The sequence below is a fragment of the Mauremys mutica genome, chromosome 20 (assembly GCF_020497125.1).
Source record: "Mauremys mutica isolate MM-2020 ecotype Southern chromosome 20, ASM2049712v1, whole genome shotgun sequence".
Lineage (NCBI taxonomy): Eukaryota > Metazoa > Chordata > Testudines > Geoemydidae > Mauremys > Mauremys mutica.
This window is the reverse complement of record NC_059091.1, coordinates 10426949-10567858: the sequence shown is the minus strand read 5'-3', so window position 1 is coordinate 10567858 and position 140910 is coordinate 10426949. Positions and strand designations below refer to the sequence as shown.

The 140910-nt window shown below is 52.9% G+C and overlaps 3 protein-coding genes and 3 long non-coding RNA genes across 7 annotated transcripts; 4 read left to right on the top strand and 2 right to left on the bottom strand.

The window, feature by feature from the left end:
• Positions 1 to 22329: 22329 nt before the first annotated feature.
• Positions 22330 to 45004, bottom strand: LOC123353395 (syntaxin-binding protein 2-like). The gene is made up of 20 exons (XM_044994427.1): positions 44848 to 45004; positions 43985 to 44050; positions 42536 to 42585; positions 41431 to 41512; positions 40756 to 40832; positions 38514 to 38592; positions 37369 to 37472; positions 36069 to 36217; positions 35259 to 35343; positions 31604 to 31734; positions 31350 to 31457; positions 30552 to 30609; positions 29991 to 30056; positions 29241 to 29321; positions 28771 to 28906; positions 26933 to 27039; positions 26348 to 26437; positions 23624 to 23709; positions 23052 to 23209; positions 22330 to 22491 (listed from the first exon to the last, which is right to left on the bottom strand). The coding sequence occupies exons 2-20, from the start codon at positions 44019 to 44021 to the stop codon at positions 22412 to 22414; spliced, it is 1764 nt and encodes a 587-aa protein (XP_044850362.1). The 5' UTR covers positions 44022 to 44050; positions 44848 to 45004; the 3' UTR covers positions 22330 to 22411.
• Positions 45005 to 52764: 7760 nt separating this feature from the next.
• On the bottom strand, positions 52765 to 101946 carry LOC123353393 (protein phosphatase 1 regulatory subunit 1A-like; the record flags this gene model as incomplete). Its single annotated transcript, XM_044994425.1, has 8 exons — positions 52765 to 53580; positions 56241 to 56295; positions 56859 to 56999; positions 73392 to 73598; positions 78353 to 78416; positions 80577 to 80614; positions 99574 to 99634; positions 101935 to 101946. Coding segments are annotated over 6 exons (390 nt in total), but the record flags the coding sequence as incomplete, so codon positions are not given.
• Positions 82447 to 93398, top strand: LOC123353396. 2 transcript variants are annotated; one of them, XR_006574490.1, is made up of 3 exons: positions 82447 to 82526; positions 83980 to 84311; positions 92504 to 93398. It is a non-coding gene; the product is annotated as an uncharacterized LOC123353396 (long non-coding RNA). The 2 variants fall into 2 exon arrangements; XR_006574489.1 differs by lacking the exon at positions 92504 to 93398 and having other exon boundaries at positions 83980 to 84594.
• Positions 101947 to 114329: 12383 nt separating the features above from the next.
• Positions 114330 to 129720, top strand: LOC123353397. The gene is made up of 4 exons (XR_006574491.1): positions 114330 to 114389; positions 125118 to 125257; positions 125821 to 125875; positions 128536 to 129720. It is a non-coding gene; the product is annotated as an uncharacterized LOC123353397 (long non-coding RNA).
• A 2933-nt stretch (positions 129721 to 132653) lies between these two features.
• Positions 132654 to 136796, top strand: LOC123353904. The gene is made up of 4 exons (XR_006574588.1): positions 132654 to 133016; positions 133932 to 133997; positions 135403 to 135452; positions 136476 to 136796. It is a non-coding gene; the product is annotated as an uncharacterized LOC123353904 (long non-coding RNA).
• A 148-nt stretch (positions 136797 to 136944) lies between these two features.
• Positions 136945 to 140871, top strand: LOC123353767 (syntaxin-binding protein 2-like). Its single transcript, XM_044995178.1, has 5 exons — positions 136945 to 136962; positions 137156 to 137233; positions 139397 to 139475; positions 140519 to 140622; positions 140821 to 140871. The coding sequence occupies exons 1-5, from the start codon at positions 136945 to 136947 to the stop codon at positions 140869 to 140871; spliced, it is 330 nt and encodes a 109-aa protein (XP_044851113.1).
• The last annotated feature ends 39 nt before the right edge of the window (positions 140872 to 140910 follow it).

Genomic DNA, 140910 nt, shown 5'->3' with positions numbered 1-140910 from the left:
ACCTACAGAAGGGGGATAATCCTCCCTTTGTTTAAACTGGAATCTCTTTGGGTCAGGGAGGGACTGTCTCTCATTGTGTGTCCATGCAGCACCCCGCCCAGCGGGGCCCTCAAGATCAGGCTCCGTGCAGAGCCTGGCAGCACAACGGGGCCCTGATCTCAGTTGGAACCTAAGTGCTGCAGAAATCTAAATAACACCCGGACGCTGTGCCAGTGGCAGGTTTCGAGGGGTTGGCACGGGGCGCTGATGGGGGTAGGAGCTCAGAAAGGCTCTGTTTCATCCCAAGTCAATGGGTCCAGATCCCCGGCTGGGGTCACAGAATCATAGAATATCAGGGTTGGAAGGGACCTTAGGAGATCATCTAGTCCAACCCCCTGCTCAAAGCAGGACCAATCCCCAGGCAGATTTTTGCCCCAGATCCCTAACTGGCCCCCTCACAGATTGAGTTCACAACCCTGGGTTTAGCAGGCCAATGCTCAAACTGCTGAGCTATCCCTGCCCCCTGTTGGAGTCAATGGGGCAGATCCCTTGCTAGGGTAAACTGCTGGATCCTGCTCTCTGAAAGAGCCCCTTGTGTCCGGGAGATCCGCTCCCGAGCTCGGATCCACCTCCTCCTGGCCACCGGCGTTATCGGGGGGAGAGTGTGAGACCTGAGGGCAGTAGATTATGGGCACCAGAGGAGAGATGGGGGGACCCCTATCAGCAAATGTGGGGTGAAGCCCCCCATTTATCTCTCTCCCTGATGTAATAGGATGACCCACACCTTGCTTCACCCTCCGCCCCGATGCAGACAATGCCCACCCACAACAGAACAGGGGGGTGGGTACTAGGGTGACCAGATGTCCGATTTTATAGGGACAGTCCTGATATTTGGGGCTTTGTCTTATATAGGTGCTTATTACCCCCCACTCCCACCCCGAGTTTTCACCCTTGCTGTCTGGGCACCTAGCTGGGTACAGCAATTGATGGGGGTATATGAGGATGGGTGGGTGGGTGGATACAGAGATGGGGTGAGGTGGGGGATGGGTGAATGGATAGGTACAGAAATAGGGTGAGGTGGGGGATGGATAGATACAGAGATGGGATGGGATGGGGGATGGGTGGGTGGCTAGATACACAGATTGAGGGCTGTGGGGGGATGGGTGGGTGGCTAGATACAGAAGAGATGGGGTGGGTGGGGGATGGGTGGATGGCTAGATACAGAGATGGGGTGGGTGGCTAGATACACAGATTGAGGGCTGTGGGGGGATGGAAGGATGGATAGATACAGAGATCGAGGGGTGTGGGGGGTTTAAGGGGTGGACAGAGACAGGGTGGGGTGGGGGATGGGTGGGTAGATAGATACAGAGATCAAAGGGTGTGGGGGGGAATGGGAGGATGGATAGATACAGAGATCGAGGGGGGGTCATGGCATTGGCAGAGGTGCTGAGAGCCATTGTAAACCCTGTACACTATGGAAAGCACTTCAAGCCAAGGAGCGCTGCCACCCCCAACCTCCCTAGCTTCAGCCCCTCCCCCACCCAGGGGTGATGGGGCGAGCGAGCCGATAACATGGCGATGGGGAGATCAGTGGAGAGGCAGAGCCCAGTAATTCTCTCCCATCCCTAATTTCTGTCTCTCTCCCATGGTCTGATGCGATATCCCCCCACCCCCGCCACAGGCGCCCCACCCCGATGTGGTTCCAAACCTGTGATTCCCCGGGCACATCTGCCAGGGCAGGGAGCTCACCCCCGCCCGCCCCGGAGATGTGCGTGCATGAGCAGATGAGGTGGCCGTAATGCATTCAGTGCTACCGCAGAAGGCCCACTGGGAAATACCCAGTGATGAGCTGCCAAAATCTTAACAACGGGTTCCCTGCAAAAAGTTCTGATTTAAGGGATGTGCGACAGCATGTATTTTTTGTACCAATAGGGTTACCATACGTCCATATTTTCCCAGGAGGTGATTAAGAACCGAAAAGCCTGACATGTCCAGGAAAATACAGATGTATTTTAACCCTACCTAAAGTTCTTTTTAAAAAAGATGGGGCTGAAGTAGAAATGAGCTCCGTTTCACATGTGTGGGTGGTGATCAGGGACAGTCTCAATTTTTGGGTCTTTTTCTTATATAGGCTCCTATTACCCCTCATCCCCTGTCCCGATTTTTCACACTTGCTGTCTGGTCACCCTAGGGTGTGCACATGTGTGGGTCCCAGCTGCTCCATGCCCCCCCCCCCATTGAAGCAGGTGTGCAGGGTTACTGCCCTGGGAACTGCAGGGCACCAGTGGACATGGGGCTGGCTGCAGGCAGGGGCGTGGGGCAGGGCTAGCTGGAGGCAGGGAGTGTGACACGGGCTGGCTGCAACAGGAGCTGGCTGTGAGCAGGTGATGCAGACAGGGGCTAGCAGGGGGCGGCTGCAGGCAGGGGGTGCAGACAGGGGGCTGGGTGACAGGGGCTGGCTGGGGGTGGCTGGGGAAGGGGGAGCGGGGGAGGGGTGCAGGCAGGGGGCGTGGGGACGCTGACAGGGGCTGGCTGGGGTTGGCGTTGGAGGGGGGGGCGGGGGTGGGGGCCAGCCAGGGGCCTGGGGGAGGGTGACAGGGGCTGGCTGGGGCTGGCTGGGGCAGGGGGAGCGGGGGAGGGGGGCAGGCAGGGGGCTGGGGGAGGGTGACAGGGGCTGGCTGGGGGTGGCTGGGGCAGGGGGAGTGGGGGAGGGGTGCAGGCAGGGGGCTGGGGGAGGCTGACAGGGGCTGGCTGGGGCTGGCTGGGGCAGGGGGAGTGGGGGAGGGGGGCAGGCAGGGGGCTGGGGGAGGGTGACAGGGGCTGGCTGGGGGTGGCTGGGGTGGGGGAGCGGGGGAGGGGAGCAGACACTCACCCGGGGGGAGGGGCTGGGAGCAGCCCGAGCAGCAGGATGCAGCCGGGGACCCATCAGGCAGCAGCTGGAGCCACAGGGTCAGAGGGCCGAGGAGAAGCAGCAGCAACAGGGCCAGGAGGCAGCCCGCATGGCTCCCGCAGCACAGCGCCCCCTGGCGGCCGGGAGGAGGAATTACAGGCTTCCAATCCAGAGCCCATCAAAGCTTCCCGCGCAGGGAAGCCGGTTAACAAGGGGTTCTAAAACCGCTTCTAAAATTTAACAACCGGTTCCTGTGAACCGGTGCGAACTGGCTCAAGCTCACCCCTGTACATTTGGTTACACCTAGACAACTGCTCAGAGTTATACAACATACCAACATTGTTATAAACTGGACTTTCAAGAAGATACAGTTACTGCTGTTCTCCCCTTGCTTTTTTGACTTGGAGCTGGAGTCTAGCCGTCTCCTGTTGCATCTGTCGAGTTTTCTCCTCAGCAGCCAGCAGCTCCAGACACCCCCTACGAGCTTTCTCTTCTCTCTTAGCAGCTTCTTTCTTTCTTTTATCAGCCTCTTTCTCCAGCTGGGCTAAGGCTTGCTCCTCTTCCATTCAAGTTTTTGCCAGTTTTTGCTTATGTTCAAACTGCAGGCTGTCTGCAGGATGGAATGGGTCACAGGGACAGAGCGCCCCTCTCAGCCTACAGAGGGGTCTCTCCAAGGCTGGTCTGGTCTGAGACATTGTGGTGAGGGGAAGCTTGTGCTGCCACTGCGTGTGTGAGTAGCAGCCTCTACCCTTGCAGCAGGGCCTTCAACAGCGCAGCCCTCCCACACTTATGCCATTAACTAGTAGTAGGCTGTTATCCTCTAGTGGTCCAATCACGATGCCTTCCCTGTGAGCAGGTAATGCTGTCTCTGGCCCCACATTCGTTTGGATACTTCAGTATAAAAGATCTGTCTCCTCTAGGGGGAATGTCACATACTCTTGAGATTGGGGTGCAAATTTTTCAACCCCCCCCCCCCCACTCCCCATGCAGAGTATTCAGCCTGGCATCATGGGCAGCCATATTGGTCCCTCTACTTGCTTTAATCCCCGCTAGCACTGGATTAAAGTAATGGAATGGGTGTGACGGGTTTGGTCACAGAAACCCCCTTGGGACTGTCACCTGATGTACTGAGACTATCTCTGAGCCCATTTTCTCTGTAAGGTTGGGCCTCCAGGACCCTGCATTGTTCAGCCAGACATGCCAGTCTGCTCCAGCACAGGGCCAGGGTCTGATCCACATGCTACAAAGATGCAGACTTAACTGAAAACAGTTTAAGAAGAGCCCCTGTCTCCAGCACCCAGACATCCAGCTCCCAATGGGATCCAAACCCGAGATGAATCCATTTTACTCTGTATAAAGCTTATACAAGTTAAATTCATAAATTGTCCACCTTTATAACTCTGATAGAGAGATATGCACAGCTGTTTGCTCCCCCAGGTATGAATTAATAAGCAAAAGTGATTTTCTTAAGTATAAAAGGTAGGATTTAAGTGGTTCCAAGTAATAACTGACAGAACAAAGTAAGTTACCAAGCAAAATAAAACAAAACCCGCAAGTCTAAGCCTAAGACAATAAGAAACTGAGTACAGATAAAATCTCACCCTCAGAGATGTTCCAATAAGCTTCTTTCACAGACTGGACTCCTTCCTTGTCTGGGCTAATCCTTTCCCCTGGTACAGTTCTTGTTAGCTCCAGCTCAGGTGGTAACTAGGCGATTTCTCATGACTGGAAACTCCTTTGTTCTGTTCCACTCCCTTAGATAGCTTTGGCACCTGGCAGGAATCTTTTGTCTCTCTGGGATCCCACTCCTCCTTCCAAATGGAAAAGCCCCAGGGTTAAGATGGATGCCAGTACCAGGTGACATGGTCGCATGTCCTGTGAGACCCCCCAAGCCTTCATTCTGCCTGGCCTGACTCACAGGAAGGCTTGCAAGTAAACAGGGCCATTTACAACCAATTGTCCTAAGTGATGGGAGCCATCAAGATTCCAAACCACCATTAATGGCCCACACTTTGCATAATTACAATAGGACCTCAGAGTTATATTTCATATTTCTAGTTTCAGGTACAAGAATGATCCATTTATACATTTAATCATATGGGTGCAACATCACAATGGGCCCAATATTCCGTTGCTTTAGGGCTCTTTACGTTGCTCTGGCAGCATCAAGGGATTTTGAAGGAGCCTTAATCTCCTCCCCGACCCTCGCCCAGGATATAACCAGCATAAAGAGGCTGGAGAAGAGCTGGCACAACAGCCCCTGGGGCAGGGGCTGGAGCCCTGCTGGGCTCTGGCTGTTCTAAGCTTTCCAGGACCCCACCAGGGCCTGAGCATAAGTTAAATGAACCCCAAGGCTGCTGTAGGTTACACTGAAGGTGGGGCCCAGCTTACTGGGGGTGTATCTCCTCTGGGATGGGGAGTCAGCGGGTTAAGAGCTCATCTCTCTCTTCTCGTTCAGGAAGTGGAATGAAGGGGAGCCCAATAACCTGTTCACGAGCAAAAATGGTGATGAGAACTGCGCCCACCTGTTGGACAATGGCCTGTGGAATGATGGACCCTGTAGTTTCGCTTACAGGTGGATCTGTGAAAGGGCCGCAACTGTGTAAACAGCCCCCTCTCCCCCCGGCTCTGAACACAGGCTGAAATTCATCCCTCCACCAGGAGGCCTGGGCACAGCTCATGGCCTGTGCATCAGCCCGTTGTGCTCTTGTGCTGACCCGTTGCCCAGGGCTGAATCTCACACACATCCTAGCTCTGCCTGAGGTATCCTGGCTCCTCTCCCCATTTGCTGCTCCCAGTGAAAACACCTTCCCCCCGCATTTCCCGGTGCCTGGGTCGGGCCCCCTCTGACGTTCCCCTGGTGTTATCTGGACTGGTGATCTGGTAGGTCACTCCAATCCTTGACTCTGGGAGCCAGCCTTACCTTGCTCTGCTGTGAGAACCCCCACTCCTGGGCTGTTCACGCCCAGCCTCTGGCATGTAAGCTGTTTGGATTTCGCAACCGAATGACACTAGCCAATATCTCCAGTCCCAGACACAGCCCTAGGATCCTCCCTCTTGCAGCGTCCAGTTATGCCCGCTGAATGCTGCAAGCTTATATGAGTGTGTCAATTTAATAAAGAAATTGATATGTACCAGGCTTGTTATCCCAAGGGGAGTCTCTGACAGGCTTCAAACCAAACGCACTGCTTCAGGTAGAATAAACGAACAAATTTATTAACTACACCGATAGATTTTAACTGATTATAAGTCAAAGCAGAACAAGTCAGATTTGGTCAACTGAAACAAAAGCAAAACACATTCTAAGCTGCTCTTAACACTTCCGGTGCCCTTACAAACTCAGATGCTTCTCACCACAGGCTGGCTGGTTGCCCTTCAGCCAGGCTCTCCCCTTCGATCAGCGCTTCAGTCACTCGGTGGCAATGTCTGTAGGTGGAGGTGGAAGAGAGGGGAAGAGCATGACAAAGTATCTCCCTTGTATCATGTTCTTTCTTTCCTCTTGGCTAACCAGCTAAGGTGACTCAAGAGTCCAACAGATTCTTTGAGGTTGCCTAGGCCAGTGTCCTTTGTTCCTGTGAGGCTGGGCTGGGCTGGGTTGAGCTGAATAAATTTGACCCTGGTGAAAGGTTGGGTTCCTGCTGGAGTGTTCAGCCAGGCTCCAGTCCCTAACGACGGTATTGGACTGCCTGTAACAAGCTCGGTGCCTCCCGCTGCTGAGAAAGGGTCCCTGTTTCAGTGTCACCCAAATCCTGGTGTTTACGGTCCGTACGCAGACATGCCAGGCTGAGCTGCACACATCTGCAGCTCTGGCTAGCTTCTGGCAGCTTCGGACATACAGAACATGGTGAGCGCCATTCGAGGCTCCTAAACTAAAGCAGGGGTGGGCAAACTTTTTGGCCTGAGGGCCACATCAGGGAATAGAAATTGTATGGTGGGCCATGACTGCTCACAAAATTGGGGTTGGGGTGTGGGAGGGGGTGAGGGCTCTGGTTGGGGCTGCAGGCTCTCGGGTGGGGCTGGTGATGAAGAGTTTGGGGTGTAGGAGGATGCTCTGGGCTGGGACAGAGGGGTTCAGAGGATCAGGACTGGGGCAAGGGTGCAGGAAGGGGTGCAGGTTCTGGCTGAGGGTGAGGACTCTGGGGTCTTTCTAAAGCAAAGTCAGCGGCTCTATACACCTCAGAATGACCCTGGCAGTTAGGAACTGAAACAAGTCTCCCAAACAAACTGTTGCTGTCTCTATACAGTGATTCACCCTGAGTTAACTCAATCAAATCACTTCCGCACCCATCAGTTGCAGCAAACTCCTTGCAAAAACTACTCTGAAGATTTTTCTCTTCAGGAATCTTTCTAAGCAACAACCCATTTTTCACAGAATTTCTGCCCTTACCCTTTTCACCTAGGACTTGCTCTAAAGGAACATTTTCCTGAGCAACAACAGATTCTCTCTGGGTTTCATTTAAATCCAATCAATTGAGATGAGCTATCGTCAGCTGACGATAGCTCATCTCAATTGATTGGACTCTTCCAGTTGGTGTGCATATTTCCACCTTTTCATGTTCTCTGCATGTATAAATATCTCCTGTCTGTGTGTTCCATTCTATGCATCCGAAGAAGTGGGCTGTAGCCCACGAAAGCTCATGCTGAAATAAATGTGTTAGTCTCTAAGGTGCCACAAGTACTCCTGTTCTTTTTGCGGATACAGACTAACACAGCTACTACTCTGAAACCTGTCATTTAAATCCAGAATCACCTCTGTCCCATTAGGAGGATTTTCACAACCCCTTCCTTTCAGGTAAACTGCTAGACTTCCTAGTCACAAGATTAGAAGCATTCTTTTCCTTGTTACAAGTTTTCACACTCTCAGTAGGTAACATAGTTAAATTACCTTCATGCTTTCCTTGTGCCCTGATCAGTCAAGGTTGTTGTTTACCCAGCAACGCACTAGCAACAGGCAAAATAGAAGCACCAGAATCGCTTGGTCTCTGGGAGTTATTTATGACATTAACTGGATACAACATAGTTACAATGTCATCATCCCTAGCAGACACAAATTCAGGACCACTTCCTTCTTGGGCTTTAGTTGTATCCAGAATCTGGGTCAACTGATACTTTTTTAACCATCATAGGCTGACAGGCTTCTTTTGTCTGAAAAGTGCCAGAGAAACATACCCCTTTACCAGACACCACAGCTTGGGATATCATTTCTCTTGTCCCAGCACTCATGGCTGTTCACGGACAATTGCTTGGAGATTGGAGTAGCTCCCTTCATAGGCAAGTCATTACCCTTAACAGACACAGGCACATTTCCTTCACTATCACAGTTTTCCACTCTGGTAACAGGTAAGGTGTAGGGATACTCATGTTCCACTAACCTTACCTTCCCAAACTGCTGATTAGACAAAGCCATCAGCTCAGAAGGCAGCCTAGGCTCATCTAACTTAGTCTTTCCTTCCCTTAACAGATAAACTGCTGTTTTCCACAAATAGTGTCTTACTACACTGAGTTACTTTAAGCACATCACTTTTACCTGGGTCAGACTTACTTCCCCAAGCTTTACTAGCCAACAATTTATCACTCACCAAGAATGTCCCCTTCCTTCCTCAGTTAGGGCTTTTACCTGACCACCAATTTGAATTTGCTCTAGAGAAACATCTTCCTGAGCCTTATCTAATGCCAGATTCACTTCTCATAGACTTTAAGATCAGAAGGGACCATTATGATCATCTAGTCTGACCGCCTGCACAATGCAGGCCACACAGTCTCATCCATCCACTCCTGTAGCAAACCCTTAGCCTATGTCTGAGTTACTGAAGTCCTCAAATTATAGTTTGAAGACCTCAAGCTGCAGAGAATCCTCCAGCAAGTGACCCGGGCCCCATGCTGCAGAGGAAGGTGAAAAACCTCCAGGGCCTCTGCCAATCTGCCCTGGAGGAAAATTCCTTCCCGACCCCAAATATGGCGATCAGCTAAACCCTGAGCATGTGGGCAAGACTCACCAGCCAGCATCCGGGAAAGAATTCTCTGTAGTAACTCAGATCCCATCCCATCTAACATCCCATCACAGACCATTGGGCATATTTACCTGCTGATAATCAAAGATCAATTGCCAAATGAATTACCAAAATTAGGCTATCCCATCATACCATCCCCTCCATAAACTTATCAAGCTTAGTCTTAAAGCCAGATATGTCTTTTGCCCCCACTACTCCCCTTGGAAGGCTGTTCCAGAACTTCACTCCTCTAATGGTTAGAAACCTTCATCTAATTTCAAGTCTAAACTTCCTAGTGTCCTGTTTATATTCATTTGTTCTTGTGTCCACATTGGTACTAAGCCTAAATAATTCCTCTCCCTCCCTAATATTTATTCCTCTGATATATTTATAAAGAGCAATCATATCCCCCCTCAGCCTTCTTTTGGTTAAGCTAAACAAGCCAAGCTCTTTGAGTCTCCTTTCATAAGTCAGGTTTTCCATTCCCTGGATCATCCTAGTAGCCCATCTCTGTACTTGTTCCAGTTTGAATTCATCCATCTTTAACATGGGAGACCAGAACTGCACACAATATTCCAGATGAGGCCTCACCAGTGCCTTGTGTAATGGTACTAACACCTCCTTATCTTGCTGGAAATACCTCGCCTGATGCATCCTAAAACCGCATTAGCTTTTTTTAACGGCCATATCACATTGGCGGCTCATAGTCATCCTATGATCAACCAATACTCCGAGGTCCTTCTCCTCCTCTGTTACTTCCAACTGATGTGCCCCCAATTTATAACTAAAATTCTTGTTGTTAGTCCCTAAATGCATAACCTTGCACTTTTCACTATTAAATTTCATCCTATTACTATTACTCCAGTTTACAAGGTCATCCAGATCTTCCTGTATGATAGCCCGGTCCTTCTCTGTGTTAGCAATACCTCCCAGCTTTGTGTCATCCGCAAACTTTATTAGCACATTCCCACTTTTTGTGCCAAGGTCAGTAATAAAGAGATTAAATAAGACTGGTCCCAAAACTGATCCCTGAGGAACTCCACTAGTAACCTCCTTCCAGCCTGACAGTTCACCCTTCAGTAGACCCGTTGTAGTCTCCCCTTTAACCAGTTCCTTATCCATCTTTCAATTTTCATATTGATCCCCATCTTTTCCAATTTAATTAATAATTCCCCATGTGGAACCGTATCAAATGCCTTACTGAAATCAAAGTAAATTAGATCCACTTCTGAGATACCAGACAGACACTCCGAAATTTTTTCCACATATGCACTGCTTCTTTGCACAGACAAGCAGCCATCTTCCTCAGACAAACATTTGGAGAAACTCTCCATAGGCAAATCCTTGCCCCTAGTAGACACAGGTTCAGGATTATGTCTTTCCTTTGACTGGTTTATGTCATCAACTTGACTGAACAACGTTTTAATATCATCCCCAATCAAAAGATCCTTAGGCAATAACTTCCTTACATCAGCTATAACTTCATGTTTAACACCATTCCATTCAAGAATGATTCTGGCTAAAGACATACATACAGTAAACACATAGAGGATCACAATATTCACACTCTTATTTTGTAAGTAATCTTCCTCTTTGACCTGCTTTAACAAGAGTGATGTTAGAAGCTGTAATTTACCCTAAATAGCTTTTACCATTGACTTTTACAGTCTCTGCACAAGTTATGGGTTTACCTTCACCTGAGCTCACAGTAAAAGCATTTACATAAAAGGCGGAAATGTTGGGGTAAATTTGGATACACACAGAGAACTGCTTAGAATCAAACAAAATACCAACATTGTTACAAACTGGATAGATTTTATCCCCATCTTTGCTGTTGAGAGGAGCTGGCTGTCCAGGATGATACAGTTCCTGTTGTTCCTTTATTCTCATGAGTTGGAGCTTCAGTCTGTCCACTTTTGCCTTAGCTTCTAGTTCCTGCAATCGAATATCTGCCATTCTTTGTTCATGTTCAAAACACAGGTGTTGTATTTCAGAAGCTTCTCCTTCCATATCAGCTTTTTTTTTTTTGCTTTTGTTCAAGTTCTAGCTGCTGGTTTCTCACTGCAAGTAGTTTTGCCAGGTGGACCCAGCAGCAACAAGGGCCAGGTTCAGTATCTAGGAGTTCCTTTTCAACAATACAGCACAAAACCGGCTCGAGCTCCCACCCAGTGACCTGGGGCAATTACACACCACCCCCTGGGTGCCTCTAAGAGGCAATACTTCCCCTCTCACAAGCACAGAGTCTGAGGGTAACAAAAAGCTTTTAATAAAAGAAGGGAATTAACTCAGCATTAATTTGGGAAAACACCACAACTAGGGTTCATAAACACAAGCCATGAGCAAAAGACCCACCCTCAAGTAAGTTGGGCAGTGGCCTTTTCCCCTCAGGGTCTTAAGTCCAGCAACCCAAAAGTCCCTTTAATGTGCCCATCCCTTCTCCATACCCCATTCATAGTTGCTGTCCTTGGCCCGTGTAGCCCCACAGTTCAGAGGTTCATCTGCAGAGTTAACCTCCCACCCTGTGTGGAAGGCAGGGGTGGGTAAGGAGGCACCTGAAATGCCACACTGCTCCAGCACTTGCTCATTGCCCCAATGATTGATTGCCATGTATCGGCAGGGCTCTGCCCTGACCCTCTCCACCACCAATTATCCTGGCCTCTTGCCACACCTCTCCGCCAGCTGCCCTGGTAGCTCCTTGCCATGCTTCTCCGCCAGCTGCCCACTCACCAAGAGGTCTTCAAGCCCCTCTCCCACAGCTCTCAGTGACTTCAGCTGTTAGTGTGAGAGCCTCACTGCTAGTACACACTAGGCAGTCTCTTACAATAGAGATGCTGTTCTAAAGTATGTCTAATGCTTTGACCAATGTATCAATGACTTCAGCTCTGTAGCATATAACAAAACCCACAATTGAGTCTAAATTAGCACATGGGTCAAATGACATCTAGAACCCATAAGCACAATAAGCCCATTCACCCTACTCCCATTGGTCTTTGGAACCCATGTCCCCTGCCTAGTGAGTGTCATTCATTTGAGGGTGAGTCCCTCCATTGGGAGATTCCAGGTACAGTTCTGCTGCCCTTGGTTCACACAACAAGGGTAACAGCCCTTTATTACTCCTGCCCCAATAACAAGGAGACTGGGGATCCAACACCAGCTAGAAGTGATCATTTGGGCAAGCAATCCCATCACACCGAGCACCTAGGCAGGGTGGGTATGTCCATGCAAACTAGATCAGCTTCTGAAGTCTTTTTCCATAGCTCACCACTAGATGTCAGGGGAGAGCTCATTCAGACTCTGCTTACATCTGTAAATACATCAAAACACAAACATTATCTCCCCACATGTCTTTGGAGGGTTATTTATTTTGCAGGATGTTTAACCCTTTCTTGGCGTGTATCACAATCCCCACGGCACTTTACCCAGCATGCCTTGTCAGCCTCTAACTCCCATGAATCTCTCTAGACTAGAACTCCCAGAATCCCTCTACTCCAGGCAGCAAGCAGGAATGGGGCAGAGCTGGACCTGAAGCCTCTCTTAAAGGGCCACCCACCAACCTTGAGCTGCTCCCATTTGCAGTAGATTTGCTGGTCATTTGTAGCTGGGAGCTGCGAATCAGTCCTTATGCTGAATCCCATGGCATCTAGTTTAGGGTTACCACCTGTCTGGTTTTTACCTGGACAATCTGGTTTTTGGCTTCTCTGTCAGGGGGCTATTAAGGGTTGTCAGGTGACTGGTTTTTGGGACCTGGCAACCCTAAATGGCACCCAAACCAAATGCCTGGTTTCCGCAGGGCGGGGGGAGGCTCCAGGTCATTAACTGTGACCAGGCCCTGCTCAGCCAGCACCAGCTCCTGCTCAGCTGGGCAGCCTCCTATCTGCAGACGGGCTCCTTGAGAGGATCCAGCGCGCGATGGGGGGCGGGGGAAGGGAGGGAGAGGAGCAAGTGACAGGGATGGGGCCTTGGGGAAGAGGCAGGGCAGGGGGCGGTGCCATAGGGGTTCAGTTATCAGCAATTAGAAAGGTGGCAACCCTAACAGCATCCGTCAGGCTGGAGTGCAACGTCACAACAACACAAAGCTAAACAGTAGAGGGCAAGGAAGATATAAGAATCCCTAGTGCTTCTATAGTGCTGTTCATCCGTCGATCTCAAAACACTTTGCAAGGAGGGCAGTATCATCATCCCCATTTGACATATGGGGAAACTGAGGCACTGGGAAGTGGAAATGACTTGCCCCAGGTCCCGCAGCAGGTTAGTAACAGAGCTGGGGATCAAACTCAGATGTCCCAAGCCTCAAGCCAGTACTTGGTCCACTGGCCGACCCTGCCTCCTTCACACATTGCTCAGTTCTGTAGGTTTGGTGCCCACTCCCCTCTGGGGGGTTCTGCTGAGCAGTGGTTGCCCTGAAGCATTTCAGATGAACTCTTAGGGGCGAGCTTCGATGGTTTAATTAGCGCTGAAGCAATTAAAAATCCTTCCTAGTGATCCATTTTTAAAGAAACACGAACAGAAAACCGTTTTGTTACCAATTCTCAGGTAGCTGGTTTGTCTGCCCAGGCTGTCAAAGGCCTATTTGGGGTCTCTAAGTAGGACGTAACCCCCTGCAGTCCCCTAAAGGGACCAATCCTGTGTCACACTGGGCCACACTGGTGGTGTGCAGGGGATGGAAATTGCCCCTGCCCTGGGTAGGGGGAATCACAGATTGGTGTGGAGCTGGCGTCAGAGCCCTGCACCCGCCTGACTTCCAGCCCCTGGTGTAAGGGATGGATCAGGGGCTTGGCTGGAGCATGCTGCACCATGGTTATTCCCTGCTTTCCAGAGTCGGCACAGAGGAAGTTAGAGCAGCCCGAAGGCTGCTCTGACTGTTGCCAGGAGCCCAGGTTCCAGGCATCCCAGAGGAGACTTCGAGCAGGGCCCGTGGCGCCTGTAAGCAGCCCAAAGTTGGGGGCTGTGCAGGAAGCTCTGAGACGACAATGCTGCACTTTGGCTGCTAACCTGCTTTCCTCCACCAATCCAGACGCTGTCCATCTTTCGGTGTCTGGGGAGCTGGCCGCTATGAAGGAGTCTCACAGTAAAATGCAAGAGGAGATCACGGCGTTACAGAAAAGAGTAGGTGAGGAGCACAGTGCCAGCTGCCGTGCCCATGCGAGGGCTGCAATTAGAGGGAGGTGGCAGCAGACACGGGCCCACAGGGCCAGATGCTCAAGGGAGCTCAGCACACGGCAACTCCCATTGCGGGATTCTCTGTTGTTCTCAGTGGGAGCTACAGGGCAGGGGATTCTTTAAGCCAACCTCAGGCCCACCAAGGCTGTTGGCTACAACCATCCCCTGTGGATCGCTCTCCATATGTCTACATGAGACCTGGGAGGGTTTGTAAGAACAGGCTGGACAAACACCCATCAGGGCAGGGTTCAGTTTCTTTGGTCCTGGCACTGGAGGAGGGGCTAGGTGACCTGTCGGGGTCCCTTCCAGCCCCATATTTCTAGGACTCCCTGTGGAGTTTTTGCCATTTCTGTTGGGAGGGGAATTGCTGGGATGTTTTCAAGCGATCAGCCGGACAAACCTAGCGTGGCTCCACCCTCAGCCCCTGTATCTTCCCCCACCACTAGGTCATGTTTCCTCCAGGCAACAATCCCCCTTAATCCCTCACAGGGGCTCAGGCCCCACACACCCCCTTCAGACCTCTCATTGCTCAGGGGTGAGAGCTGGACTGAGACCACCCCCACTCATCAGCCAGGAACAGCCTTCAGTTCCTGCTGGATTTGAGATGGTGACACATCTATGGCATTTAAACTCCTCCCCCAGCATTTCACACTCTTCAGTGTTGTTATTCTGCTAGCACCCTCAGGGCTAGGGTTATTGTTCAGTTGGGGGAACTGCATAGAGAAAGATGCAGGGACTTGGCCAGGGCCACACAGGGAGTCAGTAGCAGAGCTGGGACTTAAACCTGAGTCTTCTGAGTCCCAAGCCAGTGCCCTGCCCACCAGGCCATCCTTCCTGGCACTGGCAGAGTGCGTGGCCTGTCCCCCACCCATTCACCCCCTTAGTCTGTTCTTGTCTATTGCAGGCGTTCTTGGTGAAGAACTGCACAATGTCCTGGGTATACTGGCTGGGGCTGAGTGACCAGAAAGTGGAAAATCAATGGCTCTGGGTGGATGGCTCCCCTCTGAAACTCAGGTGTGTGGGGTGAAAGGCTCCATGCCCCCCTGACCCACCCCTTGCTCCCCGTTGTGGTCTCCATGGGGTTTTGCTCTTCTTCACAGCTTCTGGAGCACCAGGGAGCCCAATGACTCCAGCAACGAGGACTGTGGCACCATGGCGATTGACGGGCGCTGGAACGACATAAACATACCTGTGGACATACACCTTTCTCAAATTCATCTTTCATGGTATTTCTACATTTATTAACCCTTTAGACTCCAGGTTCAACAGCTGTTGATCCTGTGCCATGAGGACGGGAGGGAAGTCAAAATAAGATACGTCGACTTCAGCTACGCTATTCCCTCCCCTCAGTGTAGACCAGGCCTCAATGATGGCATGTGACATTACCGCAGGACCTGCTGTTTATAAATGTAGTACCTTCCCCCGCCTGCATTGTCATCATTCCTGACTCACTCTCTCTCTCTCTCTCCAGGCTCTCTGTGAGGCTCTTGCTATGGGAAGGAGCAGCCTGGAAAAGAGTCAAAGCTTTTAAACTTTGTCAATATTTTTAAACTTGTAGATTCCCCAGTGGCTGTTTTAGACATGTTCTTACTGTCCAGATTGAGAAATAAAATCTCCCTTTGTGTAAACAGTGTGGTGTTGTGTTCTCTGCTTCCGGAAGAGACCATGTCGATGGCCTGACAAGTGCCCCAGTGCACTTCTGAAAAGTGCATTTCCCATCTACTCTTCCTTCCCAGCAGAGATGGCTTGGATGGAATGAACCCTTCATTGCCTTTGAGGAGTGATTTTAATAAGACTGGGACGCTTCAGCTTGGAAAAGAGACAACGCAGGGGGGATATGATAGACCTCTATCAAATCATGACTGGTGAGGAGACAGGGAATAAGGAAGTGTTATTTACTCGTTTTCATAACACAAGAACTAAGGGTCACCAAGTGAAATTACTAGGTAGCAGTTTTAAAACAAACAAAAGGAAGTCTTTCTTCACACAACAGTCAACCTGTGGAACTCCTTGCCAGAGGATGTTGTGAAGACCAAGACTATAATGGGGTTCAAAAGAACTAGATAAGTTCATGGAGGATAGATCCTCCAACAACTATTAGCCAGGATGGGCAGGGATGGCATCCCTAGCCTTTCATTGCCAGAAGCTGGGAATGAGCGACAAGGGATTGATTGCTTGATGATTACCGGTTCTATTCATTCCCTCTGGGACACTTGACATTGGCCACTGACAGAAGACAGGATACTGGGACAGATGGAACATTGGTCTGACCCAGTATGGTCGTTCTTACGCCTCTTAAGATCTAGTGGCCCCTTATAGCCTGACCTAGTTATCACAGGTCAGGAATTTCACCGTTACCCCCATATCAAGCCTAGTAACCTGTTTGACTAAAGCATCTTCCAAAAGGCCTCCAGCCTGGATTTGAAGAGCCAGCCCAAGGGAAGGAGAATCCATCCCCTTCCCCTAGGAGTTTATTCCAAGGGTTTACCATCACCACCATGGAAAAATGTGCCCGGTTTCTAATTTGAATGTTTCTGTCCGCTTTCACCTTCAGCTACAGCTTCTTGCTCTAACTTTCTCATCTAGACTGAAGAGCCTTTTAGATCCCACTGTTTCTCCCAAGGGAGGTTCTCCGAGACCTCTCAGTCGTGTTTAGAAGCTGAACAGCCTGAGCCCCCTGGGTCTCACTGGAGGCATCCTCCACCCCTCGAACCATTTCTGTAGCCCTTTTCTGCACCCTCCTTAATTTTTCAACACTTCTTTAAATTAGGGCTCTTGGTTAATTGCAGTTAACTCCCACAATTAACTCAAAACAATTAATTGCAATTAAGTGCACTGTTAAACAATAGAATGCCAATTGAAATGTATTAAATATTTTGGATGTTTTCCTACACTTTCAAATATATCAATTACAACATAATACAAAGCAAACAGCGCTCTATTTTTTATTACAAATATTTGCACTGTAAAAACGATTGGAAAAAATAGTATTTTTCAATTCACCTCTTCCAGGTACTGTACTGCAATCTCTTTATCATGAAAGTGCAACTTACAAATGTAGTGGGTTTTTTTTTTCTTGCATAACTGCACTCAAAAACGAAACAATGAAAAACTTTAAATTCTCCTTGTGTTAAGATCCAAGGGGTTGGATCGGTGTTCACCAGGAACTTGGTGAAGAAGTCTCTCAAGACTATCCAGGGAAGGGAGTTAGTACTTGGGAGTGGTGGCAGCAAAAACCAGATCTAAGCTGGTAATTCAGTTTAGGGGTTCATATGCAGGTCCTCATATGTGTACTCTAAAGTCCAGAGTGGGGAAGGAACCTTGACAAGACTGAAGATGGAATGTCGGTATTTAGATGCTGTGATAGCCCCAGGCCAGTTGGGAACAGCAGAGTAGTCGAAGGGAGATATACTGGCCCCTGGATAAGCAGTTTTCTGTTCCCTGAGTGACCAGAGCAGGGGCTGCTCCAGGCTTATGAGAACACCTGGCTCCAATTAACCTGCTAAGATTCAGGTGAGGCTGTTAAGCACTTGACTTTAATTAAGGCCCCTCTGGTGCTATAAAAGGGCTCACTCCAGTCAGGCCAGGGGAGCTAGAGAACCAGAGGAGAGGAAGTGTGTGCGAGGAACTGGGAGCAAGAGGTGTACAGGAAGCCGAGAGGGAGCAGGCACACTGCGGGAGGACTGAGAAGTACAAGCGTTATCAGACATCAGGAGGAAGGTCCTGTGGTGAGGATAAAGAAGGTGTTGGGAGGAGGCCATGGGGAAGTAGCCCAGGGAGTTGTAGCTGTTGTACAACTGTCCCAGGAGACACTCTAGACAGCTGCAGTCCACAGGGCCCTGGGTTGGAACCCGGAGTAGAGGGCGGGCCCGGGTTCCCCCCAAACCTCCCAACTCCTGATCAAACAGAGGAGGAATTGACCTGGACTGGGCTGGGCTGTTTCCTGATCCACAGGGTAAATCTGTAAGGCGAGCAAATCCGCCAATAAGCGCAAGGTAGAGGAGGAATTTTGTCACAATTCATCTGAGGGAGACATGGGGAAGATGCTCCATGCACAGCCTGCATGGAAGGGGTTGTAATAAGCCAGCAAACAGCAGTCTGGGAACTTTACATTTTCCATAGCAACTTTAAACAAAGCTACAGGAGCAGAGCCAGCAGAAAGCAACTAATTTGCATCAAATGAACCAAACTGCCAGAACTATTGTATTCAAAGTGCTTTTGACTCTGAAAAGAGACTCTATCTAAATTCGATCACGGGGGCCCATGTCCATCATCTCTCTGAGACGCCACAGTAGTAACTGATTATGATTATGAGCAATCGGAACATAAGAATGGCCATACTGGGTCAGAACAATGGTCCATCTAGCCCAGTATCCTGTCTTCTGACAGGGGCCAATACCAGGTGCTTCAGAGGGAATGAACAGAGCAGGTAATCGTCAAGTGATCTATCCCGTGTCACCCATTTCCAGGGCCGCCCGGGGGGGTGGGGGGGGGGCAAGTGGGGCAATTTGCCCCGGGCCCTGAAGGAGGCCCCATGAGAATATAGTATTCTACAGTATTGCAACTTTTTTTTATGGAACAGGCCCCTGAAATTGCTTTGCCGCAGGCCCTCTGAATCATCTGGGTGACCCTGGTTGGGAGGAAAGTCTATGGATACCGGGACACGGGCGCTGAGGTGACACTGGCCCAGTCCGAGGTGGTAGCTCCAGATCAGGTGATGCCCAACACCTATCTGACCCTGACAGGGGTGGGTGGGACCCCATTCAAGGTGCCCGTGGCAAAGGTACACTTGAAATGGGGGGACAAGGAGGGCCCCAAAGAAGTGGGGGTGCACCACCATTTACCCACTGAGGTGTTAATGGGGGGAACATGGAGAACTGGCCAAGCAACCCCAGGGTGCCCCGGTCGTGAGCCATAGCCCGAGCCTGCAAGGGACACTGTGCCCTGACCTCGGGGAGCAGGACCCTACTCTGATGGGGAGGGAATGCCCAGAGACACAGCTCAAGGAGGCTGTGACTTCAGAGCCAGACGGTGAGAGAGAGCAGGTCTCCATCCCTGTCCCAGTGGCTGAGTTCCAGGCCGAGTTGCAGAAAAATCCCTCCTTGTGGAAGATAAGGGACCTGGCTGACCTCAGTGTGGTACAGACCATGTGGGGAGGTTGCTGGAAAAGGTTCCTGTGGGAGCAGGGGTTCCTGTACCGAGAATGGGTTTCCCCAGGGGAAATGGAGTCATGGGGAATCAGGAGGCAGCTGGTGGTACCCCGGCAGTATCGCTGCCAGCTGCTGTGCTGGGCCCATGACATTCCCCTCTCAGGGCACCAGGGAGTCTGACGTACCCAGCAGAGGCTGCTACGGAACTTTTACTGGCCTGGGGTCTTTACTACTGTCCGACAGTACTGCCGATCCTGTGACCCCTGCCAGAGGGTGAGGAAGGCCTGAGACAAGGGGAAAATGGCTTTAGGACCCTTGCCCAGCACAGAGGAACCTTTCCAGAGAGTGGCCAAGTCAAAAGGGGGGCTCTTAACCAAGAGAACCTGAATCTCAGCCCTCCAGACTGTACCACTGGGAAAAGATCCCATCCCAGTTTGAACCCCCAGGAGTATTGGGGGGAGGGGGGAAATGACACAGGCTGCATAAGCCTTCCCACCTGCAGACTACGAGTGCCCTTGAGCACACCCAACTTAAAGGGGGGCGTGAAACTGGAAGGGCCTGGTGTAATTCTCCCCCAGGAAGGGGGAGGGATGATGGGGCATCCATGGGAATGTAGGTAGGTTTGAACTTCCCCAGGTCACTGGCTGAAGTGACCCTGCTCAATTTGGTCTCGAAGGGGGGAGAGATGTGATGAAGTGGGAATGTTCTTGCTGTGTTATGTGAATGCTGAGTGGGGGAGTATTGACCTGGGAAGGTTGCAGGGGAGTGGGGCTGGGACGTGCCTTGGGGAAGGGAGCATATCTGAGCACGTAACCTGAGAACCAGGAGGGGGGTTGGAGGCCAGGTGACACCTCTGCCCTGGAAAACTGGACAAAGGCTGGAGGAGGAGCTGGGGGGAGACTGAGTGAGAGGCTGGAGGGAGTTTCAGTTTGAAGCTGGCTGGGAAATGGAGAGGGGCTCCCCGACGAGGCTTGGGCTTCCCAACAGGGCTGTGGCCTCTCTGGGGGCCCCAGATGGACCTAACTAAAGGGGGTCCTGTTGTCTATAGCGGCAAGACCTGTTTTGACCTGTGTTCCTGTCATCTAAATAAACCTGTTTTACTGGCTGGCTAAGAGTCCCGTCTAACTGCAAAGAGAAGTGGGGGTGCAGGATCCTGTGGCTTCCCCAGGACCCCGCCTGGGGGGGGACTCGCTGTGGGAAGTGCACGGAGGGGCATACGCTGAATGCTCCAAGGAGAGACCCAGGAGGTGAAGCCGTGTGAGCTTCTTGCCCTGGAGACAGTCTGCTCCAAGGGAGAGGAGGCTCCCCAAAGTCCTGACTGGTTTTGTGGGGAGCAGTTCCAGAGCATCGCCCGGGGACTCCATAACGGTTTACAATGCAAATACTTGATGTAACTACACCATGGGGCTCCGGTGATGTGATAAGTGAGATCAGCATCTGACCAGCATTTCTAAACACCAAACACATTTGCATCAACTTCACATCTGTTCTAACAGTGGGAACACACTGGTGAGCCAGCCTGGTTCCCGGCTCTGCATTTGTCAGTGTTCAGTGAGGCCTGGGGGCCTTGGCATGAGCTGGCTCCTGGTCTGCCAGCAGCACAGGGCCTTGCTGCTTCCTCAGCCTCTCACGCCGAGTCCCTCCTTGCGGAGGTCAATGGCACTGAGGCCATAGGTGCTGACGTCTGCTGGTGCCGGTGGGTGCTGCCCCCTCCGCGCCTGGCCCTGCCCTCACTACACCCCAGCCCTACCCCCTCCCACTCATGCCCTGCCCCCATTCGAACCCCTTCCCCAAAGTCCCCACCTTAACTCTGCCCCCTCCCTGCCCCTATTCCAACCCCTTCCCCAAATCCCTGCCAACCTCCACCTCCTCCCCTGAGCGCGCTGCGTTCCCGCTCCTCCCCTTCCCTGCTGGAGCTTGTTACGCTGGCAAGCACTGGGAGGCAGGCAGAGGAGTGGAGACGCGGCCCGCTCGGGGAAGAGGCAGAGGTGGAGGTGAGGTAGGTCGGGGGGAAGCTTGGCTGACAGTGGGTGCAGAGCACCCACTAATTTTTCCCCTGGGTGCTCCAGCCCCGGAGCACCCACAGAGTCAGCGCCTATGACTGTGGTGGACTGGAGTCCCATTCCTCCAGTCCCCCTTTGTCCTCTCCCAATGCAGCGTGAGGGCCTTCCCTGCAGCTCCTACCAAATGGATCCAGAGGCTGCTGCCCCCAAGTGCCCTGCCCCGAGCACCCCATCCCTTCCCTCTGCACCTTGTTAGCCCATTACAGCGCCCTCGCCAGGGGTTCCCTGTGCGTGCCCCCCCCCGGGGCTGCAGGCCTATTGGGCAGGTGGGATGGCAGCCCCCCCTTTCCTCCCCCCGGGTGCTGGGACTCAGGCCTAGGAAACATTAAACCCTGCACAGCTGGAATGGGGAAGGGGTTGGTTGCCATGGAGCTGGGGGTATTCATGCTGGGCTGTGGCTCTGCTGAGGTTAGTGGGGTGCTCCAGAGAGTTCAGGCTCGGCCGGAGCTGTAGGCTGTCCCCCAGGTCTCCTGGCAGCCTGTCTGTGGGTGCGCACCTTGGGGGCAGGCCTGCCCCTCACCCTGGTGCTGGGGCTGACGTTCCTCTCTATCCTCCACCCCACCCCCCAACAGGACGTCAGCCTTTACTTCATGCTGTGGGGCTGCCTGCACGTCTACCAGCGCCTGCCCGACAAGGCGGAGGACGTGTGCCGCGTCCTGACGCACCCGGCGGGATGGTGGGCCAGCTGGCTGGGCTGACCGGGGAGCCCCTCATCTTCACCATCAAGGCCAACCGTGACTGCACCTTCCTCAAGATCTCCAAGTCGGACTGGTGTCCCCCTTCCCCTCCTCATCCTGTGGGCAGGCTCTGCCCACCTCCCACCCCACTTCCATCTAGACTGGTGGCCCTGCCCTGGCCAGATTGGGGCTGTGTCCCATTCCCCACCCCCATAAACCAGCCAGTTGGGCAGATGTCTCTTCTGGAGCGTTTTAATTGTGTGTTCCCAATCCGCCGCCCACCCACCTGGCAGCCGCACAGCAATTATCCAAATGGGCTGGCCTGCCCCCTGCCCTAACAGCCAAGCAGCCTGGGGGTCCCCCCCAGCCCCTCTCCCATCCCACCCCCAAGAACCGACACCACAGCCAGGAGTAGGGGGGAAGGTGCCTTGTTGAGAAAAGCAGGTGGAGCTGGGGGCAGCGAGCTGTGGGGGGCAGAGTCTCTGGGAGGAAGGGGCTGCTTCTAGGCCTCCTCGGGGGCCAGCTGGTCGAGGGTTTGGACGTCATCCAGGAAGCGCCTGGGGGTCAGGATGTGACTGGAACCTGCGGGGGAGACAGGTGGTTGGCAGCGGTGGGCACAGTGGGGGAGGCATGAGGCTGGCATCACCATCTTCCCCATCCTTGCAGTTGGATCCTGCTCTAGTGCAGGGGGGGAGGAGACAGCCCCTCCTACCCACCGCGGCCTGGCACCGCACCCCTCGTGCCGCTGTACCCTGCATGGCCAGGCAAGGATCCACCCGCTGACAGTGTTCCTCACCCTTGGGTCTTAGAGGGGTGTGTGCAGGGGGTGAGCCATATCCCCATGGGTGTTCCTGGGGGTGTCTGACTGGGCCCCCACACATGGTCCCTGGGCAAGGAGAGCCCTGGGGAGCCAGAGGCCAGGAGATCAGGTGGCTAGATACAGGCCATGTGGGGCCCCCATGCGGGCAGGTGGGGCCAGCACATCTGTTCCCAGGCCCACCGGATGCAGGAGGACAGAGGGTGGCACGGGTGCCCTGTGGGTGCTGGGCAGGTGGTTCTAGGGTGTCCACCTCCCAGAGGGTCCCGACTGTCCCTGACCTGGGCATTCCAGCCACCCTCCCCCCAGGACTTGCCCCACTCACCGATCACCACGTCCCACTTGCCCTCGCTGGCCTGGGTCACTTCGTAGGCGCAGCGCATCTCAGACATGGACACCCCACCCAGCACGTAGATGATGAGGCGCTGGCCCGTCGGGTTCTCGGCCGCTGGCTTGTTCTTGTGCCAGTGCCTGGAGTGGGGGCTGGAGGGAGAGAGGGGCAGTGTGGATACCAGGGGCTCGCTGAGGGATGCCAGATGGAAGGGCAGCGCCCCGAGGAGGCTGGGGGGCAGGCCCTGCCCAAGGCCGTGGGACAGGAGACCCAAAGCAGGCAAGAGGGAGTAGGGGAGGGTGGCACCTGCCCTGGGCTGGGGGTGCTGTCTACAGCCCGGCCAGTCCCTTTCCTCCATCCTGGGCCCTGGTGTGCTGAGGGACTGCTGGGGGGCGGGAGACATGCTGAGAGGGGTCCAGGGCTCCAGGCTCTTGGGCACCCCCTCCCCTGTAGAGGGCCGGGTCCTGGCCACGCACTCCCAGGCACAGAGGCTCCTACACCCTCGGGGGGGAGGGGGGAGGATGTCAGGGCTCTGCCCCCCACAGCCCAGCCAGGCTCAGCCTTACCTGACAGCAGCCTGGGAGCTGGTGGAAGGGACCGGGTCTGAGACGAAGGGCCACAGCTCCCTGTCCAGTCTGTCCTCAGTGATGTCCTGGTGGGGAGGGCAGGGGGAGGGCAGGTCAGCAGGGGCCAAGCAGCAGGAACCTTGGACCTGGTGGCCAAGCCAGGCCCCACTGGGGGGAAGGGCTGGGACAGCTCCTCACTGAATGATTGACAGTCCCTGGGGGGAGCAGCCTGGGGCCCCCTTTCTGGGGTGGCGCATGGGGAGCCAGCAAAGAGCACACGGACTCCTCCAGTGATGCCCCCCCATCTCCCCACATCCCCCTCAGCTGCTCAGTGCCCTGCTGTGAACTCCCCACCCCTCCATCATTATGGGGAGGGCAGAGACCTCCTGCAGCTGGATCCAGGGCCCCTCACTTGGGGGGGGAGGCAGCCCTCAGTGCCCTTTCCCTGCTGCAGGCAGATCCAGGCCCTGCCTCTTGCCCCATGAGGTGTGTCCCAGCCACGCGGGGGCCCAGGCTGTGAATCCGCTGCGTTGACTTGGACAGGGAAGCTTAAGGCCTGACGAGCTGCGGCTGGCGCTTGGGTGGGGGCAGCGCCCCTGATTGGATTAGGCATGGGATTGAGGCTACCGCAACTGCCTGCTCCAAAATCCCACAGGAGGAACCATCACAGCGCTGGAGCAGGGGCCTGGGAGCCTCCCGCCTGTGATCTGCCAGGGACAGGAGCTCGGGCCGGGGGTGTTAATCCTTGGCCTGGAGGATCCCCAAGCCAGTAGGCTGAAGGCAACTAAATGTGCTCCCATCACCCCCTTGAGGAGTGCCCCACAGGGCAGGGTGATGAGGGGCTCAGGCCCCAGCAAGCGTGGGGGGAAGGAGCGACCATGTCACCTCTCACAAGCTAAGCAGGTTTGGACTCAGGCAGCGCTTGGACAGGAGACCTCTAAGGAAAAGCCACTGGGTGCTGGGGGGTGCTAGTGAGTCAGCAGAGGGTGCTCTGTGACCCCAGTGCGGCACTAGGGGGCGCTGTACTTCAGGGAGTGGGGGGGAGGGCTCAGCAGGGGGCGCTCTCCCTGGCAGTCAGTGCTGGTCCCAGTGCGGCGCTAGGGGGCTCTGTACTGCAGGGAGTGGGGAGGCTCTGCAGGAGGCGCGCTCCCCGGTCAGTCAATGACCAGTACTGTGCTGCAGGAGTTCGTTTTTCAGATGAATGACAAACAGCTGCTCCTCACTGGAGGTTAGGCCAAGGACCCTGCCGGCCATTCAGATTCCAGTGCCAGTCATGACAGTGTGCTGCCTGGATCCCCTGCACTTCCAGCCCTACACACTGATCACCTGCTGCCCTAGACTCAGGCAGTGCTGCTGTGCGGCTGTTAACAGCTGCCTGCCACTCCTCAGGAAGAATTCAGCCCCGGTGAGGGACCCCTGTATAAAACGCCCGTGCCCCCCACCAGAGGTGGCAGCATCTCAGCACCGGGTAAGACAACTCCCCAACACTCGTCTCTATGATTTAAGACCCCGAAGGATGGCAGCAGGAGAGGGCTCTCTGGTGAGCCCCTCACATGGCTAGAGCCTTGCACAGATACAAAAATGTGGATTTGCATCAGCCCGCGATCCACGAGCCCAGTGGTCTCCAAACTTTTCTGATCGCACACCCCCTGCCGTGCTGGCTCCACCATTTGTGCCAAAGCAAAAAAAAAAAAAAAAAAGCCGTGTGGACTCCCAGTCGAAGCGCCTCTCCTGCCGTGCACCCCCAAGGATCCTCTTGCGCACCCCACTTTGGAGACCACTTCACTAGCCGTCTTTTACCTGTATCCACATCCTCACCAGCAGCAGGATGCGCTCACAAGGGATAGCGGGGGGGTGGGGGGAGGGGAAGGAGGTCTTGCAGGGAAGAGGCAGCGTGAGGGTGGGGACTGAGGTTAAGGGGCAGCGTGGAGGAGGCAGGGTCTTGAGGAGAAGGGGTAGCATGGGGGTGGGTGTCAAGAAGGGTCAATGTGGGGGCGGGGTCTCGAGGAGAAGGTGCAGTTTGGGGGCGGGATCTCAAGAAGGGGCAGCGCGGGGGCGGGCTCTCGAGAATGGGCAGCGTGGAGGGGGTGGGGGCAGCATGGAGGGGGTGGGGGCTGGGGGGAAGGGGTGTCTTATCAAGTGATGTTTCTGGGGGGTCACGAGCGATGGTACACGACAGCAGCAGAGCATATTGCATCACAGGGGGTTGAGGGGCGGGGCGCTGGTATGGTGACCAGACAGCAAGTATGAAAAATCGGGACAGAGTGTGGGGAGTAATAGGTTCCCATATAAGAAAAAGTCCTGAATATCGGGACTGTCCCTATAAAATTGGGACATCTGGTCACCCTTGGTGCAGGGGCCCCGCCCGCTCCAATCCCAAATCCTGCTGCCCAGGAGCTGGTGGGGACGCTGGTGCTGCTCGACCTGCAGGACAGGAAGCAGCGCAGTGGGGCAAATGGGTGCCGGACAGCCACTGGCTGCTGGCTGGCGGCCCCGAGCGCGCTGCGCCCCCCGGGCTGCATGAGCCGGATGCTGTGGGCCAGGCGCTGCTGGGGAGTAGAGACTGACCTGGTTGTCTCTGCAGCCGATCCACTATCTGCAGAAATGGTGCGCGGATATGCAGGGCTCTACACATGGCTGACCCCAAACCAGCCCCACCCCTTGGGCCCAGCCTGCCAGGTGTGACCCCCCACCCCCAAGGCCAGGAAGCAGATGGCCAGGTACCTCCATGACGTCCTTGAGCCTGGGGGTCCAGCGGGAGAGGTGGTAGGTGGACTCCAGCCGCACCTTCCTCTTGGGTTGCAGCTGCCCACTCTGGGGGAGGAAGACAGAGGGGGTGAGAGGCAGCAGGGAGGGGGTGTGGGATGGGAATGGGGGCAGACAGGGAGAGCGCGGCCTATCTGAGTCGCTCCAGCCGGGCTGGCAGGGGAGAGGCAGAGAAAAGAACAGAATGGATCACTGAGCGAGAGAGAGAGAGAGAGAGAGAGGAGGGGAGAGAGACTGGTGGGAGGACAGAGCCGCTTCACCCCATGCAGTGGTCACCAGCTCCAGCTCCCTGGCGATCTGAGGTCCTGACCCCCAGGGTCCTCTGCAGGGGCAGAAGGGGTCACCCCAGATGGGGAGTAACTCAGGGTCACCCCCATATGGGGAGGGCGTCACCCCACTGTACAGGGACAGAGGCCACCTCTGTGCTGGGAGTTGGTCACTGCCATAGGGGGGCACCCCCAGGATGGCCTGGGCTCCCCTGTGCAGCACAGATCTGCCCCTTGGCATGGGTACAGCTACCGGCCCCTGGCCCCATCCCCTTACCCCACGCCTGATGGAGGTGCCCAGGAGCTCCATGTTGCGGATGATGTCACCCTGCTGCTGGATGCTGGCATGCTGGATCAGCTTGCTGAGGGTCTCCTGGCTCACACCTGCATGGGGAGACACAGGTCAGCGCTAGCACCCCTGGGACGCACCCACAACCCAGGCACATTCAGTCCGTGGCCCAGGAGTCCTAGTTCCCTGATCAAATCCTGAGATCCTGCTCTTCCCACCCCTCCCAGAGCTGGGGATAAACCCAGGAGTCCTGGCTCCCAGCCCCCTTCTAACCACTAGACCCCACTCCCCTCTCAGAGCTGGGGGTAGAACCCAGGAGTCCTGGCTCCCAGCACCATCCGCTCTAACCCACTGGATCCCAGACAGTTAATGATTGAATTCAGGTTCTTGCTGCTCCTGCCTCCACAGGTTCTCTCGGGCGCTGGGGGCAGGGGTCTCTCTAGCTCCCCCCGGCAGTGCAGTGGGAGCCCCCCTCCCCCTGATCTGGGCTCCCCCTTCTGCGGCCAGTCAGGTGCAGTGTTAGAGCCATGGTCTGGCTCTTTAAGGCTGTGAGGCCTTGAGCTGGAGGGAGGGCAACCCCCCCAAACCATTTACTGCTGCTTAGTGCAGAGGGGGAGGCCTGGCAACTCCACAGCACCCCCTGGCCAGGAAACTGGGCAGCCAGAGGAGCCACATGAGGGCACCTGGCCTGGGCAATGGGCGCAGGGGCAGTGCCTGAGCAGGGTTACAGGAAGGGCCCCGGAGCAGGGCCCTGCCCCACCGAGCCAGCATGGGGCAGGAACCGATGGGGGACGAGGGACTGTGCCAATGTCAGGGTCAGGGAGGTTCCCCAGGCCCTGGTGAGCTGGGGGAAGGGGCTGGATGCAGCAAGAAGCAGGGAGCTGGTCCAGGGAGGACACAAGGGGTGGGCAGGGAACTGGTCGCAGGGGGCTCAGAGGCAGAACATGGTGTCTGAACAGCCTGCAGGAAGCAGGGCCGCCCAGAGGATTCCGGGGGCCCGGGGTCTTCGGCAGCGGGGGGCCCTTCCGTTCCGGGACCCGCCGCCAAAGTGCCCCGAAGACCTGCGGCGGGAGCCCCCCCGCCGCCGAATTACCGCCGAAGCGGGACCCGCCGCCCGGCCTTCGGCGGTAATTCGGTGGTGGGGGGGGGGTCCCCGCCGCGGGCCTTCTGGGCACTTCGGCGGCGGGTCCCGGAACAGAAGGGGCCCCCCGCCGCCGAAGACTGGGCTGCACTTCGACAGCGGCGGGTCCCGCTTCTCCCCCCCCGCCCGGCCCCGGGTCCCGCTTCTCCGCCCCCCGCGCTTGGCCCCGGCCGTCGCTTCTTCCCCCCCCACCCCGGCCCCGGCCCTGGCCTCCGCTTCTCCCCCCGGCCTCGGCCTCTTACCGAGCACGTCGCCGGCAGGGCCTGAGCTCCGTCCCGCTCAGAGCCGCGTGGTGAGGGGGCGGGGCTGTGAGCTCCACGCCGACCGGAGGCAGCTGCCCCGCCCCCTCCCCACGGCGTTCTGAGCGGGGCGGGGCTCAGGCCCCATTGGAGCTCCCAGCCCCGCCCCCTCACCACGCGGATCGGGGCGGGGCTCAGGGTCTCGGCCGGAGTCTCGGCGCTTGATGCGCCGAGGCTCCAGGAGAGGGGCGGAGGCGGGAGCCTCCGCTCTTCTCTTGGGGGCCCCTGCGGAGCCCGGGGCAAATTGCCCCCTTTGCCCCCCCCTCTGGGCGGCCCTGGCAGGAAGGGAGGGATGTTCCCCCTCCCTGCAGAGAACGGGCTGGGAGCTGCTCAGGGTGCGTGTCGACATCCCCCCAGTGCTGCCCCCTGCAGGCCTGTGGCCTTACCGTTGTTCAAGATGTAGAGCAGGATGATACGGAGCTTGTCGTAGGCCGGCACGCTGGGGTCCAGCAGGACGGGCACGATGATCTTCACGGGTTTCTTGATCTTCTCCCCATCCACATCCATCCCCATGGCCAGGTCCTGGGGGGCGAGGGAGGTGCACACACAAGGCCCAGGTCAGGCCGCTCCGCTTCCTCCCACCCCCGCAACAGGATGGGAGATGCGATGGCCCCATGACCCACAGCTCGTCTACCCCCTGTGCCAGGGCCCCCTCCTCCCTGGGGTCGGCTCCCCCTGGGGTGCGCAATGTGCCTCCAGAGAGTAACCTGAGCCCCATGTCCCCTTTCTGCACCCCCGGTGCTGCATGGTGGGGCTGGCCCTGGCTCCAGCGAGCCTGTGGGTCTGAGACCCCTTTCTCCGGGCTGAGTCATGAGCCAGACTCTGCCTCCCAGCCAGGCTCTGCCCACAGACCCACCTGCTCCACGCCGCACAGCTTCTCCACCGATCCTTTGAAGTGCCGCATGCAGTGCTCAGCCAGGTTCAGGTGTGTGGAGTACTGCGGGGAGAGACCGGGGCACGGGGGAGTTTACCGCATCACCGGCTGGTCCAGAGCACCTGCACCCCCCAACCCCCAAGGAGGGCCCCTCAGCCAGAGGGGCAGCCCCAACCGGCTGTATAAGGCCAGTATATAGGGATTGTTTTGCCCAGCACTGATGTGCAGCCACCTCTGGGGTGGAGCGGGGCAGCTGGAGGGGAGGATCAGGAGGAGGAAGCAGCTTCCAAAGCAGCCCACGGTTTCTCTGTTAGTCACCACGAGGCTGGGGGCTTGGAGACCAGCAGGTGTCGGGGTACCTGTGCCAGTGGCCAGGAGCTTTCCGTTGGCACATGGCCCAGTGGCACCAGGAGTGGCTCCAATGGGCTAGTTTGGAAGCCCACCAAGGCCCTCTCCCGAGAGCTGCAGCAGCAAGGCGTGGGCATTACCCAAGGGCTGCCATTGCTGGGGCATTGCTACTGCCCATGGTGCCACACAGCACCTGGGGGGGAAATGGCTCTGCCCGATGGGACAGGTCAGCAGCTCTCATCAGGCAGTAAAGTAGAGTGCCCCCGAGTGCCCTGCTCCCCAGAGAGTCCCTACTGTGCCTCACCAGCCCCACAGAGCACCCTGCCCCCCATTACCCCACTGAATGCCCTGCCCCCTGCCCACTAACAGCTCCAGCGCCGTTACCTTGTTCAGCTCTTTCTGGTACTGGGGCAAATTTTTCACCATCTGGGACAGGTCCTCGATGTTGGCCTGGAGGGAAGCAGTGGTGAGATCCCGGCCCCTCCCAGCACATGGAACCCCCTACCCCTGCAGGGCAGAGGCCTCGCCTGGGCCAGGGCGGGTCACTCAGGCCACACATGGCTGTGGCTTGGGTTAGACCTGCTTTTCCCAGGCGAGCTGGAATGAGATGGGAGCCCCACAACCCGAGCGCCCCTGAGGTGTAAAGCGGCAGCAGGCCGCGGAGATGCCAGGTCTGGCTCCCTGCAGCTCTCCCTGCGCGGCCCCGATCCTGCTGTCTGACCCCGCCCCATGGGCCCCTGCCCTCCCCCACTGTGGGGAGCTCCAGAGCTCTGGCTGGGGGGCAGGGGGCTCCACATATACTTCTTAGCCCGTTACAGGTAAACCCTGGGAGCAATGGGACAGCCCCCCCCCCCCCGCCAAGGCCTCCTGGGGCAGCAGAGCAGCCCCTCCTCCCCATCAGTGGCAGTGGGATGGGTCCCCCAGTCCCGGACTCCCCCACCGCACCTTGTCCATGGTCAGCCTCTTGCTCTCAGAGAAGGTGTGCAGCAGCTCCGTCACCTTCCTGCAGCAGGGAGAGGGGTCAGGCCGGAGCCAGGCACTGCCTTCAAGGTAGGGGCGCCCTGTCCTATGCTACAGGGGATAGAGTCCCCATCCCACGGGCACCAGGGTTTTTTGCCTCGAGAGCCTCATATGGGGCCGGGGGAGTGTGGGGGGCTCTTCCCAAGTTACCCCAAGGCAGAGAGTTCAGTGCACCTCTGGGGGCTCCTGGCGCCTTGCTGGGTGGGTCTGGGGGCAGCAGCAGGCCCAGTAGGAGGTCGGTGAAGGACTCCCTCAAGGGGGCTGTGAGGCGCATGGGGAGATCCTAGGATCGGGGGAAGACAGTGTCCAGGGGGATCTCCGAGAGGAGGTGCAGACAGTGGCTCTGGAAGGGAGCGCTCAGGGGTCCTTTGGGGAGAGGGGCTGGGGCCAGGGGGTCTCAGCACTCAAAAAGGAGCATGTCTGAGGGACGGGCCCCAGCACTGGGTGGGAGGGGGAGGGGGAGTCCTGGCAGTGAGCAGGAGAGGGGTGTGTTGCGGGGGGGTGTCCCTGCACTGGATGGGAGAGGAGTGTATCCAACGGGGAGCGGGGTTCCAACACTGGGTGGGAAGGGAAGGGGAGGGGTGTGTCCGAGGGGGCCCCAGGGTGGGGAGGGGTGTGTCTGAAGGGGATGGGTTCTGGCCCTGGGTGGGGCACGGTGGGGAGTGTCCAAGGGATGGGTCGGGCACTGAGGGGCGTGTCAGGGGCAGGGCTGAGCGCGCTCACTTGGAGACGTCAGCGATGTGCATGTGGCGTAGCTGCACCCAGAATTCGTCGTCTTCGTCCAGCAGCGCCTCCTTCTCCCGTGAGTCGCTGGTCCCCGTTGTCTCGTACCTGCGGGGGAGGGGAGACGGGGTCAGGCTGCGGCACCCCTCCCCCAAGCCTGGGGGCTGCAGAGCAGTGCAGGTGCCTGGGACACATCCCCCCCAGCCCGCCTGAGGAGGAGTGCGGGGTGCCCCCTGCTGGCAGCCAGGCCCTACTTGTAGGTGTCGTTCTCGATGCTGAGCAGGTCGTAGGCCATGGCCTGGTAGGTGAGCTCGTGCAGCAGTGGGGACACCAGGTCGAAGCTCCGGTCCACAATCAGCAGCTGAGAGCGGGCTTTGTCGGGGCCCTGGGGCAAAGGAGAGAGACCCGTCACCCCCTGCTCTGGCGGAGGGGTCCTGGCTTGGCTTACATGGCACAATCCAATGGGCCCTGGTGGCCTGAAACTTCACCACTCGCCCTCTCTGCGGCCCAGCTCCCAACCCCAGGGGAAAGCCAAGAGACACCCCCCAAGCTAGCTGGGACATACCCTGGGGTCCTGACCTGACCGGCAGGGAGAGCTCCCCACCCAGCTGTGCTGCAACGCCCCCTGCAGGGATGGGCCACCTGCCCCTCGTGCAAATAGCAATGCCCCCCTCCCCCAAGCATGCTCTCTGCTCGTGCCTCTCCACCAACGGGAGCATGCCCCTTTCAAGGCAGCCCCCCAACTACCCCCTGCCCCATATGCTGTGTGGGGGCGGGGGGAACTACACCAGAAGGCCCTGGCTAGTCTATCGTTAACCAACATCAGGCCCAGAGACTCTTTGATACAAGGTCCCAGAGGGGGACAATGGGATGTTATCCCGATGCCCCACCTTGCATCTGAGCTGGGACCCCATGTGAGCCTCTAGCTCCCCGCTCCCAGCCTGGGTGGCCCCCAGCATCCAGTTGGACAGAGACCACTCAAATGGTCAGCATCTCAGACCCACATCATGGGCGGGCTGGCCCAGCCCCTGCTCCCTGCCTGATCAGCATGCACTGCCCTCTTGGCGCAGCAGGTGGCGATAGGAGACCAGCCCTGCGCTCCCACGGCGGACGGCTCTGAAACCAGCTCCAGCAGCCCCAGTGGAACCCAAGCCCACCCAGAAGCACCTCAGCAAGGGGCTGCGTCTGCTCTTCGCTGGGTAGCACAGACAGTCTGGGGAGCGGGGAGCGGAGACGTACAGCCCCTGACGCTTCCCCAACTGTCCCACCTCAGTACATGGCCCGATTTTCAGCCACACTTGGAAGCAGAACCTTGGACCAGTCACCACCCACTCGCTGGCAGGTCTCCACAGTCTCTGGGTAAATGTGTTGAGGTTAGGGTGACCAGATGTCCCGATTTTATAGGGACAGTCCTGATTTTGGGGTCTTTTTCATATGTAGGCTCCTATTACCCCCCATCCCCGCCCTGATTTTTCACACTTGCTCTCTGGTCACCCTAGTTGAGGCTGATGGGGAAGCGCCTCTCTTGGAGGAGTATCTGGCCCCCACCACTGTAGCACTATCATTGCTTCATCCTGCCTCCCCCCAAACCATGCACGTGGGGCTGGGCAGGGCTGTCACCCCATTGCAGAGGGGGATGGAGGCCCAGAGAGGCTGGGTGACTCACCCAAGGTCACACAGGGAGTCTGTGGCAGAGCAGGGACATGACCCCAGAGCTGAAGCCATCATTGCTCTCCAGACCTACCCAGCCTGGGTGGGTTGCTATGCCCCCCACCTCTGGACTCTGCTCACACCTTTGCCAGTTAGGCTCTGCTGGAGGGATACCCGACTGCAGATGGGGCCTGGCTTAACCATCGGGTCACTCCACCTTGCCCAGAGCAGAAGGGTTTGAGTCAGCACTCCCGGCCCTGCGGTGGGCGAGCTGTCTGGATTCTATTGATGGGGGCTGGGCAGTCAGGACTCCTGGCTCCTATTCCTGCCTCTGCCACCTACTCCTGGCACGCTGGTCCATGCCTCAGTTTCCCCCGGGTAACATGGGGATAGTGCTTACACCTGTGACAGGGAGGCTTGGCAAGAGCCTCAGGAATATCCCTGGGGGGATTCACAGGAGTAAGAACAGCAGGGTGTGCACGGAGCAGGACTTTGTCCTCCCCAGCACCGCCCAGCTCCTGAGAATAGCACAGATCAGACAGGGGCTGCAGGCTGGAGCCAGCTCTGCTGCAGCAAGTAGCTCTGGTGGTTAACAAGCATGCTGTCAACCCCTTCCCTGTGTAGACGGTTTGGGCAGCCAGGTGTGCGCGAAGCCGTTGCTTGCTTCTCAGCCCTCCCAGGCTTCCCGCGTGAACAGCTGATTTGCGGGAAGCGGGCGGGGGGGGGCGAGAAACGGGGCGGAGCACAGGTGAGCTGGGGCTGGGGTGGGGAGCTGGAGCACCCACGGGGTCGGCGCCTAAGGTGCCACTTTTAGGTAATATACTGAGGGGGAGCGGCTGCTCCCCCCAAACTAAGCTCTTGGGTCACTTAAACTTACCAGTTGTTAAATTTAGAAGCCCTTTTAGAACTGGTTTTCCCGCACAGGACAACCGGTTCTAAAAGGGCTTCTAAATTTAACAACTGGTTCCCGCGAACCGCCTCCAGCTCACCACTGTGTCTACATGTAAACCGCTGCAGCTGCGCCGCTTCAGTGACGCCGCCTTTCTCATGCCCCCGAGCGACGCAGTTACACCGACCCAATTGCCTAGTGTAGACCAGGCCTCAGTCTGACCTTGGTCAGTTCTCAGGCGAGAGCTCCCAGCTTCCCTCACTTATCCCCCAGCTCAAACCTTCCCAACTCTGTGTTCTCGAGCTGGGGGCCCTGCTCCGATTCCCTGCTGGGAGTGTCCATCCAGGAGCCCTTGGAGCTGGCACGGTCTTTCTGGCTCCTAAGCTGATCTGGGTTGGATTCTCTTCATTTCACCAAGACAGGGAGGTGACAGCCCCTCACACACCATGATTCTTACCTTCCCTGAGAGTCCTTCCCCCCCATGCCCCGCCAGAGAAGCCATGTAACATATAGGGGAAACTGAGGCATGCACTGGCTTCATAAAAGATATTACAAACATTCCCAGTTGGCCACAGGTGCACAGTCTCCCAGCAGCTCGGCAAAGGCTGGAAGCAAGAGCAGAAACAACAGGAGGGAGAGATCTGGGCAGGCTTTGGATTTTACATCACTTTGCTTCTCCTAGGGGGACAGGAACCTCTGAGTTTCTTGTGCGAGAATCCAGGGCGGGGTGGGTTTGCAGCTCCCCTCTGCTGGGGGTGGGACGGGGACGGCAGAAGCTGGGGGAAGCCCACAGGCCAGGGCTGACTTGTGGCTAAGGCTCAGGAGAGCTGGGTTCTAATCCTGCTCTGGCAGACTCCCTGCATGCCTCAGTTTCCCATCTGTAACACAGGCTACCCCACCTCCCCTGGGAGGCTGAATTCACTAGTGAGGTTCCGATACCGTGGGGATGGGTGTAGGCGCACACACAGACAGGAGTGTCCAGGTGTGGAAGAGGCTCCGTGTGCAAAGCTTAGTTCTGTGATCAAACAGCCCTGTTTATAAACAGAGAGATTGTGCTGGGCACACACTTCCCCAGGCGGTGCCTCGGTTTCCCCATCTGTACAGAGGAGATAAGGACACTGGCCTTTGTAGAGCACTTTGAGATCTGCCCAGGGCCAGTGTTAGAGAAGGGCTGGGGCCATTAGTCCCCACACAGGGAATGCTATTGTTCTGCCAACCCCTCAGGATCTCCAAGCAGGTCTAGACCCCACCCCTCCCCCAGCCAGGATCTCCGAGCAGGTTTGAAATCGCTCCTCCTTCCTTCTACTTCTCATGTGCTCCCCCCGCGGCTCTGTCCCAGGGCGAGGGCACGGCCGGCACAGCTCACTCACCTCTCCCATGCTGGGCTCGTATTCCTTGAACACCTTGAGTTTGGCCAGCACAGCACGAGCAAGGTGGAAGTTCTCTTCATGGTCCCTGCAGCAAAGACAAACCCTATGGGTCAGAAACCTCTCCTCCCGCAGGGGCACACACACTTCCTGTAGGAGATGACCAGGTACCCTTCTCCCGCTGGGCACACTCACTTCCTGTAGCGGATGGCCGGGTACCTCCCGGGCACACTCACTTCCTATAGGGGATAGCTAGGTACCCCTTTCCCCGGGCACACTCACTTCCTGAAGCAGATAGCTGGGTACCCCTTGTCACAGTGTGGGGGAGACAAGGCCCTGCACCCCCAGCTTCCTGCGACTCACCATGACTCTCAGCCAGCCAGTAAAACAGGTTTGTTTAGTTGACAGCAACACAGTCCAAGACAGGTCTTTCAGTACAGACAACAGGACCCCCTCAGTCAGGTCCATCTTGGGGGCGCCAGGGAGGCCATTTTCCCAGCCAGCTCCAAACTGAAACTCCCTCCAGCCAGTCTCACCCAGCCTCCCCCCCGACTCCTCCTCCAGCCTTTGTCCATTTCCTGGGTAAAGCTCCTGGCTCCAACCCCCCTCCTTGTTCTCAGGTTACATGCTCAGGTATCTGGCCTCAAGGAAAGTCTCCCATCCCCAATGCAGACAGTCCCAGCAAAACTCCCCTGCAACCTGCCCAGGTCAATACTCCCCTCTCCCTGCTGCATCACAGGCACCCACGCAGTATTCAGAGAAAACATTAAGAACATTCCCACTTCGTCACACCCCTTCCCCCGGCACACTCACTTCCAGTAGCGGATGGCTGGATACTCCTCCAGGGTTTCACACAACGTGGCAATCTGCTCTGCCAGCATCTCCTGCTCCTTCTTCTTTTCCAAGGAGCGGTAGGGGCTGAACCAGATGTGGAAGGTCTGTGGCCTGTCCAGGGAGTACACCTAGGGGGCGAGGGGAGCAGAGATCAGACCCTGGTGCCAACTGCTGGCAGCCAGGCCAGCTGTGCCCCATACCACGACCCTAAGATGCGCTGTTGGACCAGACCAGCCTGGCAGAGCTATAGTGAGCCCCTAGTGAGGGAGATCCCTTTGCCAGAGCCACTCCTGTTGTGGCAGAGGGACAGCGGCCCAGAGATTCATGCACCAGCCTGGGATGAAGACTCCCCGGCCTCAGGTCCTTACTGAGCTGCAGACTCCCAGGTGCCCTCGGGGTGTGTCTCTGCCCTGGAGAAGTCAATGTTGGGGGAGGGGGCTTGGCCATGCTTCTAGTCTGGTGAAAGCCCCAGTGTAGCCACGGGCAAACCTGGCATCAACGCGCGTCTGCTGCTGTCGCTTATTTCACTGGCCGAACAGAACGAGCCATTGGGGCAAACGTGCTTGGACACCAATAAAACAGTATCGGCCATGAAGGGTTTGCTGGCGCAACGGGACGGGTGAACCAGCAAAGCCTCCTGACGGACACTCAGCTTATACCAGCCAGAGCTTCTCTTGGCACAGCTGGCACCGGTACCCCAGATGAAATAAGCTACAGTGGCGAAAGGACTGCTTGGCCAGCATATCGGCATCTACCCAGGGGCTCTGCCACCACAGCTGCATCAGTTACAGGGGGGATTTTTTCTCTCGTCTCCGTGACAAACCCAGACCAACAAAGCTTGTGTGTGTAGACCAGGCTCATGTCGCTCTGTGCCTCAGTTTCCCCATCAATGCAATGGGACTGACAACACAGCCCTCCCCTCAGGGGCATGAGGGGGGAAATCCACTGACGACACAAGGAGGGGATGGGGCGGTTGGGCAAAGGGCAGGCGTGTGGAGTATCGGGCTGTCTTGCAGGCCTGGTATAAACCATCAGTAAGAGCTGGTAAAGCCGGGGAGGCAGGGCCCTCCTCCCCCAGACATCTAAGCCAGCGATTCCCCGTCTCACAGGGTGTGAGCAGCCGGCTAGTCCCTGCTGCCCTGTGCTGGCGATAAACCCAGGGCCCTAGAAGGGAAAGGTTCCCCCCCACCCCCCAGCCACGTTGAACACTAAGGGTGGGGTGTCGTACGTCACCGTCTGCCCCGCAGCCCAGCTCCTCCAAAGCCCGGCCACCCCTCACCTGGCTCTCGTAGGGCAGGAAGGCCACGTTGATGTCCTTGAGGGTTTTGATGGCCTTGGTGACCCGTGACTCCCTCAGCTCCTTGACCAGAGGCTCAGGACAGGCTGCAAGGCGAAGGCAGTGGGTGGGGGTGACAGGCACAGGGCTCAGGACCCCCAGCACAGTGCCGCCCCCCCAGACAAGGCCAGGATGGGCACAGCAGGGGCAGTAGTGCTGCACACCTGTGGGGAACCTGGGCAAGCCAGCAGGGACACACAGGAGTCAATGATGAATCCAGCCCCACCAAACCAGAGTCACGCCGGGTTCTCGCCTTCTGCAGCATCAGCAGCGAGGGGGGGCCACAATCTCTCCTGTGCAGCCCCGTCTCACACCCTCCCTCAGCCCCTCCACAGGGGGAAGTGACTGGAGTGTACAGCTCAGGATGATGCACAAGGAGGAACGGGGACTTGGGCTCCCCCTGCCGCTGTAATGGGCAGGGGCGGCTCTAGCTTTTTGGCCGCCCCAAGCAGTCATGCGCGGGAGGCGCCCCGGAGCCGCGGGAGCAGCGGACCTCCCGCGGACATGACTGCAGAGGGACCGCCGTTCCCGCGTGGCTCGGCTGGACCTCCCGCAGCTGCGGACGGCTCGCGGGTCCGGCGGCTCCGCTTCAGCTGCCGCAGTCATGCCTGCGGGAGGTCCAGCCGAGCCGCGGGACGAGCTCGTCCCGGGGCTCCGGTGGACCTCCCGCAGGCATGACTGCGGCAGCTCCGCCGACCCAGCCTGCCGCCCCCCCCGGCAGCAGGGGACGCCCCCTAGATTTGGCCGCCCTAGGCACCAGCTTGTTTTGCTGGTGCCTAGAGCCGCCCCTGGTAATGGGGAGAAGCAGATGTGACCCTGACACACTGGGTATTCTGGTGGTGTCCCATCCCCCCACCCCAGTTGGGACTGATGGGAATGGTAGCCAGAGGCCGCCTTCCTGGGCGCACGCTGTTAGCCGTGTTGGCTGGAGGCAGGCCCGTGGGGGAGAAGGAGGGGGGAAGGGGTAGGTGGGGTCGTTCGGTCTGGTCTGCTGGGGCACTGGCCTGCTGGCAGAGAGAGACCCCCCACCCCCACTGTGCCGCTGGCCAGGCTCCCAGCTGGGGAATCCGCTGCCTCCTGATACTCACGGCTGATGAAGAAGACGTGAGCCGCCTTGTAGTTGAAGGTGGGGGTGCCCTGAAAGTCACTGATCAGAGCCTGCACTGACTGCACTGACTGCAAAGCACCAGCCGAGGCCCCTCCCTGCTTCCCGAAGGGCCCAGCCCATGCCCAGCCCCTGGGGACTCAGGGTCCAGCATGATGCTGTCAGGAGGTGGGCTGGTTTTCACCCCCCCTGGCTCTTGGCTCCCTCCCCACCTGGAACAGGACATGTGCCCATGTGCCCGGGACAGCCTCAGGGCCCAGCCCCGTCTCTCGCTGGCACACAAGTGTCCGTGCTCGGCCACAGACGGGACCTGGCATTGGCCTTGCTGCTGAACTAAGTGGGCTCTGAGCAGTGCCCAGGGAACAGCCGGCCGAGCAGCAATCCCAGGCAGCCGCCATCAGGGCCCGCTCCCTCCCCTGGTGCCACACTGGGCACCTGCAGCTTTGCCACACCAGCTAGCCAGGCAGGGTGTTCGGAAGCTGTTCAGACTCCGTGACCGGCCATTGTGACAGGTGAGAACCTGGCTGCCCGGTTGTCACGTTATTGACGTGAACAGGGACCATATAGAACATGGTTTTAGTGGAACCAAATCTTGTATAAATGCGGTCAAATATCTAAGACAAGGTTGTGGTTTGCTGGTTATGGTTATGCTAGCTGTATATGTGTATCATTTTTGTAGTTGAAGTTACAAATATTGGCTCTAGACTGTGTGTATTTCAAACTTCTGCCATGCTTCTGGGTGCCACCTCACACAAGTTGGTGTTAGCTCTGCCTAGCCTGCTTGATGGCTCATTAAGGATCATCAGCTAAACAACTGACCTATTGAGAGAAGGCAGATATGCTTTGAGACTCAGCAAAGTATGCAGGGACTTGCCTATGTGACTCCAGACTCCATTTTGCTGTAATTTTCCACAGTAAGAACAAAGAGGTGTTCTTACACCTGGAAAAGACTATAAAAGGCTGATGCCTCATCTCCATCTTGTCTTCAGTCCTGCTTCATACTTCTGGAGGGACTTTGTTACAAGGAAGCTCTACACAAAGGACCGAATGACTCATCCCAGCTGTGGATGTACAGTACTCCAGAGACTTGATTTGAACCTGCAGTTTATTCTATCACTGCTACAAGCCTGAACTAAGACCTTTGCCGTTACTGTATGTAACTGATTCCATTTGACCAATTCTAGCTCTCATCTATATCTTTTTCCTTTTATGAAAAAACCTTTAGATTTTAGATTCTAAAGGACTGGCAACAGCGTGATTTGTGGATAAGATCTGATTTATATATTGACCTGGGTCTGGGGCTTGGTCCTTAGGGATCAGGAGAACCCTTTTTCTTTTATTAGGGCATTGGTTTTCATAACCATTTGTCCCCATAACGAGTAGCACTTGTGGTGATACTGGGAGACGGGAGTGTCTAAGGGAATTCCTTGTGTGACTTGTGCTTAGCTACTGGGGTAAGACCAAAGTCCTCTGGCTGGCTGGTTTGGTTTGCCTTAGAGGTGGAAAACCCCCAGCCTTGGGCTGTAACTGCCCTGTTTTAAGCAATTTGTCCTGAATTGGCACTCTCAGTTGGGTCCCGCCAGAACCAGCATCGTTACACCAGTCCCGAGCCCCAGGCCCCAGCTCGCAGGCCTCTACTACAGCGCTCCATCCGTGGGCAGCACCTGTGGGTTCTGGGCTGCACCATGCTCCGCCAGTGCCCCCTGCCCCTGGTCTCCCTCCACTCGCCTCCCTGCAGCAGACGCAGGAGCCTCCTCCCCCACAGCCCCTGCTACGTGAGCCTCTGCCTCAGCGATTCTCCTTCGCTTTGAGTCTCAGCTGAGGTTAGACTGACCAGATGTCCTGATTGTATAGGGACAGTCCTAATATCTGGGATTTTTCTTCTATAGAATCCTATTACCCCTCCAACACCTGTCCCGATTTTTCACACCTGCTATCTGGTCAGCTTAGCTGAGGTTGCCTCTCTCCACCTGCTGCATCATCCCATCCAACCCCCATGGGACTGCACTGCGGAGAGGTCCGTGGGACAATCTGTGCTTCCCGTGGCAAAGAACACGAAGCCCAGCTCTGGGGAAGCAGCCTCTTGGGGGGCCCCTACTAGCCCCATTCCCATCCTGAGGTCGTGCTGCGCATCCCCCCGGACAGCGCCACCTCCAGGCAGCACGAGGAGCTGCCCCGGGGTCTCCCCTGCTCCCCATCCACCTGCCCCAGGCCCGAGCTCCTACCTTCTCCACAGGGCTGAGCAGGTAGATGGCCTCCAGGCTGGGGATTGGCTCCCGGCACTTGTCAATATCTTCCACAACTTGGGGAGAGCAGACACTGGGTGTGGGTCAGTGCATCCTAGCCACCCACCCCAGCTGCTCTCCACCGGGATGGGGGGAGGGAAAGCCAAGGGGAACAGGGATGTTCGCTGGCAGCAGGCTGGGGGTTTCTGCAGGCTACAATGCAGCAGCTGCTTTGATGTGGGGCCATGGGCTGCGATGCTGCCACAGTACGGAGCAGGGAGGGAACATCCCTGTGTACTGTGCTGGGGGCACCCCGCTAGAGCCCTGGCTCAGCTCTGTGCCCCTCAACCCCAGGGCTCCTCCACCCTGGAGCAGGGAGCCAGCATTCCCCCTCCCCAGCCAGGACCCTGCCTGCAGCGTGGGGGAGGAGCAGCGAGGAGTTAACGGGAGCTGAGAAATGCGCTGAAGAGGTTCCAGGGGCTGAAAGCGCCGGGCTAAGGGTACTAGAGCTGGCTGGGAAGGTACCAATAGCAAGGAGGGCATCTAGGGGGCTGCAAAGGGAGGAAACTAGATGCAAACGTGAATGTAGACAAGTCAACTCCCCAACTGTGAGGTGTGTCCAAGGGGGAGGGGAGCCCTGGCGGGGGGATCAGACGGGAGGGAGGGCCCACTCACGTGTGATGCCTTCGTTCATGATGTCGGACATCTTGCAGCATGACGAGAGGATGCGCGTGCTCGGGTGGTCCATGATTAGCACCTGAGGTAGCGAGAGGGGAGCTAGTCACTGCCCTGAGCCCAGCTGCCCACCATCATCATCCATGGCACAGCCAAGGGAGCAGAACGACTGCTAACGGCAGAGCCGATGGCTCCCGGCCCAGCCCTTCCACAGCAGAGCAGCAGGGCCGTTACCAAGCCTGCACTTGGCTGAGCTGACCGTGCTAAGGACTGCGTGAGGAGCGACAAGGAAAGCGGCTCTGAGCAGAGTGGCTGGTATGAGATGTAGGAGACGGAGACAAACCTGGGACCCCCGGCCATTCGGAATGGCTCTACCCTCCTAGACTGGAGGAGATCAGCCTCTTCGCCCAGGTGACAGGGTGAGTGCAAGAGGCAGGGACAGAACCCAGGAGTCCTAGCTCCCAGTGCCCTGCTCTGATCCACCACATACCCGGTCCCCAGCCCTCGGACAGAACCAGGATCAGGCATGGAGAAATGGAATGAGAGGAGTCTCCATGTTCCCCTAGGAAAGCCCTGTAGGCCATCGGCCCAACATCTCCACCACCTTCCTTCCGTGCCGAATGAACTCATTGCTCTGTGCAGCCCAGCATCCCTCTGTACCAGATCCAGCCACTGGGAAAGCTAGTCCCCTGTGCTCCCTCTGCCGCACCGGCCTAGCCCACTGCTCCACACACCCCAGCCCAGTCCATGCCGGGGGCTCAATAACCTGCCTGCCCAATGGTGCATACTGCCCCCATGCTTGGCGTCTCCTGTTCCTCCTCCCACCCAGGCTGGCTCACTGGGCCCAGTGGTCTGATCCGGTGGGGGGGGGGGGGCGGATATGGGGCTAGCTGGACAAGCTGGGTCTGATCCAGCACAGTGGGAAGACAGACATACCCAAGCCTAGCTGGGGACGGATGATGGGCTAGACAGAGCAGGGATCTGATCCAGCCTGGAAAACCTCAGGTTCCTAATGAATCCCAAGAGGCTGGAGGGGGAGGAGCACAATATATGGATACAGCATATCCCCAGGGGGACACCAGGGCAGCAGGCCCGGCCGGCTTACCTTCCATTCTCCTTCCTTCTTCACGCTGCGAAAGACAACGCTGAAGATCTCTGTGAGGGAAAGAGACGGGGATTAGTGGTGGGGCAAGATGGCTGTGCCCTGAGCCAGGACCCACTGGCTAGTAGAAAGACCCCTCGGGGAAGTGGCTCAGAGGCTGCTTTCAGGCCAGCTAATGATGTGCTCCTAGCAGAGCCCCCAGTCACCGACCGTGGTGGGCTGGCAGGCTAGATGGGCCGTGGCTCTGATCACCTTTCCTTTCTGCCAGGCCAGATACGAGCGCAGCTGAACTAAGGATCTGACCCCATGCAGCAAGAGACAGGGCCGGCTCTAGGTTTTTTGCCGTCCCAAGCAAAATAATTTTGGCTCCCCCCCCCAGAGCCCTGAGCTCCCCCCCGCTCACCAGTGCCCCCCCACCCGCACTACCTGCAGCCCCAGCACTGGGCTCTCTCTTCCGCTCACCCACCCACACCCCCTGCCATCCCAGCACTGGGCTCCCCCCCAAACGTGGGATCCGCTAACAGCACACGGCAGCCGAGCCCTGGCCTAGCTGCGACTCTGTCCCCATGCGGGTGGAGCTTCTGGGCGGCGTGGAGCGGGAGTACTTCCAGGTGGTGATGCAGCTGTGGGGTGGCGCGGAAAACGTGGCCTCCTCCCTGGGCTTCGCGGCGCTGCTGGTGGCCGAGGTGGATCAGTTCGTGCTCACCGCCCTCACCTCTGACATGCTGGTGGCCGAGGACCTGGAGAGCCCCCCAGACCAGCTGCTCTTCAGCCTCACGGTGCCCTGGCCCAGCCCTGGCCTTTTAAACCCCAGGTGTGTGGTTTGGATTTAGCCACAGGCCCCGTCCACTGCAGCCTGGGCTGGAGATTCAGCAGTGGCCTGGGCTTCTGAAGTAACGCAGCCCTCACAGCAGGTCAGGGTGTTGTGAGAAGACAAGGACTAACAAACACCTCAGAGTCCAGCATGCACAAGGCAGCAGAGGCCATGCTGATCGAGTGTCAGGCTTTAACTTGTTCTCTCCTACATTACAGCTATAGCCTAGGCCAGTTCTGCGATGGGGCTGGGCTGAAGCGTACTGCTTCACTATGGTACAAAGTGGCTATGATGTCATTTTTCTCCTCGCACGCAGCCATTACCCGTTCTGACAGGCTGTTTATAACACTAAGATTACTAGTTTTCAGAGGTGGTCGATGGGGAGAGGGAGGGGCGCAAGATGGAAGTTTCGCCTAGGGCACAAAATATCCTTCCACTGGCCCTGGTGGGAGTCACCCCAATGGAAAGAGATGCTCCCCCAAGGTGCAGCTCCTATGGCAGGGGGCAGCCCTTGGGGGGTGGGGTAGACACCCTCCTTCCCCTTCTGCTGTGTGACAAGCAGGTGATGGGGGAAGCTCTCTGCTCCGACTGACACCTAATCCTCCCCAACTGGGCCCTGCCCCCGGCTCCGCACTTACTCTCACGCACCACTGCCTTCAACCCGGATGGAGCCATCTTCGCCTCCTGTCACGTCCACTCGAGTCCTGTGGGGGGAAGTGGGATTCAGCTGTGCATGGGGCAGGGCTGGAGTCAGGACTCCTGGGTTCCGCCCCTGCTCTGCTCCTGCCCTTGTGCACGCCCTGGCCTCTCCCTGCCGTGCTCTGGGGAGTGTCTGTGACCCCTCACAGATGGATGGGCCCAGCCCCCCCTAGTGTCACTGACGGATGGGCCCAGCCCCCCCAGTGACTGATTTCAGTATAAAGCAACTGAGGTGCTGGTGGGTCGATGTCTGCAAGGCTGATGACGGCCGAACGCTGCAGCCCCCCACTTCTGGCGCTGCGGGGGCCAGGCCTGGGCACCCACGGGCAGGTGCCTGGTGACAGGGCCACGCAGGTCCCCACTGAACCCCCACCTGGTCACGTGGGGCGCAGAGGGAGGCAGGGGCCTCAGGCAGGCTTAGAGCGAGGACGGGGTTCGGGTAGTGGGGCCTCAGCCCACTCCGGTCAGAGCCCCACCCCGACCTGCAAGTCCCCCCTCCAACCAGTGCCCCCCTCAGCTGTGTCCCCCCACCTCCACCCAGCCCCCACCAGCCAGGCCCCTCGCCCCCCACCTCCACCCAGCCCCCCCCAGCCAGGCCCCTCGCCCCCCACCTCCACCCAGCCCCCCAGCCAGGCCCCTCACCCCCCAACTCCACCCAGCCCCCCCCCAGCCAGGCCCCTCGCCCCCCACCTCCACCCAGCCCCCCAGCCAGGCCCCTCGCCCCCCACCTCCACCCAGCCCCCCAGCCAGGCCCCTCGCCCCCCACCTCCACCCAGCCCCCCAGCCAGGCCCCGGGCTGTACCAGGAGCAGGAGCGGGTTCGATGGAATCTCCTTCCCTCACTCGTCACTTCGGGCAGAACGTGCTGGGCAGGCCTGAGCTGCGCACACAGTCACTGGGATGGACTGCGCCACTCGGCAGGGAGCTCAGTCCCCCCTGCCTTTAGTGGCGGGAAAATATGGTACAGTCCCAGCAAGGGTGACATTGTCCTTGGAGTGGCCAATGGGGGGAAAAACCGGTTGGATCCAGTTAGGACTGGGCCATGATAACAGTAAACAACAAGATGGCGGTCACAAGGTGGCAGTTCAGACTCCATCTTGGATTGCTGCTTTAGCTTTACAAACTACACATTGAATTTAATAGACACATATTTTAACAGACTATAATCCTATAACAAAACACACCCAGCAGTATAAACAAGTCATTGTCTGTAGGAAATGTTAGTTTGCACTGACTTCACTAATGCTTTTTATGTAGCCTAGTATCAGAGGGGTAGCCGTGTTAGTCTGGATCTGTAAAAGCAACAAAGAATCCTGTGGCACCTTATAGACTAACAGACGTTTTGCAGCATGAGCTTTCGTGGGTTCACCCACGAAAGCTCATGCTGCAAAACGTCTGTTAGTCTATAAGGTGCCACAGGATTCTTTGTTGCTTTTATGTAGCCTGTTGATGTACCCCGGAAGACCCTCTGCATACCCCCAGGGCCCATGTAACCCTGGTTGAGAACCACTGGATTAGAGGAATGGTGGAGGGGGGCGGGGTCTAGGAGTCAGGACTCCTGGGTTCAATCCTGACTGCAAGCGGAGTGGGGTCTAATGGTCAGAGCAGAGAGCTGGCAGTTAGGATTCCTGGGTTCTAGTCCAGGCTCTGCAATTGATTCATTCTGTGACATGGTTCGTTCTGCATTGTCTGTGTGTGACATGTGGAGTGCAGAGACCTGCCCCAGCCCTTCCCTTCTGGCTGGGTGGTGCAGTAATTAATGGCTGTAGAGCCTGGGCTCCAAGATCCTGGAGCAAAGCCTCCTGGAGAAGAAATTTGTTTCCCCAGGCTTGACTGGCTCCCTACCTCATTCCTCTCTCCATCAGTCAGAGCAAATCCCTCATGCCAGAGCTGTTGTCTGGTTACCCACAGTGCAGACCCAACTATTGTGCCCTGGCTGCTGTTCAGCTCAGGTTACAGAAACAGAACATGCTGTTAAACTCCCCAGAAGTTTCAAATGGAAGTGAGAGTCTTCTTTGCACCCTGTTGTAAACTGTGAGTAGTGTTCTCTCTTTGGCTGTTCAGCAGCTGCTGCATTCCTACCCCAGAGGTGGCATCATTTCAGTGCTGGGTGAGTGATCCCTGTGTAGTGTTGTTGAGTGCTGTTGCACATCAGCTGTGCTCCATCCAGAGATGTCTGCATTTCAGTGCTGGGCAGGCAATCCCTGTGCAGTGTTGCTGTGTGTTGTTATGCAGCTACTGCCCTTCACCCCAGAAGTGGCTGCAATTCAGTACAGGGTGAATATAAGTCCATGTCTCATTTTGCCCGGGGGTGGTTGTTATAGAGCCCCTGCAACCCCTCACCTGCACTCCAGCTTGTAGGAGGGCTTATTGAGCCCCCCGAAGGCCAGAGAGTTACAGCCCTTGCCCTCAGCCCGGTGGTTCTTTAGGTAGAACCCCTAGAGCTCGGGCTCCCCCATCACTCTCCAGGGTCAAGCCGCTAGGGGGTCTCTCTCCCCCTTCCTGAGAGCCTCACACAGCCCCACAGTGAGCAGGCTCGGCCTCCGACTCACCACACAGCTGCCTCCCATTGGGCCCTGGGCCGCCCCCACCCCTGCATTCCCATAGGGCAATACGAGTGTGGTGGGGCAGAGCGGCTGTCAGGGAGCCCCTGTAGTAAGAGGAGGCCCTGAAAGATAAACCCTTATCAGAGGCCCAGTATGAGGACTAAGGCTTGGACCAAAGTAATGGTCAAGACTTTACTAACATAAAGCAAAGTTAAGCTGTGAGCCAGAGGCAGGCCCTGCTCTCAGAAGCTGGCAAGAAAAGGGCTGATGCTGCGAAAAGAGACATCAGATATCAGAACATTTGCATACTTGTATACTCCTCACAGATAACAAGGAACAGGTTGACCCATCCCAATGACAGGGCCAAAAGGGTAATATGATGGAGAGTTGTTTTGTTCGAACCAACATGTACAAGGTGAGAGGCGGCACCTTACTACGTAGAAGGGTTGTACCTTGCTAGGTAGAAGGGTTGCACCTCAATACGTCAGGAGTGATGTGTAACGTGTTTGTACCGGTGTATAAGAATGCATCCCTGGGGCAGTGTCTTTGGCCAGCCTCGGGGGCAGTGGAAAGTCCCACCAGTGACTGAGCTGAGTCCATTGTCAGGGAGCACATAAGTACTAGCTGGCCACACCTCAGCAGCACCTTGGAATTCTATGCCAGGGAGCTGGAGACTGTGTTTTTCTTCGACAATAAACCTGGCCGACGTGCCTTCGTTTCTTTCTAGAGTCTGTGGTCATTGGGGGTTCTCTCGAGATCTGCTGTGTCAGCTGTGTGCACAGAGCTGGGACAGCACACAGAGGGAACACACGCACGCAGCCACCCCCAACCCCCTGAGGGGCTAAATCTAGAGACGGAACCACCTACTGGCTGGGGCTCGAGCCGCCGCCTCAGCACCCAGCTCCCCCTGCCCTCCCCCCACCCATCACCCAGGGTGGGGATCTGGGGCTACAGCTTGGCCCAGCACGGCAACCATCCATGGGCCACTCTGCCCTCAATGCCCGCCCAGGAGGTGCAGCCGCCTCCCCAGCAGCGCAAGGCAGCAGAGACCTTTCTTCCTAACAGCCCCCCCCCACACACACACACACGCTGAGGAACACATGGTAGTTTCAACAGCTGCTTTATTAAAAGTTACAAAGGCCAACACAGTGCAGGGACACACGCCTCCCTGGTGACATACACTTAGAAACCTCTGACAGTGTAGGAACTAGTACAGAGAGTTGATATTTCTTTAAAAGCTGCAGCATAAACATAATAATAAAAAGTTTCTTAATTGTGAGTAAATAAGATTACATTTTTGTACTGTTAGCTTTGTTACTGGTCCATGGTGCATTTATACAGTCGAGTTATTTTTCTAAGAGACTTTGTACATTCAAAGAAGTCACTGCAGTGATGAAGATAGAACAGAAATTACTTCAGCAGGCAAAGAAATCCTTGCCTTTCTCTCCCTCTTCATCCTCAAAGACACAGGCAAGGCCTCAGATAGTTAATTATAAGCCAACAGAGCAAAGTAAGGGAGGAAAAAAGAGACAAGAGAAAGGAAAAACTATACAGAGGAAGTAGAAACAAGGACTGGAAAGAAATTAGAAACAGACAGACTAGAGGGTACACATAGGGTACGTCTACACTACGGGACTATTCCGAATTTGCATAAACCGGTTTTGTAAAACAGATTTTATAAAATCGATTGCGCGCGGCCACACTAAACACATTAAATCGGTGGTGTGCGTCCATGGTCTGAGGCTAGCGTCGATTTCTGGAGCGTTGCACTGTGGGTAGCTATCCCGTAGCTATCCCATAGTTCCCGCAGCCTCCCCTGCCCCTCGGCATTTCCGGGTTGAGATCCCAGTGCCTGATGGGGCAAAAATCATTGTCGCGGGTGGTTCTGGGTACAGCCTCACCCCTCCCTCCCTGAGCAGCAGACAACCGTTTCGCGCCTTTTTTTGCTTGGTGAACTGTGCAGACGCCATAGCACAGCAAGCATGGACCCTGCTCAGCTCCATACTGCAATCGTGAATGTTTTAAACACCTCGCGCACACTAGTGCAGTCTATGGTGAACCAGGACCTTCAATCCGAGGCGAGGAGGAGGCGGATACGGCAGCGCGGCGATGACAGTGATGAGGTCGTAGACACAGAATTCTCTCAAACGGCGGGCCCCTGCGCTTTGGAGATCCTGATGGTAATGGGGCAGATTCTATCCATTGAACGCCGATTTTGGGCCCGGGAAACAAGCACTGACTGGTGGGACCGCATTGTGTTGCAGGTGTGGGACGATTCCCAGTGGCTGCGAAACTTTCGCATGCGTAAGGGCACTTTCATGGAACTTTGTGACTTGCTTGCCCCTGCCCTGAAACGCCGTAATACCAAGATGAGAGCAGCCCTCACAGTAGAGAAGCGAGTGGCGATAGCCCTGTGGAAGCTTGCAACGCCAGACAGCTACCGGTCAGTCGGGAATCAATTTGGAGTTGGAAAATCTACTGTGGGGGCTGCTGTGATGCAAGTAGCCAAAGCAATCACTAAGCTGCTGCTACGAAAGGTTGTGACTCTGGGAAACGTGCAGGCCATAGTGGATGGCTTTGCTGCAATGGGATTCCCTAACTGTGGGGGGGCGATAGATGGAACCCATATCCCTATCTTGGCACCGCAGCGCCAGGGCACCCAGTACGTAAACCGCAAGGGGTACTTTTCAATGGTGCTGCAAGCACTGGTAGATCACAAGGGACGTTTCACAAACATCCACGTGGGATGGCCAGGGAGGGTTCATGACGCTCGCGTCTTCAGAAGCACTACTCTGTTTAAACGGCTGCAGCAAGGGAATTACTTCCCAGACCAGAAAATAACAGTTGGGGATGTTGAAATGCCTGTCGTTATCCTGGGGGACCCAGCCTACCCCTTGATGCCATGGCTCATGAAGCCATACACAGGCAGCCTGGACAGTGGTCAGGATCTGTTCAATTACAGGCTGAGCAAGTGCAGAATGGTGGTGGAATGTGCATTTGGCCGTTTAAAGGCGCGCTGGCGGACATTACTCACTCGCTCAGACCTCAGCCAAACCAATGTCCCCTATGTTATTACTGCTTGCTGTATTCTCCACAATCTCTGTGAGAGTAAGGGGGAGACCTTTATGGCGGGGTGGGAGGCTGAGGCAAATCACCTGGCCGCTGATTACGCGCAGCCAGACACCAGGGAGATTAGAAGAGCACACCAGGAAGCGGTGCGCATCAGAGAAGCTTTGAAAACGAGCTTCATCAATGGCCAGGGTACAGTGTGACTGCTGTGTTTGTTGATGAACACCCAACCCCCTTGATTGACTCAGTCCCTGTAAGCAACTCCCCCACCCCCTTCGAGTACAGCTTACTTATGCAAATAAAGTCACTCTCATTTAAAAAGCATGAATTCTTTATTGATTCCTTATAAAAAGAGGGAGAGAAGTAAGGGTGTGGTTTGGGAGGAGGATAGGAGGGATGGAGAAGGCCATTAAAAAAAAATTCACAGTAACGACAGCCTTCTGGTTGGGCTGTCCACGGGGGTGGAGTGGGCGGGTGCACGGAGCCTCCCCCCACGCGTTCTTACATGTCTGGGTGAGGAGGATGTGGAACAAGGTGAGGGTTGAGGGTGGTTATACAGGGGCTGCAGCGGCACTCTGTGATCATGCTGCCTTTCCTGAAGCTCCACAAGACGCCGGAGCATGTCAGTTTGATCACGCAGCAGCCCCAGAGTTGCATCCCGCCACCGCTGATCTTCCTGCCGCCACCGCTGATTTTCCTGCCGGTCTTCCTGCCGCCACCTCTCATCTCGGTTGTCCCTCCTGTCCTCACGTTCATCCCTCCTGTCCTCACATTCACTGGCCTCTTTCCTGTAATTTGAAACCACGTCCTTCCACTCATTCAGATGAGCTCTTTCATTGCGTGTAACTTCCATAATATCCGAGAACATCTCATCTCGCGTCTTCTTTTTCCTCCGCCTTATCTGTGCTAGCCTTTGGGATGGAGGAGGGATGGTTGAAAAATTTGCAGCTGCATGAGGGAGATAAATATTTAGAAAGATACATTTTACAGAACAATGATTATACTCTTTCACAGTGAAAAGAAGTATTCACCTAGCACATGTGATTTCCCTACAAGGTCGCATTTTTAATCTTAATAGTGAGTGCCTGCAGCTCTGGAGTTACAGATCTCACAGACACAGGTCCAGGCATCAGAATTCAGCTTGCATGCGGCCATGGTAAGCCACTGTCTTTCTGCTTCTGTAGTGATGTACCCCTCCCCCCCAACGCATGGCTAATACCACGCTAGCTCCCGGCTAATCAACAACCTTCCCCCCCCCCCCTACCCACTGCGTGTCTGGGACCTTGGGGAAGATCGCCGGTGACCAAACACAGAAAAGATCATAGGCATTTCACTCCTCCCCTCCCCCCGCTTCGCTACGTACAGGAAAGTTTTTTTTTAAGCTGATGCAGTCCACGAACCCAGTAGAAAAATGGCCACCCCCCTTACTTAAATTCCTGATTTTTAACCAGGTTATCCTGAACGATATCACTTTGCTGAGGATAACAGAACAAGATAAAGAACGGATGCTTCTTGAATGCCAGCAGTCACCGGGACCATACGCTGCTATGCTTTGCCACGCAATGATACCTGATTACTTGCTACATGCATGGCGTGGTAAAGTGTCCTACCACGGTGGGCGGAACAAGGCTGCCTTGCCCAGAAACCTTCTGCAAAGGCTTCTGGAGTACCTACAGGAGCGCTTCATCGAGATGTCCCTGGAGGATTTCCTCTCAATCCCCGGACATGTTAACAAACTTTTCTAAGTAACTATACTGTCTGCGAATGCATCCCAAGTCCTCAGGGCAAATCAATCATTAAAAAAGGCTTGCTTAAAAAACAATGTTTGCTATTTGCAAAGGTACACTCACCAGAGCTCCCTTCCATGGCGTCATTGTCTGGGATAGTGGCTTGTGAGGGCTGGGAGGACGGTAATTCCGTCAGGGTGATAAAAAGCTCCTGGCTGCTGGGGCTCACGGAGTGCTGTGTGCTCTCTGCTATGTCTTCCTCCTCTTCTTCATCTTCATCTTCCCCGTCTGCATAATCCTCAGCCATGGCAGAGATTACAACCCCCACCTCGGAATCCATCATCAGGGGTGGGGTACTTGTGGCGCAGCCCCCTAAAATTGCATGCAGCTCAGCATAGAAGCGGCATGTTTTTCGACCTGCCCCGGACCTTCCGTTTGCTTCTTTGGTTTTCTGGTAGCCTTGTCTGAGTTCCTTAACTTTCACTCTGCACTGCACTGAGTCCCGGCTGTGGCCTTTATCCGTCATAGCCTTAGAAATTCTTTCAAATACTTTTTCATTTCGTCTTTTGGAACGCAGTTCTGTTAGCACTGAATCCTCTCCCCAGATAGCGATCAGATCCAGTACCTCCCGTGCAGTCCATGCTGGGGCTCTTTTACGATTCTCAGGAGACTGCATTGTTAACTGTGCTGATGAGCTGTGCGTGGTCACCTGTGCTGATGAGATGAGATCTCCACGCTGGGGAAGCAGGAAATGAATTTCAAAAGTTCGTGGGGCTTTTCCTGTCTACCTGGCCAGTGCATCCGAGTTCAGAATGCTGTCCAGAGCGGTCACTGGTGCACTGTGGGATAGCTCCCGGAGGCCAATGCCGTCGATCAGCGTCCACACTAACCCTAATCCGATATTTTAATACCGATACTAGCGTTACTCCTCTCGTTAGGGAGGAGTACAGAAACCGGTTTAAAGAGCCATTAAAATCGATATATGGTGCCTCCTAGTGTGGACGGCTGTGGCGTTAAATCGGGTTTACGCTCCTAAAACCGGTTTAAACGCGTAGTGTAGACCAGGCTATAGTGGTGACTCTGGGTGAAGCACCAAGTTATTTCTTTCCCTCCTCGTGGAGAACAGTCAGCCATACCGAAAAAGTTTGTCGAGAAGAGGGAAGAGGCAACGGCGTTTGTTACCAACCTTTCCCGAAGTCCTAAGGGAACATTCACTCAGAGGACTAGTTTAGAGGGAAGACAATTTGTGAAGTAATGCAAACAGATTACATATAAATATATATACATTTTTAAACTACATTTGGCACTGATTCTACACTGGAAACATCTTGCTGGCTTGCAGAGAAAAGTTTTCACTGAACTACTTTTTGGTAAAAGACAAAACCCCCAAACAAAACCAACTTTGGTAAGTGTCTACATTACAAACACTAAACATTTTTAAAGATACTCTTTCAGATTAAACTGACACCAAAAAGTGACAGACTGTCTTTTGAAGAAAATGTAAACACCTTATAGAGATGTGTTTAATCAGAAATACCACAAGGCAACACTAACGGTTCAGTGCTCCAATATTTAGAACTTCAATAATAGAATTTAACTGCATATTGATAAAACAGCAGTGAATGACAAGTAGTGTTTACAAGGGTGGCAGGTTCTTCCACAACTAGTCAGAAGGCATTAATGGAGTAAGGCAAGGCAGGCAAAGTCTGTTCAAATGGCAGACGTATTCAGAGTTTCTTCCAAGAAGGCACAAATTTAAGATTTGGTTCCCATTCCTTTAGTAGTGTGTCAGAAGAGACATCTTTAAATTGGGGCATGAAGGAGACAGCGAAGAGGACAGATACCCAAACATACTCTTCAAATTGATCTAGAATGCTGTCGTCACTGGCAACAATACATTGCTTCTAGATTCTGAAATGCAAACATGAAATCCTCTTCACCAGCTCATACTCAAGATTACCAAGGCACTGTGCAAGGTGTGGCCTGTGCTTATTAGTATTTTAAAATTAGGAGTGTAACTTTTAAATAAAGGCACATTTCCTATAAATGAGAGAAAGTTATCACATGACGAATCGAAATAATTTTGCTTTATATATCAGTAGGTGAGAGCTTGAGAATACAGCAGGTTTGAAGGAGAGAGATGGCTTCCACTGGTTTGCATTTCTTCTTGTAACTCATGAGGATACACTCCAGACTATAACAGAAAAATAAGGATTGGAAAAGCGACAGTCCTCTTGCCCCACATCAAAGAGGCATAAAACAATTCTGCAACTTAAAGACTTGAGCAACGGAACACTCAAAATATTCAACAAAAGGAAATTCTAAATAATTTCCTGTGTTTGTTTTACCATAGTTTCATTCATGCACACAGGGCCGGCTCCAGACCCCAGCGTGCCAAGCGCGCGCATGGGGTGGCATTTTGCCGGCAGGGCGGCAGGCGGGTCCGGCGGACCTTCCGCCGTCATGCCTGCAGGAGGTCCAATGGAGCCGCGGGACAGCGGACCTCCCGCAGGCATGACTGCAGAGGGTGTGCTGGTCCCGCAGCTCGGGTAGACCTCCCGCAGGCATGACTGCGGACGGTTCGCTGGTCCCGCGGCTCGGGTGGACCTCCCGCAGGCATGCCTGCGGATGCTCCACCGGAGCCGTGGGACCCGCGAACCCTCCGCAGCTGCGGGAGGTCCACTGGAGCCATGGGACCAGCGCACCCTCCGCAGTCATGCCTGCGGGAGGTTTACCCGAGCCGCGGGACCAGCACCTCCCGCAGGCATGACTGCTTGGGGCGGCCAAATTCCTAGAGCCGCCCCTGCATGCACAGGCTTGGCTTTTAGAATTCATGTCCTGGGTATTTCTCACCTATGGTCACAATTCTGTTTGTAGCATCACAATTAGTTGCTGTAGATTGTGTTACAAACAGGCCCAAAGATGAGAAATGAATATGCTGTCAGAGTTGGAGAGTAAATTAATCCTGCTGGAAAGCTTGTTAACAGCTACATCACAAATTCAAACAGCTGAACACCAAGCAGTGTAACTAGTCATAAGCTCCCTGGCTCTGCTATGACCAGAATATGAATCCACAGTCTTCCTTGCACCCAAGGCCGGCTCCAGGCACCAGCTAAGGAAGCAGGTGCTTGGGACGGCTAATACAAAGGGGCGGCACTCCATCCACTATTGGGGCCGCAAGTCCAGGTCTTTGGCAGGAATTTGGCGGCGGGTCCCTCAGTCCCTCTCTTCTTCTTAGAGCTGCCACCGAAGTGCCGCCAAAGAGGAAGAGAGGGAGTGAAGGACCCGTTCCCAAAGTGCTGCCGAAGAATGGAGCGGCACTACTGAGCTGCCACCGAAGTGCCGCCGATTGGCTTTTTTTTTTCCCCCACCACTTGGGTCAGCAGAAACCTGGAGCCGGCCCTGCTTGCACTCACCAGAAACATCTCCACTTGCATTTGTATTTACAGGTTTGTTACCAGTTATAATGATGGGCTTGTGGCTGTTGTATACATACGGGTACATCCGCCAACATTCAGAATTTGGGACAAGTGAAATCTGGATATCAAACAAGGGAGCATAAATGTCTTTTCTCTTACAGCTTCTACTGCAATATACTTCTGTTTAAACAGCTTGTTCACCGGTGATGAATCCTTGAGAACTGCCTGTCCTCCTCCTCTCCCAGGCTTCTGCTCCAGCAGGAAAGCTAGTGCATGAAGTCAGTGGTGTTTCCTGCACTCAAGTGAGGCTTGTCAGATCAAGGCTCTTGCCTGAACTGAGTCTAAGGGCAGGGTTTTAAGTGTAGACCTGCAGTGGCACCAGTGCAGCTGGACTGCTGTAGCGCTTCAGTGAAGACAATACTACCCTGATGGGACAGCTTCTCCCATTGGCATAGTTTATCCACCTCCACGAGGGACAGTAGCTATGTCGAGGGGAAAAGCTCTCCTGGCCACGTAGCGCTGTCTACAACAGGGGTTAAGTAGGTGTAACTGCGTCGCTCACAGGTGTGGATTTTTCACACATAGTTCTATCAATGGCATGCAGGGGTAAGTTTAAAGTGTAGACCTGGCCTAACTACCTTGCTATCTTGGCACTATTGAGGATTGGAGAAGGAGTCTCATATGAAGCTTCCCTACTTTTTTTGTTCTTTGTTTTGCCTGGCTTCTGGGCTGGAAGACAGCAAGGGGACTCTGATTGGCTGGAGTACCCATATGGGGATTAAGAAAAGGATGTGACCCGATAGAAGAGGGCCAGACTGCTTTGCAAGAACAAAAAGTGACATAAGGGTGTTGAACCTGGAGTCTAAAGGATTAATAAATGTAGAAATACCATGAAAGATGAATTTGAGAAAGGTGTATGTCCACAGCTTCTGTTATCTAAGTTCTCAAAACATTTCATGTTACTCTTTGGAAACCCCTGTGAGGTATGCGTCATTATCCCCATTTTAAAGATTGGAAAAACTGAGGCAAAGAAGTGGTCACGTGACCTGGTCACGCTCAGAGTCACTAGCAGAGCTGGGACAGGGACTCAGGGATCCCAGTCTCCTGCATGATCCCATTTCTGCTCAATGCAAAAAAGCCTGAGATTCAACAGTTAAGGTTCCCACAGAAGCCATAACTTCACCACATCACACAGATTATGTTCAAACATCAATTAAGCAGTGTAAGTACTACTTTGAACTACTGCATATGTCAAGCATGCAATATGGCTAAGTTAGCGTTACTGTGTGAACCTTAACTTTTGAATATTATGACCTACGTACTAGCAGTCACAACCAGAGTGTGTTACATTAACAACTTTTTGCATTCAATTTACAGATTATGCCTCATGTACTCTAGTCCTACTGACAAAATAGTACTTTAGCTAAATACATACCAGTGATGGTGATGATGATGATGATGCGAACAAATGCTATCAACACTGCCCATATCTGTTAAAAAAAAGCACATAATTTAGTACAAACAGCTCACTTAGATATTTTTAAAAGAGGGCAAAAGCTTCTTCTCTAGACTCAACTACTGCTCCCCTGCCTTACAAATTAATGTTTTCCACTCTGTCTTGGCTTCTCAGCAAAGAAAGAGTAGGCTTCCAGGCCTTCCTGTAATTAGCACACGTGACTGTCAGAGACTAAAGCTTCTCCGTGCTGTTGTGTGTTTTGTCATCATTCAATCCATATCACTGAATTTCTTCCTTCTAGATCTCCAACACCTTAAACTAGTACATTCGTTTCTCCTTAGCCACATTTGTGTCTTGGAGAATGTTTTGTGTAAAGGAACTTGGCCAGGACACCCAACTTTTGGAAAGTTCATCTACTTCACTTATCCAGATGCTCATTAAGGACCAGATGTTGTAATCTTAAATACTATTCACCATGAGTAAACGCTGCAGAAATTGGCCAAAGTTATTTGGATTTCTTCCCCTTTATGGAGTATTCAACAACTTATAGTTCTTAGTCACATTAATTTGCATTGGAAATACTCAAGTCATGGTTACCTTACAGTTCTTCCACCAATACTTTTTTTTCAGCTTGGTAGCATTGGTCTCAAATTCCGCCCGCAGTGCATCATCCAACTCTGACAGCATTGGATCTCGTTCCAAAACCTTGTCCACATTCACCCTCATGATGTCAATCACCTACAGTGATTAAATAGTCACAGTCAGTAATTCATTCATTAGATATTCATCTCCTCAAACACTTTAAGCATGCAGCAGATCCTGACAGACACCTTTTATAACATTGCATCCGAAGAAGTGGGTATTCACCCACGAAAGCTCATGCTGCAAAACGTCTGTTAGTCTATAAGGTGCCACAGGACTCTTTGCTGCTTCTACAGAACCAGACTAACACGGCTACCCCTCTGATACTTTTATAACATTAACATCATTCAAGCGTTTGTTTTTAAATAAAGTAGAAGATATTGCCTTTTTGATTAAGAGTAGACAATATTGAATTTAGGTTTTTATATTAGTTAAAAGATTTGTGGAACTAAGAAATCCAATTGGAAGCCTATAAACCTTGTAACTAGTACAGGACTCATTTGACCAAGAAAAATTTTGCATATTTCTGAGCAGGATCTGTACTAGTGCAAATATTAAATGCTACAGTAATCAGCTTGCATTAGCATGCATATTCCAGTTAAACAGGTATGCACCAGTACAGATGTTGCATGTCCTAGGTGGAAGTTGGCAGCAAAGCATGTCTCGTATTTTTTCCAGCAAAAGTGTGCTCTGTTAGTGTAGAACTTGCATGTTGAAGTGCTAAACACGGAGACAGCATGCATCAGTAAGAGTCACAGCTTACCAGTTAAAAGAACAGGAGTACTTGTGGCACCTTAAAGACTAACAAATTTATTTTAGCATGAGCTTTCGTGAGCTGCAGCTCACTTCTTCGGATGCATAGAATGGAACACACAGACAGGGGATATTTATACATACAGAGAACATGAAAAGGTGGAAGTATGCATACCAACAGGCAGAGTCTAATCAATTGAGATGAGCTATCATCAGCAGGAGGAAAAAAAACTTTTTGAAGTGATAATTAAGATGGCCCATAGAAGGTGTGAGGAGAACTTAACATAGGGAAATAGATTCAATTGGTGTAATGACCCAACCATTCCCAGTCTTTGTTTAGGCCACAGTTAATAGTATCTAGTTTGCATATTAATTCAAGTTCAGTAGTTTCTCTTTGGAGTCTGTTTTTGAAGTTTTTTTGTTGCAAAATTGCCACCTTCAAGTCTGTCACTGAGTGGTTAGAGAGGTTGAAGTGTTCTCCCACTGGTTTTTGAATGTTATGATTCCTGATGTCAGATTTGTGTCCATTTATTCTTTTGCGTAGAGACTGTCCGGTTTGGCCAATGTACATGGCAGAGGGGCATTGCTGGCACATGATGGCATATATCACGTTGGTAGATGTGCAGGAGACCTATAGTGATAACAGGTGAATTTTATATTACAGTAAGAGGTGCAACTGTAAAATGCACAAGTTGCACTACTGTCCGGCATCATCTAGGGAGAAGTAAATGTTCACTTTCCTGCTGCACGGAAAGAGAGCTTAAGTTTTAACAAATTAAGAATATTCTCAGTTTGTGTTTATTGTGTGTAAGTACAATATCGTAAATTCCCTCTACTGGTTTTGAATACATATATCCCATGTGGAAGAAACAAAACTCCACTCTCAGGCTGGAGGCAACAAATCAGAGACAGCTTTATTCAGGCAATTGCAGGGGAAGAATACAGCTGGCAGAGAGCATCTCTGCCTCAGTTTCTCCAAAGTACAAGCAAACTCTCACAAGCATTTATACTTTGTGATGTGCATTAATTAAAAACATTTAAATTTTATTTAGATTATTTGCTATCTATTCCAGTATTTTCTCACTTGCTCTTCTCAAAACATTGTTATCTCAAGCCTAGGTCACACTGACTATTCTGCTGTTTTCCACTTGCTTCTGACGTGAGCCCTGCTTCTACAGGTCTCACGATATTAGGCTAAGACTTAGCTCAATAGTTGTTCTGTCTCTGACACTTAAATGCCTGCACTTAAACACTCTCTTTCTTTCCCTGCTTCCACACAAGAACAACACAACCAGCAGCTAATTCGCAGAACAACCACAGTGAGCTGCAAAGAGAGAATAGGGAGTAACCTCTATAGGACACAGAATGCAGAATTCCTCCCAGGCAACTGGAGTGAAATCCTGGTGTGACGTTATTGATATAATCTGGGACCATATAGAACATGGTTGCAACCAAAGTCCTCTTTGTTTGGCTGGTTTGGTTTGCCTTAGAGGTAGAAGAACCCCAGCCTTGGGCTGTAACTACCCTGTTTAAGCATTTGGTCCTGAATTGGCACTCTCAGTGGGGTCCCGCCAGAACCAGCACTGTCACAGTGGCGTAGTCATGCTTGGATCCACAGAATCATGTCAATTAAGCTTTGGGTCATAACCCCACGCTATATAAATCTGAATTTTGGTTTTGAGAGTTTGACTGGTTAAAGAGCTGCTGCAATGGCTGAGCAAAGAGCATATGGGGGACTTGACAAAAAAGCCCTGGAAAATTTGTGTTCAGAAAAGGGGATAAGCTTTAGAAAGAAATCAACAAATCAAGAACTCAGAAATCTGTTATTGGCCAGTGATCAGGGGGCAAGAGCGCAGCCCTTACCTGAGGATACAGAAGATGCAGAAAGAATTAGAGGGCAAAAGACGACAAGTAAACTGCAACTTGAGCATGAACGGAATCTAGCAGATCTTCGATTGCTGGAGAAGCAAAAAATAGCTGAACTAGAGAAAGAAGCTGATAAAAGAAAGAAGGAGGCCGATGAGAGAGAGAAAGTAGCTGATAAAAGAAAGAAGGAGGCTGATGAGAGAAAGAAGGAGGCTGATAAGAGAGAGCTCGTAAGGGGCATCTGGAGCTGCTGGCTGCTGAACAGGAGACTCACAAGATGGAACAGGAGATGGACAAACTTCAGCTCCAAGTAATGGAAGAAGAGAGAAAATCATCGCCCCCTTCCCCACCACCATGAGAAAAACTGGGAAAGGATGTGTCCCATTTACAGTGATACTGAGGATATAGAGGAGTTTTTGCCTACCTTTAAATGCCTCTGCAATCTGTACCAGATCCCAGAAGGTCAGCAAATGCCTGCCCTGCTGACCAGACTGACTGGAAAAACCAGGGAGGTATTTAATGAATTGGGGGAACAAGAAGCCTTAGATTATGAGCGGTTTAAAGATTCTGTGTTAAGGTGGTTCAAGGTTACTCCTGAATCTTACAGAGTTAAATTTAGAGAGTTTAAAATGTCTAAGGATTGGACTTTTGTAGAATGTGCTCATAAGCTGATGGGTTTTGTTAAAAAGTGGGTTATGGGAGCAAAGGCACATGGGAGTTTTGAAAAACTGCCGGATTTGATAACTTTGGAACTGTTCCTAGACATTGTGCCTGACCATGTTAGAGCAGCTGTGTCTGATAGGGACCCTGAGTCAGTCCTATGGGCAGCAGAGATTGCGGATGCCCCTACCCAAAACAGGGCTCGGGAAGGATGTAAACCCCTGGGGAAAAATAATCACCATTCTCCCCAGGTCAAGAGGAAGGAAGGATTTAAAAGGAAACCGGCCCTGACTCTTCTAAAGGAGCCCTAGGGGGCCTGGAGGGTAGGAACTCGCATCCCAGGACGGAACAGGTTACCTGCTATCACTGTGGCATGCTCGGCCACATGAGACCAGATTGCCCGACACTGAAGGGCAGCCCAAAGCCAGCAGTAAATGCCAACTCCATTACCCTGAGCACTCAGGCTGAACCAAGCCTCAACAGCACCACCTTAAGTTCAGGTGCAAGCAAAGCAGTGGCTAATGCCAACCCCATCGTCTCCAGTGGTATGGGAGGAGGTGATGAGCTCACCAGTTATGTCAGAACTAAGGCATGGCAAGGGAGTGAGAGGTTTATTATGGAGGCAAAGGTCAATGGTGTTGAATGCATGGGATGGCAAGACACTGGCTCGGATGTAACTAAAGTCAAGGGACATCTGGTGAAGCCAGAGGACATGTTCCCTGGGGAATATGTGACGATAGTAGCACTATCTGAGTACTCTGTGGACCTGCCGATGGCTAGAATCCACCTTGAGTGGGATGGCTTTAAACGAGATGTGAAGGCTGCTGTCCGGGATTTAATTCCGGCGGATGTTTTGGTAGGAAATAACATACTGGGGGTGCCTGGCCAAGTTAATATGGTGACCAGGTCACAGAGGGAGTTTGGGTCTGTGGCAAATACCCTGACTGATGGCAGTGAGGGGAACGGCAAACAGACAGAGAGTGTCTCTCAAGATGAATCAGGTGAGGGTTTGTCTGAAATATCAGAGATGGTTCTGAATTCAAACAAAACCCAGAGTGAATTCATTGTGGCTCAGCAAAGTGATGTATCTCTAGAGAGAGTCAGGTCCCAGCCAGTGAAGAGAGAGGCAGGTTTTTTATGCAGGATGGGCTGTTGTATAGGGAGCCGCCTAGGGGAAGGAAGAATTCCTAAGCAGCAGTTCGCAAACATCTTGTGGTACCTGAGAGTTACCGCAATGATTTGTTGAAGTTGGCTCATGATGGTCCATTTGCAGGACATCTGGGTCTAGGCAAAACATGTGACAGGCTAGAGCAAAATTTCTACTGGCCTCACCTTTTTGGGTCGGTGAGAGATTACTGCAGGAGCTGTGAACTGTGCCAGAAGCGTAAGGCGTTAAAGGGGGCCTAGCAAGGTGCCCCTCCAGCCTCTGCCCGTTATTGGGGAGGCGTTTGCCAGAGTGGCTGTGGATATTGTAGGGCCACTCCCCAAACCTTCCAAAAATGGGAAGAAATACATCCTGGTGTTGGTAGATTTTGCTACCAGATATCCTGAGGCTGTAGCCTTGGCTAACATTGAGGCAGAGACAGTGGCAGTGGCCTTGTTCTCTATTTTTAGCAGAGTGGGTTTTCCCAAGGAAATATTGTCTGACCGTGGGTCTAACTTTATGTCGGTGGTTTTCAAGCAGTTGTGGGAGTAATTTGGGGTGAAGCACCTGAAAGCTGCTCCCTACCACCCCCAGACTAACGGTCTAGTAGAACGGTTCAATGGAACCCTGAAGTCTATGTTGAAGATGTATGTGGATAGACGCCAGAATGACTGGGAGGTTATGCTGCCATATCTATTCTATGCATACAGGAGCATGGGCGGCAGGTTTGTAGACATTTTGGTGTTGCCCAGAACCCGCCCCCGCCCAAACTCTGCCCCCCCCAAATCTCTGCCCCCAACCTACCCAAGGCTCTGGGAAGGATTTTGAGTGGGGGAGGAGGTCTCGGGTGCAGGAGGGGTGCAGGGTGCAGGCGCTGGGAGGGAGTTTGGAGAAGGGAGGGGATGCAGGGGTGGGGCTGGGTTTGGGATGTGGGAGGGGGATCAGGGCTATGGCAGAGGGGAGGGGTCTGGGGTGAGGGCTGTGGGGTGGGGCTGGGGATGAGGGGTTCATGATGCAGGAGGGGGCTCAGGGCTGGGGCAGAAGGTTCGGGTGTGGGGGGATGAGGGCTCTGGCTGGGACTGGGGATGAGGGGCTTGGGGTGCTGGAGAGGCTCAGGGCTAAGGTAGAGGGTTGGGGTGTCGGGGGGATGAGGGCTCTGGCTGGGGCTGGAGATGAGGGGCTTGGGGTGCTGGAGGGGCTCAGGGCTAGGGTTGAGGATGTGGTGGGGGGATGAAAGCTCTGGCTGGGGGTATGGGCTCTGGGGTGGGGCAGGGCTGGGGATGAGTTTGGGGTGCAGGCAGGCTGCTCCAGGACAGGGGCCAGAGAGGAGGACTCCCCCCAGCCCTTTCCCTGCCGGCAGCAGCGAGCTCTGGGGAAGGAGCCCCCCTTTCCCACCCCCCCAGCAGTACACTCACCCCCAGCACTGTCACTGGTGGGTGCCAGGGGGTGCTCCGTGCTGCCCCTCCCCTGCTGTTTTCCCTGACTGTAGCCACACTGGGGGTGGGGGATGGGGCTGCCTCCTTGCCCAGCATGGGGCAGGAGTGTTGACTGTGGGTGGAGGGAGCCTGTGCTGATAGAGGTCCCACCGGAAAAGGGAAGGGTCTGAGGTAGAAGGGCAGGCTCAGAGTCTGCCCTGGCAGTCGATTTGGAGGGCACTAGGACCCTGCAGCAGGGCAGCATGGAGCTGCACAGAAGAAGCAGGGATGCCCTGCTCCTGGGTCAGCAAGGGGGGGCGCAGCGGAGGACACTCAGGAGGTGCGGGGGTGGGGGCAGTAGGTGGGGCTGGGGGGAGACCCGGCCCCAAACATTGGTGGAGCTGGGCCCCTGGGCTCTGAATATTGCTGGTGCCTGGGCACAATGTGGGTATATATCTTGCCGCCCACGCATACAGCCATCGCAGTTATTACATTGCTTGTGCGTGTGCACACTGCACTCCTTGAGTCAGCGGTGCGTGGCCTCACCAGGAGTGCGTGTATCAAGGCAGAGTGCACCATGAGCAGCTATCCCACTGTGCCACTCACTGTCATTCCAGCCCAGAGTGATTAGAGACGTTTTTGAAGTGCCTCATGGGGCTGAAATGAGTCACACTCTGCAAATTCTGCAGGCTCAGGTGCCCCGTGCTCACAATACTCACGAGAGTAGTGCAGAGCTGTGCATGCTCCATGCTTCTGTCAGAGATGGTAGACAGTGAGAAGGGACGCACAGGTTTTGGGGGATTTTGAAAAGAGGTGTGAAATATTATGGGATGCAGAACACTGCATTATGGGAAGTTGAACACATGCTCCCGGTCACCCCTGCGCATCCTCACCAGGAGCGCTTGTGTCAATTCAGAGTGCAGTGCATGTCTGGAGTGGCTCACGACCATGAGTGCCTAACTCAGAGCAGACTGCCAATATCAGGGCAGACACCCCAAGCTGGTGGTGTGTTCTACAATCAGATTTCACCAAGCCAGTAACTGTGAACGCCTGGATCACTATACGAGCCTTACCATGGAGTCACACGCAGTCCCTTTAGACTCTCCAGTCTATCCTGCCACCCAGACAAACTGGACTTAGTGATAAATGGTCACTTACACCCAGGGGAGGCTCTAGGTATTTTGCCGCCCCAAGCATGGCAGGCAGGCAGGCTGCCTTCTGCGGCTTGCCTGCGGGAGGTCCCCGATCCTGCGGATTCAGCCGTGGGACCAACAGACCCTCCTTAGGCATGCTGCCGAAGGCAACCTGCCTGCTGTCCTTGCGGCAACTGGCAGAGCGAGCCAATCCTGTAAGAAACTAGCTAAAGGTTTATTAATTAGGGAAAAGGACTAAGAGCGTCATTTACAGGTCAAAGCAAGCGAACTTGTACAACCAATGAGTTACCATCTAACTCCTGAGAGTGACAGAATTGTCCTGATCTGTCTATTCAAAGCATCTTTCAGGGCACCCCAGGAGGCAGCCCCTGGGGATCTCTGGCTTCAGTTTCAAGTCTCTGGCCCTTCAGAGTTCAAACAGCCACAAAGGTGCCGTTTCTTCTTGTCGGGGATTTTTATTCCCTTTCCCCCACAGTTCAAGGTGATGGGACGAGTCCATGTCCACATCCCTTCTTTGGGGGGCGGGGGGGAGAGCAATCAAAAAAGTCCTTTGTCTTCTGATGTTCCACAAGGGTTTGTCTGGTGTCCAGGGGCCTCCTTGTGTTGGCCAGAAGATGACAGCTCCTGCGGCAAACTTGCATTCCAACCTGGTGATGTTTCTCTCCTCACCGTGGGGGCTTCCAGTTTCAGAGCAAACACTCAAACTTACCTTATGAATTGAAGCAGCCCAGGGAGCAGACCTGTGCTGGGAGCAGGGCCACAGAAGCAGCCCAGGGAGCAGACCTGTGCTGGGAGCAGAGCTGCAGCAACCAGAGCCAGAGGGGCCAGAAAAGCAGCCCAGGGAGCTGGAGGCAGAGCAGCATCAGTGCTGGGGCTGAAGCTGGAGCAGTGAGCACTGTGGGGAGCGAGGGGGGACCCTGGGCAGCAGGCGCAGCACTGGGAGATGCCCCCAGCCAAGAGGCCTTGCAGGCCAGACTTGGAGGGGGATCATAACCCTGATGGGGGGGACTGACCCTGGGAAGAAGGATCCTGCCACCTAGAGCCAGAGGGTGTGTGGCCACTGCCAGAGCAAGTGTCCGACCTACAGCATCCCTGCAGCACAGCTAGGGCCTGGGCAGGAGACTGGGAGCGTGAGGCACAGACTGTCAACTGCCCTCACATTCCCTAAATATGTTATATTAGTTATATGCTCGTACCTGGTCAAAGGGGGCTTTTTTGCTTGCTTTATTATCCTCTTGTCTGTTTGTTGTGCTGTTAATATGTGTTAGTTAATGACAGTTAAGGACCATCTTGTTCTATGTCTGTACAGGTCCTAGCGCAATGGGAATCTGGTCTGTGAGTGGGACTATGAGGCAGTGCTGCAATACAAATAATCACATGCTGATCTACAGAAATACTTTTGTACCCTGGCCATCCCCACTGGCTTAAGAGATTAGTCACTGAAAATGGAAGTATGTGAACTTGACATCTGCAGTTTAACTCAGTCCCCTCGTCTCCTGCACTGAGTGTTCTTTCTGCTCAACACACACTCAACGGTAGTGTATGCACATAATGGGTTATGAAGATGGGTCTATGGGAGGCTTTGACTTCCTCTACCACGGGCTGCTACTGCAGGAAGGAGGTTTGCTGGGAAGAGTTGTGGTCCGTCTGACCAAGAAGGAGAAGAACATCTTCATGCGTTGACTCACCAACCTTATGAGAAGAGCTTAAAATTAAGTTCAGAGGGGGCAGGTGAAAAAAGCCACCAGGTAAAAACAAGTGACCTTAATAGAGGACTAGATGTTTGGGGAGAAGTAGATGTGGAAAATTGCAGTAGAATTATAGGAGAAACAAGAGGGAAATCCATGGGGGCATCTGCTTAAAATCTTAGATGTTTATAGGTTGGATATTAGGAAAATCTTTTTCACTCAGAGAGTGGTGAAGCATTGGAATGGGTTACCTAGGGAGGTGGTGGAATCTCCTTCCTTAGAGGTTTTTAAGGTCAGGCTTGACAAAGCCCTGGCTGGGATGATTTAGTTGGGTTTGGTCCTGCTTTGAGCAGGGGGTTGGACTAGATGACCTCCTGAGGTCCCTTCCAACCCTGATATTCTGTGATTCTAGGAGGAGTAATACTAATGGGGAATAAACAGTAAGAACTGGGAGTTTTAATACATAAGTGATAACTGAGCTTAACTGGCATCACAGATACTTGCTGAGCTAAATCTCATGACTGGAATATTGGTATAGAGGGCTATAGCTTGTTCAGGAAGGACAGGCAGGAAAAAAAGAGAGAAAGTATTGCATTGTACACTTGTTCTGAGGTCCAGAAGGAGGTGAGAAGCAGACCAGCTGAAAGTCTCCGAGTAAAGATAAAATGCAAAGAGAAGATAGGAAGAATAGCAAGAGGCCCATATGACTCCATCAGAAGTTTTTTAATGACCTGAAAATGAAAAAGAAATCCTACAAAATGTGGAATTATTAAGGAGGATTACAAAAGAATAGCATATACGTGCAAGGACAAAATCAGAAAGGGTAAGGCACAAAATAAGTTATACATAACAAGGGACAAAGGTAATTGGAATTCTTTTTCCATATGGTTTACTGCAAAGAGTGTCATCAATAAAAATTAATTTAGTTGATGTGTTTTGTAGAACTGATAAATTAAAGTTTTTAATTGTTCACTTTATTAATGTAACTTCTGTTCACCATTCATTACACTTGCCTACATTGTAACTTCTGTTCACTGTTTGCCATATTGTAATTCAAACTGTATTTTAAAAACGGTCACTCCATTTTGCAAAAGCTTCCTCCAACCTTCATTATTGCAAACCCTGCTGTAATCTTATTAGTTTAGTTTAGATGTGTGACTGAGGTATGTATAGATGATGGAATCAACCTCCAGCCCCAGCCTGTCCTGATGAAATAAAGTTCAAACCTCACCGGCTGAAGAAGCAGACAAGAGCCCTAACAAAGTGAGAAGATAGGAAGAATAGTAAGAATGCATCCGACGAAGTGGGTATTCACCCACGAATGCCCATGCTCCAAAACGTCTGTTAGTCTATAAGGTGCCACAAGACTCTTTGCTGCTTTTACAGATCCAGACTAACATGGCTACTCCTCTGATAAAGTGAGAAGAGTCCACCCTAAAAAGAAAAGGTACAATAGAAGGAAGATCAAAGCCAGGTCCGAGGCTGAAAGTCACGACTGCAATTGACGGGTGATCAATCACCAAACCCAGAGGCAGCGTGACACAGCAAGACCTATAGACTCTGGATTCAAACTAAAGCCTACAAAAAGGATGGGTGAGATGGGAGACTTTGGAGGGTAACAGTCTGCTGCCAACATGGAAGGACATAGGTGCATGCCCAACAGAGATCCAGCTCATCCTTGTGCCCAGCTTTCCTGGCCAGTTAGCTGCCACAAGCTACGAACCCAAGCTCCAAATTCAAGCCATGAACTCAAGCTATGTCCAGGACTGGTAACTATGCAGCAGCTGCAGAATATCTGATGGATGCGTATGTGTCAGAGCCGGCTCTAGGTTTTTTGCTGCCCCATGCAAAAAAAAATTTGGCTACCTGAATCCCAGCCCTGGGCCCCCGCCCGCACCCTCCTGCTGCCCCAGCCCTGGGCTCTCCCCCCGCCCCACACCCCCTGCCACCCCAGCACTGGGCTTCCCCCTTTCCCCCCCACCAGTGCCCTTCCCCCACCCCCCTGCCGCCCCAGTCCTGGGCTCCCCCCTTCCCCCCCCACCAGTGCCCCCCCACAGACACCTCCTGTCACCCCAGCCCTGGGATCTTCCCCCCCCACCAGCACCCTCCTTCCGCCGCAGCCCTGGGTCACTGGAAACTTGCTCCCAGGGTGGGTCATTCAGCAGGAATTTTGGACGTGCACAGAACACAAACAGGATTGGGTCCCATATGGTTACAGAACTGCAGTAAAGTGGAACAATTTTCACCTTGTGTGATTGGAGGATATCTGGATGCATATTATAAGACTGTCCTCCATAAATGAGGAAAAGTTGAGGTGCCTTTATTATTCTTTTGTTCCACTCTTTGTTTCTATGGGGAATTTGCCAATGCAATATCACTGTCTTCCTTTTAAACAAACAAACAAACAAACAAACAAAAGGCAATGGCTGTTGAAAATAGCAATTCCAGTCCTAATAACCACTGGGAAGCATTTCTTGCTCAATTTTATCCTACTTTTTCTACAGCAAGTTGCAGTGGATCAATATATTTGATTTGGGAGAAATGAAGTAGCAGCTGCCCAAACTGAGCTTGAGCACTCCTGAATTTTGAGGTGTTCAAATCTGGAAGGCAGCTGCTGGGGTAGGGGTGGAGGGGGGGGGCGCTGTGGGCTCCATGGGCTCTGCGGGGGAGCACGGCAGCATGTATGCAGCAGTGTGTCTGGCGCTGCGCGGAACCAGACAAGCTGGTCTGAGTGGCACGGTAAGGGGGCTGGGGGGTTGGAGAAGGGGTGGAGGGTTCCGGGGGGGCAGTCAGGAGCATGGAGAAGGGGGGTTAGATGGGTCAGGGGTTCGGGGGGGCCGTCAGGGGACAGGCAGCGGTTGGATAGGCATGGGAGTCCCAGGGGTTTGTCAGGGGACAGCTAGGGGGTGGAGTCCTAGGGGGGCAGTTGGGGACAAGGAGAAGGGAGGTTTAGGTGGGGGCTGGGGTCCCAAGGGGCAGTTAGGGGCAGGGGTCCCGGGATGGGGCAATCAGGCAGCAAGGACCAGCAGCGCTTAGATAGAGGGTGGGGTCCTGGGGGGCAGTTAGAGGCAGGGGTCCCAGCAGGGGGTGATCAGGGGACAGGGAGCAGGGGGGTTGGATGGGTTGGGGTTTCTGTGGGGGGCAGTCGGAGGGAGTGGATGGTGGCGGGGGGCGCGTCCCTCCCCGTGGAGTGTCCTGTTTTTTTGAATGTTAAAGTCTGGTCTCCCTACCATTCACAGCACTCACAGCAGGCTGCCGCATGAGGTCCCCCTCCTTCCTTCCCAGTTGGTAGTGGCCAAGGGAATGCTGGGAAATGTAGTTCTTTCCCTGCTCCAGGGCTGGCTCTGTAGGCAGGGAGCTAACCAAGGAACTACAGCTCCCAGAGCCCCCTGTTGGTTCTCAGCTTCCCTGCGATCCCTGCAAATGGGCTGCTCCAAGCAGGTGCTTGTTTTGCTTGTGCCTAGAGCCACCCCTGCTTGTTCTTGACAAATCCATCTTGGTTCTTACTTATCACCTATTATCCTCTAGCTTTTAATAAACTGGTAGATTAATCATTTTTTCCAGTATCTTTCTGGGTATTGAAGTTAGCCTGTCCCGTCTTTACTTCCCTGAGAACCTTTTTTTTTGAAGTTTATCCTTGTTATGAACCTCATCCACCCTCCATGAGTTCTGGAAGATTACCGCTAATGGTTCAGAGATTGCTTCAGCTAGTTTCTTAAGTACTCTAGGGTGAATTTCATCCGGCCCTGCAGAGTTGCAGAGATCTAACTTAGTAAATATTCTGTATCTATTATTTCCCTATTCTGGCCAGTGTTCCTTCCCTCTCATTAAAATTAACCAGTGTGAAGTATCTGTTCACAACTAACCTTTTAAATCCTGCATTCAGTAAAACTGAAGAGGTGCTCATACTGAGTGGCTGGTTGCTAACATAATGGTCAAAGATGTCAGTGTCCTGGGGTTGTTAATGTGTCTTGCTGTAAGCAGTCATCTAAGGTGGTGCAGCTGTAATGCCGAAGTCACATTCTGAGCAGTAGCTCTTCTTAACAGAAGAACAGATCTTCATCCAGCTCACAGTGTGGCTCCCTATGGGTGAGTTGGTGATGTCCAAGTCTCAGCTGTGATTGTAGCTCTTGTCTGCAGCTGTCGTCTTGGAGACGCAGACAGAACATCAGTCCCGTTCCAGGTGGTGCTGTAGTAACAGGGTTAACACAGGAAGAAGATAGAAGAGGCGGCTAATGACTATCCGTGCTTGACGGTGTCAGAGAGCGGGATGTGGGTGGTCAGGTTTAGTGGTCAGAGCAGGACCTGCAGCCAAGAACCAGAGCTGTGGGTCAGAGCCAGGGGCCAAATGCCAGCGCCAAGGGTCAGAGCCAGGGGCAGGAGCCAGGAGTCGGAACCCAGGGTCAGAATCGGGGTAGGAGTCGAAGCTGGAGATGAGGAATCGGAGCTGAGGGTCAGAACCAGGTTACCTGGGGAGGGACAAGGCAGGAGCAGGGCTGGACCAAGGCCGGAGCTACCATAGCTGTGGGCAAAAGCTTTGAGCAGCTACTGAACTGCCACTGCTGGGCTTAAGCAGTGATGAGCTGCCAAAATCTTAACAACGGGTTCCCTATAAAAAGTTCTGATTTAACAACGGGTTCCCTATAAAAAGTTCTGATTTAAGGGATGTGCGACAGCATGTATTTTTTGTACCAATAGGGTTACCATACGTCCATATTTTCCCAGGAGGTGATTAAGAACCGAAAAGCCTGACATGTCCAGGAAAATACAGATGTATTTTAACCCTACCTAAAGTTCTTTTTTAAAAAGATGGGGCTGAACTAGAAATGAGCTCCGTTTCACATGTGTGGGTGGTGATCAGGGACAGTCTCAATTTTTGGGTCTTTTTCTTATATAGGCTCCTATTACCCCTCACCCCCGTCCCGATTTTTCACACTTGCTGTCTGGTCACTCTAGGGTGTGCACATGTGTGGGTCCCAGCTGCTCCCTGCCCCCCCCCATCATTGAAGCAGGTGTGCAGGGTTACTGCCCTGGGAACTGCAGGGCACCAGTGGATGTGGGGCTGGCTGCAGATAGGGGCATGGGGCAGGGCTAGCTGGAGGCAGGGAGTGACACGGGCTGGCTGTGGGCAGGTGATGCAGACGGGCGGGCTGCGGGTGGCTGTGGGCAGGGGGTGGCTGCGGGCAGAGGGTGGCTGTGGGCAGGGGCTGGCTGCGGGTGGCTGTGGGCAGGGGGTGGGGCAGAGGGCGGCTGTGGGCAGGGGGCGGCTGTGGGCAGGGGGCTGGCTGGGGGCAGGGGGTGGCTGCGGGCAGAGGGTGGCTGTGGACAGGGGCTGGCTGCGGGTGGCTGTGGGCAGGGGGTGGGGCAGAGGGCGGCTGGGGGCAGGGGGTGGGGCGGGGGGGGCAGGGGCTGGCTAACAAAGGAGGGTCGTTAAACTTTGATGATTTTCTGTTCAAATGGAGCGCCTGTGAACAAGGAGATGGCTGCTGCCCAAGGCGCACCAGATGAGGCTGATTGGGAGGTCACATGACAAAGGGGGCCAGGGGTTATAAGAGAAAAGGTCTCTCACTGGCCATTTGAGACAAGAAGCAGAAGGAAGCTGGCTGCAGGAATAAGAGAAGACTTCATGCTCTGGAGGAGAAGCCATGTGCAGAAGGAGGTATTTGTGCTCCTTAGAGAACTCCAGAGAATGCTCCACAATGGTGAGGAAAGTGAGGCAGGGAAATGCATCCAGATGTGTTGTTAATTTGTCTAGCTCTGGGTAATTTTTGTGCTATGTACAGTAAAGAAAAATTGGATTTAGACTCCTCTGCAAAGCTCGTGTGTCTGTTTGTTTCCCCATCACAAGTCCTTGAAGCATGTGGGCCCCTGGGGACAATGAAATGACTAATGGACATGCTGCCATAAAGCAATGATGCCATGATGGGGTAGCCATGCTGTTGATGGAAGAGTAGATAGGGAAGGATAGACAGAGAGAGAAAAAGAGCCCTGTGCAGATCTCAAAGTCCTTTGAAGATATTCGCTTTCAGCGCCATGTCAAGCAGGGAGTGATCATCTCCCTGCAATACTGAAGGGGCAGCTGAGGCACGGAGAGGGGATGATACCTGCTCAAAGTCACACAGAGCCAGGGGTAGAACCCAGGCGTTCTGTCTCCCACTCCAGCAGCATCCCCTCTGCCCCAGAAACTGCAGGAGAGTCTGTGGTGTCTGTGCATCTGTCCTGCACTTAGGCAAAGCAGCACAAATCAGAAAGCGAGTGAGAAGCTGGGGAACCGGTTCTTGTTTGGCTGCATCAGTTGCTCTGGAGTCAATGATGTGTGTGTGTCCTTTGCAGGCTGCTGGGAGGGGGCAGAATTTCATGGTAAATATTTGATGAGGGTTTTGGAGGAATTTGTTAAAGGGCTGCTCCAGTGCATCAGGCCAGGAAGAGATTAAAGCATTTCCCCCGGCTGCATCATGGCTCCTTGGAGCATCCAGAGCCCCAGCTGCTCTCCCGTGCGCTCGCCAATAGCGCTGATCTGGGCAAGTCACTGCTGAGCCTCTTGCCTTGTGAGAGGCAAGGTCCATCTGGGTCCATCGCTCGGCCTGTTCAGTGGCTGGTGGCATCGATGGGTAGCTGCAGCTTCTCCCTGTGAGCACTAGAGGCCAATGTTCCCATGGCTGCTGCAGAGCCTTTCTCTTCGCCATCGGACCCAAGGCCTTTGCCTTCCACCTCGTTCCCACAGCCTCTCGAAGACATGGCTTCACTTAGCCCACTGGGGCGGGGAAGCAGGACACACTGAAGGTGGCAGGAGGAGCATGGAAGTGGGGGGCACCATGGGGAGAGGGTAGCATGAGGCAGGGGGCAGAGAAAAGGGGGGTTGCCCCACATGGCACCAGTGCGGGGCACAAGGAGGTTGGGGCTTGTGGGTCAGAGCTAAGGTTATTACTGAGATATGTCATGTGAATTTCCACACCTAAAGCCCTGCTGCTAAGCGAAAGCTGTTGTCAGGGTAACAGGCACTATGTTTCTACTCCCTCAGCTGCTCCTTTGCAGGCTTTGAGGGCTCAGCCTGGCTGAATATTGTGTGCTTTGCATGTGGGCTTTATGAGGGTATTTATGGTAAATGCCTCCTTGCAGTACAGGATGGGAGGTTTCCAATTCTAGGGTCAGGGGGGCAGGGATGGTCCCAGCTGAACTGAGCTCATGGCTGGGGCTGACGGGGGTATCTCCTGGGGAGGTAAAACCCTCTCGTGCCGAAGGTCCCCTCCTGTACCCTGTGGCAGATAATCCTGCCCATCTCCCCAGGGGGCTGGGAGGGTAAATGCATAAAGAGGCACCTCGATACCATGGTGATGTACCTGAGACAGAGAGGGACATGCAGGCCCAGGGACACAAAGCAAATCACCCACGGGCCCAAACTTCCTGGGAGCTGGGAGCAGTCATGGGATAGAGCAGCCAGGCTGGGTTCCTCCCCAAACTCCCCACAGCTGGAGGCTGCCGCCTGCCCCAGAGTCTGGAGGAGCCTGGGTTGAGCTCGGAGGCTGGATGAGCTGCAGGTTCTGCCTCGGGGCTCAGCTCCTGCTGACCTGCTTGTGGCAGCGGCACTGACACCAGCGTGTGCGCAGCAGGCTGCGTGTTACACGTGCCGGGCTCTGGTGCGAGTGAGGCACAGGCACTAGGTGCCAGACAATGGAGAAGGGGGGGAACAGGCCTGGCGCAGAGCAGGGCACACAGAGGGGGCAGGTGCCCAGGGATGGACTCTGTCCAACCGAGGACATCACTGGGGACACCCTAATATCTTTCCTGCGTGTCCATGTTATACTCACTCCCGTCTGGTCCAGCATGGTTACCCTCCTGAGACTCCAGCCTGGTCTTGGCCTGGGCAAGGGGGCAGGTTCCCCTGGGGCTGTGGCTGGGGTCTGTGTTACCGTGGTGGCAGCACCCAGGGCTGTGTGGCTCCTGGCTCCCCATGCTGGCATCCTCCTCCTCCGCCTGCTGCTTGCACAGGTGGTGCTCCACCATCATCTGGAGCTCTGCAGGAGAGAGAAAGGCCGGGGATGAGCAACGCGTGGGGGCTTGGGGCTAAAGGGGGAACTCCTGGCCACGTGGGTAATCAGACATGTGGATACATGCCCAGTGTCTCTCCAATGCGGGGCACAGTACATCCAGCGCTGGGTCACCCCAGGTCAGACCTGAACCTGATAGCCCCCAGGCCTGCCCCCAGTGCTAAGCCACCCTGGTTAGAGCCGGTGCTGATCAGTCTGGGCCTGTCTCCAGCACTGAGTCACTCTTTGCCCATTCCCAGTGCTGATCCTCTCCCCTCCGGTGCCCGTCCCTGGCACTGAGTTGCCCCGGGTCAGACCTGGTGCGGATCCCCTGGTGGCGACTGGGTGTGAGCAGGGTGAGATGACAAGATGGTTTTAACCCCTATGTCCTGTCTATCAGGACAGTGGCAGTAGCTCCGTGGTCCATGAGTCTAGGCCCCCGTGCCCCTGAACACGTACAGGGTCAGCCAGCCCAGCGCAGCCCAGCAGAGGGAGGGACGCAGCAGGGTGAGGCCAGTGCACAGCCAGGTTCTCCGCGGAGGGGAAGATGAGAGGGACAGGGCATGAGGTGGAGAGAGGCAATGAGCTGTGGAAAAGGTTCTTGTGCCAACAATGGCTGGGCCCTGCCAAGGGACAGAGGAGGCCGATTCCCGGTGATGGGAGGGCAGGCAGTAGAGAGAGATGACTGCTGAAAAGTGACTGAGCTTCTTTTCTTATACTGCTAGCAACACAATTATTCATTTAAAAATAACTCCACAGACATGTTAGCTGCTGCATCATCAACCGTGGAGTGGAACTGGGACACACCGTCAAGCCACATGGCTACTCAGTTTAGCAACCCAGTGTGCTTAATCAGTGTTCAAAATGGATCCAAGCCCAGCTCACAGCTCCAGACACCTCAAGCTGGAGGCGATGGGCGATGCCCCAGATACCCACACCCACAGCCACTTCCCAGACCTTCAAGTGACCCCGTCTTTAGAATGGGGGAAGGCACACTGGCCTGTGAGCACAATAGCAGCCTGCAGAGAAATGGGCAGGACTCCCCTGCATTATATAACCAACTGCTCGCTGGCTGGTAAGTGTCAGGAGGGGAATGGGACTGTTCTTTCCCTGTAAAAGCAGCAAAGAATCCTGTGGCACTTTATAGACTAACAGACGTTTTGCAGCATGAGCTTTCGTGGGTGAATACCCACTTCTTCGGATGCAAGTGGTGGAAATTTCCAGGGGCAGGTTTATATATGCAAGCAAGAAGCAAGCTAGAGATAATGAGGTTAGTTCAATCAGGGAGGATGAGGCCCTGTTCTAGCAGTTGAGTGAAAACCAAGAGAGGAGAAACTGGTTCTGTAGTTGGCAAGCCATTCACAGACTTTGTTTAATCCTGAGCTAATGGTGTCAAATTTGCAGATGAACTGGAGCTCAGCAGTTTCTCTTTGAAGTCTGGTCCTGAAGTTTTTTTGCTGCAGGATGGCCACCTTAAGATCTGCTATTGTGTGGCCAGGGAGGTTGAAGTGTTCTCCTACAGGTTTTTGTATATTGCCATTCCTAATATCTGATTTGTGTCCATTTATCCTTTTCCTTAGAGACTGTCCAGTTTGGCCGATGTACATAGCAGAGGGGCATTGCTGGCATATGATGGCATATATTACATTGGTGGACGTGCAGGTGAATGAACCGGTGATGGTGTGGCTGATCTGGTTAGGTCCTGTGATGGTGTCGCTGGTGTAGATATGTGGGCAGAGTTGGCATCGAGGTTTGTTGCATGGATTGGTTCCTGAGCTAGAGTTACTATGGTGCGGTGTGCAGTTACTGGTGAGAATATGCTTCAGGTTGGCAGGTTGTCTGTGGGCAAGGACTGGCCTGCCACCCAAGGCCTGTGAAAGTGTGGGATCATTCTCCAGGATGGGTTGTATATCCCTGATGATGCGCTGGAGGGGTTTTAGCTGGGGACTGTATGTGATGGCCAGTGGAGTCCTGTTGGTTTCTTTCTTGGGTTTGTCTTGCAGTAGGAGGCTTCTGGGTACACGTCTGGCTCTGTTGATCTGTCTCCTTATTTCCTCCTGCGGGTACTGTAGTTTTGAGAATGCTTGGTGGAGATTTTGTAGGTGTTGGTCTCTGTCTGTGGGGTTAGAGCAGATGCGGTTGTACCTCAGTGCTTGGCTGTAGACAATGGATCTTGTGGTGTGTCCGGGATGGAAGCTGGAGGCATGAAGGTAGGCATAGCGGTCGGTAGGTTTTCGGTATAATGTGGTGTTAATGTGACCATCAATTATTTGCACCGTAGTGTCTAGGAAGTGGACCTCCCGTGTAGATTGGTCCAGGCTGAGGTTCATGGTGGGGTGGAAGCTGTGGAAATCGTGGTGGAATTTTTCCAGAATCTCCTTCCCATGGGTCCAGATGATGAAGATGTCATCAATGTAGCATAGGTAGAGAAGGGGCGTGAGTGGACGGGAGCTGAGGAAGCGTTGTTCCAGGTCAGCCATAAAAATATTGGCATATTGTGGGGCCATGTGGGTGCCCATAGCGGTGCCACTGATCTGGAGATATATATTGTCATCAAATTTGAAATAGTTGTGTCTGAGGATAAAGGCACAGAGCTCAGCAACCAGTTGTGCTGTGGCATCATCAGGGATACTGTTCCTGACAGCTTGTATTCCATCAGCGTGTGGGATGTTGGTGTAGAGAGCCTCTACATCCATGGTGGCCAGGATGGTGTTTTCTGGAAGGTCACCAATGCATTGTAGTTTCCTCAGGAAATCAGTGGTGTCACGGAGATAGCTGGGAGTGCTGGTGGCATAGGGTCTGAGTAGAGAGTCCACATATCCAGACAGTCCTTCAGTGAGAGTTCCAATGCCCGAGATGATGGGGCGTCCAGGATTTCCAGGTTTGTGGATTTTGGGCAGTAGATAGAATAGCCCTGGTCGGGGCTCTAAGGGTATATTGATTTGTTCCGGTGTTAGTGTAGGGAGTGTCCTGAGTAGATGGTTCAGTTTCTTAGTGTATTCCTCAGTGGGATCTGAGGGAAGTGGCCTGTAGAATTTGGTGTTGGAGAGTTGTCTGGCGGCCTCCTTTTGGTAGTCAGACCTGTTCATGATGACAACAGCACCTCCTTTATCAGCCTCTTTGATTATAATGTCAGGATGGTTTCTGAGGCTGTGGATGGCATTGCGTTCTGCACGACTTAGGTTATGAGGCAAGCGATGTTGTTTTTCCACAATTTCTGCCTGTGCACGTCGGCGGAAGCATTCAATGTATAGGTCCAGACTGTCATTTCGACCCTCAGGAGGAGTCCATGTGGAGTTCTTCTTTTTGTGCTGTTGGTGGGAGGGTAACTGTGTATCAGTGCACTGTTCAGTGTTGTCCTGAAAGTATTCTTTGAGTCGGAGACGGCGAAAGTAGGCTTCCAGATCGCCGCAGAACTGTATCATGTTGGTGGGGGTGGCAGGGCAGAAAGAGAGTCCCCGAGATAGGACAGACGTTTCTTCTGGGCTGATTGTGTGGTTGGATAGATTGACGATATTGCTGGGTGGGTTAGGGGTACCACGGTTGTGGCCCCATGTGGCAGGTAGGAGTTTAGACAGCTTACAGTCCTTTTTCCTTTGTAGAGAGGTGAAGTGAGTGATGTAGATCTCCTGTCTTATTTTAGTGAAGTCCGTTCGTATGGAAGTTTGGTTATTAATGAGAGTCTCCAGGTTGGAGAGCTCTTTTTTGATGTTTTCCTGTTTGCTGTATAGGAGGCTGATCAGGTGGTTCCTCAGTTTCTTTGATAGAGTATGGCATAATCTCTCACTGTGGTCTGTGTAGTATGTAGATAGCAGTGGATTTTTTACCTTTAGTCCATTTGGTATGATGTCCATCCGTTTGCATTTGGAAAGGAAGATGATGTCTGTCTGTATTTGTGCAAGTTTCTTCATGAGGTTGATGGATTTCCACTCCATACGGCTAAATGCAGTGCCTTGCATGGGGTCAAGTATCAGAGGGGTAGCCGTGTTAGTCTGGATCTGTAAAAGCAGCAAAGAATCCTGTGGCACTTTATAGACTAACAGACGTTTTGCAGCATGAGCTTTCGTGGGTGAATACTGAGCTCCAGTTCATCTGCAAATTTGACACCATCAGCTCAGGATTAAACAAAGACTGTGAATGGCTTGCCAACTACAGAACCAGTTTCTCCTCTCTTGGTTTTCACTCAACTGCTAGAACAGGGCCTCATCCTCCCTGATTGAACTAACCTCGTTATCTCTAGCTTGCTTCTTGCTTGCATATATAAACCTGCCCCTGGAAATTTCCACCACTTGCATCCGAAGAAGTGGGTATTCACCCACGAAAGCTCATGCTGCAAAACGTCTGTTAGTCTATAAAGTGCCACAGGATTCTTTGCTGCTTTTACAGATCCAGATTAACACGGCTACCCCTCTGATACTTCTTTCCCTGTGTGCAGAATGAATACAAGCAAGCGCCTATCCTCTGCTCCCCCAGTTCAGAGGGTCTCTCCAGAGGCCCCTACTGCCAGATGTTGGCAGGCATGAACACAGGACAAGACTGGGGGAGGACAAAGGGGGCAGTTGGCAGGGAAATGGAGCAAGGCTCAGAGGGAGAGGGAGGGAATGTGAGATGGAAGACGGGGTGGATGAAGGAAGCATGAGAGGACAGAAGCATTTCCCAGAGAGAACCAGGCGTGAGATGTGCCCGCTGCATGTCCTCGTGCCTCCCAACAGCAGTGTGAAGCGGAGGTAGTGCCACGGTACCTTTCATGGCGGGGGTCGTGCGGGGGACCTTCTTCCTTTGTCTGGGTGACATGGACAGACCCGGCTGCAAAGAGAGGGAAGGCCAGGTCACAACAGGATACTGCACGGCACTAGAGCAACCAGAGCCGGAGGCGCCAGCAGCTGCGTTGGTAGTTCGCTGGGGAGTGGGGCTGGCATCCAGCAGGCACAGAACAGGGCACACTGCCCCCCGCTCCCCACAACACAGGTCCCAGGGTCATGGGTGGCAAGTTTGTAGAAATTTTGGTGGTGCCCAGAACCCGCCCCCGCAACTCCGGCCCCCCAAACTCTGCCCCCACCTGTCTAAGGCTCTGGGAGGGTTTGGGGGGAGAGGTCTGGGGTGCAGGTCCTGGGCTGGGGATTAGGGTGCAGGAGGGGTGCAGGGTGCAGGCTTTGGGATGGAGTTTGGGTGCAGGCTCTGGGCTGGGGGTGGGGGTGTAGGAAGGGGTGAGGGGTGCAGGCTCTGGGAGGGAGTTTGGGGGTGGGAAGGGGTGTGTGGGAAAGGGGAGGTGGTGCACAATCTGGGAGGGGGGCATGCTCTGGGAGGGAGTTTGGGGATAGGAGGGAGTGCAGGGGTGAGGGCTGTGGGGCTGAGGATGAGGGGTTCATGCTGCGGGGGGCTCAGAGCTGGGGCAGAGGATCAGGGTGCGGGGGGATGAGGGTTGGGGCTGAGGATGAGGGGTTCATGCTGCGGGGGGGGGGCTCAGGGCTGGGGCAGAGGATCAGGGTGCAGGGGGATGAGGGCTCTGGCTGGGGATGAGGGTTTGGGGCATTGGAAAGGCTCAGGGCTAGGGCAGACGGGCAGGGTAAGAGCAGCCTGCCCTGCCAGTAGTGAATGGTGGGCGCTAGGACCCTGGGGCAGAAGACAGCTGTTCTGCTGGGAGCCGCCCTACTCTGGCAGCAGAAGCAGGCAGGAGAGGGGCACGCGCTGCTTTCTGTCAGGCAGGGACGCGGGGGAGGGGGGAGGGGGACACGCAGGGGGAGGGGTGGCAGGCGGGGGCTGGGACCTGCTCCAGGTAGGGATGCGGCGGGGCGGGGGGAGACCCGTGGGGGCCGGGGCCCGATCCAGGCAGGGCCGGAGGAAGAGACCCAGCTCCAAATATTGCTGGAGCAGGGCACCCGGCCCTGAATATTCCTGGTGCTCGAGCACCACAAACATATATAACCTGCCGCCTATGCCCAGGGGCTTTTGGTCAGGATGGAGCAACGCCTGCTGCTGGGACCTGCCCACATTCTCATGTTCAGCCTGGGAGGGTGACACAGGGAGAGGGGTGTGCGGGCAGTGAGGTCTCACCACCTGGATCCCAATGGAGCAATGACCAGCTGGCAGCCCTGCTATAGCTAAGGGGCCCCAGACATCGGCTAATTACAATGAATCAAGTGCAGCGCTGGTATCCTGTACGTCCCCCTCCTCCAGCCCCAAGTGCATCCCCAGACACCTCACAACCCGCTGGACACAGAGGTGCACATGCACTCTCACTCCCCCCCCCCCTTTGGAAGAGCTTTGGTGAGGGAGCTTGTGGAGTGGCTAGGAGGGCTGGGGGCTGCCTGCAGATGGGACTGGGGGCTGATGAGGACACCTCCTGGGTGTGGCTCATTTTACAGTCACAGCTGGGACATATGGGGGACTGGTTACAGATTTCATATAAATCCTTCCTGGAGCTCAGAGAGAACCGAGATTCCTTCCTGACAGCCGTGCACGCAGTCTGTCTGCTTCCACGGCCCTCACCCATCCACAGCCCCCACCCGCCCACCCCCGCACATGCCCACTCCCCCACAGCTAGGCACGTGCACATTCACACACCACACACAGACTCCCACACTTCCTTTACCCCTGCCCCTGCCCCCACACACAGTCTCTCCTGCCTGCTAGCTCAGGTCTGGAGTCACCTGGGGGAGCCGGGTCCTGGGAGTAGCCCAGTGGCCTCTCCTTGTCTGCACTCTTTACACCACTGTTCTCCAAAAATGGCAGGCTGTTGGCTCGCTGGGCCCAGGGATCAGGCTAGGCTGAGCCGATTCACAGAACCGCTCTGCCCTGCTGCTCTGGGCTGACCAGGAACATGAGACTCAGGCATGTTCCTGCTAGGAAATGCAAGGCATGCAGGAGTCCTACCGCGATGGGCTCCCCTGACGGGCGCCCGTGTGCAGGCCTGCCAGCCCCTTCCAAACCACCAGAGGAGGGTTCGTGAGACAAGGAGGCACCTACCTTCAGCAATGGGTTGGGGAGCCGGTCCTCGTCGATTTCTGTGGGGTGGAGGAGACGTGGAAATGGGGAGAAAAGGAATGTGGGGGGAGAAAAGGAGCAACAGGTTAATAGAGAGAAGACTCCAGGAGCTGATCACACCCATGTGGATGCTCAGGGGCAGATCCAGCCCTGGTAGGGTGACCAGATGTCCCAATTTTATAGGGACAGTCCTGATTTTTGGGTCTTTTTTTTAATATAGGCTCCTATTACCCCTCACCCCCGTCCTGATTTTTCACATTTGCTGTCTGGTTACCCTGAGCCCTGGGGATCAGCAGCAGCTGCTTTATAACACTGCATTCAAACCATTAACCCTCTCCCTATACAAATAATAGAATATTACGGTTGGAAGGGACCTCAGGAGATCATTTAGTCCACCCTTCTGCTCAAAGCAGGACAAATCCCCAGATTTTTACCCCAGTTCCCTAAATGGCCCCCTCAAGAATTGAACTTACAAGCCTGGGTTTAGCAGGCCAAGGCTCAAACCACTGAGCTATCCCTCCTCCTGTACAAAATCCTTTGTATTTCCATAGTGTCCCCAGCTGGGGCTCTCAAAACACTGCAGAACCATGGATTAACTTCATCACAGCATCCCAGTGAGAGAGGGGGAAGGTCAGGGGGCTCAACCCTGGGTCTACAGAGGGGGAAATAGCTGGGCTATTTGCTCAGATATTCTTCCTGCCCCATCAAGCAGCCAGAGGCTGGGCCCTACTGACCACGCCTCCCATGTGTCATTCCCACCACTGCAAAGTGGGTGCAAAACACCACCCATTCACCATGGCAGCACTTTGTGCCCACCTAGAATCATAGAATTGTAGAATATCAGGGTTGCAAGAGACCTCAGGAGGTCATCTAGTCCAACCCCCTGCTCAAAGCAGGACCAACCCCAACTAAATCATCCCAGCCAGGGCTTTGTCAAGCCTGACCTTAAAAACCTCTAAGAATGGAGATTCCACCACCTCCCTGGGTAACCCACTCCAGTGCTTCACCATCCTCCTAGTGAAATAGTGTTTCCTAATATCCAACCTAGACCTCCCCCACTGCAACTTGAGACCATTGCTCCTTGTTCTGTCATCTGCCACCATTGAGAACTGGGGCTGGGCAGCAGCGGGTCATGTCCTGGCCGGGAGTCTCAATTTATTGCTGGTGAATGCACTGGCTCAGTTCCAGGGAGCATGCTGGCTCCTAGCACCCAGCAATGGAGTCTCTGTGCCAGGGCACCACAGCCCATGCTAGCGTGGGACACACAGCACAGCAGGCCTGATGCTGCCCAACTCACCCTGGCCCACACTGAGGCAGCTCCAGTTGCTGATGATTTGCAGCAGCGTTGCTGAGATCAGGATCAGGCCCAGCCTACTCGGTTTCTTTGTTCCCCGTTTTTCCCTGGTGAGGTGGGCTTTGTCCGAGCCTGTAGAGCTGAGTCCCTGCTGGGCAGCCTGGGTTAGTGGCCCCCTCTCCTCCCAGGCACTGGGACAGGGTGGGGACAGCATGAGCCTCCCAGAGCATGTGGGGGGGGAGGGGGGCTCTCTTTGTACAGAGTGCCTATGGAATGGGTGTATTTGTGGGTGGTGGTCTGTGTGGGGTGTGTACAGTGTGTGTGGGGAGAGCATGTATCTGCACAGCAGGGGAGGGTGCGTATGTGTGAGATTCCATGGGCTCTCTGCCTGTGTCTCTCCACCTCCCGCCAGGACCAAGCTGGGATGCTGTCGCCATGACAATTTCTGATCCAACAGACTAAAAAAATCCCCCAGTTTTAAAACACTTTCCCACTCAGCAATGGGTATCCGACCCATAGCATCTCGGTTGCCTGGGAAACAAAAGAGGTTGTCGCCATGGTAACCAGAATTTCACTGAGAGGCTGCAGGAGGAGCTTGTGGCTCTCAGGAGGGTCCTCAATGGATCCAGGGTCAGCAGGTCGGCGGGTATCATAGGCCAGGGGAGGCTAAATTTCCCCTAATCTAGACTGTGGCCCCGCCCACGCTCCCCCCTCACCCTGCTCCGAAGCTGGCAGAGGCTCAGCTCCAGCCCCAGCCTGGAGCTAGGGGTTTGCCTGGCAGCTGGGGGCTGGCACAGGCTGGGGCGGCTTGGGCCAGCCCTGGGGTCAGGCTGGCCAGAGCGACTGGAGCAGGCAGGCCGGGAGAGGGGGAGGGGCTCTGGCCACAGGGTGTGTGTGTGAGAGGGGAGCTCAGTGGGTGGGGCCTCAGCTGGAAGAGATGGCAGGCTAGCCTCCCAGAAGGGTGCGGGGGGGTTCACCTGCCACCTATGAATAGAGCCCTTGGTCCTCTCCCCTTCCCAGACCTCAGTGGTCCCTCATTCCTCCCCTCATGCTGCTCTGAAGCGCTGGGAGAGAGAAAGAAAGAAAGAAAGAAAGAAAGAAAGAAAGAAAGAAAGAACATTATGTTGGTGGCTGGAGAGAGGCGGCTGCTGGTCGGGAGCCCAGCTCTGAAGGCAGAGCCACCTTCAGAAGCAGTGTAGAAGTAAGGATGGCATGGTATGGTATTGCCACCCTTAATTCTGCACTGCTGCTGGTGGGGCACTGTCTCCAGAGCTGGGCACCCAGCCAACAGCTGCCGCTCTCCAGTACCCAGCTCAGAAGGCAGTGCATAAATAAGGGTGGCAATACCACAATGCCCCTAAAATAACCTTGCAACCCCCCTGCAACTCCCATTTGGGTCAGGACCCCCAATTTGAAAAATGCTGGTCTCCCCTGTAAAATCTGTATAGTATAGGGTAAAAACACATAAAAGACCAGATTTCACCAGGGGAGACCAGATTTCACAGTCTGTGATGTATTTTTCATGGCTGTAAATTGGTAGGGCCCTATTTATACATTGCTGTAGTAGCTTCCCAGGTAACAAGTCAGATTGACTGGTCTGTAGTTCCCCGGCTCCTCCTTCCCCCCCATTTTAAAGATGAGCACTAGGTTAGCCCTTCTCCAGTCATCCGGGCCCTCTCCTGTCATCCATGAGTTTGTAAATATTATTGACAGTGGCTTCAGCTAATTCCTTCAGTAACCTGGGCTGAATAGCATCTGGCCCCACTGATTTGAATTCATTCAAACTGGTCAGAAGACCTCTGATGTGTTCTTTCCTTAGCCCCATTTGCACCCCTTCCCCTTTATTGTCCATGGTAACTTCGCTAGTTGTCTGGTCACATATTACCTGGGCACCTGCCCAGAAGGCCATGTGAAATCATCCACAATTAATTGTTGTTTGGAGCAGTGCCAGGGATTCTGGGATTAACATGACTGAGTGCAGCATGGGATGTAATAGCAAGTCCATTACTGTAATGGAATCCAAAACTCTATTATACTGTTCAGCCACTAGGTGGTGCTGTGTGTAACCTAACTTATTTAACCTACCCTCAGCCATACATCGCGGAGCAATGACTAGACTAATAGTGCACACATCTGGTGCGTATCTTGCTCAGAAGGAAGCTCTGTGACCAGACCGCGTCTGGTACAGGAGCATGACATGGCATCAGAAATAAACTAAGAACAGAAACAGATGGGAAACAGCAACAAAAGTTGGAAACAGAAGGACCAAGCATCAAAGGTTGCAGGATCTCATCAAAGTGCCACTCTTCAATGCCCCAGAGAACTTCAGCTTTGACAAACCTTCAGAACGGACAGACTGAACACAATATTTTGCAAGTTTTTGTATTGCTACCAAGTTCCACAGTGAAACTGATGATATTCAGGTATTTTCTTTGTTTATGCTATTGGGCAGCAGGCAAATCCTTTGACTTTACTGAAGACAGTCATAAAGATGACTATGAAAGGGTTCTGGCTATGTCTGATGCATATTTTATACCTTGGAGAAATGTGGTTTATGAAAGAGCATGTTTTCATCTGAGAAATGCTGAATGTTTTATAAGAAACACATAAAAATCTTTCACAGAAGCTACAGTTGAAGACAGACTTAACCCACATTAGCCACAATTGAATAGAAAGGCTGGAATAAACTGTATAGACAGTGTCAAAGTTAGACTCAGGACTCACAGTTTGTCAGACCACTCTGTTTTATTAGCACAGCGCTCTGCTAATGACACCCAGATAATGTGAGCACCATGCAAGACACAAACTATCTTATTTATACAGATAAAAGGGTGAGAACTTAACAAGGTAACAAAGGAAGCAGAATCAGATAAGTTTACCTGGGCTAGGCATGCATATCTTATTTCCTTACTAACTATTACCCATCTTCTGTTAATGTTTTGCCATTAGCACCATTGTTTATGCCTAATGTTTCTTTTCCTGGCACCTGTATTTCAACATTTCTTATTTCTGCTTAAAGGTACATACAACATTTCTTTAATCCATTCTTATTTTTACAATATAATTCATTCTACTTTCACAATCCCTCCTTTTGGTCAAGCTCACGCCATGACCAAAATTTTACTGGGTTCCACATATTAACCGTTCTTTATCTCTTTGTTCATCAGCAATATTCAAAATTATCATATTAGCACTCTGTTCTGGGGCAGTCACCTGAGTGGCATGCCTTACCCAATTTTGGGTACAACAGGAGACTAACTGAAAACATACAAAAATTATTAGGATTCCAAACAGGATAGTCAGGGCTCCCTGAAACAACCAGTTTCCTATGCCAGAGAAATTGAACAGGTTACTTAGCCACTTCCATAAAGAACTCGGCTCTTCATGGGGAAGATATGCGATTTGTTCTAAGTGGCTAGCATGATCTATTACCTCATTGGTATCGTCAGGTATAAACACACAACATTGTTTTCCAATGAGAGCACAGGTCCCTCCTTTGGCCGCCAGCACTATGTAAACAATGCCTGACGGTTTTGGAGGCCACCTGTCGGATTGCCCCTGTTTCTTTGGCCAGGGCTCTTAAACTTTCTCCAGTTTTATTTGCCATTATTTTAACTACTTCTTTTAACCTCAGGAGCCTTTTTTTTTTTTGCCTGGTGTATTACTCCCCCAAGTGGGTTAAAGGAACTGCCAATAGTCTCTTCCCAGGTGTCATTACTGTTCCATATTGTGTTAAACGGACAAGGTCCTCCAGTGAGGTCTGGGGAATTCAGTGGGATAGCCAGGACAGGAACATCAGTTTGAGAGTGGGCTGGGATGTGGCTGCAGACCCAGCATTTAGAAATATTAAGGGTCTGAGCTATCCACACTTGCTGCTGGATAAAAGAATTGTCATTGTGGACTCCCCAGACCTTCAGACACCAACAGCCGAGGAACAGGCACCACATGTTGGAGGCAGGGCCCTTCTGGTTCTGACAACCTCAACTGAGGGGACTGTAGTCACAGTTTTATGTCCACCAGGCAGCAGGCGCTAGGCTCACTACTGCTTTTTCTTGGGCCTTGCTTTAGGTAGTCGTCTGCTTCTGGCAACCCTTACGAGAACGTAGATTGTAAGGTATTGCAGGCTGTTCCTCTACGTCATCTTCTGGAGTCAAAATTGACTCTGCGTGGTCCTGAGGTGATGATTGGTTCACTGGGGGTGGTGCATTCTTACACGGCAAAGCATGTATTCATGCTGCAGATGCCAGACAGTTTAACAGCCATCTGGGTAGTAAGCAGTGCCTGATGATTCTTTGATACTCTTTAAGTCTTTTTGCTTCTTTCCTTGACTCTGGCTATAACAATGGCCTTCACACCTTATCTTTTCCTGATGCATTCATTCCTCATTCACACAAACAGATTGAGAATACAAACAGTAGTATTTTATATTGAGCAAAAAGGCATTGCAAATTAAACCTTGCTAAGTTTTACAATTAATAACCAAGACAATTTACATTGAGACCCAGGCCTTCAATGTTTCTCTAATTTACTTAACATAGACACAATAGAGAATCCTGTCTCTTACTACCTAAATCTTAAAACAAAGAGTTAGAGAGGGCCCAATTTGTAATGCATATGGGAAAACAGAATCTTATAGTCCCAGAGGGTCATTTCTTTCTGCTATTCAAAAAGGGTGGCTGGTAGGATGAAATCAAATTATACATTATAAAGTCAATTATACATTATAAAGTCCAGCGCCTACATATCCCCCTTTTGACACTAAGATTATTAATCGCCAGTGTCACTTCTTATGTAGTAAAATACTGGGAGGTGATTTGGGCCTGTGGCTCTAGCTTTGCATACATTTGTTTTATCCACCAGCATATTTTAAACATTTCAATTAAAGACATACAATTTAAAACCAAAAACAATTAGGGGTAGTAACATTAGTATGCCAGTAGTTGTGGGAGACCATCCAGATAATATGAATGGTTCTGTTTCCCACATTGTTTTGTTTGTTTGTTTTTAGGAACTATGTTACCTTTTTACCTTTTTAAACAGATAATTGGTAACTGTTTGCCATTCAATGCTAAGACTGATAGAGAACTCAGCTAAATCAGTGCTTACAGTAAGCTGAGACTTTTTGGTTGTGGCAAATAGTAAATGTGATTATTGGTAAACACAGTACTTACATTACATGTACATTTGTCTACTGGTGGGTTGCTAACACTTTTATCCTTTTAAAACACTTCTTTCCAATAATTAACACACACATTGCCCGTTATACAATACTTTGGCCTAATTATTAATTTTATCCCACATACAGGATCCTAGTGAGATGTCTTTACTACAGGGCTTTGGAGCAACAGGCATGGATAAGCCTCTAGTGTCCAATAGTTTCCCTTCCTCCCCAGCCCACTGGCTTGAGGTCTGAGGTAGCCAGAAGGATCCCAGGTGCAATCTGTGGAGTGGGCTAACTTTCCATATCTTTGCTTCCAGAGCCTGTTGGTGTGCAATTTTAACAACAATTTCTTCACTTAACAAATTTTGTCTTACTGTACTGGAGACATACTGCATCCAGTTATATTGATAGGTATTAAACAATTATCTTTTTTTTTTTTTTTTTTGCTTTAACAGATGTATCAAAACCTTAATTTTTTTTTATATTACCCAAAACATTTTATGTTCTAAATATCTGCATTTCGGTACATTTCATAGCTATTGCAGTATTTTTTTTTTAACTTTCATTTGTTTTTGTAATAGGTTGTTCTGTAGCTGGTATTAGCTTTTTCTGATTTTCTGAAAGACAAAAAACATTTTTCTACCCCTTTCAGGGTGGTATTGATTGTCGCTTAAAAGATTCCTTTCTTTTACAAATACCCTTGCTGATTGCAGGCAAAACAGAGGAATTGCCCCCATATTTTCCTGTGGTTTTTTTTTTTTTTTTTTTTTTTATAGGCAGGTCAGGTTTTAATGGCTTCTACTTTTTAAGGGTTATGGGGAAATTATTCTACTGTTTAGTTATTAAATTCATGAGGTGGTGTACCTCAAGTTTTTCTTCTTATATAGCAGACCAAGTTTGTAATGTTTTTCCTGCTGTGTTAAGCTTTAAGTTTATTCACAGGTAATAGCTGAGAAGCATCATTACCATATTACCTTAAAGGATTTTTCCAAAAATCATACATACTATACGTCAGGGGTCTCAAACATGCGGCCCGCGGGCCGCATGCGGCCCGCGGAGCTCTTCCCTGCGGCCCGCGGAGCTCCCCAGGGGAGCTCCGCAGGGGCCCCCAAGAGAAGAGCGGAGGCTCCCGCCTCCGCCCCTCTCCTGGAGCCTCGGCGCATAGAGCGCCGAGTCTCCGTCCGAGCGCCTGAGCCCCGCCCCGATCCGAGCCGCGTGGGGAGGGGGCGGGGCTGGGAGCTCTGGGCTGAGCGCTGCGCTCGGCGTGGAGCTCACAGCCCCGCCCCCTCACCACGCGGCTCTGAGCGGGACCGCTGGAGACGCGCTCGGGTAAGGGGGGGGGGGGAAAGCGGGACCCGCCGGGGCCGGGCCGGGGGAAGGGAAGCGGGACCCGCCGGGCGGGGGGGGGAAGGGAAGCGCTCAGGGCTGGGGCAGAGGATTAGGGTGCGGGGGGGATGAGGGGTTCATGATGTGGGGGCGCTCAGGGCTGGGGCAGAGGATTAGGGTGCGGGGGGAATGAGGGCTCTGGCTGGGGCTGAGGATTAGGGTGCAAGGTCCTAGTGCCTGCCCTCCGCCAGTACTGGCAAGGCAGGCTTCCCTTACCCTGAGCCTCTCCAACCCCAAACCCTCAGCCCCAGCCAGAGCCCTCATTCCCCCCGCACCCTAATCCTCAGCCCCAGCCCTGAGCACCCCCACACCATGAACCCCTCATCCCCCTGCACCCTAATCCTCTGCCCCAGCCCTGAGCGCCCCCACATCATGAACCCCTCATCCACAGCCCTCACCCCACACTCCAAACCTCTTCCCTAGCCCTGAGCCCCCTCACATCATGAACCCCTCATCCACAGCCCTCACCCCACACTCCAAACCTCTTCCCTAGCCCTGAGCCCCCTCGCATCATGAACCCCTCATCCACAGCCCTCACCCCACAGCCCAACCCTCTTCCCTAGCCCTGAGCCCCCTCGCATCATGAACCCCTCATCCACAGCCCTCACCCCACAGCCCAACCCTCTTCCCTAGCCCTGAGCCCCCTCCTGCATCATGTACCCCTCGCCCTCAGCCCCACAGCCCTCACCCCTGCACTCCCTCCTATCCCCAAACTCCGTCCCAAAGCCTGCACCCCCACCCCCTGCTGCAGCCTGGAGCCTGCATCGAGCACAGAGCCTGCATCCAGACCCCCTCCCCCACCCAAACTCCCTCCCAGAGCCTTAGGCAGTAAATCTAAGTGCGTGTTTTGTCCTTTGAGTGAGGTGCATTACTGAGTGTATATATTTATTAAAACTGTGCGCGCTTAGGGGAGGAGGTGGAGAAGAGACAGGGCAGGGGCGGGGCCTCATGGAAGGGGTGGATTGGGGGTGGGGCCAGGGGCAGCAAGGGGGCGTGTCAGTGATGCGGCCCTCGGGCCAATGCACTAGTCCTCATGCGGCCCTCGGGGTCATTTGAGTTTGAGACCCCTGCTATACGTTGTTACAGGGGTACTTACTAACATTACATTTATTTCAATGTTTAATATTAACAATAACATTAGCGTCAAATTATTAAAGATATCTTGTTATACCATGTTGTTTTTTATTTATTTAGGTAATTTCTTTTGTGCTGGCAGTTTTCACCTTCCTTTATCAGTTAGGTAATTTGCATCAACACAGGCTTGGCTTTTGGATTCAAAGCCATCAGCAGAGCTCAGAGACATATGTCTTAAAAGGGACACAATCAACTTTCACCAGAGTTTTGATTTCTTTCCACTTTCAACTCCTGCTTACAAAACACACAGAGATCTGAAAAAGAAAACAGTCTATTGCGGCTCTTTTTGGAGCCCTAATAGGATTTTAATTCAGTAGCATATTTCATTTGTATTTCTTTTACCCCTTTTTACAATATACACTGCACATGTCCTAGGGAAAAAGCACATTCCTTCTATACTACAACTTTTTTTTTTTAAACATTAGCCATATCAATTTTTACATACGATGTAACTGTTTCTTTTTTCTTACAGAGTTTTCATGTACCCTTATCAAAAGTGACAGTCTGATTACACAGAGCCATTATAAGGCTCAATGTTTTTAACATTGCTTCTTTTTGTTTTATGCACCTCACCTCTGCAGTTGCTTCAGAGGGGCACTGTTAAATTTTTTTTATTCTTTCACTACAGCTCTTATCTGCTATTGTTACAAAAAACCCCAACCAAACAAACAAAAAGACTCCAGAATCTCTCCCTATTCTCCTGATTTTGACTGCCCTATTGCAGCCATGACTTGGTTTTTATTTAAAAAAACATTTTAAATTTTATAAAGAATCAAGTTACCCCTTAAGGGTTAAATGCTAAATCCCAAAGCCAAACAACACTAATTACCTGCGTCTTGCAAAAAGGTCTGTCAGTTTTGCAACTTTGAATTAAGAGTCAAATGAATTTTTAGTGGCATTAAAAACAAAAACAAAACCAATTTATCTTACACCTACAAAACAGGAGTTTTACAAACCAGATGTGCTGGTTTAGCTTCTTAGAACTTTACATATTTTCACAGACAAATAGATACATACACATTTTCTATTCCTTTACATTGCTTTGTTTTTACATAGCTCTATATATATTTGGATTATTTACAGGCATTCTTTTGGAAAAGGGCCCATTTTCCCTTCAGAATGGCTGCAAAGAAACCAAGAATTCTCTCTTTAACATGGTCCTTTTTAACATTTTCACAAAGTTTAACTGCTTAATTCTCTCCAGCCTTTGTAGAGTTAAATTTTCACTCTCTTTCCTTAAATCACTCGTTTATCTCCCAAAATAACACCTTAATCACCTCAGATTTCACCATTTTAAGTATTGTTCCAGGGGTTCATGCCTGCACTTACTGCTTTTCTTACTCCTTACACTATGCCCTTAGGGCTTCCAACCTGTTTTTCAGTTTCTTTATCTGTTGCTTGCCTGCTTTTCTGGGCCCGATCCTGCTTTTTTCCAATGAACCGTTTGTGAGTGATATTGTGGTCACTTCACAATTTTGAAATAAATGTTTAAGGAAAGGGACCAGGAAGGGTGGGGACTAGTTGAGGAGCCCACCCTCCTTGCTGAATTGGTAGTGGAACACTAAAGAATCATTTTTTTTTCCTTTTTACAATGAGATGGGAGTATTAAGGGGGTTGGATCGATCCGGGGTGGGTTTTTGAGAACGGGGTAAAGGGGAGCGCTCGGTCTGGTGGTGGGAGAGGAGGCTTTTAATAAAGCTTTCAACTTATTATTTGAATATTTGAGAGAGGCGAGTTTTTTTTATTTTGTCCAGCTACAATTTGCCTCTTCCCACCACTGAATGAAGCAATTAACTTCTTCTTTAGCCAATTTAGTTTTAGGTTGGCCGAGTTTGTCCTTTAAGACATCCACTCGGTCTTGTTCCAAGATTTTAACAGTGGCCACTGAGTTTTGGGATCCCCCTGAGTTAGCCTAGACCATTTTTCCAGAAATTTACAGGAGTCCGGACCCTTCTTACAGGAGTCTGGACCCATCCTAAATATATAAAATGAGCCAGCGTTCGTTTAGGGAACTGTCCTGACTTAGACGTCTGGTTACCCATACAGGAGGACTTCACACACCAATCGCACAAGAAGGAAATTCGGGTTAGGAGCCCACAGGCTACTGCCTCAATCGCCCTTGCTTTCACACCAGGGCTTTTACCCAAAGTGCGGTGCGGCTGCGATTGTGCAGATTCCACTCACTCAGACCGCGGGGACAGGAACCCCTTGGTCGGCCAATCCCCGGACGGAGATGGCACCCAGACTCAAACACTCCACAGGAGGACGGATAGACACAGAGACAGGACAGTCCTCAGTCCGGACAAAACACAGAAATAATTACCTGACCAGATTCCTGATGTCAGATCCCGGGATCCCTACCGGAACAGAGTGGGAACCAACAGGTTCAATGGCGTAGACTTCACTGTGGTCGTGCACCTTTTCGTTATAGTGGAGGACCGCTCGGGCCAAATGCCCAGGTGCCGGCTGCCACGGTCGTCCTACAAAAACAGTCAGGAATCACACAGCCCCAGTGAAGACGGTTGCCATCTCGGTGGAACCTCCAAATTGTCAAAGTTAGACTCAGGACTCACAGTTTGTCAGACCACTCTGTTTTATTAGCACAGCGCTCTGCTAATGACACCCAGATAATGTGAGCACCATGCAAGACACAAACTATCTTATTTATACAGATAAAAGGGTGAGAACTTAACAAGGTAACAAAGGAAGCAGAATCAGATAAGTTTACCTGGGCTAGGCATGCATATCTTATTTCCTTACTAACTATTACCCATCTTCTGTTAATGTTTTGCCATTAGCACCATTGTTTATGCCTAATGTTTCTTTTCCTGGCACCTGTATTTCAACATTTCTTATTTCTGCTTAAAGGTACATACAACATTTCTTTAATCCATTCTTATTTTTACAATATAATTCATTCTACTTTCACAACAGCCAACAAAATCCTATAGCAGGAAGATCCATTCCTTGCTCTTCTAAGTTACAGATCAACACCAATAGTGGCTACTGGATATAGTCCCTCACAAATCCTGATGGGAAGACAGCTCAGAACTATTGTTCCAACTTTGGAACAGAAACTATCTCGAAAGTGGCCTGACATGAAGACAGTAGCCAAATCGGACAAAAAGGAAAAAAATACCAAAAAACACTTTTACAACAGATGTCACTCCGAGAACAGCTGGGTCTAGAACCCGGTGACTGTGTTTGTGTCAAATTGGATGCAGAGGAAAAGAATTCATCACCCAGATCATATGTGATTGAGACCAACAGTGGCTAGTTCAACAGAAACTATTGTCATCTACAGTTTGTTCCTCAGCAAGATCAACAGAGCAAACTCTACAGATGGCGGATGCAAAAGAAGTAGACACAAGGATTCCAAACTGAACATAGCCAGTCATTGCAATTAATCGACAGCCAGATGAGCAAGCTGTTATGTGTTTGGGTTGTGTAATTAGAAAATCACTATGATTCAGAGGCACTTAACAGACTGATACATGCTGAGCTTCAAAGATAGCGTGATAGTGTAAACTTTGTAAATGGCAGGAATGTAGAACTTAAAGGGGGAGAGGTAATAGAATGCTAAACTGTATTATATAGTTCAGCCACTAGGTGGCATTGTGTGAAACATACCTTAGTTAAATTAACCTCTGTCATACCTGGCAAAGTATTAAAGGATCCTACAGTGCTCACATCTGGTGCGTATCTTGCTCAGCAGGAAGCTCTGTGACCAACCTGTGTCTCTCCGGGAGCATGACAAGTGCCACACGTGTGCCTGCTGAGTGTGGAGGCACTGGCTTGTGCTAATAAGGTCAAGATAATGACAGTGAGATAAAGTACAATCGATGTAGTTCTCTCGTAAAGACAGGGCTTAGCCAGCCACTGTGGAGAACACAATTCCCCCAGCAGCAGCTAACCTGAATAAAACTGACGAGCCTACTCTCCATCAAAACGAGCCTCCATGATCCTATCGTGCAGCGCAGGTGAAATGGAAAAAATAATTTCTAATGAATGTATTGTTATTATTTGTTATTTAGATGTGGTCATGCCTAGAGGCCCTGATCTTGGATGCTATATGCAGGTCACATTAGTATAGGATGAGACACAACCAACAGACAAGGGTGCTTGAGTGATCAATACAATAAGAAGCTGTCACCTAAGATGGTCCCAGGCTCCACCCACAAACAGCCACCAAGCACTACCCCCTTGACATGCCAAAAGAAGACCCATTGCACAGAGCTTTGTAACAGGATGGTCATGCTCATTTTACATATAATTAGTAGGCTTCAGAGTCAACACACATTGAGATGAATGGGGGTGGTTCACTCCTCCTACAGCCACTGCCCCAGTCTGTGCACACTCGAGTGAATTTCTCTGCATTTGTTACACTCACTGATAACTGACTGCACTGGTGCTGTGCTTGGGTTGCATCAGTTGAGGATCTGGCCCTTACTATATTTTTAATGAAAACTGAGATTCTGGAGAACAAGGAGGCAATGGTCACAAAAAGACACTGGCACAATGGCGGCTCACACAGCCCAATGCAAGAGTCCTGTGGATGCCGTTCCCTCTCTGTACAGTTGTGTGGCAGGCTGCAAGGAGGCCTGAGCCCTGCAGAACCCATGAGTTGGATCATGGAGGGCAACCAGGGCCTGGTGTGGTTCTGGCTATGCTAAACCTCCCATCATTAACATTTCATTCCTATTGTCACTTTCCATCTCTCTGAGAGGGAGATTTCACCCTGGCTGACAGAGCGTGTCTGCCAGCTCCTTTCATGGTAAGAGACAGAGTGTGGAGCCTTCTCCCTGCGATCTGGCTGCAGGGAGAATACCTCCATTGTGTGCATCAGAGGGTATCATGGCTGAAAAGGGGTTAGCAAGAATGACAGACCAATTACAGCATAAATAAGCTTGGTCCACCTGCCAGCTCCTCTCAGCTCCATGCATTCAATTAGTTTTTGTTTGCAGAGACTTAATCAGTGCAGCTCTAGGAACCTCGCATGCTCTGGCATTTATAACGGGCCGAACCAAACCCCCAGATCCAAATGCCATGGGGCTTTGGGATGTTTAAAACCTGGATCCAAATAAATGGCTCCAACTGGAGTGAGGGACTTGACATTTGAATATCTGCTTGCTGCTGGTCCCCAGCTGCTTTCCCTCCATCTGAAGGAGGGTCTGCTCAGCCCCTCAGACAGTGAGGGAGTGAGCGGCTGCGGCATTGCGAGCTCATTCATATTTGATCGCCCAGGATTGTTTTTAAAAGACTGCGGCTCTCTGTGGGTCTCAGTAGCGTGTCACAGCTCATTTGTCAGTGGAGTGGAGGGAGCTGGGGCCTTAGCTGGAACAGCAGCTAAATCTGCCAGCAGTGCTGCTCCCAGAAACAGGCCAGGCCTTTCCTGGCCCCTGAAGGCATGGAGCAGAGCATAGCATTGCATCAGGGGGGATTGCAACCCAAACCCAAGCAACAGCTGCCATTTTAATGGAACACATGAGTGAGAGAGTGACCCTGGCTGTTCTGCCTAGGGTGACCAGACAGCAAGTGTGAAAAATTGGGATGGGGGTGGAAGTCTATATAAGAAAAAGACCCAAAAATCGGGACTGTCCCTATAAAATTGGGAGATCTGGTCACCCTAGTTTTGCCATAGGAATTAGCACGCAGATATTCCTTCCCCAGAACTGGGCACAAAAAGCAAGCCAAAGGGTGTCGTACTAGCTTGGCCTACAACAGAAAACCTGAACCAAGTAACACGAAGGGAGACCCACTAATGGTCTGCACATATCAGAAGGGAGGAAGCTATCCAGCAGGGACAGGCCCAGGGAGGTGAGGAGGGGTGAGCGCTAGGAACGGCAGCACCAAGTTCTGAAAAGGAAAATCTAGGAGAGACGATTGGAAAATGGGATTGTTTTGTTTTTTTAAGAAAATTTCAACTTTTTGGTGGGAAACGAAGTATTTCAGTTTGGAAATGCCTCATGGGATCTGTAGTCTGAGTGCTCCAAACTCCCATTCCCCTCTACAGGCCAACCTCTGGTCTGACAGCATCTCCCAGCTGGTGAGGGGAGGCAGCTGCATCATGAAGTCCTTATGTATCTTGGGAGACGTAGTCCAGGCCAGCTCATAGAGGAGAATGGGGAGATGAGAACTCCCATGAGGCCTGCAGCAGGCTCTCTGAATTGAAATATTTCTGTTTTCAGGTGTTTGGTTATTTAACAAAAAATGTGTTTTTCCTCAGAAAGCAGACTCTTTGGTCTGCTATTATTTAGTCAAAAACCCAATTTTCCATCAAAAATAATTTGATGGAATTGACCAGCCTGAAAATTTCTGGCAGGCATCCAGAAAACACTGTAACAATGTGATCTATATAGAACTGGATGAAATACTGATTTTTTCATTCACTGGCTGAACCAAAAAAATCCAAATTTCTGTTTGGTTTGCGCTCAGGGGCGGCTCTAGCAATTGCGCCGCCCCAAGCAGGGCGGCACGCCGCGGGGGATGCTCTGGCGGTCGCCAGTCCCGCGGCTCTGGTGGACCTCCTGCAGACGTGCCTGCGGAGGGTCCGCTGGTCCCGTGGCTCCAGTGGAGCATCTGCAGGCATGCCTGCGGCAGGTCCACCGGAGCCGCCGGACGACCGGACCCTCCGCAGGCACGCTTGGCGCGCTGGGGTCTAGAGCCGGCCCTGTTTGCGCTGATCCCAAACAGAAAATTTTCAGGTTTTCTGTTTTGTTTTCAGGTGATTTTTCTTCTTTCATTTTGGTTTTTAAGTTACTCTAGCTACATTCTGAAATAGAACATCGTTTTGAAAGGAAAAGTCAAAATGTTTCATTCTGAAAGTGTAAAAAGTTTCAATTTAAAAAAAAACCTTTTTTTTAACAGCAGAAATGATTTGCCGAATTCAACCTGAATTCATGAAAAGCGTCAGTCAACCTAAAACTGATTTTTTTGTTGAATAAACTATTGCAGGGGTGGCCAAACTGTGGCTCGCGAGCCACATGTGGCTCTTTTACCACTGAAGTGCGGCTCGCAGAGTCCCCCCCTCACATCTCCCATTCTCCACCTACTAGCCTGGGAGAGGGGGGAGCTGGGGACCTCTGCCTTGCAGCAGGGTGGTGTGGTAGGGGGCTCCGCCCAGCAGGGAGTGGGGGTCTCGGGGCTTCTGTGCAGCGGGAGGGGGGTCTTGGGGCTTCAACCCTGCAAGGTGCACCTGCCAGGGCTAGGGGCTTCAGCAGGAGCGGGGCTGAAGCCCCAACCTCTGGCTCTCAGAGGTGTGCCCCGGCTCGCGAACTTCTGAAGATTGTAGTATGTGGCTCCAGGGCCGCCCGGGGTGGGGTGGGGGGCAAGTGGGGCAATTTGCCCCAGGCCCTGCGAGTCACAGGGGCCCCCATGAGAGTTTTTCGGGGCCCCTGGAGCAGGGTTCTTCACTTGCTCTGGGGGCCCCAGAAAACTCTCATGGGGCCCGGGCCCCCCGAGCTTCTTCTGCTCCGGGTCTTCAGCGGTGGGGGGGGCCTTCCCGCCCCAGGGCGGAAGGACCCCCCGCAGCCGAATTACCGCTGAAGCAGGACCCCTGCCGAAGTGCTGGGTCTTCGACGGTAATTCGGCGGCGGGGGGTCCCCGCCTCGGGTCTTCGGGGCACTTCGGCAGCGGGTCCCGGAGCGGAAGGACCCCTCACTGTCGAATTACCGCCGAAGCGGGGGCCCCCCACTGCCGAGGCCCCCAGACCCCCAGAATCCTCTGGGCGGCCCTGTGTGGCTCGGAAGGCCAGTATGTTTGGCCACCCCTGAACTATTGTCTGAAAAAGTTCACCCAGCTCTCGTTCTGTGTTGTTAGTGGGAGTCACCAGGTGCTGCTATTACACACAGTCTTACACATTCTTTTCCCAGCGAGTGAGCAGCATCCAGCCTTCGAAGAAATGCTCTATTGTTGTTAGCTTTGCAATATAGTTTCTTTGGGGGAGCTGTTGCAAACAGCTGAGACTTTGCTCCTTGTCCAACTCTCTCTAGCTAGCACCAGTTCAGGGGCAGGGTTACTCCATGGGCACCAGGCATTTAATAAATGTATCTTTCCAGAAAGCAGCTTGGAGTGTTGCTAATGAGCCTTTTGGTCATGGGTTTGAATCCCAGTGTAGCTGGGCTTAGACCTAGCAATTCAGTCCTGCCAACACACTCCAGAGCAGCGTTCCAGTACTTCTGACCAGCTCCCTGCCCCAGGACGGTACTGGTTATTGAGCTGCCATTACTCCTCCGGAGTGGGGAGCTGGGGCTGGGGGCTCCGGCACTCCTGTTTTGGGACTCAAGTACTGTCTGAAACTTGTTCCCCTCAAATTAGGTGGCCCTGCCATGACATGAGTTTGGCGAATCTCTATTCCATCTTATACTCTACATGTACCACCCTGCTGCATGTGAGACGGTGAACTGCTGGGGGCAGGGACTGTCTGTGCAGTGCCCTGCGTGACCGGGCCCTGTTCTCAGTTGGGACCTCTAACAAGAGCTCCAGCACGAGGGGCACTCGTGATGACTGTGGTAGAGTTGACTACACTGTAAACCACGGCGGGGGAAGTCCCTGGATCAAAACAAAATAAAATCAAATCCACGATTTTTCAGACAGGCTCATGAGCTGTGAACTTTTGGGGTTGTCAATACAGCCACCGTGACCATCTGAACACATGCAGGTTGCAAAATGCCTTAACACAAGCCCCTTCCAAATCAGGGGCCTGATATCAAAGATGCTGATCACCTCCCTCCCCCTCGAATCAACAAGAACTGGGAAATCAGAAGCAAGAACAATCAGGCCATGTATTTCAGAGCCTCAATACGGGATTCAGGGCCAGACTGTGGGGTCCACATTGCAAATCGCCATCGGTGGCCTCTGCAGTGCAGTCTGAGTCCTGCTGCTTTCTTACCCACTCGCATGGCTCATGCCAACCTTGGCTAACTCACTCCCCCATGTCTGGTGCACACAGTCACCCCATGCCCAGAGGAAACACCACCCCCTGCCTGACAGGCCCTGGGCACAGCCTGCAAGGGCCGGGCGTGCGGCTGGGAGGGAGGCACAGTGAAAGACAGACCGGAAGAGTGAGGGAGAGAGCTGGAGAGGGAAGGAGGGAGAGGGAGAGGCAGAAGGAGAGGAGGGAAGCAGGAGAGATTCAAGGAGGGGGAGTGAAGCACAGTAGACAGCCACATCCCTGTCCCCCAGCCCAGAGGTTGGGAGCCCCATGGCTGCTGTCAGAGTCTACACGTCACATTGCAGGTCAGATGCAGCCCTTGCAAGCAGAGGGCAGGCGGCTGCCTTGACATCTCCCTAGAGAGAGAGACAGAAAGACAGACAGATCCCAGGGACATGTAGTTCAGCCAGGCAGCTGCTGCCTGGCGCGGGGAGATGCTGCCAAAGGGCTCCTGGGATGGGACAGTGCAGGCCAGGGCTCTCGGATGCCAGAGGCAGCTGTTTCCAAAGGAGAGGGAAGATGGACAGGGTGAGGCAGGGGGCTGAGCCCCCAGGGACTCTATGACTGCTCCTGCCCTGAGAGCAGAACAGGAGGTGCAGCCTGGATTGGAGCAAGGTGGTGCTGGTGGGGGTGGGGAAGCAGCCGGAAGGGAAGGTGAGGGCGAAATCCCCCTCTGATGAGGAGCAAGTCGTCCCACCCACCCCCCCCCCGCCCCGGGTCTGGGGTATGCGCTGTGGGGCAGTACTAGAGCAGTGGTGCCTACAAATTCACCACTGGCACGTGGCCAGAAACCAGGACTGCTCTTCCGGATGTGGGGACCTTACAACCATGATCCCTTGCCCAGGCCCATTGGCTGGCCAGGGGCTGGGGCCCTCGTTAATGGGGAGCAGGTTTTGGAGCCGGTAGGGGAGGGAGTGGGGTTGGTGTGCCTGGAGAGGCCCCTGGCATACGGGCCTGGGCTCTGCAAGTTCCACCCAGACCCAGGGCCGGGCCTGAGAAAGGAAACCAGTTTCCCAGGGTCTCCGGAAGAGAGACCGATTCCTGCAAATCATCCGCTGGCTACAGCTCTCACCTGGGGACGACTGGTCGCTGCTCAGAACCAGGGTAGCTGGAGTTGGCCGGCGCCTCCGGATCTAAACAGAGAGAGGGGACAAAGATAATCTCTAAACATCCACTGTGCAACAGGAGACAGAGCAATACAATACGGCAGCACCCCAGAGACAGAGCCAACACGCGGGCCAGCCTGCCACTGCCGGGTGCAGCAAGCCGTTTGCAACTGGCTGCTGCATGGTTTCATCCATCAGCGGCACTGCTGTTCGGCCTGGTGCTATCTGTCTGTAGGTACTTACTACACCCTGGCCAGGGCTGGCTCCAGGCACCAGCCCAGCAAGCAGCTGCTTGGGGCGGCCAACGGTGAGGGGCGGCACGTCCGGGTCTCCCACGGCAATTCGGTGGCGGGTCCCTCACTCCCTCTCGGAGCGAAGGACCTGCCGCCGAATTGATGCTGAATACTGAAGCAGCGGCGGTAGAGCTGCAGATTGCGATCGCGGCTTTTTTCTTCTTCTTCTTTCTGCTGCTTGGGGCAGCAAAAACCCTGGAGCCGACCCTGACCCTGGCCATGTCTCTTGCACAGCAGCTGCAGGTGGGCTGATATTTAGTACAGCATTAATTAGAAATAGCTCAAGCCCCAAAATCTGCATCTGGGGGAGATTTTATACAACCATAAAGTTGCAAGGAGGTGGGAATTCACTCTGGGATTCTGGTTCTGTATCACTCCCAGCTGAGGATCCCAAAGCACCTGGCAAATATAAATGATTCCTCCCCTGGGTGGGTAGAGAAAGAATGTCGTTACCACTTTATAGATGGGGAAACTGAGGCACAAGAGAGGTCCACGGTTGCGCATAAAATTGATGGCAAACATGAGTATAGAATCCAGGTCTCCTGTCTTGAACAACAAGCCCAGTCTCATTCCTCTGTTAGTGTATCCAACATGGCAACATGCAGCAATATTGACTAGAACTGTCAAAATTTTTCCATAAATATTTTTTGATAGAAAATGGGTTTTGGACCAAATGGAGTTTTTCAAAAAATAATTTCCATTTACATCCAAAATTGGGTTTTTGTCAAAAATACAAAACCCCAAAAGCTGAGATATTTTAGTTTAAATCCACTTTTTTCCCAGTTTTTCACCAGAAACAAAACTGTTTTTCAAAGGAAAATTGCAGCAGAACGGCTAAACTTTTCACAGGGGGGAAATGATTGCCCAACCAGCTCCACTATTGTAACATGGGGCTTGTCTGTGCTTACAGAGCTGCAGGACTTACTGAAGAAACTACCTACACCCATCCGTGTAGGTACTCCACCTCCCTGAGAGGCGGTTGCTATGTTGACAGGAGAAGCCCTCCCACTGACAGCGCTGTCTACGCCAGGAGTTAGGTCAGTGTAACTGCATCACTCAGGTGTCCTGATTGACATAGTGATACCGACATACGTTTGTAGTGTAGACCAGGGCACAGACAATGAAGAACACCGTCTCTTTAAGAAAAAGCTGAAAAAGTGACAAGGGAGCCGTATATAGTTTATAACTGATACAATAATTGCATCATCAGCCCGGGGCAGCAAGCTTGCAGATCCATTGGATTACAGAAATAATCAGGTAGTGGCACCCAGTGGATAGTACTGCACCTGGCCTGCTTGGTGACCTTTGGAAAGTCAACTTCCTTGCTCTGTGCCTCAGGGAGAGAGAGGAATTATTTAAGTTTAGTACCAATGTGGACACAAGAACAAATGGATATAACCTGGACACTAGGAAGTTTAGAATTGAAATTAGATGAAGGTTTCTAACCATCAGAGGAGTGAAGTTCTGGAACAGCCTTCCAAGGGGAGCGGTGGGGGCAAAAGACATATCTGGCTTCAAGATTAGGCTTGATAAATTTGTGGAGAGGATGACATAATGGGATAGCTTAATTTTGGCAATTAATTGGTCTTTGATTATTAGCAGGTAAATATGCCCAATGGTCTGTGATGGGATGTTAGATGGGGTGGGATCTGAGTTACTACAGAGAATTCTTTCCTGGGTGTCTTGCCCACATGCTCAGGGTTTATCTGATCGCCATATTTGGGGTCGGGAAGGAATTTTCCTCCAGGGCAGATTGGCAGAGGCCCTGGAGGTTTTTCGCCTTCCTCTGCAGCGTGGGGCACGAGTCACTTGCTGAAGGAGTCTCTGCACCTCAAAGTCTTTAAACCATGATTTGAGGACTTCAATAGCTCAGACATAGGTTAGGGGTTTGTTACAGAAGTGGGTGGGTGAGATTCTGTGGCCTGCGTTGTGCAGGAGGTCAGACTAGATGATCATAATGGTCCCTTCTGACCTTAAGTCTATGAGTCTATGAGTTTCCCCATCTGTAAAATAGGGATAATGATCCTGACTTACCTGTAAAGCGCTTTGAGATCTACTGATGAAAAGCGCTAGACAAGAGCTAGGGATCTCTAATTTCTAGAGTTTAGGATCTAGGTGTTACTCTTTTGAACATCTGGCCCACTTCTCTTGGCATCTAAATGGGAGCTGAGGTCTTTCAAAAATCTGGCTCAGGAGGCAACACTGGATAGGAGGAAGGCTGGAGTTGTAGGCAGGTTGTTGGGACTGTGGTAATGAGGGCTCAATTCCCAGCTCTGCCATAGCCTCCTGGTGTGACCTTGAGTTAATCACATAATCCCTCTGGGCCTCAGCTAGAATCTGGGGATCATGAACCTTCCCTTCTCTCCTCTAGGGTGCCTGCTAGGTTGTGAGCTCTTGGGGCAGGTGAGGTGTTTGGACTTGGGTGCAATGGGAATGGAAACAGTAATAAGTCTTGAGATGATGTAGCTGGAGGCAAGGGTGCAAATCAGCAGAGCTCCAGCCAAGGAGCTGCTCCCTGACGTCTCTCTCTAGCGCCATAAGTTCCTCCATGGCTGGGTGGCTTGGAGCCTAGGCAGCTTCCAACAAGCTCAGCACGATGCAGATGTCCCTTAAAATCAATGTCTTAAACAGTTCCTGGCAAACATGGAAAATATTGACTATAATAAGGTACGTGGGCTAATTATACCCAGTGCTGATAAACACTTGGCGATGTCTGAGCTGTTTGTGGTCCTGTTTAGCTCCACTCTTCCTCCTCCACCGAGGCTGCATGACCACTGCATGTCAGCTGTACATAGACAGCTTCCCTAAATCATCCCGCCTGCATTTGGTCCTGGCATTCCTGGCCCCCTGTGGTCACCACTGAGGATTGGACCTGGGATTCTAAAGCACTAAAAGCCCCATTTCAGCTAACAGGATAATAGTTGGAAGTGGTAGTAGATTTTTATCCTCTTAAATGACTCAGCCACTAGAGGGGGGACTCTGAACACTGGGCTGGGGGACTGGGCTGCAGTGGCTCTGAGGGGGTACCTGCCCCCTCCCTTCCATTCTGAAAAGCCCTATCAGGTCCCTGGAACAAGGGAGCCACTTAGGGCAGCACTGAAGGGCTCCATAGCCTATGTTAGGGGCTATGCTGGATAGAGGAGGCACAAGCCCCTGACCCTATTTCTTGGCATCAGGGCCTACCAGGGGGGCAGTCTAGCTCAAAGAGCTTTGTGCAGGGCAGCCCAGATCCCTTGGTACTCATGAGAACAGTGTCCAGCCCACATAAAGTCATGTCCCAGTGACCGCCACACAGTCACGTCTCCGTGGCAGCCTCTGTCTGCACGGGAAGGAGGTGGCACGCTAAGGCAGGCTGAGTCGGGAACGTCCTGCAGCATGGAGATCCCAGGGGCAGGCCAGGATGGGAACGTCCTGCAGGGCGAAGACCCCTGGGGCAGGCCCCGTAGGCAATGTCCTGCAGGGCAAAGATCCCTGGGGCAGGCCACGTCAGGCATGTCCTGCAGGGTAGAGATCCCTGGGGAAAGTTGCATTGGGAACGTCCCATAGGGCAAAGATCCCTGGGGAAGGTAGGGTGACCAGACAACAAATTTGAAAGATCGGGACAGGGGGTGGTGGGTAATAGGAGCCTATATAAGAAAAAGATCCAAAAATCAGGACTGTCCCTATAAAATCTGGACATCTGCTCACCCTAGGGGCAGGCCGCGTCGGGAACGTCCTGTAGGGCAAAGATCCCTGGGGCAGGCCACGTCGGGTATTTCCTGCAGCGTGGAGATCCCTGGGGCAGGCCGCGTCGGGAACGTCCTGTAGAGGAAAGATCCCTGGGGCAGGCCGCGTTGGGTATGTCCTGCAGCGTGGAGATCCCTGGGGCAGGCCACGTCGGGTATGTCCTGCAGCGTGGAGATCCCTGGGGCAGGCCGCGTCGGGAACGTCCTGTAGGGTAAAGATCCCTGGGGCAGGCCACATCGGGTATGTCCTGCAGCGTGGAGATCCCTGGGGCAGGCCGCGTCGGGAACGTCCTGTAGAGGAAAAATCCCTGAGGTAGGCCGCATTGGGTATGTCCTGCAGCGTGGAGATCCCTGGGGCAGGCCACGTCAGGTATGTCCTGCAGCGTGGAGATCCCTGGGACAGGCCGCGTCGGGAACGTCCTGTAGAGGAAAGATCCCTGAGGCAGGCCGCATTGGGTATGTCCTGCAGCGTGGAGATCCCTGGGGCAGGCCACATCGGGTATGTCCTGCAGCGTGGAGATCCCTGGGGCAGGCTGCGTCGGGAACGTTCTGTAGGGCAAAGATCCCTGGGGCAGGCCGCGTTGGGAACGTCCTGTAGGGCAAAGATCCCTGGGGCAGGCCGCGTTGGGAACGTCCTGTAGGGCACGTCCTGTAGGGCAAAGATCTCGGGAGCAGGCTACATCGGGCACATCCTGCAGCGTGGAGATCCCTGGGGAAGGCCGCGTTGGGAACGTCCTGTAGGGCAAAGATCCCTGGGGCAGGCCGCGTTGGGAACGTCCTGTAGGGCAAAGATCCCTGGAGCCGGACACGTCGGGCACGTCCTGTTGGGCACGTCCTGTAGGGCAAAGATCTCGGGAGCAGGCTACATCGGGCACATCCTGCAGCGTGGAGATCCCTGGGGAAGGCCGCGTTGGGAACGTCCTGTGGGGGGCAGGGGTTGCACCTTGGAGCAGGCCATGTTGAACCCCGTGCTCATGCTCCTTGGGCCTATTTTGGGGGAGGAGGTGACTGTATGGGGAGGAGGTGACCAGCTCTCTGTGGAGAAAGAAGTAGTTCGGGGCTATTTAGGAAAGCTGGACGAGCACAAGTCCATGGGGCCGGATGCGCTGCATCCGAGGGTGCTAAAGGAGTTGGCCGATGAGATTGCAGAGCCATTGGCCATTATCTTTGAAAAATCATGGCGATCGGGGGAGGTCCCAGATGACTGGAAAAAGGCTAATGTAGTGCCCATCTTTAAAAAAGAGAAGAAGGAAGATCCAGGGAACTACAGGCCAGTCAGTCTCACCTCAGTCCCTGGAAAAATCATGGAACAGGTCCTCAAGGAATCAATCCTGAACCACTTAAAGGAGGGGAAAGTGATCAGGAACAGTCAGCATGGATTCACCAAGGGCAAGTCATGCCTGACTAACCTAATTGCCTTCTATGATGAGATAACCAGCTCTGTGGATGAGGGGAAAGCAGTGGATGTGCTATTTCTGGACTTTAGCAAAGCTTTTGATACAGTCTCCCACAGTATTCTTGCCAGCAAGTTAAAGAAGTCTGGGCTGGATGAATGGACGGTAAGGTGGATAGAAAACTGGCTAGATGGTCGGGCTCAACGGGTAGTGATCAATGGTTCCATGTCTAGCTGGCAGCCGGTATCAAGTGGAGTGCCCCAAGGGTCGGTGCTGGGGCCGGTTTTGTTCAATATCTTCATTAACGATCTGGAGGATGGTGTGGACTGCACCCTTAGCAAGTTTGCAGATGACACTAAACTGGGAGGAGTGGTTGATACGCTGGAGGGTAGGGATAGGATACAGAGGGACCTAGACAAATTAGAGGATTGGGCCAAAAGAAATCTGATGAGGTTCAACAAGGACAAGTGCAGAGTCCTGCACTTAGGACGGAAGAATCCCATGCACTGCTACAGACTAGGGACCGAATGGCTGGGCAGCAGTTCTGCAGAAAAAGACCTAGGGGTTACGGTGGACGAAAAGCTGAATATGAGTCAACAGTGTGCCCTTGTTGCCAAGAAGGCTAATGGCATTTTGGGTTGTATAATTAGGGGCATTTCCAGCAGATCGAGGGATGTGATCATTCCCCTCTATTCAGCACTGGTGAGGCCTCATTTGGAGTACTGTGTCCAGTTTTGGGCCCCACACTACAAGAAGGATGTGGATAAATTGGAGAGAGTCCAGCGGAGGGCAACAAAAATGATTAGGGGGCTGGAGCACATGACTTATGAGGAGAGGCTGAGGGAACTGAGATTGTTTAGCCTGCAGAAGAGAAGAATGAGGGGGGATTTGATAGCTGCTTTCAACTACCTGAAAGGGGGTTCCAAAGAGGATGGATCTAGACTGTTTCAGTGGTAGAAGATGACAGAACAAGGAGTAATGGTCTCAAGTTGCAGAGGGGGAGGTTTAGGTTGGATATTAGGAAAAACTTTTTCAGTTGGAGGGTGGTGAAGCACTGGAATGGATTACCTAGGGAGGTGGTGGAATCTCCTTCCTTAGAGGTTTTTAAGATCAGGCTTGACAAAGCCCTGGCTGGGATGATTTAGTTGGGTTTGGTCCTGCTTTGAGCAGTAGGTTGGAGTAGATGACCTCCTGAAGTCCCTTCCAACCCTGAGATTCTATGATTCTATTCTATCCTATGAACCTGCTGCTCCGTGTGTTGCTCGTTTCCTGGGGGTGGCAGCTGGGTTCCTTCCCTTTTTGCTCCTTTGTGGTGCTGGAAGAAAGTTAAAAAAGCAGTTTGTTTTTTTCCTCTTTTCAAAACTAGATCAGAAATGGGGGTCTCACCTACCCTACCATCCCTGGAAGCCCCAAGGGTTACTGGGGAGCTGGCAGGACTGACAGGGTCACACCTGGGGAAACTTCACTGCCTGGCAAGTGACGTGATTATTTTCCTCCAAAGGTTTGGAAACTATTTGACCCAACGTCTGCTCCCATTTACACCAGTGTAAATCCTGAGTCATACTGTTGCCTTCAGGCTAGATTTACACTGGTGTAACTGGGAGCAGAGTTTGTCCCTTTGGCTTCATCTTTTTCATTTTTGTGGGTGCACATATAACTCAAATGCCTGAGACACAGTGGGGAGAAAAGCTCTTTTAGCTAAAGATGCTACACACCAATCCCTGCCCCTTTAATTATTGTCAGGCTTGATCGAAAGTGTGTCCCATTCAGTGCTTGGGGGTGGGGTAAAATCTAGGGTATGGCCAGGACAGGATTATCAGAGCCATTTTCCCCCCTTTCCAGATCCCCCCTTCACGAACCGGCAGCTGGTGATCCCTACCCTGATCATTGTGGCCATCAAACTGCTCCTGATGACCCGGGTCCTCCTCTACCTCCTCTACCGTGAGTAGCCACCATGACCTGGACCCCGTACCCCCACCAGAGCTGGTCTGGTGAGAGCTAGGCACCTTCTGAGACAGCATGGACTAGTAGAGACAGAATAGGACTAAGCCCTAGGAGACCAGGGTTCTATTTGAGTGGTGTGACCTTAGGCAAGTCACATCAATGCCCTGTGCCTCAGTTTCCCCATTTATAAAATGGTGCTCATGAGCCTGACCCCCTTCACAAAGGCTTTGTTTGCTCTACTGATGAGAAGGGGGAGGCATTATTATTATTAGGGTTTGAGATTCTCCCCTCCCCAAATCCTGCTCATCCCTGCCCCAAGAAGGTGAGAGCCCCAATGGGCTGGGGGAGCCCCTCGCTGGGATTTCCTCCCCACCCAACTACAGAGTTGACAGACCAGGCTGAGAAGCTGCCAACCCACCCTTTGGGAGAGGCTTGTGATGTACCTGAGGCTCACACTGGGGCTCTGCTCAGTTTCTTAGATGGTCCCATTTTCAGACATGGCCGGGGACCCCAGCCCCACAACCAAGAGGGGCCCGGCTGGTAAGATCAGGGCTGGAGGACAGGGGTAAATAGGAGGTGCTCTCTGGGCTCCTCTTGAATGTTCTTAGTTTTCCTTTCCTTAATGTCCCAGCCTGTGCCCTGAGAACAGGGATGGCACCACATGGGGCATAGGGAGGGGGATGAGCACCCAGCAGGGACAGGGGTCAGGGTGCTGCAGTGTCTCCTTCCAATTTAGGAATGTAGGGATCAGGGGTGGTTCAGGCTGCAGATGAGGTGGGGGAGAAAGATGCTGGAAAGTCTTGATCTGGTTTAGGGATGCAGGGAGGTGGGGATCAGGCATTAGGCAGGGTTGGGGTGCTGAAGCATCACCCTCTGGGGTGCAGGGAGGTGGGGTGAGCAGCACCCCGTGGGGTGTGTGTGTATCCTATCAATGGCCCTGAGACTAACACAAGCCATGCTCAGTTTCACAGGCCACCCCTTCTTTCACCAAGCCGGGAGACCCTGGCCCCACAACCCAGAGGAGCACAGCAAGTGAGAGCAGAGTGGGGAGAATCCAAATGCAGTGTCACATTCTAGCTGGGGTGGGGGGCTCCCCCCTAGCTGGGGTGTGGGGCTGCAGAATCCCCCATTAGTGCCAGGGGTGGGGGCTGGAACCTGGGAATGGGGCCCTGCCACTCGCCCTGTGAAAGCAGAGCCCATAAGGATGGATGGAGGGGCTGCCTGTGCCCCATGTCTCCGCCTATAGCTTCTGCTTTCACCTGTGGCTTAGGTTTCCTGTGGAGTACCCACACCTGCTGTGGTTTGGCCTGTGCTCTGTGTCTGCGGGGGGAAGGATTGGCCCCTCAGCAGTGCGTGTGGGGAGAGGGATCGGTTGCTGGCCGGCACGTGGGGAGGGTGGGATCGGGCCCTCGTCAGCACATGGTGGGGGGTTAGTCCCTCATTGGCACGTTGGGTGGGGGGATTGGCCCGTCATCGCCATGTGGTGGGAGGGATGAGCCCCTCGTCGGCACCTGGCGTGGCAGGGTTCGGCCCCCCCATCGGCACGTGAGGGGGAGGGATCTGCCCTTCGTCAGTACATGGGGTCGGGGGATCGGCCCCTTGTTGGCACGTGAGATGAGGTGGATAGGCTCCTGATCGGCGCGTGTGAGGGAGGGATCGGTCCCTCATGGCACATGGGGCGGAGGGATCAGCCCCTCATCGGCATGTGAGAGAGGGGATTGGCCCCTCGTTGGCGAGTAACGGGGGAGGGGCTCACAGCTGTGTTCTCTGCTGTGTTCTCTGCGGCAGGTGTTCCCTGGTGCCAGTCAGGCTGGGACCAGGACCAAGGGAGGTGCTACCTTTTCTCCCAGGCTAACCAGACCTGGGAGGCAGCGAGAAACTCCTGCTTAGCCCAGAATGCTGATCTGGTGGTGATCAGCGACCAAAGGGAGCAGGTACGAGCCCTCAGCCCAACCTCTCTCTGGGGTGTAATGACCCCTGGGCAGAGGGCCGGCATGAGGCTTTGGCGCTGTTTGGGCCTGACGGGAAGAAAGGAACGGTGGGAGTTCCTGGTGCAGGGCTGGAGCAGGACTCCAGGTCTCCAGCAGTGACAAGGGCTAGCCCTGCCCCACCCCCGGGGTGAATTTTGCCTCGGTGGGGCAGGAGGGGCTTGGGGCAGCAGCACAGAGAAGGGACGATGTGGAGCAAACGGTGGGGAGGTTTGAGGAGGGCTCGGAAAGCAGAGCTGCTCTTCAGATAAGAGAGGTGGTTATCCGGCAGGGTAGTCAGACTCCCTGGGGCGCTGGGAACACAACACTGTCTTGCCAGAGGTGGATTCCCATCAGACTGCAGAGCCCAGGGGGGTCTGCTGGGAGAGAAGAGCCGGGACTCGACTGTAGTGCCACAGGTGCTGACTTTAATTTTTCCAGGTGGGTGCCCCACCTCGGCCTTGCCTCAACTCCACCCCTTCCCCCAAGGCCCTGCCTTTCCCCCCGCCTATTCTCACCCCTGCCCCACCCCTTCCCCCAAGACCCCGCCCTTGCCCCGCCTCATCCCACCCCTGCTCCGCCCCCTCCCCTAACCACCTCCCACTGGCTGCCAAACAGTTGATCAGCAGCAGGGTGGCCAAACAACTGATGGATGGGTGGCTGGTGGGTACTTAGCACCCACTGTTTTTTCCCCATGGATGCTTCAGCCCCAGAGCACCCACAGAGTCGGCACCTGTAGTAGTGAATGTATTTCTTTGGTCAGTGCTTTCCAGTGCCAGGAATGGGCCAGCACCTTGGCTGGTGCACAGCAGCTGTCATCCGTGTGATCCCGCTTGACATCAGCTGGGGATCCAACCCAAAGATCCTGCAACAGGAACTTGGGTGACAATTCTGCTGAGGCTTGAACCAGACCAGGCCCTGGCTGGCTCTGCTGGGCGTATGAGAGAGAAAAGCAGGAATGGCTTAGGTTAGTCCCTGCACCTCTGATACCCACAGGGATGAGGGAGGTCGTCTGGGAGCAGGTTTTTTGCAGTCACTTTCAAAGTGTAACGGCCCTTTGGAAATGGGAACTCGGACGGTGCATTCGTAACGCTCACCCTTATCTCCTGCTGCACCTGGTCTTAATAACTGGCCTGACAAATTTACCCTCACTGTGAATGCAGCTGTAAAAGTTTGTGAGTGTTCCTGAGATGGTACAATGACCGAGAGTAACCAGGGTTGATGGGAAAAGGTCCCAAACGAGAGACAGATGGAGTTAGTCCAAACGAAAGAGCCTCCTGCTGTAACTCAGTGACTGGGTTCAGATCACGCCTGGCAAACAAGAAACGTGTGGAACCAGAAAGGAGTGAATCCAGTGCTGCAGATTAAACCTACTTGGTGGTCAAAGGAATGAGGGGATGGGCTGTTCCACCCATTGCTCCCTTTTGGGGACCTGAAAGAGACTTTGGGGAGAAAATTAGGCTACTAGAACGAGCTTCACCATCATGGTTCTCCCCTCCCCCACATCTTCTGGGACCCGAGACCTTTGTCATCCTGAGCCTGAGACATCCTGACCAGATGGGACCGGAGAGGGGACCCAGTTGACGTCGCCTCTACCGGCTCCAGCTAATCCCAACCACCAGCTGAGATGAAACAGGTCGGACTGTAACAACAGCCACTCCAGCCTGTCTCAGCAGCAGGATGGTTGTTACCAGCTCTGATACCATCTAAGAGACAGTGCCTGGTTTACACTGGTGCCGGGCCCACACTTAGAAGGGGCCGTGGCACCCGGACTGTGGCCCTGCTGTCACGGACTCACAGGTTGTGCCCTCTCTTGGCCCCGTGGAGTCCCTGGGGGGAACCCCCTTCAGTGTGACAGCCCTTCTCGGGGGTCCAGTCTCTCTCAGGGATTAAGCCTCTGCACCTCCTGCCTGCCGCTGACTCCGCTCCCTCCCAACCGTGCGAGCGGTGGGTGGGGCCTTGGAGGGGAAGAGGCTGAGCAGGGGCGGGGCCTTGCTGCAAAGTGTGGGCGGAGCAGGGGGCGGGGCCACAGTCCAGGTGCCAGGGCTCACAAATGATTAATCTGGCCCTGCTAAGAGCCTGTCACACAAGTGGGGCAGGTTCCTTCTAAAAACTCTGCAGCTCAAAGGGGACGGGCCCAAGGGAGGCTGGCGGACACTGCTATATTATTATTTGAGCATGGAATTACTATCCATAGAGATTCCATCAGACAGTTTGGTTCATTTAAGATTTTTACTTCATTTGACTTAACGCTTTCTATTGCCACTCCCTCACCAGCATTTCCTGTTCTGTGCTTCCGATATATTTTGTACACTGGTATTACTGTGTCGCATTGATTATCCTCATTCCACCAAGTTACTGTGATGCCTATTATATCCATACCCTCATGTAATACGACCTACTCTAGTTCACCTATCTTATTGTTTAGACTTCTAGCATTGGTATATGAGCGCTTTAAAAACTTGTCACTTTTTAGCTGTCTGCCATTACATGATGTAATTGAATGGGACTCTTTTTTTATTTGACTGTTTCTCATCAGAGCCTACCTGTATTTTATCATCTTCCATCCTCTCCTTAGCCACCTCCTTACTAGGACATAGAGAATCTCCATTAATAGATCCGCCCCTAAGGGATGTCTCTGTCCAAACCACATGCTCCTCCACACATGTTGGCTTTTCCTCCAGGGCCACCCAGAGGATTTCGGGGGCCCGGGGTCTTCGGCGGCGGGGGGGAATGGAAGGGGCCCCCCGCCGCCGAAGACCGGGCTGCGCTTCGGCGGCGGGTCCCGCTTCTCCCCCGCCCCGGCCCCAGCCTCTTACCCCCGGCTCCCTCCTCACCCGGAGTCTCAGCGCCTCGCCGGAACAGCCGCAGCGTGTGGCCGGCGGGACCTGAGCTCTGTCCCACTCAGAGCCGCGTGGTGAGGGGGCGGGGTTGGAGCTCCCCGCCGAGCGGAGGGAGCTGAGCTCAGCCTGGAGCTCCCAGCCCCGCCCCCTCACCACGCGGCTCTGAGCAGGGCGGGGCTCAGGGGCCCCGGCGGAGACTCGGCGCTTGATGCACTGAGGCTCCAGGAGAGGGGCGGAGGCGGGAGCCTCCGCTGTTCTCTTGGGGGCCCCTGCGGAGCCCGGGGCCCGGGGCAAATTGCCCCCTTTGCTCCCCCCCTCTGGGCGGCCCTGTTTTCCTCAGCCCTTAGTTTAAAAACTGCTCTATGACCTCTTTAATTTTAAGTGCCAGCAATGTGGTTCCATTTTGGTTTAGGTGGAGCCCATCCTGCCTGAATAGACTCCCCCTTTCCCAAAAGGTTCCTCAGTTCCAAATAAATCTAACCCCTTTGTCCCTAAGCCATCGTCTCATCCATGCATTGAGACCCTGCATTTCTGCCTGTCTAACTGGCCATATGTGTGGCCTGGAAGCGTTTCATGAAATGTTACCATGGAGCCTAAATTTGGCCTCTGGGATCTCTCTCCCATCCTTCCCTATGTTCTTACCCAGGGGGATTCTATGATTCTATGATAGACTCCACTAGGCAATGGCAAACAGAAGAGGAAAAAAATTCTTTAGCCACAGGGAATGTGTTGTTCTAAAGCAGACAGAGGAGGAAATAAGGCAGGTGAACCACACCACACTGCTCACCACAATCCAGACAGGACAGGGGTAACCACCAGGAAACACCTGAGAAAGGGGAAGTCACTGAGCAGAAATTGACTTTATATGGGCAAAACCCACTTGTGTGTGCAGTGTTTTTCCTCAATGGAAGGTTGATCTATTTGGAAGAAGCACATCTGTGACACTGATTGGACCAGAGCTGTTCCTCTAGGAGGGGCCACAAGAAAAGGGGACCTGGTAAGACCCACACATGAGAGTGATCCTAGGAAGAGGAGCTTGCGTGTATTTCTTTGTCTCTCTTCACCTTGAGCTCATGGACACCAGGATGGGAGGACTGGAGAGCCCCAAGTCCTGAGGAGTCCCTCCCTTGAATCACCTGCCGTATGGGACCATCAACAAGTACCATCTGTCGGGAATCAGGGCCTGCAGCAGAGCCAGTCTCCAGGCAACCTAACGAGCTCAGGTAGCCTCTACCAAGCTGCCTGATTGGTGGGAAGGGTCAGCAGAGAGGATCTTAAGCCCAGCAGTGGCAGTTCAGTAGCTGCTCAAAGCTTTTGCCCACAGCTATGGTAGCTCCGGCCTTGGTCCAGCCCTGCTCCTGCCTTGTCCCTCCCCAGGTAACTTGGTTCTGACCCTCAGCTCCGATTCCTCATCTCCAGCTTCGACTCCTACCCCGATTCTGACCCTGGGTTCCGACTCCTGGCTCCTGCCCCTGGCTCTGACCCTTGGCGCTGGCATTTGGCCCCTGGCTCTGACCCACAGCTCTGGTTCTTGGCTGCAGGTCCTGCTCTGACCACTAAACCTGACCACCCACATCCCGCTCTCTGACACCGTCAAGCACGGATAGTCATTAGCCGCCTCTTCTATCTTCTTCCTGTGTTAACCCTGTTACTACAGCACCACCTGGAACGGGACTGATGTTCTGTCTGCGTCTCCAAGACGACAGCTGCAGACAAGAGCTACAATCACAGCTGAGACTTGGACATCACCAACTCACCCATAGGGAGCCACACTGTGAGCTGGATGAAGATCTGTTCTTCTGTTAAGAAGAGCTACTGCTCAGAATGTGACTTCGGCATTACAGCTGCACCACCTTAGATGACTGCTTACAGCAAGACACATTAACAACCCCAGGACACTGACATCTTTGACCATTATGTTAGCAACCAGCCACTCAGTATGAGCACCTCTTCAGTTTTACTGAATGCAGGATTTAAAAGGTTAGTTGTGAACAGATACTTCACACTGGTTAATTTTAATGAGAGGGAAGGAACACTGGCCAGAATAGGGAAATAATAGATACAGAATATTTACTAAGTTAGATCTCTGCAACTCTGCAGGGCCGGATGAAATTCACCCTAGAGTACTTAAGAAACTAGCTGAAGCAATCTCTGAACCATTAGCGGTAATCTTCCAGAACTCATGGAGGGTGGATGAGGTTCATAACAAGGATAAACTTCAAAAAAAAAGGTTCTCAGGGAAGTAAAGACGGGACAGGCTAACTTCAATACCCAGAAAGATACTGGAAAAAATGATTAATCTACCAGTTTATTAAAAGCTAGAGGATAATAGGTGATAAGTAAGAACCAAGATGGATTTGTCAAGAACAAGCAGGGGTGGCTCTAGGCACAAGCAAAACAAGCACCTGCTTGGAGCAGCCCATTTGCAGGGATCGCAGGGAAGCTGAGAACCAACAGGGGGCTCTGGGAGCTGTAGTTCCTTGGTTAGCTCCCTGCCTACAGAGCCAGCCCTGGAGCAGGGAAAGAACTACATTTCCCAGCATTCCCTTGGCCACTACCAACTGGGAAGGAAGGAGGGGGACCTCATGCGGCAGCCTGCTGTGAGTGCTGTGAATGGTAGGGAGACCAGACTTTAACATTCAAAAAAACAGGACACTCCACGGGGAGGGAAGCCCCCCCCGCAACCATCCACTCCCTCCGACTGCCCCCCACAGAAACCCCAACCCATCCAACCCCCCTGCTCCCTGTCCCCTGATCACCCCCTGCTGGGACCCCTGCCTCTAACTGCCCCCCAGGACCCCACCCTCTATCTAAGCGCTGCTGGTCCTTGCTGCCTGATTGCCCCATCCCGGGACCCCTGCCCCTAACTGCCCCTTGGGACCCCAGCCCCCACCTAAACCTCCCTTCTCCTTGTCCCCAACTGCCCCCCTAGGACTCCACCCCCTAGCTGTCCCCTGACAAACCCCTGGGACTCCCATGCCTATCCAACCGCTGCCTGTCCCCTGACGGCCCCCCCGAACCCCTGACCCATCTAACCCCCCTTCTCCATGCTCCTGACTGCCCCCCCGGAACCCTCCACCCCTTCTCCAACCCCCCAGCCCCCTTACCGTGCCACTCAGACCAGCTTGTCTGGTTCCGCGCAGCGCCAGACACACTGCTGCATACATGCTGCCGTGCTCCCCCGCAGAGCCCATGGAGCCCACAGCGCCCCCCCCCTCCACCCCTACCCCAGCAGCTGCCTTCCAGATTTGAACACCTCAAAATTCAGGAGTGCTCAAGCTCAGTTTGGGCAGCTGCTACTTCATTTCTCCCAAATCAAATATATTGATCCACTGCAACTTGCTGTAGAAAAAGTAGGATAAAATTGAGCAAGAAATGCTTCCCAGTGGTTATTAGGACTGGAATTGCTATTTTCAACAGCCATTGCCTTTTGTTTGTTTGTTTGTTTGTTTGTTTAAAAGGAAGACAGTGATATTGCATTGGCAAATTCCCCATAGAAACAAAGAGTGGAACAAAAGAATAATAAAGGCACCTCAACTTTTCCTCATTTATGGAGGACAGTCTTATAATATGCATCCAGATATCCTCCAATCACACAAGGTGAAAATTGTTCCACTTTACTGCAGTTCTGTAACCATATGGGACCCAATCCTGTTTGTGTTCTGTGCACGTCCAAAATTCCTGCTGAATGACCCACCCTGGGAGCAAGTTTCCAGTGACCCAGGGCTGCGGCGGAAGGAGGGTGCTGGTGGGGGGGGAAGATCCCAGGGCTGGGGTGACAGGAGGTGTCTGTGGGGGGGCACTGGTGGGGGGGGAAGGGGGGAGCCCAGGACTGGGGCGGCAGGGGGGTGGGGGAAGGGCACTGGTGGGGGGGAAAGGGGGAAGCCCAGTGCTGGGGTGGCAGGGGGTGTGGGGCGGGGGGAGAGCCCAGGGCTGGGGCAGCAGGAGGGTGCGGGCGGGGGCCCAGGGCTGGGATTCAGGTAGCCAAATTTTTTTTTGCATGGGGCAGCAAAAAACCTAGAGCCGGCTCTGACACATACGCATCCATCAGATATTCTGCAGCTGCTGCATAGTTACCAGTCCTGGACATAGCTTGAGTTCATGGCTTGAATTTGGAGCTTGGGTTCGTAGCTTGTGGCAGCTAACTGGCCAGGAAAGCTGGGCACAAGGATGAGCTGGATCTCTGTTGGGCATGCACCTATGTCCTTCCATGTTGGCAGCAGACTGTTACCCTCCAAAGTCTCCCATCTCACCCATCCTTTTTGTAGGCTTTAGTTTGAATCCAGAGTCTATAGGTCTTGCTGTGTCACGCTGCCTCTGGGTTTGGTGATTGATCACCCGTCAATTGCAGTCGTGACTTTCAGCCTCGGACCTGGCTTTGATCTTCCTTCTATTGTACCTTTTCTTTTTAGGGTGGACTCTTCTCACTTTATCAGAGGAGTAGCCATGTTAGTCTGGATCTGTAAAAGCAGCAAAGAGTCTTGTGGCACCTTATAGACTAACAGACGTTTTGGAGCATGGGCATTCGTGGGTGAATACCCACTTCGTCGGATGCATTCTTACTATTCTTCCTATCTTCTCACTTTGTTAGGGCTCTTGTCTGCTTCTTCAGCCGGTGAGGTTTGAACTTTATTTCATCAGGACAGGCTGGGGCTGGAGGTTGATTCCATCATCTATACATACCTCAGTCACACATCTAAACTAAACTAATAAGATTACAGCAGGGTTTGCAATAATGAAGGTTGGAGGAAGCTTTTGCAAAATGGAGTGACCGTTTTAAAATACAGTTTGAATTACAATATGGCAAACAGTGAACAGAAGTTACAATGTAGGCAAGTGTAATGAATGGTGAACAGAAGTTACATTAATAAAGTGAACAATTAAAAACTTTAATTTATCAGTTCTACAAAACACATCAACTAAATTAATTTTTATTGATGACACTCTTTGCAGTAAACCATATGGAAAAAGAATTCCAATTACCTTTGTCCCTTGTTATGTATAACTTATTTTGTGCCTTACCCTTTCTGATTTTGTCCTTGCACGTATATGCTATTCTTTTGTAATCCTCCTTAATAATTCCACATTTTGTAGGATTTCTTTTTCATTTTCAGGTCATTAAAAAACTTCTGATGGAGTCATATGGGCCTCTTGCTATTCTTCCTATCTTCTCTTTGCATTTTATCTTTACTCGGAGACTTTCAGCTGGTCTGCTTCTCACCTCCTTCTGGACCTCAGAACAAGTGTACAATGCAATACTTTCTCTCTTTTTTTCCTGCCTGTCCTTCCTGAACAAGCTATAGCCCTCTATACCAATATTCCAGTCATGAGATTTAGCTCAGCAAGTATCTGTGATGCCAGTTAAGCTCAGTTATCACTTATGTATTAAAACTCCCAGTTCTTACTGTTTATTCCCCATTAGTATTACTCCTCCTAGAATCACAGAATATCAGGGTTGGAAGGGACCTCAGGAGGTCATCTAGTCCAACCCCTGCTCAAAGCAGGACCAAACCCAACTAAATCATCCCAGCAAGGGCTTTGTCAAGCCTGACCTTAAAAACCTCTAAGGAAGGAGATTCCACCACCTCCCTAGGTAACCCATTCCAATGCTTCACCACTCTCTGAGTGAAAAAGATTTTCCTAATATCCAACCTATAAACATCTAAGATTTTAAGCAGATGCCCCCATGGATTTCCCTCTTGTTTCTCCTATAATTCTGCTGCAATTTTCCACATCTACTTCTCCCCAAACATCTAGTCCTCTATTAAGGTCACTTGTTTTTACCTGGTGGCTTTTTTCACCTGCCCCCTCTGAACTTAATTTTAAGCTCTTCTCATAAGGTTGGTGAGTCAACGCATGAAGATGTTCTTCTCCTTCTTGGTCAGACGGACCCCAACTCTTCCCAGCAAACCTCCTTCCTGCAATAGCAGCCCGTGGTAGAGGAAGTCAAACCCTCCCATAGACCCATCTTCATAACCCTATTATGTGGATATGCTACCGTTGAGTGTGTATTGAGCAGAAAGAACACTCAGTGCAGGAGACAAGGGGACTGAGTTTAACTACAGATGTCAAGTTCACATACTTCCATTTTCAGTGACTAATCTCTTAAGCCAGTGGGGATGGCCATGGTACAAAAGTATTTCTGTAGATCAGCATGTGATTATTTGTATTGCAGCACTGCCTCATAGTCCCAGTCACAGACCAGGATCCAATTGCGCTAGGACCTGTACAGACATAGAACAAGATGGTCCTTAACTGTAATTGACACATATTAACAGCACAACAAACGGACAAGAGGATAATAAAGCAAGCAAAAAAGCCCCCTTTGACCAGGTACCAGCATATAACTAATAGAATGCTACATATTTAGGGAATGTGAGGGCAGTTGACAGTCTGTGCCTCACGCTCCCAGTCTCCTGCCCAATCCCTGGCTGTGCTGCAAGGATGCTGTGGATCGGACGCTTGCTCTGGGGGTGGCCACACGCCCTCTGGCTCTAGGTGGCAGGATCCTTCTTCCCAGGGTCAGTCCCCCCATCAGGGTTATGATCCCCCTCCAAGTCTGGCCTGCAAGGCCTCTTGGCTGGGGGCATCTCCCTGTGCTGCGCCCGCTGCCCAGGGTCCCCCCTCGCTCCCCACAGTGCTCACTGCTCCAGCTTCAGCCCCAGCACTGATGCTGCTCTGCCTCCAGCTCCCTGGGCTGCTTTTCTGGCCCCTCTGGCTCTGGTTGCTGCAGCTCTGCTCCCAGCACAGGTCTGCTCCCTGGGCTGCTTCTGTGGCCCTGCTCCCAGCACAGGTCTGCTCCCTGGGCTGCTTCAATTCATAAGGTAAGTTTGAGTGTTTGCTCTGAAACTGGAAGCCCCCACGGTGAGGAGAGAAACATCACCAGGTTGGAATGCAAGTTTGCCGCAGGAGCTGTCATCTTCTGGCCAACACAAGAAGGCCCCTGGACACCAGACAAACCCTTGTGAAACATCAGAAGACAAAGGACTTTTTTGATTGCTCTCCCCCCCGCCCCCCAAAGAAGGGATGTGCACATGGACTCGTCCCATCACCTTGAACTGTGGGGGAAGGGAATAAAAATCCCCGACAAGAAGAAACGGCACCTTTGTGGCTGTTTGAACTCTGAAGGGCCAGAGACTTGAAACTGAAGCCAGAGATCCCCAGGGGCTGCCTCCTGGGGTGCTCTGAAAGATGCCTTGAATAGACAGATCAGGACAATTCTGTCACTCTCAGGAGTTAGATGGTAACTCATTGGTTGTACAAGTTCACTTGCTTTGACCTGTAAATGACGCTCTTAGTCCTTTTCCCTAATTAATAAACCTTTAGCTAGTTTCTTACAGGATTGGCTACAGGCATCACTTTGATGCAGGATCGAGGGTGTCAAGTAATCTGGGGTAGGTGACTGGTCTCTTGGGTCTGGAAGCAACCTGAATGTGGTGTCATTTTTGGTGTAAGCAGGGGGGGCTCCAGGCACCAGCATGCCAAGCGCGTGCCTGGGGCAGCAAGCAATGGGGGTCGCTCTGCCAGTTGCCGCAAGGACAGCAGGCAGGTTGCCTTCGGCAGCATGCCTAAGGAGGGTCTGTTGGGCCCACGGCTGAATCCGCAGGACCGGGGACCTCCCGCAGGCAAGCCGCAGAAGGCAGCCTGCCTGCCTGCCATGCTTGGGGCGGCAAAATACCTAGAGCCTCCCCGGGTGTAAGTGACCATTTATCACTAAGTCCAGTTTGTCTGGGTGGCAGGATAGACTGGAGAGTCTAAAGGGACTGCGTGTGACTCCATGGTAAGGCTCGTATAGTGATCCAGGCGTTCACAGTTACTGGCTTGGTGAAATCTGATTGTAGAACACACCACCAGCTTGGGGTGTCTGCCCTGATATTGGCAGTCTGCTCTGAGTTAGGCACTCATGGTCGTGAGCCACTCCAGACATGCACTGCACTCTGAATTGACACAAGCGCTCCTGGTGAGGATGCGCAGAGGTGACCGGGAGCATGTGTTCAACTTCCCATAATGCAGTGTTCTGCATCCCATAATATTTCACACCTCTTTTCAAAATCCCCCAAAACCTGTGTGTCCCTTCTCACTGTCTACCATCTCTGACAGAAGCATGGAGCATGCACAGCTCTGCACTTCTCCAAATTCCCTCCCAACGCCTGCACCCTGCACCCCTCCTGCACCCGAGACCTCCTCCCCCACTCAAGATCCCTCCCAGAGCCTTGGGTAGGTGGGGGGCAGAGATTTGGGGGGGGCAGAGTTTGGGCAGGGGCGGGTTCTGGGCAACACCAAAATGTCTACAAACCTGCCGCCCATGCTCCTGTATGCACAGAATATATATGGCAGCATAACCTCCCAGTCATTCTGGCGTCTATCCACATACATTTTCAACATAGACTTCAGGGTTCCATTGAACCGTTCTACTAGACCGTTAGTCTGGGGGTGGTAGGGAGCAGCTTTCAGGTGCTTCACCCCAAATAACTCCCACAACTGCTTGAAAACATCCGACATAAAGTTAGACCCACGGTCAGACAATATTTCCTTGGGAAAACCCACTCTGCTAAAAATAGAGAACAAGGCCACTGCCACTGTCTCTGCCTCAATATTAGCCAAGGCTACAGCCTCAGGATATCTGGTAGCAAAATCTACCAACACCAGGATGTATTTCTTCCCATTTTTGGAAGGTTTGGGGAGTGGCCCTACAATATCCACAGCCACTCTGGCAAACGCCTCCCCAGTAACGGGCAGAGGCTGGAGGGGCACCTTGCTAGGCCCCCTTTAACCCCTTACGCTTCTGGCACAGTTCACAGCTCCTGCAGTAATCTCTCACCGACCCAAAAAGGTGAGGCCAGTAGAAATTTTGCTCTAGCCTGTCACATGTTTTGCCTAGACCCAGATGTCCTGCAAATGGACCATCATGAGCCAACTTCAACAAATCATTGCGGTAACTCTCAGGTACCACAAGATGTTTGCGAACTGCTGCTTGGAAATTCTTCCTTCCCCTAGGCGGCTCCCTATACAACAGCCCATCCTGCATAAAAAACCTGCCTTTCTCTTCACTGGCTGGGACCTGACTCTCTCTAGAGATACATCACTTTGCTGAGCCACAATGAATTCACTTTGGGTTTTGTTTGAATTCAGAACCATCTCTGATATTTCAGACAAACCCTCACCTGATTCATCTTGAGAGACACTCTCTGTCTGTTTGCCGTTCCCTCACTGCCATCAGTCAGGGTATTTGCCACAGACCCAAACTCCCTCTGTGACCTGGTCACCACATTAACTTGGCCAGGCACCCCCAGTATGTTATTTCCTACCAAAACATCCGCCGGAATTAAATCCCGGACAGCAGCCTTCACATCCCGTTTAAAGCCATCCCACTCAAGGTGGATTCTAGCCATCGGCAGGTCCACAGAGTACTCAGATAGTGCTACTATCGTCACATATTCCCCAGGGAACATGTCCTCTGGCTTCACCAGATGTCCCTTGACTTTAGTTACATCCGAGCCAGTGTCTTGCCATCCCATGCATTCAACGCCATTGACCTTTGCCTCCATAATAAACCTCTCACTCCCTTGCCATGCCTTAGTTCTGACATAACTGGTGAGCTCATCACCTCCTCCCATACCACTGGAGACGATGGGGTTGGCATTAGCCACTGCTTTGCTTGCACCTGAACTTAAGGTGGTGCTGTTGAGGCTTGGTTCAGCCTGAGTGCTCAGGGTAATGGAGTTGGCATTTACTGCTGGCTTTGGGCTGCCCTTCAGTGTCGGGCAATCTGGTCTCATGTGGCCGAGCATGCCACAGTGATAGCAGGTAACCTGTTCCGTCCTGGGATGCGAGTTCCTACCCTCCAGGCCCCCTAGGGCTCCTTTAGAAGAGTCAGGGCCGGTTTACTTTTAAATCCTTCCTTCCTCTTGAACTGGGGAGAATGGTGATTATTTTTCCCCAGGGGTTTACATCCTTCCCGAGCCCTGTTTTGGGTAGGGGCATCCGCAATCTCTGCCGCCCATAGGACTGACTCAGGGTCCCTATCACACACAGCTGCTCTAACATGGTCAGGCACAATGTCTAGGAACTGTTCCAAAGTTATCAAATCCAGCAGTTTTTCAAAACTCCCATGTGCCATTGCTCCCATAACCCACTTTTTAACAAAACCCATCAGCTTATGAGCACATTCTACAAAAGTCCAATCCTTAGACATTTTAAACTCTCTAAATTTAACTCTGTAAGATTCAGGAGTAACCTTGAACCACCTTAACACAGAATCTTTAAACCGCTCATAATCTAAGGCTTCTTGTTCCCCCAATTCATTAAATACCTCCCTGGTTTTTCCAGTCAGTCTGGTCAGCAGGGCAGGCATTTGCTGACCTTCTGGGATCTGGTACAGATTGCAGAGGCATTTAAAGGTAGGCAAAAACTCCTCTATATCCTCAGTATCACTGTAAATGGGACACATCCTTTCCCAGTTTTTCTCATGGTGGTGGGGAAGGGGGCGATGATTTTCTCTCTTCTTCCATTACTTGGAGCTGAAGTTTGTCCATCTCCTGTTCCATCTTGTGAGTCTCCTGTTCAGCAGCCAGCAGCTCCAGACGCCCCTTACGAGCTCTCTCTTATCAGCCTCCTTCTTTCTCTCATCAGCCTCCTTCTTTCTTTTATCAGCTTCTTTCTCTCTCTCATCGGCCTCCTTTCTTTTATCAGCTTCTTTCTCTAGTTCAGCTATTTTTTGCTTCTCCAGCAATCGAAGATCTGCTAGATTCCGTTCATGCTCAAGTTGCAGTTTACTTGTCGTCTTTTGCCCTCTAATTCTTTCTGCATCTTCTGTATCCTCAGGTAAGGGCTGCGCTCTTGCCCCCTGATCACTGGCCATTAACAGATTTCTGAGTTCTTGATTTGTTGATTTCTTTCTAAAGCTTATCCCCTTTTCTGAACACAAATTTTCCAGGGCTTTTTTGTCAAGTCCCCCATATGCTCTTTGCTCAGCCATTGCAGCAGCTCTTTAACCAGTCAAACTCTCAAAACCAAAATTCAGATTTATATAGCATGGGGTTATGACCCAAAGCTTAATTGACATGATTCTGTGGATCCAAGCATGACTACGCCACTGTGACAGTGCTGGTTCTGGCAGGACCCCACTGAGAGTGCCAATTCAGGACCAAATGCTTAAACAGGGTAGTTACAGCCCAAGGCTGGGGTTCTTCTACCTCTAAGGCAAACCAAACCAGCCAAACAAAGAGGATTTTGGTTGCAAACATGTTCTATATGGTCCCAGATTATATCAATAACGTCACACCAGGATTTCACTCCAGTTGCCTGGGAGGAATTCTGCATTCTGTGTCCTATAGAGGTTACTCCCTATTCTCTCTTTGCAGCTCACTGTGGTTGTTCTGCGAATTAGCTGCTGGTTGTGTTGTTCTTGTGTGGAAGCAGGGAAAGAAAGAGAGTGTTTAAGTGCAGGCATTTAAGTGTCAGAGACAGAACAACTATTGAGCTAAGTCTTAGCCTAATATCGTGAGACCTGTAGAAGCAGGGCTCACGTCAGAAGCAAGTGGAAAACAGCAGAATAGTCAGTGTGACCTAGGCTTGAGATAACAATGTTTTGAGAAGAGCAAGTGAGAAAATACTGGAATAGATAGCAAATAATCTAAATAAAATTTAAATGTTTTTAATTAATGCACATCACAAAGTATAAATGCTTGTGAGATTTTGCTTGTACTTTGGAGAAACTGAGGCAGAGATGCTCTCTGCCAGCTGTATTCTTCCCCTGCAATTGCCTGAATAAAGCTGTCTCTGATTTGTTGCCTCCAGCCTGAGAGTGGAGTTTTGTTTCTTCCACATGGGATATATGTATTCAAAACCAGTAGAGGGAATTTACGATATTGTACTTACACACAATAAACACAAACTGAGAATATTCTTAATTTGTTAAAACTTAAGCTCTCTTTCCGTGCAGCAGGAAAGTGAACATTTACTTCTCCCTAGATGATGCCGGACAGTAGTGCAACTTGTGCATTTTACAGTTGCACCTCTTACTGTAATATAAAATTCACCTGTTATCACTATAGGTCTCCTGCACATCTACCAACGTGATATATGCCATCATGTGCCAGCAATGCCCCTCTGCCATGTACATTGGCCAAACCGGACAGTCTCTACGCAAAAGAATAAATGGACACAAATCTGACATCAGGAATCATAACATTCAAAAACCAGTGGGAGAACACTTCAACCTCTCTAACCACTCAGTGACAGACTTGAAGGTGGCAATTTTGCAACAAAAAAACTTCAAAAACAGACTCCAAAGAGAAACTACTGAACTTGAATTAATATGCAAACTAGATACTATTAACTGTGGCCTAAACAAAGACTGGGAATGGTTGGGTCATTACACCAATTGAATCTATTTCCCTATGTTAAGTTCTCCTCACACCTTCTATGGGCCATCTTAATTATCACTTCAAAAAGTTTCTTTTCCTCCTGCTGATGATAGCTCATCTCAATTGATTAGACTCTGCCTGTTGGTATGCATACTTCCACCTTTTCATGTTCTCTGTATGTATAAATATCCCCTGTCTGTGTGTTCCATTCTATGCATCCGAAGAAGTGAGCTGCAGCTCACGAAAGCTCATGCTAAAATAAATTTGTTAGTCTTTAAGGTGCCACAAGTACTCCTGTTCTTTTAACTGGTAAGCTGTGACTCTTACTGATGCATGCTGTCTCCGTGTTTAGCACTTCAACATGCAAGTTCTACACTAACAGAGCACACTTTTGCTGGAAAAAATACGAGACATGCTTTGCTGCCAACTTCCACCTAGGACATGCAACATCTGTACTGGTGCATACCTGTTTAACTGGAATATGCATGCTAATGCAAGCTGATTACTGTAGCATTTAATATTTGCACTAGTACAGATCCTGCTCAGAAATATGCAAAATTTTTCTTGGTCAAATGAGTCCTGTACTAGTTACAAGGTTTATAGGCTTCCAACTGGATTTCTTAGTTCCACAAATCTTTTAACTAATATAAAAACCTAAATTCAATATTGTCTACTCTTAATCAAAAAGGCAATATCTTCTACTTTATTTAAAAACAAACGCTTGAATGATGTTAATGTTATAAAAGTATCAGAGGGGTAGCCGTGTTAGTCTGGTTCTGTAGAAGCAGCAAAGAGTCCTGTGGCACCTTATAGACTAACAGACGTTTTGCAGCATGAGCTTTCGTGGGTAAATACCCACTTCTTCGGATGCAATGTTATAAAAGGTGTCTGTCAGGATCTGCTGCATGCTTAAAGTGTTTGAGGAGATGAATATCTAATGAATGAATTACTGACTGTGACTATTTAATCACTGTAGGTGATTGACATCATGAGGGTGAATGTGGACAAGGTTTTGGAACGAGATCCAATGCTGTCAGAGTTGGATGATGCACTGCGGGCGGAATTTGAGACCAATGCTACCAAGCTGAAAAAAAGTATTGGTGGAAGAACTGTAAGGTAACCATGACTTGAGTATTTCCAATGCAAATTAATGTGACTAAGAACTATAAATTGTTGAATACTCCATAAAGGGGAAGAAATCCAAATAACTTTGGCCAATTTCTGCAGCGTTTACTCATGGTGAATAGTATTTAAGATTACAACATCTGGTCCTTAATGAGCATCTGGATAAGTGAAGTAGATGAACTTTCCAAAAGTTGGGTGTCCTGGCCAAGTTCCTTTACACAAAACATTCTCCAAGACACAAATGTGGCTAAGGAGAAACGAATGTACTAGTTTAAGGTGTTGGAGATCTAGAAGGAAGAAATTCAGTGATATGGATTGAATGATGACAAAACACACAACAGCACGGAGAAGCTTTAGTCTCTGACAGTCACGTGTGCTAATTACAGGAAGGCCTGGAAGCCTACTCTTTCTTTGCTGAGAAGCCAAGACAGAGTGGAAAACATTAATTTGTAAGGCAGGGGAGCAGTAGTTGAGTCTAGAGAAGAAGCTTTTGCCCTCTTTTAAAAATATCTAAGTGAGCTGTTTGTACTAAATTATGTGCTTTTTTTTAACAGATATGGGCAGTGTTGATAGCATTTGTTCGCATCATCATCATCATCACCATCACTGGTATGTATTTAGCTAAAGTACTATTTTGTCAGTAGGACTAGAGTACATGAGGCATAATCTGTAAATTGAATGCAAAAAGTTGTTAATGTAACACACTCTGGTTGTGACTGCTAGTACGTAGGTCATAATATTCAAAAGTTAAGGTTCACACAGTAACGCTAACTTAGCCATATTGCATGCTTGACATATGCAGTAGTTCAAAGTAGTACTTACACTGCTTAATTGATGTTTGAACATAATCTGTGTGATGTGGTGAAGTTATGGCTTCTGTGGGAACCTTAACGGTTGAATCTCAGGCTTTTTTGCATTGAGCAGAAATGGGATCATGCAGGAGACTGGGACCCCTGAGTCCCTGTCCCAGCTCTGCTAGTGACTCTGAGCGTGACCAGGTCACGTGACCACTTCTTTGCCTCAGTTTTTCCAATCTTTAAAATGGGGATAATGACGCATACCTCACAGGGGTTTCCAAAGAGTAACATGAAATGTTTTGAGAACTTAGATAACAGAAGCTGTGGACATACACCTTTCTCAAATTCATCTTTCATGGTATTTCTACATTTATTAATCCTTTAGACTCCAGGTTCAACACCCTTATGTCACTTTTTGTTCTTGCAAAGCAGTCTGGCCCTCTTCTATCGGGTCACATCCTTTTCTTAATCCCCATATGGGTACTCCAGCCAATCAGAGTCCCCTTGCTGTCTTCCAGCCCAGAAGCCAGGCAAAACAAAGAACAAAAAAAGTAGGGAAGCTTCATATGAGACTCCTTCTCCAATCCTCAATAGTGCCAAGATAGCAAGGTAGTTAGGCCAGGTCTACACTTTAAACTTACCCCTGCATGCCATTGATAGAACTATGTGTGAAAAATCCACACCTGTGAGCGACGCAGTTACACCTACTTAACCCCTGTTGTAGACAGCGCTACGTGGCCAGGAGAGCTTTTCCCCTCGACATAGCTACTGTCCCTCGTGGAGGTGGATAAACTATGCCAATGGGAGAAGCTGTCCCATCAGGGTAGTATTATCTTCACTGAAGCGCTACAGCAGTCCAGCTGCACTGGTGCCACTGCAGGTCTACACTTAAAACCCTGCCCTTAGACTCAGTTCAGGCAAGAGCCTTGATCTGACAAGCCTCACTTGAGTGCAGGAAACACCACTGACTTCATGCACTAGCTTTCCTGCTGGAGCAGAAGCCTGGGAGAGGAGGAGGACAGGCAGTTCTCAAGGATTCATCACCGGTGAACAAGCTGTTTAAACAGAAGTATATTGCAGTAGAAGCTGTAAGAGAAAAGACATTTATGCTCCCTTGTTTGATATCCAGATTTCACTTGTCCCAAATTCTGAATGTTGGCGGATGTACCCATATGTATACAACAGCCACAAGCCCATCATTATAACTGGTAACAAACCTGTAAATACAAATGCAAGTGGAGATGTTTCTGGTGAGTGCAAGCAGGGCCGGCTCCAGGTTTCTGCTGACCCAAGTGGTGGGGGAAAAAAAAAAGCCAATCGGCGGCACTTCGGTGGCAGCTCAGTAGTGCCGCTCCATTCTTCGGCAGCACTTTCGGAACGGGTCCTTCACTCCCTCTCTTCCTCTTTGGCGGCACTTTGGTGGCAGCTCTAAGAAGAAGAGAGGGACTGAGGGACCCGCCGCCAAATTCCTGCCAAAGACCTGGACTTGCGGCCCCAATAGTGGATGGAGTGCCGCCCCTTTGTATTAGCCGTCCCAAGCACCTGCTTCCTTAGCTGGTGCCTGGAGCCGGCCTTGGGTGCAAGGAAGACTGTGGATTCATATTCTGGTCATAGCAGAGCCAGGGAGCTTATGACTAGTTACACTGCTTGGTGTTCAGCTGTTTGAATTTGTGATGTAGTTGTTAACAAGCTTTCCAGCAGGATTAATTTACTCTCCAACTCTGACAGCATATTCATTTCTCATCTTTGGGCCTGTTTGTAACACAATCTACAGCAACTAATTGTGATGCTACAAACAGAATTGTGACCATAGGTGAGAAATACCCAGGACATGAATTCTAAAAGCCAAGCCTGTGCATGCAGGGGCGGCTCTAGGAATTTGGCCGCCCCAAGCAGTCATGCCTGCGGGAGGTGCTGGTCCCGCGGCTCGGGTAAACCTCCCGCAGGCATGACTGCGGAGGGTGCGCTGGTCCCATGGCTCCAGTGGACCTCCCGCAGCTGCGGAGGGTTCGCTGGTCCCACGGCTCCGGTGGAGCATCCGCAGGCATGCCTGCGGGAGGTCCACCCGAGCCGCGGGACCAGCGAACCGTCCGCAGTCATGCCTGCGGGAGGTCTACCCGAGCCGCGGGACCAGCGCACCCTCTGCAGTCATGCCTGCGGGAGGTCCGCTGTCCCGCGGCTCCATTGGACCTCCTGCAGGCATGACGGCGGAAGGTCCGCCGGACCCGCCTGCCGCCCTGCCGGCAAAATGCCACCCCATGCGCGCGCTTGGCACGCTGGGGTCTGGAGCCGGCCCTGTGTGCATGAATGAAACTATGGTAAAACAAACACAGGAAATTATTTAGAATTTCCTTTTGTTGAATATTTTGAGTGTTCCGTTGCTCAAGTCTTTAAGTTGCAGAATTGTTTTATGCCTCTTTGATGTGGGGCAAGAGGACTGTCGCTTTTCCAATCCTTATTTTTCTGTTATAGTCTGGAGTGTATCCTCATGAGTTACAAGAAGAAATGCAAACCAGTGGAAGCCATCTCTCTCCTTCAAACCTGCTGTATTCTCAAGCTCTCACCTACTGATATATAAAGCAAAATTATTTCGATTCGTCATGTGATAACTTTCTCTCATTTATAGGAAATGTGCCTTTATTTAAAAGTTACACTCCTAATTTTAAAATACTAATAAGCACAGGCCACACCTTGCACAGTGCCTTGGTAATCTTGAGTATGAGCTGGTGAAGAGGATTTCATGTTTGCATTTCAGAATCTAGAAGCAATGTATTGTTGCCAGTGACGACAGCATTCTAGATCAATGTGAAGAGTATGTTTGGGTATCTGTCCTCTTCGCTGTCTCCTTCATGCCTCAATTTAAAGATGTCTCTTCTGACACACTACTAAAGGAATGGGAACCAAATCTTAAATTTGTGCCTTCTTGGAAGAAACTCTGAATACGTCTGCCATTTGAACAGACTTTGCCTGCCTTGCCTTACTCCATTAATGCCTTCTGACTAGTTGTGGAAGAACCTGCCACCCTTGTAAACACTACTTGTCATTCACTGCTGTTTTATCAATATGCAGTTAAATTCTATTCTTGAAGTTCTAAATATTGGAGCACTGAACCGTTAGTGCTGCCTTGTGGTATTTCTGATTAAACACATCTCTATAAGGTGTTTACATTTTCTTCAAAAGACAGTCTGTCACTTTTTGGTGTCAGTTTAATCTGAAAGAGTATCTTTAAAAATGTTTAGTGTTTGTAATGTAGACACTTACCAAAGTTGGTTTTGTTTGGGGGTTTTGTCTTTTGCCAAAAAGTAGTTCAGTGAAAACTTTTCTCTGCAAGCCAGCAAGATGTTTCCAGTGTAGAATCAGTGCCAAATGTAGTTTAAAAATGTATATATATTTATATGTAATCTGTTTGCATTACTTCACAAATTGTCTTCCCTCTAAACTAGTCCTCTGAGTGAATGTTCCCTTAGGACTTCAGGAAAGGTTGGTAACAAACGCCGTTGCCTCTTCCCTCTTCTCGACAAACTTTTTCGGTATGGCTGACTGTTCTCCATGAGGAGGGAAAGAAATAACTTGGTGCTTCACCCAGAGTCACCACTATGTGTACCCTCTAGTCTGTCTGTTTCTAATTTCTTTCCAGTCCTTGTTTCTACTTCCTCTGTATAGTTTTTTCCTTTCTCTTGTCTCTTTTTTCCTCCCTTACTTTGCTCTGTTGGCTTATAATTAACTATCTGAGGCCTTGCCTGTGTCTTTGAGGATGAAGAGGGAGAGAAAGGCAAGGATTTCTTTGCCTGCTGAAGTAACTTCTGTTCTATCTTCATCACTGCAGTGACTTCTTTGAATGTACAAAGTCTCTTAGAAAAATAACTCGACTGTATAAATGCACCATGGACCAGTAACAAAGCTAACAGTACAAAAATGTAATCTTATTTACTCACAATTAAGAAACTTTTTATTATTATGTTTATGCTGCAGCTTTTAAAGAAATATCAACTCTCTGTACTAGTTCCTACACTGTCAGAGGTTTCTAAGTGTATGTCACCAGGGAGGCGTGTGTCCCTGCACTGTGTTGGCCTTTGTAACTTTTAATAAAGCAGCTGTTGAAACTACCATGTGTTCCTCAGCGTGTGTGTGTGTGTGGGGGGGCTGTTAGGAAGAAAGGTCTCTGCTGCCTTGCGCTGCTGGGGAGGCGGCTGCACCTCCTGGGCGGGCATTGAGGGCAGAGTGGCCCATGGATGGTTGCCGTGCTGGGCCAAGCTGTAGCCCCAGATCCCCACCCTGGGTGATGGGTGGGGGGAGGGCAGGGGGAGCTGGGTGCTGAGGCGGCGGCTCGAGCCCCAGCCAGTAGGTGGTTCCGTCTCTAGATTTAGCCCCTCAGGGGGTTGGGGGTGGCTGCGTGCGTGTGTTCCCTCTGTGTGCTGTCCCAGCTCTGTGCACACAGCTGACACAGCAGATCTCGAGAGAACCCCCAATGACCACAGACTCTAGAAAGAAACGAAGGCACGTCGGCCAGGTTTATTGTCGAAGAAAAACACAGTCTCCAGCTCCCTGGCATAGAATTCCAAGGTGCTGCTGAGGTGTGGCCAGCTAGTACTTATGTGCTCCCTGACAATGGACTCAGCTCAGTCACTGGTGGGACTTTCCACTGCCCCCGAGGCTGGCCAAAGACACTGCCCCAGGGATGCATTCTTATACACCGGTACAAACACGTTACACATCACTCCTGACGTATTGAGGTGCAATCCTTCTACCTAGCAAGGTACAACCCTTCTACGTAGTAAGGTGCCGCCTCTCGCCTTGTACATGTTGGTTCGAACAAAACAACTCTCCATCATATTACCCTTTTGGCCCTGTCATTGGGATGGGTCAACCTGTTCCTTGTTATCTGTGAGGAGTATACAAGTATGCAAATGTTCTGATATCTGATGTCTCTTTTCGCAGCATCAGCCCTTTTCTTGCCAGCTTCTGAGAGCAGGGCCTGCCTCTGGCTCACAGCTTAACTTTGCTTTATGTTAGTAAAGTCTTGACCATTACTTTGGTCCAAGCCTTAGTCCTCATACTGGGCCTCTGATAAGGGTTTATCTTTCAGGGCCTCCTCTTACTACAGGGGCTCCCTGACAGCCGCTCTGCCCCACCACACTCGTATTGCCCTATGGGAATGCAGGGGTGGGGGCGGCCCAGGGCCCAATGGGAGGCAGCTGTGTGGTGAGTCGGAGGCCGAGCCTGCTCACTGTGGGGCTGTGTGAGGCTCTCAGGAAGGGGGAGAGAGACCCCGCTAGCGGCTTGACCCTGGAGAGTGATGGGGGAGCCCGAGCTCTAGGGGTTCTACCTAAAGAACCACCGGGCTGAGGGCAAGGGCTGTAACTCTCTGGCCTTCGGGGGGCTCAATAAGCCCTCCTACAAGCTGGAGTGCAGGTGAGGGGTTGCAGGGGCTCTATAACAACCACCCCCGGGCAAAATGAGACATGGATTTATATTCACCCTGTACTGAATTGCAGCCACTTCTGGGGTGAAGGGCAGTAGCTGCATAACAACACACAGCAACACTGCACAGGGATTGCCTGCCCAGCACTGAAATGCAGACATCTCTGGATGGAGCACAGCTGATGTGCAACAGCACTCAACAACACTACACAGGGATCACTCACCCAGCACTGAAATGATGCCACCTCTGGGGTAGGAATGCAGCAGCTGCTGAACAGCCAAAGAGAGAACACTACTCACAGTTTACAACAGGGTGCAAAGAAGACTCTCACTTCCATTTGAAACTTCTGGGGGAGTTTAACAGCATGTTCTGTTTCTGTAACCTGAGCTGAACAGCAGCCAGGGCACAATAGTTGGGTCTGCACTGTGGGTAACCAGACAACAGCTCTGGCATGAGGGATTTGCTCTGACTGATGGAGAGAGGAATGAGGTAGGGAGCCAGTCAAGCCTGGGGAAACAAATTTCTTCTCCAGGAGGCTTTGCTCCAGGATCTTGGAGCCCAGGCTCTACAGCCATTAATTACTGCACCACCCAGCCAGAAGGGAAGGGCTGGGGCAGGTCTCTGCACTCCACATGTCACACACAGACAATGCAGAACGAACCATGTCACAGAATGAATCAATTGCAGAGCCTGGACTAGAACCCAGGAATCCTAACTGCCAGCTCTCTGCTCTGACCATTAGACCCCACTCCGCTTGCAGTCAGGATTGAACCCAGGAGTCCTGACTCCTAGACCCCGCCCCCCTCCACCATTCCTCTAATCCAGTGGTTCTCAACCAGGGTTACATGGGCCCTGGGGTATGCAGAGGGTCTTCCGGGGGTACATCAACAGGCTACATAAAAGCAACAAAGAATCCTGTGGCACCTTATAGACTAACAGACGTTTTGCCGCCTGAGCTTTCGTGGGGGAACCCACGAAAGCTCATGCTGCAAAACGTCTGTTAGTCTATAAGGTGCCACAGGATTCTTTGTTGCTTTTACAGATCCAGACTAACACGGCTACCCCTCTGATACTAGGCTACATAAAAAGCATTAGTGAAGTCAGTGCAAACTAACATTTCCTACAGACAATGACTTGTTTATACTGCTGGGTGTGTTTTGTTATAGGATTATAGTCTGTTAAAATATGTGTCTATTAAATTCAATGTGTAGTTTGTAAAGCTAAAGCAGCAATCCAAGATGGAGTCTGAACTGCCACCTTGTGACCGCCATCTTGTTGTTTACTGTTATCATGGCCCAGTCCTAACTGGATCCAACCGGTTTTTCCCCCCATTGGCCACTCCAAGGACAATGTCACCCTTGCTGGGACTGTACCATATTTTCCCGCCACTAAAGGCAGGGGGGACTGAGCTCCCTGCCGAGTGGCGCAGTCCATCCCAGTGACTGTGTGCGCGGCTCAGGCCTGCCCAGCACGTTCTGCCCGAAGTGACGAGTGAGGGAAGGAGATTCCATCGAACCCGCTCCTGCTCCTGGTACAGCCCGGGGCCTGGCTGGGGGGCTGGGTGGAGATGGGGGGTGAGGGGCCTGGCTGGGGGGCTGGGTGGAGGTGGGGGGCGAGGAGCCTGGCTGGGGGGGGGGCTGGGTGGAGATGGGGGGTGAGGGGCCTGGCTGGGGGGCTGGGTGGAGGGGGGGGGCGCGGGGCCTGGCTGGGGGGCTGGGTGGAGGTGGGGGGCGAGGGGCCTGGCTGGGGGGCTGGGTGGAGGTGGGGGGCGAGGGGCCTGGCTGGGGGGCTGGGTGGAGGTGGGGGGCGAGGGGCCTGGCTGGGGGGGGGCTGGGTGGAGATGGGGGGTGAGGGGCCTGGCTGGGGGGGGCTGGGTGGAGGTGGGGGGCGAGGGGCCTGGCTGGTGGGGGCTGGGTGGAGGTGGGGGGACACAGCTGAGGGGGGCACTGGTTGGAGGGGGGACTTGCAGGTCGGGGTGGGGCTCTGACCGGAGTGGGCTGAGGCCCCACTACCCGAACCCCGTCCTCGCTCTAAGCCTGCCCGAGGCCCCTGCCTCCCTCTGCGCCCCACGTGACCAGGTGGGGGTTCAGTGGGGACCTGCGTGGCCCTGTCACCAGGCACCTGCCCGTGGGTGCCCAGGCCTGGCCCCCGCAGCGCCAGAAGTGGGGGGCTGCAGCGTTCGGCCGTCATCAGCCTTGCAGACATCGACCCACCAGCACCTCAGTTGCTTTATACTGAAATCAGTCACTGGGGGGGCTGGGCCCATCCGTCAGTGACACTAGGGGGGGCTGGGCCCATCCATCTGTGAGGGGTCACAGACACTCCCCAGAGCACGGCAGGGAGAGGCCAGGGCGTGCACAAGGGCAGGAGCAGAGCAGGGGCGGAACCCAGGAGTCCTGACTCCAGCCCTGCCCCATGCACAGCTGAATCCCACTTCCCCCCACAGGACTCGAGTGGACGTGACAGGAGGCGAAGATGGCTCCATCCGGGTTGAAGGCAGTGGTGCGTGAGAGTAAGTGCGGAGCCGGGGGCAGGGCCCAGTTGGGGAGGATTAGGTGTCAGTCGGAGCAGAGAGCTTCCCCCATCACCTGCTTGTCACACAGCAGAAGGGGAAGGAGGGTGTCTACCCCACCCCCCAAGGGCTGCCCCCTGCCATAGGAGCTGCACCTTGGGGGAGCATCTCTTTCCATTGGGGTGACTCCCACCAGGGCCAGTGGAAGGATATTTTGTGCCCTAGGCGAAACTTCCATCTTGCGCCCCTCCCTCTCCCCATCGACCACCTCTGAAAACTAGTAATCTTAGTGTTATAAACAGCCTGTCAGAACGGGTAATGGCTGCGTGCGAGGAGAAAAATGACATCATAGCCACTTTGTACCATAGTGAAGCAGTACGCTTCAGCCCAGCCCCATCGCAGAGCTGGCCTAGGCTATAGCTGTAATGTAGGAGAGAACAAGTTAAAGCCTGACACTCGATCAGCATGGCCTCTGCTGCCTTGTGCATGCTGGACTCTGAGGTGTTTGTTAGTCCTTGTCTTCTCACAACACCCTGACCTGCTGTGAGGGCTGCGTTACTTCAGAAGCCCAGGCCACTGCTGAATCTCCAGCCCAGGCTGCAGTGGACGGGGCCTGTGGCTAAATCCAAACCACACACCTGGGGTTTAAAAGGCCAGGGCTGGGCCAGGGCACCGTGAGGCTGAAGAGCAGCTGGTCTGGGGGGCTCTCCAGGTCCTCGGCCACCAGCATGTCAGAGGTGAGGGCGGTGAGCACGAACTGATCCACCTCGGCCACCAGCAGCGACGCGAAGCCCAGGGAGGAGGCCACGTTTTCCGCGCCACCCCACAGCTGCATCACCACCTGGAAGTACTCCCGCTCCACGCCGCCCAGAAGCTCCACCCGCATGGGGACAGAGTCGCAGCTAGGCCAGGGCTCGGCTGCCGTGTGCTGTTAGCGGATCCCACGTTTGGGGGGGAGCCCAGTGCTGGGATGGCAGGGGGTGTGGGTGGGTGAGCGGAAGAGAGAGCCCAGTGCTGGGGCTGCAGGTAGTGCGGGTGGGGGGGCACTGGTGAGCGGGGGGGAGCTCAGGGCTCTGGGGGGGGGAGCCAAAATTATTTTGCTTGGGACGGCAAAAAACCTAGAGCCGGCCCTGTCTCTTGCTGCATGGGGTCAGATCCTTAGTTCAGCTGCGCTCGTATCTGGCCTGGCAGAAAGGAAAGGTGATCAGAGCCACGGCCCATCTAGCCTGCCAGCCCACCACGGTCGGTGACTGGGGGCTCTGCTAGGAGCACATCATTAGCTGGCCTGAAAGCAGCCTCTGAGCCACTTCCCCGAGGGGTCTTTCTACTAGCCAGTGGGTCCTGGCTCAGGGCACAGCCATCTTGTCCGAGCCCCACCACTAATCCCCGTCTCTTTCCCTCACAGAGATCTTCAGCGTTGTCTTTCGCAGCGTGAAGAAGGAAGGAGAATGGAAGGTAAGCAGGCCGGGCCTGCTGCCCTGGTGTCCCCCTGGGGATATGCTGTATCCATATATTGTGCTCCTCCCCCTCCAGCCTCTTGGGATTCATTAGGAACCTGAGGTTTTCCAGGCTGGATCAGATCCCTGCTCTGTCTAGCCCATCATCCGTCCCCAGCTAGGCTTGGGTATGTCTGTCTTCCCACTGTGCTGGATCAGACCCAGCTTGTCCAGCTAGCCCCATATCCGCCCCCCCCCCCCCACCGGATCAGACCACTGGGCCCAGTGAGCCAGCCTGGGTGGGAGGAGGAACAGGAGACGCCAAGCATGGGGGCAGTATGCACCATTGGGCAGGCAGGTTATTGAGCCCCCGGCATGGACTGGGCTGGGGTGTGTGGAGCAGTGGGCTAGGCCGGTGCGGCAGAGGGAGCACAGGGGACTAGCTTTCCCAGTGGCTGGATCTGGTACAGAGGGATGCTGGGCTGCACAGAGCAATGAGTTCATTCGGCACGGAAGGAAGGTGGTGGAGATGTTGGGCCGATGGCCTACAGGGCTTTCCTAGGGGAACATGGAGACTCCTCTCATTCCATTTCTCCATGCCTGATCCTGGTTCTGTCCGAGGGCTGGGGACCGGGTATGTGGTGGATCAGAGCAGGGCACTGGGAGCTAGGACTCCTGGGTTCTGTCCCTGCCTCTTGCACTCACCCTGTCACCTGGGCGAAGAGGCTGATCTCCTCCAGTCTAGGAGGGTAGAGCCATTCCGAATGGCCGGGGGTCCCAGGTTTGTCTCCGTCTCCTACATCTCATACCAGCCACTCTGCTCAGAGCCGCTTTCCTTGTCGCTCCTCACGCAGTCCTTAGCACGGTCAGCTCAGCCAAGTGCAGGCTTGGTAACGGCCCTGCTGCTCTGCTGTGGAAGGGCTGGGCCGGGAGCCATCGGCTCTGCCGTTAGCAGTCATTCTGCTCCCTTGGCTGTGCCATGGATGATGATGGTGGGCAGCTGGGCTCAGGGCAGTGACTAGCTCCCCTCTCGCTACCTCAGGTGCTAATCATGGACCACCCGAGCACGCGCATCCTCTCGTCATGCTGCAAGATGTCCGACATCATGAACGAAGGCATCACACGTGAGTGGGCCCTCCCTCCCGTCTGATCCCCCCGCCAGGGCTCCCCTCCCCCTTGGACACACCTCACAGTTGGGGAGTTGACTTGTCTACATTCACGTTTGCATCTAGTTTCCTCCCTTTGCAGCCCCCTAGATGCCCTCCTTGCTATTGGTACCTTCCCAGCCAGCTCTAGTACCCTTAGCCCGGCGCTTTCAGCCCCTGGAACCTCTTCAGCGCTTTTCTCAGCTCCCGTTAACTCCTCGCTGCTCCTCCCCCACGCTGCAGGCAGGGTCCTGGCTGGGGAGGGGGAATGCTGGCTCCCTGCTCCAGGGTGGAGGAGCCCTGGGGTTGAGGGGCACAGAGCTGAGCCAGGGCTCTAGCGGGGTGCCCCCAGCACAGTACACAGGGATGTTCCCTCCCTGCTCCGTACTGTGGCAGCATCGCAGCCCATGGCCCCACATCAAAGCAGCTGCTGCATTGTAGCCTGCAGAAACCCCCAGCCTGCTGCCAGCGAACATCCCTGTTCCCCTTGGCTTTCCCTCCCCCCATCCCGGTGGAGAGCAGCTGGGGTGGGTGGCTAGGATGCACTGACCCACACCCAGTGTCTGCTCTCCCCAAGTTGTGGAAGATATTGGACAAGTGCCGGGAGCCAATCCCCAGCCTGGAGGCCATCTACCTGCTCAGCCCTGTGGAGAAGGTAGGAGCTCGGGCCTGGGGCAGGTGGATGGGGAGCAGGGGAGACCCCGGGGCAGCTCCTCGTGCTGCCTGGAGGTGGCGCTGTCCGGGGGGATGCGCAGCACGACCTCAGGATGGGAATGGGGCTAGTAGGGGCCCCCCAAGAGGCTGCTTCCCCAGAGCTGGGCTTCGTGTTCTTTGCCACGGGAAGCACAGATTGTCCCACGGACCTCTCCGCAGTGCAGTCCCATGGGGGTTGGATGGGATGATGCAGCAGGTGGAGAGAGGCAACCTCAGCTAAGCTGACCAGATAGCAGGTGTGAAAAATCGGGACAGGTGTTGGAGGGGTAATAGGATTCTATAGAAGAAAAATCCCAGATATTAGGACTGTCCCTATACAATCAGGACATCTGGTCAGTCTAACCTCAGCTGAGACTCAAAGCGAAGGAGAATCGCTGAGGCAGAGGCTCACGTAGCAGGGGCTGTGGGGGAGGAGGCTCCTGCGTCTGCTGCAGGGAGGCGAGTGGAGGGAGACCAGGGGCAGGGGGCACTGGCGGAGCATGGTGCAGCCCAGAACCCACAGGTGCTGCCCACGGATGGAGCGCTGTAGTAGAGGCCTGCGAGCTGGGGCCTGGGGCTCGGGACTGGTGTAACGATGCTGGTTCTGGCGGGACCCAACTGAGAGTGCCAATTCAGGACAAATTGCTTAAAACAGGGCAGTTACAGCCCAAGGCTGGGGGTTTTCCACCTCTAAGGCAAACCAAACCAGCCAGCCAGAGGACTTTGGTCTTACCCCAGTAGCTAAGCACAAGTCACACAAGGAATTCCCTTAGACACTCCCGTCTCCCAGTATCACCACAAGTGCTACTCGTTATGGGGACAAATGGTTATGAAAACCAATGCCCTAATAAAAGAAAAAGGGTTCTCCTGATCCCTAAGGACCAAGCCCCAGACCCAGGTCAATATATAAATCAGATCTTATCCACAAATCACGCTGTTGCCAGTCCTTTAGAATCTAAAATCTAAAGGTTTTTTCATAAAAGGAAAAAGATATAGATGAGAGCTAGAATTGGTCAAATGGAATCAGTTACATACAGTAACGGCAAAGGTCTTAGTTCAGGCTTGTAGCAGTGATAGAATAAACTGCAGGTTCAAATCAAGTCTCTGGAGTACTGTACATCCACAGCTGGGATGAGTCATTCGGTCCTTTGTGTAGAGCTTCCTTGTAACAAAGTCCCTCCAGAAGTATGAAGCAGGACTGAAGACAAGATGGAGATGAGGCATCAGCCTTTTATAGTCTTTTCCAGGTGTAAGAACACCTCTTTGTTCTTACTGTGGAAAATTACAGCAAAATGGAGTCTGGAGTCACATAGGCAAGTCCCTGCATACTTTGCTGAGTCTCAAAGCATATCTGCCTTCTCTCAATAGGTCAGTTGTTTAGCTGATGATCCTTAGTGAGCCATCAAGCAGGCTAGGCAGAGCTAACACCAACTTGTGTGAGGTGGCACCCAGAAGCATGGCAGAAGTTTGAAATACACACAGTCTAGAGCCAATATTTGTAACTTCAACTACAAAAATGATACACATATACAGCTAGCATAACCATAACCAGCAAACCACAACCTTGTCTTAGATATTTGACCGCATTTATACAAGATTTGGTTCCACTAAAACCATGTTCTATATGGTCCCTGTTCACGTCAATAACGTGACAACCGGGCAGCCAGGTTCTCACCTGTCACAATTGCCGGTCACGGAGTCTGAACAGCTTCTGAACACCCTGCCTGGCTAGCTGGTGTGGCAAAGCTGCAGGTGCCCAGTGTGGCACCAGGGGAGGGAGCGGGCCCTGATGGCGGCTGCCTGGGATTGCTGCTCGGCCGGCTGTTCCCTGGGCACTGCTCAGAGCCCACTTAGTTCAGCAGCAAGGCCAATGCCAGGTCCCGTCTGTGGCCGAGCACGGACACTTGTGTGCCAGCGAGAGACGGGGCTGGGCCCTGAGGCTGTCCCGGGCACATGGGCACATGTCCTGTTCCAGGTGGGGAGGGAGCCAAGAGCCAGGGGGGGTGAAAACCAGCCCACCTCCTGACGGCATCATGCTGGACCCTGAGTCCCCAGGGGCTGGGCATGGGCTGGGCCCTTCGGGAAGCAGGGAGGGGCCTCGGCTGGTGCTTTGCAGTCAGTGCAGTCAGTGCAGGCTCTGATCAGTGACTTTCAGGGCACCCCCACCTTCAACTACAAGGCGGCTCACGTCTTCTTCATCAGCCGTGAGTATCAGGAGGCAGCGGATTCCCCAGCTGGGAGCCTGGCCAGCGGCACAGTGGGGGTGGGGGGTCTCTCTCTGCCAGCAGGCCAGTGCCCCAGCAGACCAGACCGAACGACCCCACCTACCCCTTCCCCCCTCCTTCTCCCCCACGGGCCTGCCTCCAGCCAACACGGCTAACAGCGTGCGCCCAGGAAGGCGGCCTCTGGCTACCATTCCCATCAGTCCCAACTGGGGTGGGGGGATGGGACACCACCAGAATACCCAGTGTGTCAGGGTCACATCTGCTTCTCCCCATTACCAGGGGCGGCTCTAGGCACCAGCAAAACAAGCTGGTGCCTAGGGCGGCCAAATCTAGGGGGCGTCCCCTGCTGCCGGGGGGGGCGGCAGGCTGGGTCGGCGGAGCTGCCGCAGTCATGCCTGCGGGAGGTCCACCGGAGCCCCGGGACGAGCGCGGCCCGCGGCTCGGCTGGACCTCCCGCAGGCATGACTGCGGCAGCTGAAGCGGAGCCGCCGGACCCGCGAGCCGTCCGCAGCTGCGGGAGGTCCAGCCGAGCCACGCGGGAACGGCGGTCCCTCTGCAGTCATGTCCGCGGGAGGTCCGCTGCTCCCGCGGCTCCGGGGCGCCTCCCGCGCATGACTGCTTGGGGGCGGCCAAAAAGCTAGAGCCGCCCCTGCCCATTACAGCGGCAGGGGGAGCCCAAGTCCCCGTTCCTCCTTGTGCATCATCCTGAGCTGTACACTCCAGTCACTTCCCCCTGTGGAGGGGCTGAGGGAGGGTGTGAGACGGGGCTGCACAGGAGAGATTGTGGCCCCCCCTCGCTGCTGATGCTGCAGAAGGCGAGAACCCCGGCGTGACTCTGGTTTGGTGGGGCTGGATTCATCATTGACTCCTGTGTGTCCCTGCTGGCTTGCCCAGGTTCCCCACAGGTGTGCAGCACTACTGCCCCTGCTGTGCCCATCCTGGCCTTGTCTGGGGGGGCGGCACTGTGCTGGGGGTCCTGAGCCCTGTGCCTGTCACCCCCACCCACTGCCTTCGCCTTGCAGCCTGTCCTGAGCCTCTGGTCAAGGAGCTGAGGGAGTCACGGGTCACCAAGGCCATCAAAACCCTCAAGGACATCAACGTGGCCTTCCTGCCCTACGAGAGCCAGGTGAGGGGTGGCCGGGCTTTGGAGGAGCTGGGCTGCGGGGCAGACGGTGACGTACGACACCCCACCCTTAGTGTTCAACGTGGCTGGGGGGTGGGGGGGAAACCTTTCCCTTCTAGGGCCCGGGGTTTATCGCCAGCACAGGGCAGCAGGGACTAGCCGGCTGCTCACACCCTGTGAGACGGGGAATCGCTGGCTTAGATGTCTGGGGGAGGAGGGCCCTGCCTCCCCGGCTTTACCAGCTCTTACTGATGGTTTATACCAGGCCTGCAAGACAAGCCCGATACTCAC

Coding starts and splice junctions, on each gene's coding strand:
- LOC123353395 (XM_044994427.1), bottom strand. CDS start 44,021: ATGGCTCCATCCGGGTTGAAGGCAGTGGTGCGTGAGA. Junction 40,833..41,430: donor CATGAACGAAGGCATCACAC/GTGAGTGGGCCC, acceptor GCTCTCCCCAAG/TTGTGGAAGATATTGACAAG. Junction 26,438..26,932: donor GCACCTCCATCAGGCGTGGG/GTAAGGGGATGG, acceptor TTCCTCCCCCAG/AGTGGGCAGCTGCAACCCAA.
- LOC123353767 (XM_044995178.1), top strand. Junction 137,234..139,396: donor TGCTCAGCCCTGTGGAGAAG/GTAGGAGCTCGG, acceptor CAGTCAGTGCAG/TCAGTGCAGGCTCTGATCAG. Junction 139,476..140,518: donor TCACGTCTTCTTCATCAGCC/GTGAGTATCAGG, acceptor TTCGCCTTGCAG/CCTGTCCTGAGCCTCTGGTC.